At 36.5% G+C, this 144,179-nt stretch overlaps 4 protein-coding genes, 1 long non-coding RNA gene and 2 other non-coding genes across 7 annotated transcripts; 2 read left to right on the top strand and 5 right to left on the bottom strand.

Moving 5' to 3' along the window:
- Positions 1-3,143: 3,143 nt before the first annotated feature.
- LOC117784953 (polycomb group protein Psc) lies at positions 3,144-19,979 on the bottom strand. The gene is made up of 5 exons (XM_034622810.1): positions 18,756-19,979; positions 14,608-15,487; positions 11,381-11,471; positions 7,633-7,836; positions 3,144-6,926 (listed from the first exon to the last, which is right to left on the bottom strand). The coding sequence occupies exons 2-5, from the start codon at positions 15,458-15,460 to the stop codon at positions 3,347-3,349; spliced, it is 4,728 nt and encodes a 1,575-aa protein (XP_034478701.1). The 5' UTR covers positions 15,461-15,487; positions 18,756-19,979; the 3' UTR covers positions 3,144-3,346.
- A 16,393-nt stretch (positions 19,980-36,372) lies between these two features.
- On the top strand, positions 36,373-47,378 carry LOC117783746 (protein suppressor 2 of zeste). Its single transcript, XM_034621290.1, has 7 exons — positions 36,373-36,590; positions 41,693-41,918; positions 41,994-42,090; positions 42,171-42,338; positions 43,310-43,550; positions 43,716-47,164; positions 47,288-47,378. Exons 2-7 carry the CDS (start codon positions 41,750-41,752, stop codon positions 47,376-47,378), a joined length of 4,215 nt encoding a protein of 1,404 aa, XP_034477181.1. The 5' UTR covers positions 36,373-36,590; positions 41,693-41,749.
- A 26,594-nt stretch (positions 47,379-73,972) lies between these two features.
- On the bottom strand, positions 73,973-74,054 carry Trnas-aga. The gene has a single exon. It is a non-coding gene; the product is annotated as a tRNA-Ser (tRNA).
- Positions 74,055-84,584: 10,530 nt separating this feature from the next.
- Trnay-gua lies at positions 84,585-84,679 on the top strand. Its single transcript has 2 exons — positions 84,585-84,621; positions 84,644-84,679. It is a non-coding gene; the product is annotated as a tRNA-Tyr (tRNA).
- A 21,429-nt stretch (positions 84,680-106,108) lies between these two features.
- On the bottom strand, positions 106,109-106,665 carry LOC117784947. Its single transcript, XM_034622804.1, has 2 exons — positions 106,465-106,665; positions 106,109-106,356 (listed from the first exon to the last, which is right to left on the bottom strand). Exons 1-2 carry the CDS (start codon positions 106,627-106,629, stop codon positions 106,183-106,185), a joined length of 339 nt encoding a protein of 112 aa, XP_034478695.1. The 5' UTR covers positions 106,630-106,665; the 3' UTR covers positions 106,109-106,182.
- Positions 106,666-117,223: 10,558 nt separating this feature from the next.
- On the bottom strand, positions 117,224-136,224 carry LOC117783745 (tyrosine-protein kinase Dnt). The gene is made up of 10 exons (XM_034621288.1): positions 136,107-136,224; positions 131,093-131,220; positions 130,764-131,001; positions 130,520-130,688; positions 130,260-130,417; positions 129,531-129,673; positions 118,729-119,144; positions 117,861-118,001; positions 117,503-117,799; positions 117,224-117,444 (listed from the first exon to the last, which is right to left on the bottom strand). Exons 1-10 carry the CDS (start codon positions 136,222-136,224, stop codon positions 117,333-117,335), a joined length of 1,920 nt encoding a protein of 639 aa, XP_034477179.1. The 3' UTR covers positions 117,224-117,332.
- A 514-nt stretch (positions 136,225-136,738) lies between these two features.
- LOC117785118 lies at positions 136,739-143,406 on the bottom strand. Its single transcript, XR_004617480.1, has 2 exons — positions 143,358-143,406; positions 136,739-137,137 (listed from the first exon to the last, which is right to left on the bottom strand). It is a non-coding gene; the product is annotated as an uncharacterized LOC117785118 (long non-coding RNA).
- Between the last annotated feature and the right edge of the window lie 773 nt (positions 143,407-144,179).

The following is a 144,179-nucleotide window of genomic DNA, read 5'->3' as shown; positions in this document are numbered from 1 at the left end:
TCGGTTCAGTTTTGATAAAGTTATACAAGTTTGAAGACTGTAAGACCTTCTTCAAGCCGAAATTGAGAAGATCTTCAACATTAAGGAGCTGTATATGAAGTAAAAGAGACTCAAGCAGACTCAAATGCATGAAACTAACGAGCAAATAAGTAAGTCGATCATAAATCGAGAAAGTACAGATATTTATATTGCGGAAGTCTTTAAGTGTCGACGCGTGGAGCATGGTGAAAGGCTAGATCATAATCCGTACAGTGGACACTCGTGCCAAGTGGACCATCTGTTAATAGTGCAAACGAAGTGAGGTTGTTGTTGTTCATAAGCCTGTTGTGACTATGAATCGCTTGTCAAGCGAAATAAGTGTGTGTGTAAGTGCAATTTTACATTTCTAATTACCTGAATGAGTATCTGCAGCTTACCTGTATCTTTTAGATACAATCACATGTGTGTGTGTGTGTGTATGTGGTTTGTGGCTGGCTGTGTGCTTACACAAATGATTTATAAATGCTAAATTAATGCGTTAAAAGCCAAGCGCATTAAACTTGTTTTCAGATGTGCCCAATACTCACACTCATACGAGTACACTCATGAATACCCATATGTGCCCGTGAATACTCACAAGAGTTTGTTGATGGAGCTGCTGGGGAGGGGGTTGAAGAAGGGAGCGCCAGTCTGCTTAATTATTGTAATTGGAGTTTTTGGCTCAAACCACACGAAATTCCATAAATTATTCAGATGAGGCACAGGGCAAAGCATTTTTGGTAAGACTTTATGAATGCATTTTAAATGATTGTTACACTTTATGCGATTCGCAGAGCAGACATATAGGGTATAGGGTAAGAAATTTATTACATTTAATAGGGAATCCTTAAGTTCCCGATATATTCTTTTAAAATTTAATATGCTAATGATTTCATGAATGCATTTCAAATGACTCTTACACTATATGCGATTCGCAGAGCAAACACATACCCTGTAAGAATTTTGTTACATTTAATAGGGAAGTTCCATAAAATATTCTTCTTAAATTTAATATGCTATTGATTTCATGAATGCATTTTAAATGATTGTTACACTTTATGCGATTCGCAGAGCAGACATATACCCTGTAAGAATTTTATTACATTCAATAGGGAATCCTTAAGTTAAGTTTAATAGGGAAGTTCCATAAAATATTCTTCTTAAATTTAATATGCTATTGATTTCATGAATGCATTTCAAATGATTTTTACACTATATGCGATTCGCAGAGCAAACACATACCCTGTAAAAATTATACTTCAATAATTACTGTCTCATATTGATTCCTGAATGAATTTCAGGCGATTTTTATAAAAGATAATACATATAATTTAAATGAGTTTTCACCTAATTAACATATTATCTCTATACAAATATTTTGAATTTCTAGCCTAATATTCTATATCTAAGATACTGTACAAATTATAATACTTAATAAAAAATTAAGTATAACATTATGTAACATTATTATAACATTATTAATTAATTATTAAAAACAATGGATTAATCCAGTATACATAAATGTTGTATCAGAATCTGCAAATAATACACTCCATAGTTAATTGCTATAGGGTATCCCGCAGTCGAGCAAGCCTTGTGCCTACACATATCAAATTCTGATAGTAATTGGCTGGCACATAAATCTTCTTTTTTTTGTATTGTGATTTTAGCGCCTTTAAACCAATTCGCACCTAATCCACCCCTCAAACACTACGCCTATCAAGATACTCTACCCTTATTTCCGCCATTGGGTAGCCTGCGGCACATTCATTAGATGTATGGCTGTACTGTGCCGTCTTTTGGGACTCATTCCTTGAAAATTGCCAATTTTCGATATCGCAAACTCGCAAAAAAAAAACAAGAAAAAGGAAAAACAAAAACAGAATAAAGAAAGGAAAAGAAGCGACAAGAAAACCAATGGATTTTCAGTGGGTTTTCATTGAATTCCGTAGCCGTAAATGTTCGACCGTCGAAACCGAAACCAAATCCAGCCAGAGACGCAGACCTGAGAGTCCGTAATCTTTTATTTGCCTTTGTCTTTTGGGCATTTCTCATTTTGAAAGCAGTTTGACATCACGAAGGGTCGACAGACCAGCGGGATTAAACGAAAAAAGGACGAGCGACCTTCGTGGAATGCATTGACCTTGTGACCCGTTAATAAGTACTATATATTTATGCCGGCCAGCTGATGTTGATTAGCATTGACTTTCCCAGCATAAAATTCAAGAAAAATAAAGCAAGACAATAATTTTAAGAGTATCAATTATTTTATTTATCGATTATCGCTGTTATCGCTTAGTTTATTTATAATATAAACATTATATTTACACATATTTTGTATAATTTTTATTTTAATTTAATTGGCTTCATTTAAAAATTGCTTACGTTCAACTTTGAGCTTTAATTCGCCGAAAACTTTTCAATGTGCTTTCAAAGCGAAGCCTTTAATTCTATGGAAAATATAAAAGTTAATTTAATGGTATTTTTATACAAATTGATTCTGAATCGTTGTCTTCATATCGACTATACTAACTATATGGTATATATATAATTATAGATAGCTGTATAATTATTATTATGTATAATATCTTACAATGTTTGTTTCTTTTATGTTTTATATATACAAAGCAAAACAAATATATTGAAAATATGTCAAACAGCTAACAAAAAAGTCGTTAAATAATATTTTGTGCTGTTTCTTACATTTTAGTATTTACAGTTAGTCAAGTAACAAATTTGACAAAATCAAAAAAATTCACATTGTTATTTAATATTAAAAATTAGTTAAGCCCAATCTTATTATTTTTGAATATTTTTTATCTTGTTCTAAGAACGAAAAGTAACTATAATAAAATAGCAAAAAATAATTAAGAACCATAAAAATATTTATTATATTTGAGCAATAAAATATGTAAATTTTTTAGTTTGTCAAAAAAAAATTACTTGAAATGTATGAATATGAATATTTAGTGCTCTTATAAATTTTTGCTTATATAGAGTGAAGAAAATAATGTTAAGAGCAGTTCAAGTGCTAAAACTTGTATAACAGCTAACAAAAAGTCTTTTAAAAATAATTAGTACTGCTTTTCACTATATATATACGAATATATAATTATAGATAAATATCTTACAATGTTTTCATTACTTTTATAAAATTCCTTTCTTATATACAAAGTGAAACAAATAAATGGGAAAATTCGAATAACAGCTATCCGAAAAGTCTTTAAATATTAATTAGTGATGCTTTTCTCCCTTCACTTTGGGGGTGGTTTATTCGCTTGGATGGATAGGTGGGTGGTTGGGTGGTTTAGTGGATGTTTTCTCCTGTTTACTTGCTTTTGGCCAGGGTCAGATTGTTGCTAGCAGCCGCCGCTTGAGGCCTTGGACTGGCATTGCTTTTGGCCAAGTTGCTAGCCGCTGCAGCAGCAGCAGCAGCTGTTGTTGCTGTTGTTGTCGTCGTCAGTTTGCCAGTGGCATGTGGCGAGCTCTTTGGACTGGGCACAGGGGGCAGCGGCACCGGACCAGGGCTGGGCAACGTGACAGTGGGCAACATGGGCATCACACTCTTATGCTCGCCATCGCCACTTGCCACACTCTTCAGTTTCTGCAGATAATCATTGAAGACCTCGTTGCCCGCACGTTGCATGCGCGACAGTTGCTCCATAAAATATGCCTGCTGATAGTTGTACATGGATGGTGCAAAGTTGTACAGCAGATTCGATTGATTGGCAGCAGCGGCAGCCGCTTGTGCCGCTTGGGCGGCCTGTGCCACCTGGGCGCGCATTAGATTCTCCTTGAGGAAGTTGCTCAAATCCAGGGAATTGGCAGCTGCAGCTTGTGCGGCACTCGAGGCAATGCTCAGTGGTGCATTCAGCTGGGGCAGCTGTGGATGCGGATGTGGATGCGGTGGTGGCATCTTTGTTGCAACTGCGGCTGCTGCAGGTGGCGGCGTTGCCACCTTGCTGAGCTTTTTCGGTGGCGAATTGTTGCTTAATTTGGCCGTCAACTGATTGCTCAACTTGTTGGCATTGGACGCAATGCCGTTCGGCGACTTTTTGCTTGTGGGCACCTTTTTGCCTTGCCCCACGTTGGGCGCCATGTTGTAGGCAGGCGGCAACACATGTGGCAGCTTGGGCGCCAACTCAGGAGCATTCGCATGCTGACGTGGCAAAATGGGACGAAACTTTTTGGCGGCCGAGGCATCGCCATTGGCATTGAGTGTGCCACCATTTGTGGCAGCTTGCGTGGCGGATTTGGGCGACTTGTTCTCGGAACTGGGCGAGTGTGCACCGTGTGTGGTGGCAGCTGCTACAGCCGCACTGCGTTTCTCCGGACTGGGCGTCTTTTTATCCGCCTGCTGTTGTGGCTGCAACACGGTTTTCTGCGCAGTTGTTGTTGTTGTCTTGGCAGCTGTTGTTGTAGTTGTTGCTGCCACACTTGTTGTTGCCGTTGTGGTTGTTGCAAGTCCAGTTTGTGGCGGTGCGAGACGCGTCATTAGATGCTGTGGTGATGGTATCGTTTTACTGGGCGGCGCTGGCAGTTTAACGGGCTGACCTTTGACCCCCGTCTCCGCTGGTTTGTGTGCATCCGTCGCCGGCTGATCCGGCAACTTGACAATCTCTATGTAGTTGTTAACGGGACTCTTGTGCTTGGCATGTGCCCCACTGTTGGGGGAGGAGGCATCGCCATTATCCCGCGAGATGGTGATGGACAGCGACGAGGGAATATTAATGTTGCACGAATTGAGCAGAGATTTAACCTTGACCTGTTGCTTTTCAGGTGCAAGGTCCTCGTGACAAGGACTCTGACTGCGTTGGCGCTGTTGTTGTTGTTGTTGTTGTTGTTGCTGTTGTTGCTGTGACTTGGCGGGATTTGTATTTTGATCGCATTTTGTGGGTGGTGTGGGAAAGAGTCCTCCCCCACCACCAGCTGCTCCATTTGTTGGACCACCTGCATTCAACATGCTTTGCAAATAATTGCTGGCATTTGTCGCTGTTGTTGTTGCTCCCGGTGTTGTTGCAGTCGGTTTGGGCGTATACTTATAAGTGGGCATGGTCGGTATATTATAGTTGGGCACATATTGCGGCGAACTGGGCGAATAAATGGGCGAATTGGGCGTGTACATGGGCGTACGGCAACCGGGTGGCGCCTCCTTGCCCTTGGATTTGCTGGCATTGAAGAGCGCCAGATTTAAATAGTTGTTGGACTTGTTGTGGTTGTTGCTGTGATTGTTGGGACTGTTGTTGTTGCTGTGGTTGGTGTTGCCACTGTGTGGACTGGTTTTATTGGCTTGCGCGGCGGGATTACGTGCTGGTGGTGGTCCCATCTTGGGCTCCGTCACCTTAGGACCATAGACATGCGACTTGGCCTGGCTGGCAATGGATTTAATCTCAGTGCCCGCATCCTTGAGCAAACGATTCACATCACTGGGTATATTGGCAAAGGGATTGTGATGCGCTTTCGGCAGTATAGGCTGATAACGCTTGGCAATGGGAGTTCTATTGCCAGGAGCCGCCAACTGCAAGCCCTGATGATGATGCAGTGGCGGAAAGAGGGGCAAGGAAGGTGAAGGCGAGGGTGACTGCGCTTTGTGGCGTGCAGCGGCAATGGGCGCCTTGGAGGCGGGTGGTGGCATCAACGGCTTGTCCACTGTGGCAGCTGGAGCGGCGGCATTCAGAGTGTTACCCGTTGCAGGTAGACGTATCTTGAAATCCTCGCGTGGCAGGGGCGGTGAGAGTTTTGGTTTCTTGTTGGACACCGCCTTGATGGGTTCCTTGCTCTTGCGCTTCGAGGATGCTATTGACTTGGGCGGCATGGCACTTGGCGGCTTCATCAGCAGTCTGTCATCCAGATGACTCTTTGACTTGACAGTGGCTTGACCGGCTGCAGTTGCTCCATTGTTGCTCTTCTCTGGCGACTCCACCTTGACTTTAATGGGAGTCAGTGCGAATGATTTGAGAAACTCCGATTTGGGATCCTCGAAGCAGGCGCCGCTCGTGATGCGCGGACTCAACACAGTGCTGACTCCATTGGGACTGAGAATGCGCTCGGTGCGTATTGTTAGTGGAGGCACTGTCAATGGACTTGGACTCTTGCGTTTCCTTTCGCTGCTAGAGGAGGATTTGGGACTGCCATCCTTGTCCTTTTTGCTCTTGGAGCGTGACTCCTTTTCAGGTTTCAGGGGTTTAACAATCTCCTTGCGATCCGGATCGGACATATTGATGATGGTAACGCTATTCTGCTTGGACAGATCAATTTTCAGCTTAATGTTGGGCTCCTCCTTGTTGCCAGGACTTGCTATTGGAGAGGGCAGATTCTTGGCAGAATTCTTCGGAGAATGATGTGATTTCTCGTGCTTGTCAACAAAGTTTCGATTGATGATCAGCTTAAGAGGTTGCTCCGTTGGAGAGTTAAGCTTGGGATCAATGCGGAACTCTTCCTGCTGCGCTGGTTTCTCCACTTTGATGCGGGCAGGCGGCGGCGGTGGCGGGGAGAGAGAGGGAGCCTTTGCCACTGGCAGAGCAGCTGGAATTGGGCAAAGTGCTGGAACTGTTGGAACTGCCTCCTGTTTCAGCTGAACTGCAGGCACCACAACTTGTGGCGTCTTCACCAGCTGCGTCTGCGGCTTCACAATCGGTTTGGGGGATTCATAAACCCGAAAATAGAAACGCATTGGTGCATCCCGTTTCCACGTATAGATATACGCAATATCCATCAATGTATAATAATCCAACAGCACAATTGTCTTCACCTTGTACATGATATCGATGCTAAACCTTTGCACATCAATCTCAAACTTATCGTAGACGAACTTCTTCAGGTGACTAACTCGACACATTGCCGGACACTGTAGATAACGTGGACGCAGCGTATCCCCAAATTCCACCTCCGATTCCGCATTCAACTCCCTGTAAAAGATACAAAACAAAAAAGTTGCAATTAGAAGGTGCCAACACACAAAAAATTATTTCTAAGTCAAGTCCTAAATTCTTCCATGTTCTTTTACAAAGCTTTTTGAATCCTTCCTTAAATTTTATTTTCTGTTTAAATTATTTTTTAAACATGTCGCAAACGGAATAAAATGTAAAATAAATTTCAAATATCCAATAAAAGAAATTTTTTGTGCTTTATGAATTCAAAAAGATTTTGAAAAATATAAGAATAGTCAAATTAAAATAATACTAGTCAAAATTACTAATAAAATTTAAATATTGAGAAAGAAATTCTTAAAATATTTGTCACTAAATTTTGATAAATGTAAAAAACAATCAAAAATAAATATTACGACCCAAAATATACTAAAAACAAATTTTAATAACGCTAAAGAATTTTTAAAATACTTTTCTTTATTTTAGTAACTTTTTATGAGCAAAATATATTTTCAATTAGCACAATTTGTTTTTTCAATGCTAGTAAAAAGAAATTAAAGATATTGATACGATTGCAACCCTTTAGAATACCTTAGATAGATATTCCGTTTTCAATCCCAAGCTTGTTATACAACAATTTAAAGCTTTAAAGTTTAAACTGCTCTTCTATTCTTCAAGAATTCCTTGTCTCTACACTTTATCAAATAGTGCGAAAATGTTATACTTTATAATCTCGAAAACTTACCCAAGTTCTGCATATTCCAGCGATAAGGACATATCATCGGAGGGACTGAATATTAAATGTTCGGTATCGTCGCCCCTTTGTTCGGGCGTGGCCAGAGCCGCCTCCTGTGGACGATCCTTGTAGAAGGCCCGTTTCCTCATCAGCTCCCGTTCATACAGACCCGGCACGAGTTTATAGACAATTGCCTGCAATGTGGTATCGGATCTGAGAAAGAGTAAGAGAGAGAGAGAGAGAGAGGAGAATTGAGGTTAGTCGAGGTGTTATATAATGCAACTGCCTGAGGGAGAGACATGTGTGTGCTCAGTGAAATGGAAAACCCAGAGAGGGAAAAGAAGAAGACGGCTGCGTCATTGTCTTGAGAACGTTATTTTTTTGTAGTTTTGAAAAGCGGGAAAATTAGTCAAAATAAGAAGTCAGCAGCTAGAAGGGACAGCTACTTCCTTGGCGCGGAAATGAATGCATGACAATCCACAAAAGATACACACACACATAGATACACACGCACAGACAGAAAAGAAATACAAATTAGACGGCAGATGCAATTGCTTTCAATGGCACGCAACAAACTCCGTTGAAGAAAAAGATGAAGAAGAAGATTGTGTGGCATGCGCTAACGTCGTCGTTGTTGTTGTTGTTGTTGTTGCTCTCTCCTTAAGTCGCATTTCACAAAAATTCAGTCGCCGTCGCAGCCGCTCGCTTCAATCATTTTGAAGAGAATTGAAAAGAATTGAACATAACAAAAGCAGCAGCAAAAAAAAAGGAAAGGCAAGAGAAAAGAAATAAAGAGAGAACAGCTGAGTGAATGGGGGTGCTAAGGAAAAACAGCGCGAGACAACAATTTCCTCTAAAAATCTTGTTAGGAGCAAAGAACTTCAATAGTAATAAAGCAAAAATTTAAAAGAATCTTAGTCACAATCGAAATCAAAATCAAGATAAATTTGATGGGTTAGTTAAATAATATTTCTAAAGCTTTTCAAGTCTTTAAAATAATAATAAATTTCAGAAAATTAACTAATTGTAGAGTTTTATAATTGAAGAACAGTTTCAATGAAACTTTTTGAGTTAAAGGTTCGACTCGAATAAAAAAGAAAAAATTTGTAACATTTGTAATATATCAAGGTGTATTGTTTTTTCTATTTTTAAAAATTTTTTTTTTTTTCCTTAAAAAAATTGTTTTGAAAATAAAAATATTTGTTTAATATTATATTTTGAGACTGCTAACTAACTGAACATTTATGGCTGTCTTTAAGATAAATAGAAAGTATTATTTGAGAAGAGTTTAGATAAAAGAAATGCCTTATTTCACAGGTTGCATTGAATGCCCCATCGTCATTCTTGAGCATAATCCAGCTTCTAGTTTTTCCCTCTAAGAACTCAGCTCAACTGTTAACTGTTAACCTAAACTTTTTGCTCTACAGGGGGAAGATTTTTGGCAGAACTCAGTTGAACAGCCGCAGAACTTTCAGTGTGGTAATTGTGGTAAGGCTGAAAACTTGGCGAAATTTGTTGGAGGGCAGCATCAATTGCTTGAAGGGGGGACAAAGGACGTACCTTGAATTGAAGTTTGTTGTTGTCGGAAACTTGACTGTGGTTAACTTTATTTGATATGCCTGCCAAATATTTGGCCACTTTTTTCCTTCTGCTCCCCCTCACTAACGATCTGCCTGCCTACTACCTCCCTTTTCTGCGTACTTTTCTGTTGTCTATTTATCTGTCTGTGTGTTTGGTACGCACGTTTCTAATGAAAAACACGTTCGTGACGAGCGAATCAATTTAAGGTACAGCTTTAATGGGACAACAAGAAAAAACCACCCGCTGCCAGGGTTGCCACCCCATGCTGACTACGAGCGTATACAAATTGTTATCTCCAACCTCTCTGCGCGTCAGGTTGTAATCTCTTTTTGGCTGCACACAAAAAGATAATGAATACCGAGTACAAATTCAAAGATAGCTCGGCAGTAATGGAGTTAGATTCTATGAATGAACATTTTCGAGACCGCGGGGGGGTGAAAAATGGTGTAAAGTCAGCAGAAGAACTACATTGAAAGATAGAGAGTTAGAGAGTCGAGAGACAAGTGCTTTTTGTACGTGGTTTCCCAGACAGAGACTCCAGTCTCGAGTCTCCAATTAAATTTATTGCAAAACTTTATTGTTTAACCCAAAAAAAAGAAAGAAAATAAAAAAGAAAGGCAGTCAAAAATTGTGAAAACCAAAAACACAAAACATAACAAAAGACGTAGCCACAATTTATTTATTTATTTTCTTTTCGTTTATTACTTATTTTCTTTGCAAAGGTAAACAAAAAACGGAAAGAGAATGAACAAATAATGCTACTCAACTGTAAACTGAAACTGAAAACTTGGCTTGTTGTCGCATGTGCCGGCCATGTTTTTATTGTTGCTGATAAACTGCAAAAATAAAAAAAAATAAAAACAAATGGCAAAAAAAAAAAGAGGAAACTTTGCAACGCATTTCCAAGAAAAACAAATCGAAAAACGCCAGAGATAATTAACGGGCGGGTCTTGTGCTCAGTTTTGCCGACGGCAACCGACAATCGAAAACTGGCAACTGGCAACTGGAAACAGGCAACAGCAACAGCAGCTGGAATACAGTGCATAAAAGCCACTCACTCACACACACACACACTCACACACACATGTAGAGACAATCAGAGACCCTTCTTCTGGGCTGAGCTGAGCTGAGTGGTTACCTTTTTCACCAGTTGAACAGCGCGAATCGCTGAAATTTAAGCGAACAACTTGGCAGTATGCATAAAAGACAACAAAACAACAACAACTACAACCAAAAATGGTAGTTGCCTGTTTGCCAATGCTCTTAACTGGGCAAAGATTCGTTGTTCGTCATTTGGCATGGGGTCGTTAACTGTTTTTTTTTTTTTTCGAAAGTGTCAATTGGTTAACTTGTCAAACAAAATTAGTATGCTTAATGCTTAAGAGCGATTTTAAAGCATTAAATGAAATGCATAAAAAGAAACATAAAGAAAATTGTTTAACTTAATTGGGTATTTTTTAATATGCAAATAAATGAGTTGGAATGAAAAGCGTGAGACTGAAACGATGAAATGAAACATGTTAAGCTAAAAAACAAAAAATATAATCTATTTACTAATTGGATATTTAAAATAGAATGATGGAATAAAATTACTCAGGAGCGGAACGTTGGAAAGAAACACTCCATTTAGTCAAAAGATACAGAGAGTTCAGTAGTGAAATGAAACACTATATTTCATTATTAAGTCATTTATTAATGGAACGTTGGAATGGAACACAGTCAAGTAATTTTTTTAGATACGCTATATTTCATTATTAAGTCATTTACTAATGAAAAGTTGGAATGGAACACAGTCTAGCTAATTTTTTAGAATTCTTTTTATAGAAATTTAGAACGCAAATATAATTCAAATATAATGGAACACAGATCTTGGGCAACTTTAAGAAATGAAGCAAAAATAATTTACTAATGGAACACAACATTTATTTACAAAAAAAATGACAGAATAAATCTCAAAACTTGACTACAAGATAATAATCAGTTTTCCATCAAGTTTTCTCAATGAACCGCAACGGAATGGAACACTATCAAATGAGGGGCGTTTACTATGGGCTCTGACAAATGATGTGGAAATGTTCAAGTGCTCCAGTGTGTCCAATATTCATATCCTAATTGTGATTGTCAGTGACAGTGTCAGAATTTGACCCAAAAATTGTATTGCGATTATGTAACTTACTTGATGTTGGGCTTGGCATTGTTGATGACCATCTCGCAACGGGGACAATATCGTTCCTTCCGCAGGTGATTGATGAGGCAACTGTGACAGACTGCAAATATAGAAAAAAAGAGAGCGGAAAGAGAGTGTGAGAAAGATACTGTTATAAATTGTGCAAACAACAAATTATTGTGGGAAATTTCACTTACTACAGATTTGTTGTGCACACCTTTACCAATTTGAAAAAAAAAATCATTCAAATTTATGTAAATCCCAGACTCGCATTTTATACAACAAGGCTTATTCCCGTTTCTTCCTCTTCCCCTCCCGAAAAATGAACGAGATAAACGAAATAAAAGTAAAGGAAACAGAGCTATTCAATTCAGAGAAGAACCACCCACGGGCCAATGCTCCAAAAAGGTACAACAAGAAGAAGAGGTGGACAGCAACAACAAAAAAAAGTTGTTTTGACTTTAATGTCAATGGCAGTGTCTGGTCCCGTCTCTGTCCTTGTCTCTGTCTCCTACTCCGTCTCCTGCAACTGTCAACCCAGCAGCGACAGGAACATGGACGGACCCTGCAACCAGACTTTAGTCAAAGAGGGGGGAGTATGTCGGACGGACGGATGGAACGGGGGGGGAGAAAACACATTCGGTTCGCCTGTTACGCTTGTCTGTCAGAAAACAGAGAGAAAAAAAAATACAGAAGAGAGATACAGAATCAACTGGAGCGTGTGTTGGGTGTGTGTGTGTGTGTGTGTGTGGTTGACTACCCGATTGGGTGGTGCACAAAATGTTGTTGGCCCAAATGGCCTCGAGTAACTACAACACCAACAATAACTAGCGACAAAATTACAGTCGAGTTGATCGAATTTTAGATGCCCAGTAACCGTTTAAATAAATTAGAAACAAGTATAAAAATAAGTACAACAAATTTCAAAAATAAACAAATAAATAATAAATACAAAAAAATTAATAAATTAGTATTTGTATTTAATTTTAAAAAATATTAAAAACAAAAAGAAATTAATGCACTAAAGTAAAGAAAAAATATTTAAAGAAATCTATTACAAAATATACTAAAAAAAATATATTCAAAATAGAAAAGACAAGTCTTCCTGCATCTGAACTCGGTTCGCATTCGACTCGAAACAAATATTTCATGATTTTTGTGTCTATTATATGTATATCTCAATTATCTTATCTGTTTATGAACAGATCGAAATTAAATTACGCTAGCAACATAGCATGTATTCTGTGTGTCAAATCTCACGAGTTTAGCTACAAGATTGTTCTTGTAATTTAAATTTATTCATGTGAGTGTGTAAAGCAAAATTCAGAAAGGACTTTGGAGTACTGGCATCAAATTTGATTGCTCTAACTATTATAGTCTCTGAGATAACCCAAAATTCTTATAAACAGTCATTGTCACAAACTCATAAGCCTTTGTAAACTTTAGATACTGGGCTAACAACACCAACAACTGTGAATGCAACAAAGTACTAACAAAAAAAATCAACGCGAGTTCAACAGCTGTTGCTGTCATCCATTTACGAGCGCTGTTCCCATTCCCAATTCCCGTCTGGTCAGGATTGAAGCCAGGGTATGTGTTGTGTCGGTCTGGCAACAGATTTAAATGAGCCTCGAACCAAATGAATGTCATCGACACATTGCTTTCCACATTTACCAACTGCAACTACTCATTGAACACGACGTTCTCGATCTCTCTCTCTCTGTCTCTTTGTCTGTCTCTCTCACTCTCTCTATGTCTGCCTGTTTGTCTGTCGCCCGAGGCTGTGATTAGACATTACAATTGGTTGGAAATGCTCTCTAATTTGTGAAATGGTCACAGAACTAAAGAAAAGCATTGACTAATTTCGAATTTACCGAGGTTTTCTGCCCTGTTTAGATTAATAGAACTAGTGTTGTGAAACGAAAATCAAAAGTAGTGATAAATAATATCAAATTTTTTGTTACTAAATTATTCAATAAAAAAATCATAATTTTAGGAAAATTTCTACATTTTAAGAACTATTTTTAAATAAACCCACAAAAAAAAATACTTTTGCAAAAGGAGCTAAAATCTTATTTTATCTTCTATCAATCGTTCTTGGGATTGCGATCTGGCAACTCCAGCTACAGTTCAGTTGGCTGCAAAAGTTGGCAAAGAGAATTTCAAGCGAGCTACACTTAAAAAATAAAAGATATAAAAAAAAGTCTAATACGAAACCAACCGGAAATTGAAAATAACGAATTTCTATGAAAACTTGAAACGCTTTTCTACATTCTTGTCTGGTTTTTCGATTTTCCCCCATTGAAGACGAGTCAGTTTCGACTTGGAAAGTTGTCTGATTTATGGTTCAGTAGTTATTAACCCGTATCCTCGAAAGCCAAAACCATTTGTAATTATTTAGTCTGACATATGTACCATATATCTCTTGGCATTCTTCTTCCACTCCGTTTCCAATCTTTTCTATGCTGCTTCTGGCTTAAACGGATTCTCTCTCTCTCTCATCTTTGGCCAAAAAGTACTTAGTAACTACATATGCAAAAGGCGAAGGCTCATTAATGTTGGCCATTAACTTATCGCCAGGCAGCATCTGCAGCAACTGCGTTGTCTGCCTCGCTGTGGCAACTTCCTTCACACACTTCAGACGGACCACGGAGAGGGAAATACACCGCAAAAAACAAATCACTCATGTTGAAAATTTTCAATTTTAGCATGCATATTTTAAGCAAAAAAATATGCGTTAAAATCAATCAAATCAATCAACCAGATTCACCAAATTTTTTTCGTGTCTAAATATTAAAAGAAATTACAATAAAATTAGTGATGTAAAAACGCTGAAACGATTTTCAACTACTTTAACTCGATTATTTTTTTTGACACTTTTTCAAAATCTTTAAACTGGCATAGCTTTGTCAATTCTTAACCGATTTTTTAGATGAATATCAATTTTATCATCATTATATTATCTAATTAAATTCTGCATCCAAACTGGAAAAGTCAAGATTTTTCCCTTGACGCTATTTCGAACACTTCAAACTGTCATAGCGTTGTCAAATCTTAACCGATTAAAAAACTTTTGATATATTTTGGTTTTAATTTTATACAGAAATACCGAAATTCTTTTTGCTGTGTACTTTTGCCAGTTTTCTAATTAGTCGCGAGACAAGTGATGAGCATAGGCAAGTAAAGGGGAGGCAGGGGAGGAAGAAGGGGAGATGGCTAGGATTGTGGGTACTTACATGAGTGCAAACATTCCACGATGGTCGTCGCATTGATCAGATACCCCTGGCACAAGTGGCAGATTATGTGCGGATTGACGGCAGTTAGAAGCACTGGGCGTGGCGTTGTTGTTGTTGTTGTTGTTGCTGTTGTCGTCATCATCATCGTGGTCGATGTTGTTGCTGTTGCTGTTGCGGTTGTTGCTGCTGTTGGCGCCTCTTCTGCCGTTGGCTCCTCATCAGCGGAGGCGCCGCCGTTGCTGCTGCATGCATCCTCGGTTGTTGTCGACCAAGCGGATGATGATGATGAACATGATGAGGATGATGATGAACTGTTTGTTTCAACTGCAGTTGTTGCAGTTGTTGCTGTTGTTGCAGTTGTCGCTGCTGGAGGTGTTGATTCTTTCTTAATGTTTTTGCGCTCAAGCATTGCTTTTGCTGTTGTTGTAGTAGCTGTTGTTGTAAATGCATTAGTTGCATTTGTTGCATTTGCTTTATTTTCACTTTTTACTTTAATGCTGTTTCCATTAAAATGCTGTTGTTGTTGTTTTTGTTGCTGTTGCTTCTGTTGTTGCTGTTTTTGCATTTGCATTTTATTATCAACAACATTCGTTCCCAGCTTTTTGCTACTGTTGTTGTTGTTATTGTTATTATTATTGTTATTACTACTATTGTTGTTGTTGTTGTTGTTATTATTCACATTGCTGACAAAGCTTTTAGCTGACTTCGTTTTAGCCGCCGCTGTCAACGCTGACAATTGCAGCGCTGACGCTGACTGCGACGCTGACGTCGCTGCTGACTTTTGTGTATTTTGCGCCATTGTATTTGGCGTTGTTGTTGTTTTTGTTGTTGTTTTCGACTCGGGCGTCATCATAATAATAATACCAGACGGCTTTTATTTCTGCAAAAAAATGAAAGTTGAAGTAAAAAATTTCAGAATAATATGCAATGACAAATACAAGAATTATATGTAAATACACGACTAGTAAATACCCAATGGGCAGTTGTAATGTACTAAAAACTAGCTGTAGATTCTAAAATAACTTTCATCTAGTTGTTCGCAAGTGAAAAATACCCTGCAGTTATATTTAGTTATGCTTTCTACATATTTGTTCAATATTTGATTCAAAGGCAAATATCACAAGTAAATGGCAGCTAGTTGTTAGTATATGACTAAAATATACCCTGTGGTTAATCATATTACTAAAAATAAGTGATCTGAATAAGATTAAACGAATCAATAATGCCCTCAAGTCAAATAAGTTTATAGATTAATTCAATTATAAATTGAATCAAGTCTATTTTAAAATCTATCTAAATTCTAGAACACTGAAAAGATGACAACTTAAAAATCGTATATGCCGTTCAACTATTTCCAATGTGTACAGGGTATATAAGCAAAGTTTATTGGAATTTATTGAGCACAAAAGAGTTGAGCTTATAGAGTGCTAGACAAATAGGAGTATATTCTGTGCTCCTATGGAATTTCTTTGTCTCTCTCACTCCCCCCTCTCTTCTCACTCTCTCGACCCCCCGCCATATAAAGCTTGATCCTTAAATCCTACAATATGTAAACACAATGGGAACAGCTCAAGTTCCAACACACACATCTTCAATTTCCACTTGAGAGACACTCGAACTTTTTTTTCGGGTCAACTTACAATGAAAGAAACTCGGCAATTCTGAGTAAAGTCTTTAACCTCGAGAATTTTGCTGATATCGAACTGAAAAATGGAAACTAACGACATAATAACACTTACAATTATATAGCACTTTCTGTCACGCTATAAACAACATTTATACGTTCAATTCACAACACATAGAAGTTTCATAATACTACACTGATAATTGGAAGTTAAACTGTTAAAATCACAGGTCAACAGCTTGAATTATTTTCCATTCGAACAGGACTCGGAAATGGTACAAAAAACAATGTAAGGGGGGACTTTTATTAAAAAATTCCGTATTTTTGATAAGATTATATATTTATTTGAATTAAAAGTTAACTTTGTTGAATTTCATTTATCGAAAAGGAATTAATATTGAAAAGCCTTACAAATTTATTATTATTTGTTATTTTTTTAATATGTATTTTAACAACATTTTCTAGTAATGTTTTTTTAAATTAATACAATATGTGGGGAAATTGTATATGTTTTGTTTTAAAAGTATGTCTTAAAATGATTTCTTAATAAAAATCAATTTCTTTAGATCAACATTTCAAGTGTACGAATAAATGTTGAACTGACTGTATTGGCAATCAGTCGATGGATAATGGATGCTTGTAACTCTCCCCCTTCCCAACTTATATGCATAGTTGCCATGGGAATTTTAGCGACTGCCAGACACCCTGTACAGTGTGTACACACATTGAAATGCACGACACTCGGGGGAGTAGCTGGAAAGGAGGAGGCAGAGGAGGAGTAAGGATAGCTCCACATAAGTTGGGTTATGTACGCTCGAACAAATGAAAATGGCTTCAAATTGAACTCAGAGTCCAAAAAAAAATGAGAATGGTGAATGGAACGTAAAATGTATTTCAAAACAATTTCAAGTTGTTTTTGCATCAACGCGCCAGTAAAAAGTTTTCGCACAAAACTTTTTAGACCAACAACAACGGGAATTCAGTCTCTCTTTCTTTCCCTTTCTCTCTCACACGTACATTGAGTGAGAAGCAGCAGAAAATGGAAATATGAATGAATATGAAATGAAATGTATTCAGGAACAAACGATGATGCTTTAAAATCCTTTTTACATAAAATTTAAGTGAGGGCACACACATACATATACATATGTATATTCCATACTCACACACAGTCACTCACAGCCGTACACGCACTGCGAACCCAAGCTTAACCCTTTCCCATACCCAAAAACGCAACTGGGCCACGGCAAAGGGTGAAGTAGAAAGCGAAGAAGAAGCAAAACGCGCGCGCAAATAAAAAAAAAATGTGAGTACGAAACATGAAAAGGATAATAAAAAAAAATAAAAAGAAAAAAACGGAAGCAGCGGAATTTCACGTGAGCTAACGAGGAGAACAAAGCGCGGCATGCGCGACTGTAGATACCCCGCTCTCTACCCCATGCTAAAGGTATGGAATGTATGCAGGCAGACAGGCAGCACAGTGGCTGCAAGAAGTGTAGGGTGACTGTGAATGCGACGCCGTTTTTATCTCCAATATCAAACTCAACACACACACACACACACACACACACATAGACAGTGAGCAGCGATAACTGTGCATTTATATAATTACAAATATTCATATATAATATACAATACAGTTGGTCAAGAAACTGTTTTGACAATATAAAAATGCACTACTCTTACATATTACAAATTATAAATTTAGGAATGAGATATGTATAAAAAGAATTTAACTGCAGATTTGTTCATTAATGTTTAAATTAAAGCACCATATTTTTTTTCGTTCTTTATTTTATATATCTGAATTAAGCCATAAAAACCAATCATATTTATTAATGTACTGCGTTAAAAAAGCTAAAAATAGTAAAATTTAATAGAAAATTATTTTTTTTTTAATTATTGATAAGGATTATAGACAAGAATAATAATATAAAAAATTAAACCTTGTGTAAATTTTTTATTATGTCAAAACACTTTCTTGTCCAAGTGTATGTATTTAAAATGTACATATATACAAACTTCACATATGTACGCAGTTAAATCTACACACAAGAGAGATGGGAAGCAAGGGGGAGCGAAAGAGAGAGCAATGCTCGCTTACCAATCGCAAACTTCACTTTAGTGGGGATAAATCTGTTGCTGCCACTGTTATTGTGCTTCTTTTTCTTATGTTTCTGGCTGCTGCTATTGTTGTTGTTATTATTGTTATTGTGGGCGATGAAAGGCAGAGGGCGTTTGCATGTGTATGTGTTTGTGAGTGTTTGTGGAGTGAGAGCAGGCAATGATGAGAGAGGGATTCTGGGGGCCGTAGGCTGAGCGCAACAGCTGTGCGCTGTCAGAGGCCGGCTGCGACAGTGTTGGAAAATCGCACAACACAGCAGCAGCAGCAGAGAGTGGCAGAGAGAGAGAGAGAGGGCGCGCGGCAACGGGAGAGACAACAAACACAAAGATTATAAGAAATGCAATTGAAATCTCGCTCAGTTTATGTTTTTCGTTGTTGGTGTTTTACTTTTGCTCTTACCTGTATGAATTCAATTTTATTGACTGCTAATCCAAATAAATGCGCGGCATTTTATGTTGTTGTTATTGTTGTTATTTTTATCCAATTGCTGCAAGTGATAAACGTAATCCAAAACGCGATGCAGTTGTTGTTGCTGTTGGTGTTGTTGTTGTAATCCAAAGTGCAGTTATTGGCATATTTTCACACACACACTTTCACAATTTCACATGCATATTTATTCTTCGCTTGATTTAATTAGATTTTCAACAATTTTTCTTTTGCCTTTTTCTTTCTTCAGCTTTAGCTTCAGCTGTTTGCTTCGTTTTATTGCTTGCTTTACACTTCACTCCTCTTCCTCTGCTTCGCTTTGCTTTTGATGTTTCCCAACACACTTACACACTCACATATACACTACACAGCATAGAAACTCGAGCGCTGCTGCTGCGGCTGTCACTTTTGGTTATTTGCTTTTGTGCGCACCTTTATTGTGTATTATGCTTTGCCTTATGTTTTCTGCAAACACACACTTACAGATACGCTGCTGACGCACGCAGCGACTGCGACGTCGGCGTGTATATAAAGCGCAGCCTGTTCGCTGCTGCTGCTATCGCCTTCTTTAGTTGTTGTTGTTGCTTCGGCATTTGTCACACGAGACACAAAGGAAATTTCCAGCACTGTAACAAATTAGTTGTTGCTTTGCCTTGCATTTACTATGCATTTATTTATGCGTATTTTTTTTTTATTTATTGTTAAATTATTACACTTAATCCATGTATTTTGTGTTTTAGTTAAAGCACTTATTTAATCTGACAGCAAAAATGCGCGCACGTCCGTTCGATTCAACGTTTCGCGTACAACTGAAGCAAGCGACGCTGCGTCGCTGTCAACGCTGTGTTATTTACTCGCACACATATGCAACGCCTATTTACATTAACGGCGGCCAACTGCCTGCCCTCTGCTGCCAGTTTTTCGTTTTCCTTTTTGTCTACTGCGCGCTCAGTGGCTGCCACAATGCTATCTCGCTCGCACACAAACTCTCACTGGGCGTGCAACTGCTGCGCACTCGCTCTCGCATACACACACACACACACGTTCGGCAAGCTACTCCGTTTTTGCGTCGTCTACTTTATTTGCGTTGGTCTCTTTTGCTGCTCTCAGATGGCGACAGCGACGGCGACGTTAACTTATATTTCTCATTCGCTGCTTACAACCGAGTAACGAACCGCTCTCGTTCGAAGTTACTTTTGCACTGAGTGTATATATCTGGCGATGTCTGGCGTTTGCCGTCGTCGTTGCCGTTGCCTTTTGGCTCTTTTGCTGTGCCTGCTGTTTCTTTGTTTCTTCGACTCGTCGCTGCTACTGCTGTCGTACCACGCCACATTTGTATTTGTCTGAAAGGAAGGGCTGTCGGCTGTCTCACTGTCGTATCCGTACATGGCTTATGTACAAAAATTTTCTATATACATATACAGTGCCGTAGAAGTGTATACAGACGTACATACATGCTTATTTACTTAATTGAGTTGGCGTGGTGTGCCCTTCAGATTCAGTGTATACATGATACATGAGTAAACACCTTTACTTTGATCTCTTTTTATAAATAGCAGTACATAGTAAGTTATGTATAAAGTAAATATAAAAAAATGAAGTGAGCTCAGTAAGTACATAAATATCCGAGGGTGGGTTCATACTAATGTACATATGTTTGTATGCAGTATTTATGAGTTACTTGTACATATGTAAGTAAAAACTCGAATTAATCCCAGGTATGTGGTAACCATTGGCTTCAAGTAACGGCTTTGCGTTGCCAGTGTTACCCCTCAACATTTGCATGATATCTTTGCTTTACGGCTTCTGACACATTTTTGTCTCAGGTAACAAAAAAACCGCCAATTAGAGGACTCAAGAAATGTTGCATATAAACACGTAATCCTATGACTACTTCTGAAATTGAACATATAACTTTAGAGGGGATTAAATTTATTGCTGATATTGCAAAGCAGGAAAAAAGGGCTTTGAAATATTATCGTTGAGAATACTGATAATTATTATCTTTTGTATTCCAAAAAATGCCGGAAATTCCATTCCAATAAATTTGCTAAGGCAAAAACTAGTTGAGAAAATAAAAACTTAGTATTTATATGTAATAAATTAATTAATATTTACAAATAACTTTACTTTAACTTAAATATAACTTTTTATTATATTTTTAATTCAATTTTCAGTATTTTAGAAAGAATTCTTAGTTAATTTATAATAGATAACAAGAAATTTTAGGAATGTACATGGTTATGCTATTTTAAAATAAGGCTTATAATCAGTTTGTCAAAAATTTATGGGTTTTTGGTTGATTTTCAGTTGGTTTGTATTTTTAGAACACTTCTGTATAAGATTAACTGATGACTTTGCAGCTTGGAGCGTAAAAAACTCGAAAAACAATCATCTTTAAACAATCAATTAAAAAAAAAAAGATATTACATTAAAACAGTCGACTTTGGCTTTAAATTAGATAATACAGCGAAAATATACAATATTTTAGCTCGTTCGTTTTCATGGGTTCCTGGTATAATACCATAAATTCGCAGACTTTCATAGGCAATAGTACAGTTTTAGTAAATTTATTGTTTTTGTGATTCTACCGAAATCTGCCCACTTCGCAATTCGTTGTTTCTGTACACAGAAATTGCATATTTGCACGTTGGCGTGTAACACACACACACACCCATGCACACTCACGTGTAGACACAGATGCAGATAAAGAGTGTGTGCTTTTTTTGCCCATGTGAATCAACAATCAGCATTTGTACTGTGTGTTTATTTTCCTTCTCTATAAAGACTGGCAAAGCTTTCCAATCAGTCGACGTTTGCACATTGCACATTCATTCATCAAACGACTTTTGCGTTTCTCCCTTTCTCTCTCTCTCTCTCTCTCTCTCCTTTTTCTTTATTATTCTTTTTTCCTGTTCTAATGAGTTTCGCAAAAGTGGCGTTCATTATGAAGAAAAGTGCGAGAGATCATAATTCAAGTTGTTTGGAAAGAAAACAAATCTTAAAATATGATTTTTGTATATTGCTTTGAATGTTTCTCTTAATTCTGGAATATTTTTGTGTTTAGCTAATGGAATTGGCTGTTTTCTTTATGGAATAAAACTCATTCTTAATGTTCATCTTAGCTTTTTTTTTAAACAGTGTTGCCTTTGTTTTTACTAGCCTTTCCGCCCACATTAATATGAAGATAGGAATTATTAAATTACATAGGACGTATTACAATCATATATTTATCGAATCTTTAAGTTACATAATGGTTTCCCTGTCAACTCCTTGTTTCTGGTTTTTGAGTTGAGGACACTATATTAGGAGAAACTCCACTTCTATAGAACTGCTATTCTTTTTTCAATATTGAATATTTTTCAATATTATAGAAGGCTCTAATATGCTGATGCTTTATATAGTTAATATTTCTCGATCACTTAACGTTGATGGAAATTATGGAATATTCTAAAAAAACGTTAATAACGAATTACGAAGATATTCCAGTATGGATGTTTTAAAATTCTCATTTGATGTTTAAGCCTCTACCAAATATGGAAATTTTAAAAATCAAGGAAAATAGAACAAAATATCGAAAAATTTAACATCAAGCTAAGCCATTAAGCTCATTTTTTATAACTATTTCTCAATGTATCTGAGTGAGTCGTCATTTGACTCACTTCAAATGCCGATCCCTTGATTCGTCATCGATTTTCATTTTATATATAATAAAAATACGTGTATGTGAACTTTATGTGGCAACCAGTGTGTACAATCATTAAATTAGTGTTATATTTTGAACCTGTTAAAAAAATTTAGATACAACATATAAAAATTTCAATCGAAAATAGGAAAACTATGCCAAATATTAAAAGTAGGTACTTAATTTATTACTGTAAAGTAATTGAAGTCTCAAATTTAAACTGTCATAACTTTGCCATATCTTAGTCGATTTACGAAATGTCAATTTTATGATTATTTTTGCATTATTTTAAGTCTATCAAAATTGGAAAATTCGATTTTTTCCATAGACGCTATTTCAAAAGCTTTAAAAGGTCATAACTTTGTCAAATCTTAACCGATTTGCTTGCGAAATGTAAAGTTTATCACTACTTTTGCTTTATTTTATCATCATAATTGGAAAGTTCAAATTTTTACCGTCACTGTCCACATTTTCCGCTTAACGCTACATCAAAAACTTCAAACTGCTATAACTTTATCAAATCTTAACCAATTTCTTTGCGGAATATCAATTTTATCATTGTTCTGCGTCTATTTTGATTCTGAATCAAAATTGGAAGTCAATTTTTTATCCACCACTCTTCATTTTTTACATGTTTTCCTCTTGACACTTCTTGAAATTACATTTATCTTGTATCCAAGTATGTTTATGTACGGATATTATTGTTCTTGACTCTATTTTTAAAGTTGCTACGCTTTTTATAATGTTTGCTAGTTACATGAAATGAAATACGCTTTAAGAAGTCTACATTAATTTTTATCGAATTTTAAAGAGTTGCTAGTGATATGAATTATACCCATACGAATTTCCAGAAGGTTCTTTTGCTTATTCTTAGCCAGTGTTGCCTCAAAAAATATATTTTCCTTTCAGATTTCAGACTTTTGGACAAAACTGCTTAAGCTTCTATTTGTAAAATCCCAAATTTAAAGAGAGAGCTAATCTAAAAGAAATGGTTTAGCTAAATGCGGAAGCATTATATTAGTCTGGCTTGAGCTGTGAAGAGGAACGGCAACAACATTTGTGTACGCCATTTTAAGTGATGTGGCAAGCATGTTGCCGCTTGCCGCTTGCCACACTTTGTTGCCAGTTGTCCGTTGATTGAGCTCATCCTGTCGGCTGTATCACATCGGTTTCAGGTTGCAAAGTGGCAGAAGACTCGTCGTAAATTATTGATTGGCTTTAATTCCGTCGATAGATTGGCCTCAACTGCTCTTAACAGCTTAATTGAGACCCCATGCAGCACTAAATGCGATAAAGCGCCACAACAACAACAACAGCATCATCATCATTATAAGAAAGAGAAACTAATAATGTGCCCAGATGGATGACGATGACGTTGCGAGCTGTAGTTGCTTCAGTTGCTGCTGCTGCTGAAGTCGTGGCCAGTGGCACGACGATTCCCAGCAGCAGCAGCAACACCAGCAGCAACAGCAACATCAGTGGCAAGCAAACGACAACAACAACTGCGGCAACTCCGGTAGCAGCCTCCAACTGAATGGGGGGCATTTAAGTTTAATTTGTGTTGTGCCGACGTCGCGTCTTTTTTTTCTCTTTCTCATTCGCTGCTGCCGTTTTCTCCTCCATCTCCTCCTGCTTCTCCGCCTCCTCGTCCTCCTCCTCGTCTGCGCATCTACAAATCCCGCAAGCAATGACCGGCCAAGCAACCAGCAAGCAGCGCAGCTCAAACTCAAACTCAGATTCAGATACATTCGTTATCGCTGTTGTATTCAGGGCGCATGCCGAGATACACAAGCAATCGCACAGATACGAGCGCATGCATAGCTACATATATGTATGTATCTGTAGCTGTATTTGTATCTGTATCTGTAGCTGCCAGTAGATTTTCCCAATACGCATTGTCGCTGTGACGTCACACAATCCAAGCAGCAACAGCAACATCATTCAGAGCATCATCATAACCATACTTATGCCACACAGCTTCATGCCTCATGCCACATTCATACACACACTTGTATACGTACACTCATACGCACATACATACACTCATTCCCAATTACCAGCGACGTCAACAGCAGCAGCAGCAGCAACGTCAGCGTCAGCAGCAGATGTTTATGTGGCCCACTGTATGTATATATATGTGTGTGTGCGTGTGAAAAGGTGCATTTGTGTGTGTGTGTGTGTTGTGTGCTTGCCTAAGCTGTTGCTGACGGTTGTGGCATGCAGCCACAGGCGCACTAGGGTTGCCAACGCATTCAATTTCTTTTATTTATTTATTGAGCTTAACATCAAGTTTAAATATATTGAAGTTTTCAAATTAAAAATAAAAAATTTTTGTTTATTTGTGCTTTTAAGCTTAATTGTTTATAATTATTTGTATTTATACTATTATTTGTATTTTTATTGCTTAAGATTACATTTAGCTAGATTTAACTTATTTTTTAATATGTGTAGGTATTGAAATTAAAATAAAATAAAACAACAAATGTTAGCTTTGTCGTTTTTTAGCAAAATTAATTTTAATTAAACTTTAAATCGTATTTTTGTTGATTTAAACACTAAATTTCGCTTATTTAACGGTAGACTTACATTATTTTTTAATATAATTTTAGTAAAAAACGATAACTCACAATTTTTAATGGTCACTATTTGGTTATTTTGTATTCTTATATATATATTTTATAATGTTTTTATAGTTTATTGCTTTTAAGCTAAGTCTTTTTATCAGCAAATTTAGTTTTGCTTCTAAAATTTATCCCTGTTTAAATTTTTATAACTTTTACTTTCTATTTATGATAAATTACATAAAGTTTAATATATTGCATGTATATAAAGTTCATCTAAAATTGAGAGCACTCGACAAGCCTGCTTGCGTTTGCTGCTTTATTATCTACGCGTGCACAGACAGCGGCAGAGCTCGAGCGTCCGCTGCCGCGCAGAGCATAATAATGAGTTTTCTCACTGTTCGCTTCCTCCTCATTTTCCATATAGTTTCGGGCTGTTTTCCCCATATATGTACGTTGCACACACATACAAACAGACAAAGTGATAGTCGTCGGGGGTAGGCAAAAAAAAGTAAAGAAGAATGAATGAAAAGAGTATAAAAAAAATAATATGCTGGCTTCAATAAGTTAGGCAACGGGGCTGCTGACTATCCAGATACAAGATATGCGAATGGGCGAAAAGGCAGAGGTAGAAGCAGAGACAGAGTCAAAGCAGAAGCAAACTGGTTGCTAGTAACAGCGACAGCAGCAGCGGCGAAGATGTGTGGAATGAAGTAGGCAAAACAACTGACAACTGTAGCAACGACGCCAGCAGCGACGCCAACAGCGAAGCCATATGCAGCAGCGGCCAAGCCAAGCCAAACGAAACGAAATGAAATGAAAAAAGGAAAACATAAAGCGAAGCGAAGCGAAAATAACAGCATAAGCAAAAGGCAAAGCAAACGAAATATGTATGCATGCAAGTGTGTGTGAGTGTGTTTGTTTGAACGTGAGGGTCGTTGAGAGCAGCAGGCAGTTGGGCAGATAGCGAAGCCGAAGCGAAAGGCAATTGACGAAACTGTGTGCGCTGCGAATGAGAGAGGCAAAGCAGAAAGACGAATATATAAAGCAGACTCGAACTCAATACATATGCGAGTTTGTACATACATACAAACGTAAATACATAAATGTGTTTGCTTATGTGTGTGTATCTTGTGACAAACGTAAGAGGAACAGCGACGCCAGCGCAGGGGGGCCAAAAGGTTGGGCAATGAAGACAACGACAACGACAACAACAACGTTGGCAGCGACGCCAGCAGCGCTCAGCATGATACCGAATACCGAATGTGCCCACAGCCTTGAGAGAGCAGCTTCGTATCGAGTGGCGCTCGTGTGCCGACAACGACGACGTCGACACGACGCCGCTGGCTTTGCGTAGTTTGTATGAAAACAAAAGGTTTTTGTGCTGCTGCTATTTCTGCCGCTGCCGCTGCCTTCAACTCTGCTGCTGTTGTTGTTGTTGTTGCTGCTGCTGCCTACCGCCTTATAATTAATCAAAAATATTTTAGTTTCAATTAAACGTATAACGTGTGCGATAATAAATTATATGATTAAAGCTGCCTCCTGACAGCGTCGGCAGCGCACACACACACACAGCCACACACACACGCGCGAACACCTTTCAAAACTCTGTATTCCACAAAATTGTACCCAAAATTATATGCACAGAGCGAAAACTTCAAGTATTTCGTACTTAATACTCCACAATTCCAATAAGATTTCATACTTAGATTGAAATTTCTGTAGTTGAGTGTATCGATCTGATTTCAAGAACGATGTCTTAAGTTTGAAATTTAAACATATTTGTAACTTCAAATTTAGAATTAACCTAAAACTTACGTGATTTAAGTTTAAATTAAACTTGAATAAATTCCTTGTTATCTGAAACAGATAACAATCAGCAAATTATATCACTATAAAATTAGTTAAGTCCGTACTTGAATTTATGCAGTTTTGGTTTTAAAATTTTAAAATTGCTGTACACTAAAATGCTTAAATTTAAATCCATTTCTAAATAAAAATTCTGACTGACCATTTCAAAATGACATAATAATCCGATTATATGCAAACTTAGAATATTTCAGACCTTCACAAATATAAATTCAGTGAGTATGGTTGAGATACCTACAGAAATAACAGACCTTTTTATTTTAAGCTAGTTTAAGATTTTAATAATACTTATAGTTGGTTTCAAGATTGAAATAAAAGATATTTGTGCATTTAACGCGAATTTGAATTAAGAAATGTATACTTATTTTTGGAAATTTCGAACTTTTAAAATAGTTTTTTATTGAATAATACATATTCAATTAAAGTAAGGAAATCTTGAATTTTTCCGAGTGTAGTTCAAACTAATATGCGAAAAGTTGTTTTGGGCTTACGTCTCAAGCAGGCCAAAGGTCACAATCAGAACTTTTAGCCAACATGACGGCAAAAGTTACCCAAAAACTTAAGCTTCAGATTGCGAGAGAGACAGCATGAAAGAGAGAGAGAGAGAGAGACAGAGAGGGAATTGGTGTAAAAGTTCGCCAAAGTCGCGTACAACTTTTTTATGTTCACGCCAATTTTATGCTCAGTTGTCCAACTGACAGACGGACAGACGGATAAACGGACGGACGGACGGAGGCAGCAACTAAAGAAGATGTGAAAGGAAATCCGGCAGCGGATCAAACTGTGACAGCCAAGGGGATAAGTATTCGTACATTCAATATTAAGGTGTTGAGTCCCCGCCCTCTTCCCAACCAAATAAAAAAAGGTCGACCTTTGATTCAACATTTCCGTTCACTGTTCACCATTCGCATTTTCAAGACAGATTCAAAGCTCTAAAATTAATTTTATTTCAGTCTGTCAGTTAAAGTGCATCATCTTGATATCTTAGGGCTTTAAGGCATTGAAAAGTCGGCTTAAGGTCACTTTTATTTTTTGTATGTTTATGAAATGGGCTCCTACAAGTCTGGATCACTTAAATCCCTTAAAGATAAACCTTGAACTGCACTTAATAAATGTTAAAAATATAATCGAACATTACTTTGGAAATCGTATATTTTTGAATTAAATATTAACTTGCTTTATAGAATGGATAAAATTGGGAATAATACCGATATTTGCATCGGTTTGATTCTATGGTGTGAACCTATAATAAAATGCATTTAAATTACCTCCAAATATTTGACCAAGATCTCAGATAACTATCAAAAAGTATTACGTAAATTTTATAGAAACTAATGTTAAATTAAAAATATCTCTTACCATATGTTCTTTCGAAAGGAATTTAAATATGCAAGCCTAAAATTTTAGAAATTGAATTTCTTTTAACATGTTCTAATATTACTTCGGTTTTTTGAATTTTTCTGATAAAATTTACTTTATGCTGATGAATTTAAGTCCAATGGAGTAAAATCATTTTTGAATACTTAGACAAAGTGAAAGGTACTAAAATACATTTTTATTGAGTGCATTCAATATAATGTGAAAACCGGATAAGGCCTGATATTGCAAATATTATAAAAAATTGGGAGATAAAAGTTTACCTGTTTTCTGCTGTATTCCGTCGGTAGAGTTTATATATAAATTTGGAATTTTATGCATTATAATGATGAATCTGTTGACGGTATTCTTAATTTTTAATATACAGATTTTATAAAAATAAATGTTACTACATCAAAAATCAATTAAATTCAAAATATCGATACTTCTTTTGTTAGTTCAATAATTCGACATTTTGTAAAACAATTAAAAGAGAACAAATCGTTAGATAGATTCCTATTTTTTCACCCCTGCAAATACTGAATAAACTCCCCCATTTTGTGTAGTATTTCACAATGAGTTGGCAATTTTCGTGTCGAGGGTTTAATTGAGATAAGCCTCTTAAGTTTGACGCCTTATGTATCTGGTCTTGACACGAAACCATTATGAGACATACATTTTGGTAGAAACTATTTGTAGCAAATTTATATGTCTTAATATTTCTTATAACGCGAATGCAATTAATTCAATCTAACACCATGAACATTTAAAAAGTTCATATGTATGAATTTAAAATAGAAATCTTATTTGATTTATATTATGAAGAATTAAAGCTACTCTAAATTATAAAGCATATCTTCGAAACCTCCTGACTAACAACTCTTGAGTGAACTTATGTAGGCGTTTTCGAATTCCGTCCGTTTTTATACCCGTTACTTAAAAAATAAGTAAAAGGGTATGTTGACTTCGTTGGAATGTATGTAACAGGGAGAAGGACGCATCTCCCACCCTATAAAGTATATATATTCTTGATCTTGATAGCCGAGTCGATATAGACATGTTTGTCTGCCCGTCTGTCCGTCCGTCCGTCTGTATAAACAAAAGTATCTCAGAGACTATTAGAGACAGAGCAACATAATTTGGCACACCGACTTTAATTGAGTTGGAGCTGGTCAAGCTTGTTTTAAATTTTTGCCACTCACCCTTTCGCCCCCACTAACCGCGAAAGACCGCCATGCCTACAACTTTTCAGATAATAAGTTTTTTGCTTTAATTATAGTTATCTGTTATTATTATCTATTATCCCACTTAATTGCAGCAAGATCGGACCATTAGAACGGCAGTAATGGCTAATTAAAGTTTTTAATATTTAAAGCAGTACAAGCTCCTAAAAGTATGTTACGGGTAAGCTTATAGACGGTGTCTCGACTTTAGCCTTTACAAGAATTTTGTTTTTTAATGATTGCTGATAAAAATGTTTTAAGAACTAGAATGTTGTCATTGTTATTATTGGACTGTGGAAAACTAGTTCGAAATTATTATAGAATACATAAAGAATTTACATATTTATTCAACAAACCAAGTTTTGATAGTTACAAATAAAAAGAAAGTACGCTTAAAATAGTAGTAAATTAAGTAGCAGCTTAGAGTTATAAAAAAATAATCTATCTTAGCCGGATAATAATATTAATGCACAATATATATTAAGAAAGAGTTCTAAGCAAATGAGAGAAACTACATAGAAATCTCTTTTTCTCGAAACGAAATTCAATACAATTTTTATTAGTTATTGTTAGTTATATGCAGTTTTTTCTTATTATAAAGCGACTATACTATTATACCAATGAGTGAAGAGTGATGAATTTATCATTTATGGTTTATCCATATCTATGTAATATTCTCTTAACTCACATAATCTAACATACATTCTTTTCTTATTTAAGCTGTGATTTACTGAATTAATTTATAAGTATTTATAGTTCCAAAATTTTTCGTGTATTTATCATCCTACTTTCCAAAAAAAAACATAGGAACCGTGAATATTTACAATAGAAAACTATCATTTTGTGCGTGGAAACTTTCAAGGTCTTAAAAGACAAGAAGTAAAGAGTGTTCCAATCCTTTAATAACTGAAACCAATTCCACAATTTACAACTGAAAGTTTTTCTGCGTATAGTAAATATGTTTTTATAAGTACAATGTATGTATTTTCAGATTTAAGCTTGAATTCGGCAAACATTCTTAATATAATTATGCAAATTTGTGTAGCGCTCGAGGCATTTGGGAAAAGGCTCTTGAAAATCATTCCAAGCTATTTAAATCCACTTTAATTGGGATTTAAAAGTTACGTAACTGCGTCAGAGATTAAACAGCAACAAAGAGGAGAAGAGAGAAGAGGAGAAGAGCAGAAGAGGAGGATCAACAATGCGGCAACAAATTAATCTCTTAAATTGCACATTTCGCAACATCCTAGGGGAAAACAGACATCAGCCAACAAACACCCGTCACACCCCTCAACCCTCACCCCATTCAACCCCCTGTGTCACCCTGTGTTTGTCAGCAAATTGGAATTTTTCAGCCCCTTCCCGGATGAGAAGGCGGCGAGTTTGTCGTCGGCGTTGACGTTGACGGCGACGTCGGCGTCGCACAACATTCATAAACTAATTAGTGCCATAATTTTAAAAGTCGCGGTTTATTGTGGCTGGGTATGGGGGTGGGGGGTGTGACTAATCCCACAGGTCACAGTTACAGTCAACCGGCATTACGTAATAATTATGAAAAATTACGTTGAAATTTCAATTATGCGACGGCGAAAAATACCTGAAAATATTTAATTTCAAAATTAAAAATAGCAAATACGCTCTTGCGGATATCTACAGTAGGTCAAGTAAATGTTTGGACAGAAATAAGAGATAAAACGCATATGTTTATTACTTTTAAAATGTATTTATTTAATTTTATTTTGCTAAAAAGACAACATCCATTTTTTATAAAGTAAGACAATTTTAAAATTATAACTATTCATAATACAATAATGAAAAAAATGACAGGAAAAATCTGTTATTTTACTTACAGAATAAATGTGTTATTTATTTTTAAAAATAGTTTCTTATGAATTTTTTTTTTAAATTTATACTAAGAACTATAAGGAACTTTAATAAACCAAATAAAAATAGAATAGTCGATAAAATATATTTGCAATTTTAGTTGTATTATTTTTAAAATGTATGTAAATATCTTTTATTTTAATAATACTAATTTAAGGAATAAATAGTTTTTAATTTGTCAAATTAGTTACCTGAGTAACTGTAAGCGTATGACAAATAGTATACCGATTGTTAAGAGATTAGAGATTTGTTGGCTTGATCAATTAATCATTTACCGTTCTCTCCGGTTTGTTGTTATTGTTGCTTGTCTCAATAATGTCGTGTGATAAATCGAAACTAATTATAATTGGACAAAAGCAAAAAGCAGCGCAACAACAAAAGCTATGTATGTATGTATGCATACGTGTATGCGTGGCTTGTGCATGAAAACGAAATGAAGCGAAAAAGGCAAAAGCAACAACAGAAAGAGCAGCCGTAAACAAGAACAACAACAACAATAGCAACGGCAGCAGAATTTTAAACTACACCCACGAATGCGGCGTCAAAATGCGCCTCAACAGTTTCCCAATCAAAATGTAAATATGCCGCAGTCGCTGCCGACGTCAGCGCAGCGGCTGCGACCGAAGTGGTGGTTGTGTGTATGAGGAGAGTGCGGGCTGTGGGTTGCACTTGGGGCTGGACGACGGCCTCTCAACAGCCTGGCCTGCCTGCCTGCCTGCAATTTAAAAGTAAATATTGTACAATGTACATACATACACACACACACATATATCTTGCTATATCTGTAGACTGGCCAAATGCGAAAAAGCAAATGCAAACGCAAAACGCAACGCCATCGCCATGTTTGCGCACGACGTGAAACTTGCCGCTGTCGCTGCTGCTGCCAACGTCAGCAGTACATTTTGTATGCTGCCCAGAGACCCAAAGCCAGAGCACGACATGAAGCAACGCAAAAACAAGCGACCCACTAGAAAATTGGATGACAAGCGAAACTAATTAAATTAATTGTTTGTTTATTATATTTTAGTAATATGTACAAATATGTACAAGCTAAATCTCTTAATTATTTGTATATATTTATTTTATTTATAATGTCGACTAAAAATAGTGAACAGAGAAAAGAAGTTAATTAAAGATTAAATACAATATAATTTAAGAATGTACCATTAATAAATGAATTGTATTATAATTAATTTTAATTTATAGCTGACAAAAAAGATATAATATAAAAAATTACAATTTTCTATTTTTCCTCTGTAAGTTTGCTTATATAAATATCATGTTGCTGACTAAATTGGGCACTGGGGCTTGTGTGCACAGCCAACGTTAAATGGGAACGATGAACGACGAGTCAAAAGCAATAGCAAGAAAGCGTAGCATTTGTGTGAGTGAGTGTGTGTGTGTTTGCTGTGGTGAGTGAGTGGCAGTGGTGAGTGAGCAGCCGACGGCTGCTGCTGCTGCTGTAGTCAGTTGTGGTTGTTGTTGTTTTGTGTAGCTGCTTTAGACGTAGTGCCGCATTTACGTGTACCGCAAGTGCTCATTACGTATTCGAATCCAGACATACACACACACACACACACATTCAGGCAAATACACTGTGTTTTTGAGGGTTAATATGGAAAGATACTTCACAGATTTGTTGTTGTGCGCTGCCTTTCGAAATACATATTTATCCAAGCAATCCGCAAATCTTTCATGTTTACTCGCTTGTTTATACCCTTAATTTTTTTCTCATTTCATTTCAGTTTTTTTTTTTATATTTTTATTGCAAGTCGTGCATATTTTCCCTCTCTCTATCTCTTTCAACCTTCGCTCTCTTTCGTTGGCATTTGAACATCTATATAAGACTATCTTTGTCTTTTTGTGTGCGCAATTTTCCTAATAAATTATGCGCCCTTTATGATAAATGTCACTTTGAGAATACATTCTGCCTAATTGTGGCAAGACCGTGAATCGGGGTGATATCGGGGGAGGCAGGAACTGGGACATTAATTGCCACAAAAGAGACGTAATAAGCGCACCTGTCAAAATTATTTTCATATTTAACGCCTTACAGTGGGTGTAAAAGATAAATGAAACTCTCCCAAATGGCATAAAATGACAATGGAGTGAAATAAAAATCTACACTAATAAAATAAAGGTTCTTAAATCAGGACGCTGATCTCAGAACTACGAGATTTAGTTAAAATACTTAAGATTAATGTTTTTGATTTTAGAATTTTTTTTGTAGTATAGCATGCGTATTCTTAATCCTTTTTAAATTAATTCTTTTGATACAGACTGCAATAAAAAATTTTAAATGAAACCCTGTAAAATACATAAAATGACTATGGAATATAATAAAAATCTACACCGATAAAGGAGATTTATTAAAGATTTTCGACTCAGAACGAAAAATGTTGAATGAATGATGAATAATGAATGTTCTTGATTTTTCTTTCCAGTGTAGCAAGCATATTCTTAAATCTCAGAACTAAGATTATTAGTCTAAAAATGCGACACAAAAAAATGAATTTAAATGTTCTTGTTTTCAGTGTGGCATGCGTACTTTAAATGCACTTGAAAATTAATAATTTTGAAACAGAGCCTGACCTTTAAGCGTATGCAAAATGTATCTGTAGACAGAAGTGTCTGTGGAATGCGAAGTATGAACTCCTAACGTTGCATAGGCAACCGCATAGACAAAACCACAACCAGTTGCTACACACACACACACACACACACATACTCATTAATTATTCATTGGGCCAGTGGGATTCGTATCCAGCTGGGTTGCAAGGACACTCACACTCACACACACATAGACACTTGTCTATGGACTGAAGTCAAATGCAGTTCAGCCGTTAGACACTTGGCTAAAGTGTCTCGGCCCACATGGGATCCCCATTGATAAAGCAGTGCATGTGACATAATTACGTTAACATGCAATAGACTGCAGTGGTTTTTGTTGGTTCACTGCATCTTCATAATGTGTAACTGTTGCCTGAGAAACCATGGATACATTTCAAGCACGCATTAATTAACTGAAATTTAATCAAAGGCTTTATTTGATGCATGTTTTCTATTGATATGCTTGAAAATGGCAGGTAGGCACTCTATTAAAGCTATTAAGTATAAATTTCATCTGTTTTATATACAGAAATTATTAGGCGCTAACAGAGAAAACAAAGAAATTAAAGAAAAAAAATAGATTCATGGATCTATCAATTATTAAGAATTTGTAGGCCCAAGAATTGCTCTAAATTAAAATGTCATAAAAATTGGATGTTGGTCGTATAAAATAAAAAATTTCTAACTTAATAAAATTTAAATACAAAACCAATTGGATTCCATTTAAAAATCGGCTGAGTTTGAACAAAGTTTAAAGTTGGTCAGACATTTGAGCTAAAGATGTTATGTTAGAAAGTCCAAATTTGTGAACAATTTGGCACGATTCAGAATCAAGTCTAAAGTGTTGTTTTATACAAATTACGATATAATTATAAGTGAAAATCTGAGATTTAAAATTTTAGATTTTCAAAATTCCAACATCAAAATCGCAATCAAAATCCAGAGAGAAAAAGTTAATTAAATTTAAAAATGACATTCCACATGGATATCGGTTGAGTTTTGGTAAAGTTATAAGAGGTCAAAGTGTTATGAAATACAACAGAGGCATAGAAAATTAATATGGAAAATTGGATGGTGGTCGAAAATAATTAAAATTCCTGAATAAACAAATTTTAAATGCAGAATCAAATTTGAAGCCAAATCATGACGAAAATGACATTGCTTTTGAAAATTTGTTGAGCTTTGATAAAGTTATAGAAGTTTGAAGTTGTTCGGACTTTGAATTTAGCAATCTACGGGGAGTTAATCGAATTATTTTTATAATTTTCACAATTTTTTAGCCAATATGCCCAAGGATAACAAAACACATGTTTATTTTCTTTACGTTAGACTGACTAATGGTTATGTGTGCACAAAGTATCTCTTAGATACATAATTTTTCAGCATCATTTATCAAACTGTATGACTCTGAAAATTCGTATCTTTTTTGTGGATCAACTGCTATGCATATTAATGCCTAAAGAGCCTTGAAATCGACGTTATAACGTGCTGAATCTTCAAGGACATTTCATATGGCACTTGTCGATGTCTCCGCAATCCTTTGAAATGCAAATTTTCGGCACTCGTTAAAGTCGTTTTCAATTCAAATTCAATAAAAAAAATGCGAGCATAAAATTTGTTTTTCCACATTTTTCGCCCTTAAGGCGGCTGTCAAAACGAATAAAGAGTGTGAAGTGAAGTAGGCTTCATGTGTCAAGTGGTGTCAGTGACAGGCAGAGATGCAGATACAGATAAAAAGATACACAGATACATGTGTGTGTGTGTGTGTGGATGGAGAGGATGTTACCTTTTTTGCATATGGCTACATGTGTGTTGACTTCATATTTTATACAAAATGCCCAACGCACAGAGAGACAAAACAACAACAACAACAAGAGAGAACGAGAATTCGCGATAATTAAAATAAACGCCAAGGCCAATACGTAGCTGGCACGACGCCGCGACGCGTCGCTGCTGCTCTGCCGCTGTCGCTGCCAGCGTCAATGCTAAAGCGTTAATCTCTCATTTGACAGTTGAATTCAATTAAAAAGCAGCGCCCACACACACATACACACGAACAGACACACAACGCACAGCCACCCCAAAAAAAAGTTAAAAGCAGCGCAGCGAACGCAACTCGCATACGAAACGCGTCGCACCAGACAGAGACCCGATGTGTTCGTGTCGTTGCCGAACGGCCGAACAGCCGAACGTATGGCACTCGCAGCCAATCAAGCCTCACAACAGCCGCAGGGTGGGCGGGTACAGCAATGGCGTGAAACGGCAACAGACCAACACTTTGTCTCGCTCTCTCGCTTGCTCTCGCTCTCGCGATGGTCTCTCAGGCGCAGACGCGAACAGCGAACAGCGACAGCGTGCTGTCGGTGCCGAAGTCGTTGGCAAGTCTAATCAGAATCAGTCTTTGAACAGTTTTCGTGCCGTGCACTTTGTGTGGACGGAGAAAAGTCAAATTTCGTTGTGCGTGTAAATGAGAGAGCGAGAGAGAGTGCGCTTCGAAAAAATCTCAGTTCGTGATAATAAAAACGTGTGTATGAGAAATCGATAAGAGCAGCAGCAGCAGCACACACACACAGTGGCTGTTTTGGTATGTGTGTGTGTAAGTGTCGGCAAGTGTTATAAAGTAAGAAGAAGAGTTCATCAATTGCTTTGAATCGATTTATGTCTTTGCGTCAAATTGATTTTAACATCTCTAAAAAAAAACCGGCAAAGCAGCAACTGTCGAAACGTGTGTTCAGTGTTAACAATTTGCGTCGTAGCACAAAACAACGTTGTTATTGTTGTTGTAGTTGCGTTGTGTACATTTCTAATAAGAAGAAAATTTCACTTTGCTTTTGATTGCGCGGCGAGCGCGGCGAAATGTAACGAAAAATCAAATTATGCTCAAGCTGAAAATTTTGTAAACACACATACACGTGACAAATGCAGTGGTGTGTGTGTGTGCGTGCGTGTGTGTGTGTATATGTATGTTGGAATTTTCGTCGCACATTGCGGCGATTTCAAGACCGAAAAACCGAAACTAATATTTTTGCGGCGAAGGCGAAAAACGCGCGCGCAAATTGTAGAAAGTTTTGTTTTGGCTTTCTGCTGTGTTGTTTTGTTTTGGTTGTTTTTCGCTCGCTCGCTCTCAGCAGTGGGCTGCTTTGGGGCGTTGAGCGGGCGCTCTCTCTCTTGATATGTGTGTGCGGCGAATAGATACAAATTTGTGTCGTCGTGTGCTCGTTTCGCCTCAATTGCGCGGCGAGTACGAGTACGAATGCGAGTACGAGCGCGCACACACACACAGAGAGAGAGAGAGACAGAAACACGAATGTAGCGTAAGCGCACGTAGCATTTGAATTTCGTGCATTGCTTTCAGTTGTATTTTCAGCGGCTGCTGTTGTGGACACACCGCAAGTTTCATAAGCAAGAGTATTTTATACATTTTTTTTCTCTTATTTATATTTTCAATGTAACATTTCGCGTCTCGTTTCGTCTCGTCTCGTGTCTTGTCTCTTGTCATCGGCAAAGCTTGTTGCGTGCGCGTCGTGTGTAAGTTTGTGTGTGTGCGTGTGTGTTTGTGTGTTTGTATGTAGCAACCACCCAACGGGTCGGTTTTGTAAACTTCGCTCGTGCCGGCGCCAGTTGCTCTCGTTGTTGTTATTGTTTTTATTATTGCTTCGTTTCGATAGCGATAACAGCGCGGCAAGCCTCCTTCCACTTTTTGTTATAAGCTGTGGCCATTTCGTCACTGTCACTTCGTCTTCGTCTCTCCCTCTCTCTCTGCCACTCTCTGTGTGTGTGTGTGAGAGCCTTTTACGAAACTCAAAACGTCAGCGACATTGAAGACGTCATCAAAACATCGTTGTATCCTCCCAAAGACCGGCACTGTGGGCCACTTTAACAAAGCACTTACTTTATATGTATATGTACATATTTGTGTGTGTGTGTGTGTGTGTGTGTGTGTGTGTGTGTGTGTAGGCGTATACGCTGTTGAATGACTACAGTGTTTACTTAGTTTCCACATTCACATTATCCTTATTCTAATTCTCATTCCCAACTGCAACATTTGCACTTTTTCTTATAATCCACAACAACAGTGTCCAGTTTTCTTACGTTCCGTACTTCCCCATCATCCCCACCCCACACAGCATCTGTTTATACAGTTGGTCAAGCAAGTGTTTTGACAAAATCAAAATCTCTTGCAATAAATATATAATTTTTATGAATATTTTATTAAATTCATTTTATATTGTTCAAATATATGGTTTAAAGAACAAATTAAAAACTTAAAAATAATTTTCATCGAATTTAATTTAAAATAATCTAATATGTGATTTTTTATCTTGTCAAAATAGTTTCTTGACTTAATGTATTTACTATTTACATTTTTCAAAATTTTTTTAAATATTTGTTTTATATTTTCAGTTTTAATTTTTAAACTTTGATTTTAGTTTTTAATTTTAAGCCTTTCTTTTTATAACATTTTAAATTTAAAATTACACAAATAAATAAAAGAATTAACATTTGATTCTAAATTTAATTAATATATAAAAAATATTTTAAAAATATATATGCACATAAAGTTAGTAATATGTAAGTGTAGTGGGTCAAATAATCTGAGAATCACTGTACGCATATCTGCCCACTTTGCCCATCCTTCTGCCCACTTTGTATGTTGGCTTAGTTTTCCCCCACTTTGCTTTTGCTTTTGTTTTTGTTTTTGCCTTCGTTTCTTGTTTTTTTTGTTTTGCTAGAAGCATCGCAGCTTCATTCGTTTCTTCTCTCATCTCGTCTCTTGTCTTGTTGTCACTTCTGCCGCCTATTTCGTCTTCCCTTTTGCCAGCTGCTTTCGTGCCAGTTTCGCGTGAGCGTGCAACGTACAAAGCGAAAATACATGTCAAAGGCAAAACGGGGCAAAAGTGGGCAGCATAAGAATAAATACGAATACGAATACAAGGCGACTTTTATTTGCCCTACAGCTTGAGTTTGAACATAGGAGAATATTATATCATTACTCCAGGTATTTAATTCGAAAAATGAAGAATCTACTTCATTCTTAACCTAAGAAAATCTAAAGTTCTTATAGATGGTGTTTTGTCTCTGTTTCGTAACAATTTTCCAAACAGTTTTTGAGTTTTCTTCAGTTTAAATGATAATCTATAGAAAAGTTTTAATATTCTTTTATTCTATTCTCAAGATTGTACATATTATAACCATTTTTCCCCTTAAGTCTGAAAATCTATGTGATCATTCTATTATAATGTATTGAATTTTCTCTTCAGATATGTTCAATATATTAAAAAAAATTATTCAGATTCTCTAATGACACGTTTGATATTATGAACTGTTAACTGTTCTCGTTCAGTTTAACATATCTAACATGTTAACTCTATATTCTCAAGTTGAATGCTTAAAATTATACAGAATATCACTATTGTTTTATTCAGTCTACAAATTTGGTCACAAAATATTTTTAAACTAAATCCTCTTTTATCGCACAGTCTTGGAATCTAGAGAAAAAATGCAATGTTCTTCAGTTGTATTTTATAATTATATTATGCCAATTTTGATTGTTTTAGCATATAGATTAACTTATCATGTCTAGTCTGAAATTCTAGAGCACATATAGTATGAACGTTCTTTTCCTCATTCTAAATACCTAAAGAATTTGTACAATGTTATAAAGATATATATTTTAAGGATAGCAGCGAATATATTTACTTTTCTAATTCACTGAGCTAAATAAAAATTATGTAACTAAAATGGAAAGTGTTGAAAAAAAAAACATACATTAAGTGAAGATAATATTATTATTCTCGTTCAATCTGAATATCTATAGAATATTTTTAGTGCTCTCTAAAACTAATTATAGAGTATTAGCCAGCTTATAACTACAGCTAAGCATTCAATTATTTAAAAATCTAATATATCCATACATCATATGAGAGTATTGATGTATCTACGTGTATTTATCTAATTGTATTTAGCATGACAAATTATAGGATATTTATCCAACGGTTACAATTAGTATTCTGTAAGCTTCTAAGCTCCACACACACAAACACACACACAAACACATCTTGTATGCTATGTACATTTATAATAGATTGACATCATGACATTTGCAGCTTTTGTTTCATACAAATCTCTTCATCATCATTATCTTTATGAAAAGCTTTGACTGTGGCATAGATTCAGACTCAGATTCCAATTCTTGTGGCAAAGCGGCGCTTCAACCTGCTAGCTTGATGATCCACACACACACACACACACACACACACAACTCGCTACCCACATAATTATTATAATCATTATTATCATCATTAGTATCCATCATTATCATCGGCAACTCTTTGTGTGTGTGTGTTGTGTGTGTGTGTGTGTGTGTGTGTGTGTGTAGGGCACAAGAGCGTAATTTTCGTACTTTATTCGTTTGCACGACGACGACGAAGTAAAAACCTAAAACTAGATTCAAGTACATACGTCGAGTGAACAATCGTTTGCTTTCTGTGTGTGTGTGTGTGTGTGTGTGTGTGTGTGTGTGTGTGTGTGTGTTTGTGTGTGTGAGTGTGTGAGGTTTGTAGGGTGCCCTCTGTGTGACACGAAGGACGTCGCTTGTGCTCCGAAAGCCCAGCAGCCCCCTCTCGTGTCTTCCCACTTCCCAATTCCCTCTCTTCCCACTTCCACTTCCCTCTCTATCCACTCTTGCCACTTCCCTCTTTGGTTGACCCGCGTATGAGTTACGTTTTTGTTCTTCTCTACACTTTTTGTTGCACTATAGTTGTATTTTCATATTCGTAGTCGTATTCGTATTCGTATTTGTTGTTTTTCGGCATTGTTCCGATTCATGGATGGCTGACTTACTAGTCTAAAGTTTTTCGTTTCTAGTGTCTTGTGTCTTGTGCCGCTGCTGACGTTGTTGCCACAATGTTGAAGATACAGCTACAGATAGAGAGATACAAAGATACAAAGATACACTCTCTTAACTCTACATAGACAATCTTTATATGTGGCTTTTGTTGTTTGACAGCGCCAACCACAATGATGTTGTTCATGGCTGATGATGATGATAATGATGATGGTTATAATGGTCATGATGGTCTAGTGATGATGGTTGATGGGATTTTGCTTTATGTTGTTTCTCACAGTTGAGTTTTTACAACTTTTTCTTAACTTCTTTGTCTTCAAACTTTGCTTACTTTGTGGCTTACAAACAGATCTGCAAATTTCCAAAATTTTAGACAAGTTAGACCAAGACGTCGTTTTGTGGATCGATTTTCGAAATTTCTGAATCTAAAATTGTGTTTCAAATCGAAGCTTAATTTTATACAAAGAAATTGTATTATATTCTAAATAGTTTTTTCTAATTTTCTTGATTTGTTCATAAAAGTTTTTAAAGAATCTCAAGTTTTTCTTGATTATTAATATTAAGATTATTTAAAAAAAAAAAACAATTCTAGTTTGTTTAAGAATCTTTATGAAGTGAATGATTGGATTTATAGAATTTGAGTAGTATTTGAGAAAAACATTTTTAATGGGAATTATTTTGGTTTTTTGTGATCCTATTTATATTTTCTCTGAATCTCAAAAACAAGTAAAGTGTGAATTATATTTTTATATACTTTTTCAGAAGCAAATTCTTTTTTTTTTTTTTTAAATACGTCAGGCCATGTTTTCGACTCTTCCTTGTCTTCCTTCTCACTCTCCATTTCTAATCTTTGACCTTTCTTATCTTACTTGCAGGACATGCAAATATCTTGAAATTAATTCAAAGAGAGGCTAACAAAAATTTCACTAGAAATGCAACTTAAAAGTGAGACAACGCACAAGAAAATCTCTAGCGAAATGGAGAATACACAAACTACGGGATTTCGACGGGATTTGGGAGAGTTCAATGACCTTTTAACCTGTCGCATTTGTCTCGGTTATATGATAGATCCCACAACAGTCGACTATTGCTATCACACATGTAAGTACTACCCACAATCCACATTCCACCACACGGAAATTCAGTTTCCAACTTGGAAAAATTCTTCAATTTCAGATTGTCGCAGTTGCATTTTGAAGCATTTGCTACGCGATGTTTATTGTCCACAGTGCAAGGGAAGCGGTGGCAAACAGATCACCGAAGATAACCTAAGGTAGGTGTCAGTTCCCTCTTTCTCTGCCTCTCTCACCCCGCTCCCTAGCAACTACTTAATCAATGGTTTGTCCCATGCAGATCCGATGACACTTTGCGTGCTCTGATTTATAAAATGGTACCGGGTCTCTATCAACGTGAATGCGATCGTCTTGTTGAGTTTGAGGAACAGCACAAGGAACTCGATGCTGAAGATGTGCTGAAAACGGACAAGGAACAGGAGTTCTTTACGCCGGCAGAGCCTATAAGGTAACTTTATTTTCATATAGTTTCGTTTTACAAGATAGAAGATCTTTTTTGCTAATTCCATCTTAATTTTACAATAGAATATGCAGCTTTTTAATTTTTCCAATACTTCTTTAACTGAGTAGTTCCCCCGTATTTCTTTTCTTTACCCTTAACATTTTTCAAAACTATGAACACTCATAACATTATCAAATCTTAACCGATTTTTAAGCGGTATGTCATTTTGTTCATGATTTAACATTCAAATGTAATCTGCATTTAAATTTTGTTCATTTAAATAATTTTTTTTCTTCGACCATCATCACTCCATCCTCCAATTTTCCATACTAAACCCTTTATATTATTTCAAAAACTTCTACCTCTCATAACTTCACTAAATTCTTACAGATTTTCAAGCGGAATGTCATTTTTATCATGGTTTTACCTCCAAATTTATTCTGCATTAAAATATTCTTATTTTAAATAGTATTTATTTATTTTAATTATTTAAATTTTATTCATTAAAAAATAATATTATTTTTTAACATCATTCAATATTTCAATTTTATCTATAGTATTGTAATTCATTACTTGGAGAACTTTGAGCATTCAGTTCCTTTACATTAAAAGAAGGGTCTGCTCTATAAAAGTATTTATACGTAATACAGTTCTATACTTTTAAAATATTCCTTATTGAATTCTTGCAAAAAGCAAGTGTTCATTTTTCCAAGTTCACAACTAATTCAGTTGTAATTCTTAAAAAAGTTCAAGATAATCACAATACCTAATTCATAACTATATGCTTGATTATTTCTTAGAGAACTTTGAGAATATCGAAGTTTCTAACTAAATTTAAGGTCGTTTATTTTCTATTAAATCTTTTCCATTGTTTATTCTAAGATCATTCTAATCTTCCTTTTGTTTTTCCTAATTTTCTTTCCTATCAGCATATTTCGAACTCTAACTGGATGGTTTTTCTTTATTTTTGCTTACAGTTTATCGCTAGAATATCATCCTGCAATGCTGAAACACTGCAGGGCGTCCGATAAGCCGCCAGTGTGTTACCTACAGTGTCCAGCTGGGTTGAGGGTTATGCATTTGAAGCAGTTTCTCTGCTCCAAGTACGACATCGATGCGCAGAATAAACAAGTTGAGGTCGAGGTCACCTATGAGGATGAGGTATTGCCGCCAACTCTGACGCTAATGGACGTTGGCTATTGCTACCACTGGCAACGGGTGAGTTTTCCACACAGGGGGAATGGAAACAAAGGGTGGGAATTGTCATTGAAAATTAGCCACTGGCAAATTGGATTGTGCCGCTAGTTTAAGTTCCACTCTACAAAACTCTACAATTGCCATATTTTCCCCTTGTTTTCTCTCCTTATGAAATTTATCCTGCAGCACGCGCCGATGTCCTTTCAATATCGAATTCTTCTCTATGAGAACGAAACAACAAAAAACGATGAAAACAATTTATCAAAGGTTAATCAGGATATTGAGTTAAGACCCGCTGTGGCAGCCACAAAGAGTGGCAAGTCTGTGACCTTTGCCGATGAGGTGGACACTCAATTCCCAGCCCGCACTCCGCCCCAGAAAACCCGCAGTAAATCCTCAACGAAGGTCAACAAAAGCAAGAGGGTGACCCAAGTGACACTACCGGGAAAACGTGAGAGCTCCGCGGAGGAAGCAGCTCAATCTCTGAGCAATTTTAAGAGTCTGCGAAGCAATGACATGAGATATAGTGACTATGGAGTCACCTCGACTCCCCTGTTGCGTGTGAAGAGCGAACCGGAAGCGGAGGAGCCGTCTAGCCTGGGCGTGTCCAATATGAACATTGTGGTGAGCATACCACAATCCCAACTCAGCAAATCTGCGGGCTATGCGGACGAGGAAGGCTTCGAGCTGAAGACGGCAAACAGAAAGAATCTGCCCAAGCTCAAGATTGAGCTGACCAGCATGAAGGCGAAGCTAACGATGCCCAAATCGGCGGATGCACGACTCGAGGATGTGCAGCAGCAATTGGATCTGGAGACTTATGCCAAGAATATTGGGCTGAAACCCATTGAACCCGCCGCCATTGCTACAACTGCAGTTACTCCCGTTACTCCAGTTACTCCAGCTACTCCACTTGCTGAGGCTTTAAAGTACAGTCCCAATGCCTCGCCCATGTCATCGTGTTCCTCTTCAACGAATGGTTCCAATGGCACTTCCAATTCAGCCTCATCCACCACCTCCTCCTCCTCGTCGCATCGCAAGCGCAAGAAGAAGCACTCGAAGGAGCCTAAAGATGCGAATGGTAAACGCAAGAAACTCCATGCGGAAATCTCCTCACAAACGGATGGCAAAATGAAAATGAAGATTACAACGACGCATAATCACAAGGCGCATAAATTGGATTTAAAGAGATCACATTCTTTAGCTGGCGGAGAAATTGCCGCTCTCAATCAATTGAAATTGGTGGAGGAGCAGGTGCAGCGTAAGGAGAGCGAATCCTTGAATGTCCTCAATAGAACATTGGGCGAGGAAGCGCGTAGTATCAACAATTTGATGACTGCGGGAAATTCCATGAATTCAACGGATAAACGTGCTGGCAATTTACCCGCCTCACCGCCCTTGCCGCCGAGCCTCTTCAAGTCCTTTGCCCCCGCCAGCAATCAGTTGCCCAAGGCAGCAACACCGCCGCTACAAGCCGCTGCAACAGCAATTGCTGCAACTGCAGCCAAATCAAAGCTAACAGCTCCACAGAAGTCTATTAAACAACCGATCATGAGTCACATTAATCGCAAGCCATCCTTAACGCCTTGTGCAAGTCCTAATGCCAACAGCAACGCCATGTTGCTGACTGCAACAGCCACAGCAACAGCAACACCACATTTTGCGGTGCCACAAGCTCCTTTAATTCGCCAGGCGCCACATCAGATGCTACGCTACCTTTCCACGCCCAGTTCCATTGCCAGTGCTGCCAATAAGCAGCCAAAGCGCACGCTGTCCTTGGACGAGCAGCAACAGCAGCAACAGTTGCTGGCGAAACAGCCGCGTCTCGATTATCAGCAACAATTGGCGGCCAAATTGAAAGCGGGACAAATGCGACTCTATGGTCCCGATTTGTCCAAGCCAACAAATATGCCCATGTTGTGCCCCACCAGCTACAGTCCACCAACAACAGCAACAGCCACCATTGGCGGCGGCTCTGTGACAATTACACCGCGACAACGCAACACAACAGCAATGCATGGTCTTAGTTATCCCTATAACGAGAGCAACAGCTTAAATTCGCTGCCCGCCTTGGAGATTGTGCGTCTGGGAGCAACAACAACAACTGCTGCAGCGACAGCAGCAGCGACAGCAACAACAACTGCGCTAGCTACAGCAACGGGACGCTTGATGGGGCCACCAAAGCAGCCGGCAGCGAAACGTGCAACAGTTGCTCAGACAGCAGCAATGCCATTGCCGTTGCCGTTGCCCATGCCAGCAATTGTCAAGTCGCCGCCGCTGTCAGTTGCATTGAGTGCACAGCGCGGCAACAGCAACAACAACAACAACAACCAACGCAACCACAGCAACAACAACAACAACAACAACAACAATGCGGCTTATCGCACATCGCCGCCTGCTTTAATAAATCTGCGCTCGTTTCCATCAAAGTCAGCAGCCAAAGTTGAGCTGAATTCAAAGAAATCCGCAACAACAGCAATCGCAGCGGGAGCGGCAGCAACAGCAACAACAACAACAACTGGCAAAACGAATGGCACAACTTTGCTGGACAAGTCGAAAACAAGTTTGCGTGATTTTCGGCCGCCGTTTGTAGCAGCAGCAGCAGCAACAACAACAGCAAAAACCAATGTTGCAGCCAGTACAACAACAGCAGCTAAGGATGCCGACAACATACTTGATTTATCAGCGGGCACAGGACGCAAAACAGCAACAACAACAGCAACAACAGCAGCGGCAACAAGCAGCAGCAACAGTTTGGAGGCAGCACTAAATAAAATCAAGCAAAACATATCCGCCAACAACAACAACAATTGCACTGTTGCTGCTGCCGCTGCTGCTGCTGCTGCTGGCGATGATCTTCAAAATCTGCATATGCTGTCCGAATCGGCAACAGCGCGCGAAAAGATCTCGATAAAGGCCGGCAACAGCAACAACAACAACAGCAACAGCAGCAACAAAAACAGCAGCAACAACAACAACAGCAGCAGCAACAACAAGAACAACAGCAGCAACATCTATGAGAATAAACCAAAGAATGCATTGGTGCGACCACAAAATGCCTCAGTGCGCAGCATACCAAATCCATCGGCATTGGCCTTTCGCAATCAGGCCACACTCTTAACCAGCAACAACAGCAGCAACAACAGCAGCACCACAACAACAGCAACAGCTACAGTTGCTGCCAACACAGCAACAGCAGCAAGCATTGCTGCCAAGCCGTTGACTGTGAAAGCCGAGGAGAAGTCCAAATTGTCTACAGCAACAATGTGTCTCAGTCCTAACAACAACAACAACAACAGCAGCAGCAACAACAACAACAACAACAGCAATGCTGCCACTTCACCGCGTGCCACAAAGAAAGCAACAACCATTGATCAAGTGGCGGCCAATTTGAATATACGTGCCGAGGCCAAAGCTGCCGCACTTGCCGAGGAGGCGCCACCAAGCAGTGTTGCAAGTGTTGCAAATGTTGTTGCTGCCAAAACGCCGGATTTAGAGAAGCTGCCCAGCAGCAATAATCTGCTTAAAACTGATGTCAAAGAGTCAACAGCAGCAACAACAACAGCAGCAACAGCAACAACAACAGCAACAACAACAGCAGCAACAACCGCAGCAACAACAACAACAGTGTCCGCAGCTGCCACAACAACTGCAACACCCAACAAACCTGCCTCACTTCCCTTGCCGCTGTCCATGCCAACACCAACAACAGCAACATCAGCAACTGCAACTGCAACAACAACAGCAACTGCTGCCAGCGTCAACGTCAACGTCAGCGACGCTTTGTCAAAGCCGCCCGTGCAAATCTCCGCTACCGACACGCCGGTACCGGTGGCAAGTTCCGCTTAGTCACAAGGTGAGTGCCACATCTGCCACATAACTATATAAGAGTTTAATATAATTAGATAATCCTAATTTTAAATATTTTCTATTCTTAAAAATTATATTTTATATTAAATTATTTTTAATTTTAGTTTATAATCAGATAATAGTTACTTATTTATTCCATATTTCCTATATGTAGAGAAAGTCTAAGAATTTATGCTGAAAAACTCTGACATGCATAGTTGTGATACGCATATGGATATACTTAAAAATCGACATCCTTTTTTTTATGATCAATCGAGTTAATTAAATCGATTTTCGTTTTCCTTGATGCTATATCGAAATGATTAAACTGCCATAACTTTGTCAAAACTTAACCGATTTCTTTGCAGAATATCAGAATGCCTTCATTGTCCATTTTTTTCTCATACTATTTCCCTTGACACTGTTTTAAAAAATGAAAATGTTTTTAAAAATCTCATTACTTATAACTCAATGATCAATTTTTTTAGAATTTCCGATTTTTCTTCCTTTTGAATTAAAACTCGATTCACATTTTGGATTTACACCAGTGAGGCATAGATATTTCTTTCCTCATGTTCTTCATGAAATACTAATTAATTTATTGAGTTATTAATCGATTTGTAATAAATTCCTTAATATTGCTCAGTTATGTTCTTATTATGAAAAATAAACTTTTTAGCAAATTCAAGCATAAAAATATCTAAATCGGCTTTCTATAATATGCATACAGCTGCTATATATATTTTCTGCAATTCAATCTGTATTCAATCTTCGGAAAGCTTAAGCAAAACTTTTTTCTCTCTGATTTTTACTTTATGTTTTATTTGATTAGTGAAATTCTGAAAGCGAACTTAGGACTTAAGTATCCACTTGGTGTCGTCTTCTAAATCCAATGTGTAGCTTTTTTATTTATTCGTTTACTTTTGTTGGTGGTTGTGATTGTTGTTGTCAGTTGTTGTTGTTGTTGCTTAACTTCTATGTTTAGTTTTGTGTTTTTGGCGCGTTTCCCACAGTCAACGCCAGAAAAAAGAGACTCAAATTATACAAATTACATTTCTTGTGTGTGCACATTGTTGTTGTTGTTGCCCATGTGTTGCTGTTGTTGCTGTGTTTTTTTCTTCTCTTTTGCTTTTCTCAAGTAGTCATTATACACAAATTTAGCGGGCAATGCTCGTCAACGTGTGTCTTCCACGTTAGCCTCTGCCTCTGCCCCTCTCTCTCTCTTCCTCCCTCTCTTTCACCCTTTCTCTCTCTCTCTCTCGCTCTCTCACTCTCTATCTTTATTGCTGTGGCCTTTCTCGGACAGTTGTTGGTTCGTTGGGTCGGTCATTCCTACGAGCACTGCTTTATTTTTGCCGTTATAGCAACAACAACAACAACAGCGACAACAACAACTCGGACTTTTTATGCAGTGTTTGTTTCGCTTGGCCTTTTTAATGAACAGCAGTCTCTCAATCGCTCAGTCTCTCATTCGCTCATTTGTCCATTTTCCCATTTTCTGATTCTCTCATTCTCTTGGCCATTACATCATTTTGTGTTTTTCATCCATGAATAACAATTTTCATTAGCGTAGCGTAGTGCATGAAAAGTATTTGCCTGTATTATTTTTTATTTTTATTTAATGTTATTTAATTAAAATTAAATTATTATAACTTATTTTATTTATTTACTTAACATAATAACAATTAAATTACAACACTGTATTGCCGTGTTTTATTTTAAATATTTTATTAGTCTAAAATAGTACTATAAGAAGAAAATATAATAAAATTAACAATTAAATAATAATATTAATAGAATTAGTCAGGAAAGTATTTTTAAAAAAAACATAAAATTTGCGTCATTTCTCTTGCAAGAAAAGAAGTTAAAAAATTAAATTTATTCGAATTAAACTACTTTTAAAATAACAAAATGTATATGTAACTTTTTATTTTCTTTAAACACTTTCCAGACTAACTGTATATATTTTAAATAAAATTTTAAAATAATATTATAGAAATTTAAAACTTAAATACAAATTTAACACAAATTAAAATTTGTTACTAGCAAAAAAATAGTAAAATTAATCTAAATGTATCCTTAATTTTTTCTTATAATTCTTCTTCTTCTTGTTGCAGCGTTTCTTTGGATGTGCGGCACACAAATGTATCTGGTGGCGCCACTGGAGAGTCTGCAAGGCAACAACAATGCAAATTGATAACGTTTCCAGCAGCACTTCCTCTTCCAGTTCCCCTTCCAATTCCATCTCCAGCTCCAGAAATTAACACAATGTTGCAGTCAATGTGTAAGCCTTAAAGTTGCAACCATAAATACCTTTGATTAGAAAGCAATATACACTGTTTCGCACCTAAAAATTCCTACTCAAGACACCAGGTACAGATACAGATACAACTACAAGACACAGCTAAAAGATACATATATTTACATGTCGAGATACAAATACAAAAAATCGCGCACAGATGCAAATAATTGTGCAAATATTTGCGCTGGAATTAGTACGCGTCTAAATAAATTATAAACGTAATGGAAATATGTCTGCTAAAAGACCAAACAGCAACAACAGCAACAACAACGTCAACAGCAACAACAAAAAAGCTGACACAAAAATGCGAAATATAAATAAAATAACCGCAGCGAGTGCTGATTATTGTTGTTGTTGCTGTTGTTGGCAAAGCAAAAATGCGAACGAAAATTAATTATAAAATATCAGCAAATAACAAAAACCAAATACAACAACAACAACTACACACTACAACAACAGATACAGATACTCGCTGTCAACATTCGAGAGTCGCCGAATCGACAAACTCATACGTGTCGATTACACTGCGCGAAATCAGCGCCTCATACTTGCTCATTGATAGCTTAACGCCTAAATGATATCCCTTAAATTTCAATACTTATGAACATTTTCGAAAATTTTCTGTTTTATAATTCTTTTAAAGTTATCTTATTTGAAAAACATTTTTTTTTAGACCAATTTTGTATATTTTATAAACCAGTTTTAGTTGTGTGAAAAAGCATTAGTTTAAGACTTTTTGTCGAAAACTAAAAATTCGTATTATCTTAGAGAATTCGTTATTGTTAATTTATTCTATTTAAATAACAATTTTTTCAGATCAATTTTTGTATTTTAAAAACCGTTCTTTTTTTAACAGTGTATAAAGCTTTTTTAACTTAAAAGAGTTAGACAATTTGGAGAATGAAAATGCTAGGGTATTGTTTAGCAAAAACTTTTGTCTTGATATATAAACGGGCAGAAATCTGTTAATACCCCATTCGAAGATAACTGCTAGGGTATTGTAAAGTATATAAACTCAATTTAATTTTTAGAAACACGCAGTTAGTGTATATTTAATACTAGTAGAACAGATATCTACAGCTAGGGTATCATAAATATCAAACTAATGAACAGACAGACCTATATATACAGATATTTGATAGATAGTCGTAATAAACCTATGCAGTTGCATAAGCTAGGGTAGAATTTCTATCAGCTTTAGAATCTATAGAGACACATAAAGAGATAGTCGCAACTGCCCCTTTGAAAAGGGCAAATGTTAGGGTATAATACGAAAAACAAAAGCTGATAACATTATGAACTCAAATCGCATAAGGAATGCATAAATTATGATGAATGCGAGTACAATGAGTACGAGTATGAGTATGAGTGTATTGTGAATCGTGAATTGTGAATCGTATGAGTTTTTTTTTTATCGGAAGTGTGTCCAAGTGTGAAATGAGCACTTGTTGACGAGTTGAAGTTCGTTTTGTTTTTCGGATTTCGGATTTTAGATTTACTCTTTTTTTTTGTTTTTGTTGGTGGTGGTGTGTGCACAGTAGCTAACACACACACACACACAGCGGTACACCCAAATATATATACACACACACAGTGGCACACGCACGTTCGTTGAGGCGATAAAATTTTAACGATTTGCGCTGAGCGTGTCAAGCATAAAGATACAAAATACAAAAACAACTAAATACATATACATATATACCTATAGATACTTATAAATATCTTGTAGATACTTTTTGGTATTAGTTATTTAAGCGCGTTACGTTTAATTGCAGCACGAACTTTGTACATAAATTTAGATCGAAGCGACAACTAAAAAACAAACACAAAAAAAACAATAACAAATGCACACACTTTTATACATATATATGTATCTTATTTTTTTTTTTTCAATTTTAAAGCTTCGACCAAAAACAAATAACAAAAAAAGAAGAAGATACAAATATTTATAGTAAAATTTCCAGGAAATATTCTATATAATCGCAGCAATTAGATACTTAAGTATATCGCAACGTATATAGCGATAAATATCGATATTATAGAAAGCTTTATATATCTATCTATCTAACTGTCTCTGTCTCTCTCGCTCTCTCTTTCTGTTTGTTGTAACGTTTCGCTTTGTGTTGTTAAATTGCATTTTTGTATAAACAAATCTTATTTGTTATTAATTATATGTAAATAATTTATCAATTATAAATTGTATTATAATAATATATTCGCGTGTTATCGGCACAGTTTCCTATACTGCCTATCGATATCAGCAAATATTAACGTAAAAAATCTGAAAGGGAAGGAAAAACAACCCTTCAATGATGAAAACTTGTGCAACCACTTTATGGCTGAAAATTTACATAAAGAAATCCCCCGTTCCCGGTTTTCCAATCCCTACCCTTGAAGGATATCGATATGGTTATGTAACCATGGAAACTGCGCTTACAGAACTTTTATTTGGGGCTCGAAATTGTTGAAGAATTTGTATATTTATCTAATTTAAACTCTGGCTATATAAAAATCGTGCAAAAACTATAATTACAAATATACATATATTATATGTACTTGTATTTCTAATTCGAATTATATTATTTATAAGCTGATATTAATGTTTGTTCCGAGAGAAATGTTTCAACAAATTAACAAAATTATACACACTATATACATATATATATTTAAATAAATAGAAATTATATATTTAGAAATCTAAATGTGTGCACATACTAATACAATGCATAAATATAATAACTATTAGATACATATTGTTAGAAACATTTATGGCAAATATAATAAATGGAAAATCACATGTAATCCACATAAGTTAAACCATAAATTAGCTGATTTTCAAATAAAAGAAATAAAGAAATAAATAAAAATACAAATACACTCACAAATAATCAAATGCGTTTTTCATTTTACGGCTTAATGCAAATTATAAATCTGGGCAAAGTCGGATACGGAGGCGACAACGACGGTGACGGTGACGGTGACAACGGCGTCGACAGAAGGTGTCGTTATGTGGCCAGGAAGATGCGAGTACGATATCCATATGAGTATGAGTACGAATACGAGTACGAGTATCAGGTTACAGTCGCAGTTACAGTTATGGTGGCCTCAACTCGGATTAGAGCTGGTGCCCTTTTGAGTCGTGTCTCTTCACGCACGACTCAACTTGATTGTTGTCTTTGCAGCCTGCACTTAAATTGACAGTTCATAGATAGAAGAAATCATCTTTAAAAACAGCCTAAAACGTATAGGAAAAAAAACTCTAAATTCTATAATTTGATAGATATTTCCTTCAAATTTAATATAGACAAAGCTAACCAAAATATTTAACTAAACTAAAAATTTTATTTCAATTAAATAATAATCACCGAAGTTATTCAAGAAAATAAAAAGAGTTGAGAACGTATAATCAACGCAAAGATGTTGATTGCCTTGATAATTTTATAAAAGAAAAGGTAATACTTAAAATTTTTAAATATAAAAACTTTAGTCAGTTTTTAGCTAAAGGCCTGACTCCAGCAGGCCGGAAATAATAATTCCTGACAAACTTTATATAAAAAAAACTCCATTCTCTTTTTTTTAAAAAGTTTGACAGGAATTTTTATGTCAGGGTTTGATGAAGTCAGGCCTTAAACTAAAAATGTTATTGACAACACATAAGAAACAGAAAGATGAAGATTTTTTTAAAAATAATACAAATAAATATGTATATAAATTTTAATTTAAATAAACTTTGCTTAATCATTAAAGCAAGCTGATAATTGTAATCAAATGTAAAAAAAAAACACAAAGATTAGGCTTGTCTTAAAAATTTTAATATTTAATAGATATACTCGGCAGGTCTTATTTACATTATCTTTGTTAATCAAGCTGAAATGGGAAATAAATGAAATGAATTTCATTAGGAACGCATAAGATAGACGAAGATTAGGCTTGCCTTAAAAACTGTATAATTTAAAAGATATTTTCTTAAAGTTTGCTATACGTAAAGTTTAACAAATTTTATATCTAAACGAAAAATTTCACTGTAATCAGCTAACAGATACTAAAGTTATCGAAGAAATTAGAGAAGGCAAATGATTACGGCGTTACTTTAAGGAGTATTTTTAGATTTAAAAGTCTCCTCCGATGCTAAAGCTAATATTTAAAAAGTCTCTAAAGTTTACAGACTATCTTACAAGTAAGTACGCTGCTCTGAAATTTAAATTAAACTCCAATGACTTTATTAATATCGTTTAAAATTCGATTTTTCAGCATTTTCCTGACACATTTTGACGCTTTCGTGACACGCGTGTATCTCTTACGTATATTGCCAAATGCTATTGTGGCAAAAGGCGTGGGGAGAGTGTGTGTGAGAGAGAGAGTGGAACTGGGCGTGGGAGTGGGAGGGAGAGGTAGAGAGTGAGGTGACAGTGGGTCGTTGTCAGTTTTTCATTTGAAATTCCAACCCCCGCATAGAAAATTGCACACCAAGTGTCAAGGCAAAGTCCTGGGCTCTAAACCTGGTACTCTGGGTATTACAAAGTGTGTGTTGTTGTTGTTGCTGTTGCTTTTACTTGTTGGCATTGTAGATTTCAACGCTTTTCATGGTTTTAAGGGGGGCTCAAAATGTGTGGGTTGTGGGTGCAAGGAAAGTGGGATGGATAAGGGGACGGGGGCAGGACACTTGCCGGAAACATATGGCGGCACGCTAAAACCAAAGTCGTCGTCGTTCCACACACACACAGATACACACACACACACACACAGAGATACAACGACAACCACAAAATACGTAACAACTGGCACGTGCCAGAACCCGTGCCATAACCTTCAAGGCAATGACAAACGCAGGGAGGCAACAAAACGAGGGCGAAAAACCGAACATGAGGACGAACTCGAAGGCAAGGCGAACTGAAGCGAGGCGAGGCGACGTGAAACGAGGCGAAATCAAGGCGTATGCAAGGCGAAGCGAGGCGAACTGAACTAAACTGAACTGAACTGAACTGAGCTGAAGGCGAGAGCAAGGCCGAAGCTTTGGCGTCGCGCTGCGGCTTTTGGGTGCCAGCGTTGTCACTTGAGCTATAATATAGCTAAACTATGCTATTTTGTAAATTGCAAAAGAAAATTGTAAAAGTTCAATATTTATAAATACAGATAAATTTAGTAGACTTAGGAAAATCACTATATTCTTTTTTTTTTTTTAATGGTGAAAGAAACAGGCATATAAATTCTGAATAAATATAAATATATTCACTGTTGAAAATATATTACTTGCAAGCAAAAACAGCATAATATAAAAGAGCTAATCAAATATTTTAAAGCCAAACATATTTACAAAATAAGATTGTGCTACGGATGCAGTAAATTTAAGCAAATGTTTTAAAATTCAGCTCTTGATAGCGTTTAATAATATAATTTATCCAACGAGTAGAAAGTTTATTTTGATATCGTTGCTGACATTAATAAAATATTTTTACTGTTATCATAGCATACAATAAAACCTTTTGCTTTTTTAAATCTGCACTTTAAACTATACCAAATTAAATTTTTCTTAAGCATGTTTGATAGTTTCCTAAGCAATTTTTAGCTATTTTATTTTTGGTTTTTTCAGTTTAGATATTCTAGCTATACATTTGTTAAAATTATTTTCAGCTACACTTTTTGAATCAAATTGGCTATCTTGCTGGCAACACTGTTAAAAAAATATAAAAAATAAACTTAAGAATAACAAATTCTTAAGCATATTTTCAAGCTATTTCTAGCTACTTTTAAGAATTAAATTAGCTATTTTGGCGTTTGCAATGCTGACAACACTGCTGACTGCCGTTAGTAGTAGCTCTATGTGTGTAGTTGTGTGGGTGTGTACATGTGTGTGTATGTGTGTGTGTGTGTGCAGCTACTTGTTGTGCTTTATTTGTTTGTCGTACTTTTATTAAAAACGAACGCTACTTAATCAGCAGCAAAATGTCGCACTTTACTGCACACACAGATATATGAGGGGGAAGAAGGCAGAGAAAGCGGCAAGCGTTTGCCCACACGCCAGCAACCACATCCCCTCTCTGCCCCCACCACACCCCACTCCCTGCCACACCCCCACTCCACGCCTATTTGCGAATTCAACGTACTTATCAGCTTTTGTTTCTCGCTGCCTTTTGCGAGAGCTTTGCTAAAGTCGCAACGTCGCGTCGCGTCGCGTCGCTTCGACTGTCGCTTCCATCCGGCCTTCGGTTTGCCGCCTGCAGCCACAACACCCTCCCCCTCCCCCCACACCCCAGTCAAACAACACCACATCCCCTTACCACACCCCTTACCCAACACACTGCGCCTTCAGACAGCTTTGTAGCTGCTGATAAATAGCATTTAACATTTCTCGATGTTGTTCTCGTTGTTGCTGTTGCTGTTGTTGTTGTTGTTGGCATTGGAACGTGCTCAGCTTTGCGATTTGCGATTGGTAAATTGGGTAATTGAAAACACTTAAACGTTATGATTTATTATCTTTATTATACGACTGATATGTATGTCATAACGCCCCTCTCTCTCCTACCCCTACACTCAGAAATCTTAACTGGCCTATAATTAGCAACTTGAATTTAGTTTATTTACTTATTTTAACTATTTTTCTTACATTGACTATAAAACCGATCTTAAATTTTAAATTCTGTCTGAATAATCCTATGACAGCTATATGATATCATAGTCTAATTTTAACCAAACTAAGTCGAAATTTATAAGACCTTGCCAATTATAAAATCTGAGAGTTTGGTTAATATATCTCCAGAAACAACAGAGTTTTTTAAACTAAATTAGTTTAGGATTTTTTTGTACCTAAAAAAGTTGATTTCAGGATTGAAATGACAATTAGTATGACACTGTTTTATACTAGAAATAAGTATATTTTGGAATTAGTTCAAGATTTCTATATCTATTATATAATATGCCGAAAAACAAACTTGAAATGAGATTTTTGTACTCAATTATGGATAGATTGTTTTCAATTTTATGACTGCTATTCTTAACTGCCCTTAGTTGACGGGAAATAAATTATACATCTATCGATGCTAGTTGTCTGTTTAAGAGAAATAAATCTTTATATTAAACCAGCAAACTCTGTAAAATCATAGAAAACATATTATATTTCCTGTTTAAGTACGAAATTCTTGATATTTTTTCTGAGTGTAACGTTTCCTTCTCCCTTCTTTACTCAACTAACACAAACGCGCCACCTGCCGCGCAATGTTTGCACTTGCAGTTAATTATGCAATCATTTGTGGCACAACAAGTTTCCATATTGTTGGTAGCTCCAGTTATCTCTATGGGGTTATTAAAATTGCATCAATCATTTCAATTCTGATTGATGGATATTTTTTTGCAACTGTTCAAAGCAGCGAAAAACAGTTATTTTTAGTGCATACGCAACGCAACGTGACTTTGAAGCTTTTAAGCTTTGAATAGGATTCAATGAATCCGACAGTTTAATGTGCTTTTCCGGTATATAACCAAAAGAAAACAGAAAGACTCAGATACTATAAAACATAAAGCTCAACACATTTCATTAAAATCACACTGATTAATAGATAGCTGTTCTTAGCAGAGATTAAAGATAGAACTTAAGAAACATTGTAATATCTTAATCGATTTTTAGGTCTTAAAAAATGGGATGCATTAAGCTAATGAAAAGCGAAGATAACTCATTTTGGGTACTTAAGTTTGAGATATTTTTTATGTTTATAACTCAACTTCTCAATGAGATTCAAAAATGTGTTCTCAGAAAATCATCAGAAAATATTCAATTATCAACTATCGAAGCCATTTTCCACTATTAAAGGTTTACGTTTGTATTCATTTTTATTAATTATAGTAAATTATATACAATTTACTTTCAGCGCTAACTTAAATTTGTAGTTGCTATTTTTAATATTAACCATTTTATACCAGCACACTCTGTAAAATAATAGAAAACATATTAGAATTTATTTCATTTTGTGTACTATAACTCATTTAAATTTACTGCTTACAAATAGTCAAAAAAAAAGTATTTAAATAATCGACTAACCGGCAGTTTCTGTGTCTAGTTAAGTTCCCTTGACCTCTGGCTGCTTTACATTCTTCTTTTATCCGGAAGTAAAACTGCTCTGCTCACACACTTTTATCCTGTCCTTTTTAACTGAAAGAAATTCCTATTTATTCAGGCATAAACAAAGCCACAATATTTGTTAGAGTCAGCTAACTCTTGTAATCCTATTTTAAAGTTTGTTAAACTATTTTTTCTGGTTTAAGTTAAGTTTTATAAACTTTCTGCTAACTTTTTAGGTCAAACTTCATATTACTCTGCAGACTTGTCTAAAAAACTGCTGATTAATGGCAGATATGTTATATTAAGTGAAGCTGAGTTGTATCTTTAAAGACTGGTCATGTCAAATATCTGTTTTAGAATCAAACAATACTTTAAGATAAAATACAACTAAATAATTGTAGTCAAGGACGTAGGCAGGGGGGAGGGGCAGAGGAGGAACTTGCCCCTCCCTACACTCTTCCAAAATCCATTCAGATTGGTATCACATCTCATAAAATAACTAAATAAAATTGAAATTTTGGATCCTTCATTGATTAAAAGTTGTCAAGTATAAATTCCAACAGTGGTACTATTCATTTAATTATATAAAAGATTCAGAAGTTTCTTTATTATTGGTATATTTGGTACCAAAATATCAATACAAAATATATTTAATCCCCTTTTGTTAAATTTGAAAAACAATTTAATTTAATTTTATAATTTTAACATTTAGAAAAAAGATAAATAAATTTACAACATTTACATTTACATATATTTATTTATTTATTTATTTGATATATATGTATATATTTCCTACTAAACATTTATATTTGTGTGTTAAAAATTTAAATTGCTATTGTAGAGTCGGCTGCTGATAGCTTGACAATAAGCAAATGAAATAAATAAACCAAATAAAATCAATGGAATAGAATAAGTCAATAATCTGCGTTGCACTTATGTTACTCAAAATATTTCTTTTTGAAATCATTTTATTTTATGCTTCCGTTCGATGAACTCATAAGAAACGTACTTCTACTTACTACTAACACAAAATATAAATTATAATGTATCCAGTACAAAATTCAATATTGTTGTCAGTATTTAACAATGGAAATATTTCAATACACCATCCGTGTAAATACCAAGGATCAACAATAGAAGAGCAAAAACCACGGAGGAACGGGCGAAACAAACCACATTTGCTTTTTGAAATGCTTGAATGGTGAAATGCTCACAGAGAACTAAACTTAGTTATCTAGAGTATATGTACAAGAGATCGTGTTTTTTTCTTTTGTTTTTTTTTGTGTACCCTACACACATTAATTAATAATTTAATATGCAAGCCTTCTTTTTGAGCTATAATAATCTTGATAAGTTCACTATAATTTAACATTATTGTCGACCAGCGAACAATTGCCAATTTAAATAGCCACAAAAAAAAAAAATCAAGGCTGCAAACCGGATCATGAACCGAACCCTTGAAATTATTTACTTTGCGAGCAAGCAAAGGATCGGATCAAAAAAAAAAATTATAACATAAATTTTATGGTTTTCTAACATTACGCAATTATTTGAGCCTTCGGTTTTGTTAATTTGCTCATGATGTTCTTGATGAAAAACATAAAAAATTTAAATACATTTATTACCAAGTAATTTTTATAATATAACTTATAATGATTACGGTCCCTGGTATATAGTGATTGAGAGTGGGACAGATTTGCTATCTTTATGCATAATAAGTATTGTGAGCCAAAGTAAAAAAGATTCAAAAATGGGATTGGACTTTCAATTTAGTCATAAATGGGTAATGTTGTATCAAAAGATGGCCCCGGAAATTAACAAGTATGATATGGTTGTGTTAATCGCACATTTCACAATAATGAAAAAACTGAAGGTTTTGGCAGTTGGAACACAACTTAACTATGACATCCAGAATAACCAACAAGGGACAGAAGCCATGCCGCCAATACAATACATACGAGACGGAAATATCCTGCTTTTTCAAGGCTGCACTGAAAAAAAAGACCAAGTTCTAAAATCAAGAACATTCATCTTAAATATTTTGTTCTTAAAATAAGATTATTTTAAGACCAGATTACTAAAACTAAGATTATTATATAAAAAAATCTTAAAATCTTAATATAAGAATAAAAATCTTTAGGAAAGTATAAAAAGGTACTATTTGTGAAGCAGTAGGCGCCGGTTCGAAGCCCACTCGTAACAAGTTCAAATAACTTTTAAAAAATTACTAATGCAAAACAAAATATAAATAAATCAAAATTTAAAAATAAAACAAATTATAAAAATATAAAATAATTTTTATTTATGTTATTTTTTAATTTTAAGAACATTTATTCTTAAAATAAAAACTTTGTCTTATGTGAAATGTTCTTAAAATTAAGATGTGTTTCTTAATCTAAGAATTTTATGTTCTCGACGCATTTTTTAGACATCCCGTATAACGAACCTGGCCTTGCCGCCAGGATCTAAATTAAGCCATACATACTACTGTATTCAGTATAAAAAAAGGATCCAAAATAATTGTTTTTCAAGCAGTGCGATCATATAATCTTTAATCTTAAATTGCTGCTATGATGACATTGCAGCCGTTACAATGACCCATCATGCACTGAGGTAATCTGAAGATATAATTCACAAGATGCTTAAAGCATCTCCCAAACCAGAGCGAATAAATCGCAGCGGCAGCGGCGCGAATATATATTTACATTGCGTCTTATGAACGTATGCACACCAAAGCGGAGCGAATTCGTTTCGACGGCGAATGTGCAACGTTTTTTTCCAGAACCGCGCATGCAGCGTTTTTTCCGCTTGCCGCCAAGAACGATAAAATTAGATTGCGCAGAAATTTGCTCATGTTCTGCGCTGATGACGTCACATGTGATGCATGTGTTGAATTTTTGCCTTGTGTACATGTTAAATTACTATATTTTGGCTTTTAATACAATATAATTATAATAATATAATACGAGAAGCAGTTTTTAACTTATAATCATTCACTTTTATTGAAAAATATTTATTAAAAATCATCACATTTGACATTTATGCGTTTAGCTGTTTATGCGCAATGTCTTTTTTCATGGCTGTCATTTGACGAAGACATTTTTGCGAATAAAGAAACCGCGAATAAATTCGCCGCGGTGTGAACACACTTGCGATTTTGGCGCGGAAAACATCACGCGGTTTATTCGCGCCGCTGCCGCTGCGATTTATTCGCTCTGGTTTGGGAGATGCTTTATGAAGAAACTAAAAGTACTGTGTGTTGGAACGCAATCCAACGTTACCATCCCGATTGATCTGCAAGTGACCGAAGAATTGCCGGAAGGCTATAAACATAACCACAAATACTGTTTACAGTATATACGAAACGGAAAAATCCTGTTGTTTCAGGCCAGAGCCGCGGACGATCATATCGTATTTAATCTTCGCGAAGGGCGCAAGAGAAGTTCAATAATGACAGTATATTTGGATGATGACATGCCAAACCTCACTTTGACATCTTGAGCACTGGTCTATTGCGAAGAATTCATTCATAAGATGTTTGAAGAGCTAATAGCACCATGGACTTCCACAAAAAGAATAAAAACAAACCAGTGGCGCGATTTTTCGTCTAGCAAACAAAATTAATTTAATTCATAATTATCAAAAAATGATTATTTCTGAGCATTCCACACAACTAGCACTAATTTTTGCTAGTCCAATTAATATTGTCAATTAATAAATATTCATCCAACATCACTTAAAAAAAATGCAAGAATTAAAACAAATTTTGGGGGGGAAAAAATAAAATGGGAGAACCTTTCGGAACGAGTTGCAGAACACAACTGAGGCTGTCTGAATTTACAGCCCATTTGAGAAAACTTCGGTGACGCTCTGGCGATGACAGAAAATTCATCCCGTATAACGAACCAGAGACGGAAGCCTTGCCGCCAGGGTCTAAATTAAGCCATACATACTACTGTATTCAGTATAAAAAAGGATCCAAAATAATTGTTTTTCAAGCAGTGCGATCATATAATCTTTAATTTTAAATGACCCATCATGCACTGAGGTAATCTGAAGATATAATTCAAAAGATGTATGAAGAACTATTAGCACCATGGACTTCCACAAAAAGAATAAAAACAAACCAGTGGCGCTATTTTTCGTCTAGCAAACAAAATAAATTTAATGCATAATTATCAAAATATGATTATCTCTCAGCATTCCACACAACTTCGCTAGCATTCCTTCATTTTTGCTAGTTCAATTAATATTGTCAAATAATAAATACTCATCCATCAATTGAAAAAAAAACTTCAAGAATTAAAACAAATTTTAGGGGAAAAGAAAGTAAAATGGGAGAACCTTTCGGAACGAGTTGCAGAACACAACTGAGGCTGTCTGAATTTACAGCTTATTCAAGAAAACTTCAATGACGTTCTGGCGATGACAGAAAATTCATAGCTTCTACTAAAACTCAATTTATACGGCACTGAATGTAGTGCTAGTGAAGGTGCCCACGCACGACAAGCATGTTCATCGAGCATGTTCGCTCGATAAAATTTGTTGTTGCCCACAAACACCGATTGGTTTATTGTATCAAAGGGCTACTTGTTACGTTTAGGGCCACCAAATTATTATTCTAACAAATTCGATTTTTGCAAGAATTCGTTATGTTCAGTGTTGGTAAACATGTTACAATACGGACAGGCCAAATTTAGGTACAAACCAAAATTACTTCATTAAAGTAGTGTTGGTGAACGGCCCATAGTGTGACAAGTTGCACAACAAGCAACAACACAAATAGGCAATTTTGTATGAAAGCTTCAAAGATTAAAAAAAAAATACTAGTTGAGTCCTCAAACTAATTTTTTTCTGCAAAATTCATGATAAATCGGTCTCTATTTGTCGTTTTTTTTTTTTTTATTTCGAGTTGGCCCAGCAAAATAGACTATTAGCATTAGAGCTAAAATCTAGTAACATGAAGTAATCGCACTTTATGATAAAATTGCGAGTAGTTAAGAAATTGAAAGTAATAAATCAATGGTAATTCGCAACGTAATAGTTTCATTGTGGCTATAAAAGCTACAAAAGTACTCGATGCTGGATGAGCTGCTGCTTTATTGAGGTCAAGTCTTATCTTAGTTTGTTAGTAACTATGTATTTTCCATTGCTTTCCTTTCGTTTCCTTTCCTTTCCTTTTGGTTGTGCACAATTACGAGTACCGGGAAACTGAATGTCGTGGCGCTATCTGCGGGCAGTTTTCAGAAAATTTAACTGCGATCTGTGCACAAGATATGGGCGAAAAGCAAACTACAAACTACAGAAGACGCGAACGGATATCCATTACCAGTAACGAGTATTCAGTTCACAGTACTCACACAGAGAGAAAAACGTCTTACTAAATATTAAATTCGAATAAATTTCAATTAGGTACATAAAATAGGAACAAAACCTCATTAATCAAGCATTAAGAGTCTTGAAAATAGAACATAGCAACTTGAATCAAGTCAAACTCTAAAATTTCTAAAATAGAATTTAAAAAAAAAAAATTCAGAAAAGATCAATATTCAAATTTAAAACCAAAATAAGTTTGAAAACGATGATTAACAACATAATTCATTCAACCAAAACTAACCGTTTTATATAAATCGGTTACCAATCGGTTCGATTTCAGCATAATAAAAAAGTTTTGCTTCGGTTAGGGTTTTAGTTACGGGTAGTATTTCAATCGGTTAATACCGGTTTATGGTTACGTTTCGATTATGGGTTTTAAACCCTGTGGTCTACTTTATTAATTGCAATCTTAGTTAGAAATCAAGTTCGAAATTTTTCCCTCTGTGCAGTTACTTGCTACTCTCTTTATCCATTTGGCAATTGGGAATCACGTTCCGCAGCATGCTTCAACTTTGAACTCGATTGGAATTCGATGGCAATATTTTGTTACGATTAAAACTAATGAAAAGGTCAGCAAGACAGCAGAGACCGAGAGCGCAACAAGGATGGAGCATCTGGCAGAGGGAGAGCGAGAGAGCGAGAGAACGCAAGCAGTTGAGACGAGTAAAAACAACAAAATGAGCGTTAACCAAGCGAATCCTCGGCACGTTTTGGAGTTGCGGGCGTTCAAGGTGTGCCCTTTCACTCTCCTCTCCCCCGCCACCATACTCCTCTTCCAAAGTCGAAAAAAAACACACGATATGCGAAAACACGCAAAGCGAATTCGATTTCGTTGTCGTCGTCGTCGTCGTTGTTGTTGTTGTTGTTGTTGTAGCTGCTGCTGCTGCTGACGTTCCTCTCTCTCGCCTCAGCTACGTTGCTCTCACCCCTCTCAGTATGCTAGCATGGCAATTTGCCATTTTGAACAACGTAGGAGCCAGCCACAATTTTGCGGCTTCATTGGATGCCGCTGCTGATGCCGATGCCAAAGGCAGGCGCAGTTGAAACACTGTAATAAATGAAGGGTAAAGCATACGTGTATGTATGGGTAGAAGGAGAGGCAGAGAGGGAGTAGAGATAGCAGTTGACTGCCTTTGGCAACAACAGTCGAGGCTTCTGATTCTGATTCTGCACGTTTCACATTCACAATTCGACTCTGCTGCCGTGGCTGCTGTTGCTGCCGCTGCCTCTGCTGCAGCTGTGCCTTGCAAATGATGCGAGAGTGAGTGACTGTCTGTGTCAGTGTATGCGTGCGTGCGTGTGTGTTTGGGAGAGTGTCTGTGCTGTGTGTGTTTCGTTTGCATGCATGCTTGCGTCTCTTTGCCTGCGTCTCTTTGCCTGCACCTGTGCTCTGTACTCTGCGCTCTTTTGCTGATGCTGCTTTTTGCTTGAACTCTGCCAACTGTTGTGCTTTTATTGTTGTTATTGTATTTATTTTGTTTTTTTTTCGTAGTTTTGTTGCTGCTGCTGCTGCTGTTGTCAGTTGCATGTCGCAGTCAGACTGTAGGCGGAACTCAAATAAAAGTTATATTGCCGCTGCAGGGCGACTCGAGTTAATCGAATAATAAGCGCGCGCACACACATGCACAGTGTGCATTGCACACATACAAATACAGACAGAGGCACACTCTCACACACTTGCATGCATGCATTCAAAGAGAACAAGCTGCAGTCTCGCCGAGGTCGAGACATGACCAATTGGCGTGTTTTTCAAAATACTTTGCTTCGTTGGAATGGAAGATGATAGCTTCGCCGTCGTCGTCTCGGCGACTTGGTCGCTTCTCGCCTTGTTATGTTTTGCGCCTCGTTTTTATTTTTTTGATTTTCAGCACACACACAGTTTTTTATAACCTCGTTCGCTTTGCTTTTGCTTGAACGTGAAGACGAACATGGAAACAGTGAATGAGAAAGGGGGAGAGGCGAGTGGAAAAGGCATGGGGAGCCCATCAAAATGATGTGCACTCATTTGTGAAGTACGCGGCGAAGACGTCGACGACGACGTCAACGTCGACAGCGCTTTATGCGTGAGAAAAAACAACTTGGAGCTTCCTTTTCTCTTTCCTCCCTTTTGTTTGTGCTTTGTGGCATTGCCCATCATCAATTTGAGAGCGGTGCTACTTGAAAGCGATTCTTTAAGTTCTTCAAATTCATTTCTAATTGAATCGGAATCCGAATCTGAATTGAAATTGCTCTCAATTGTGGCCTCCTTTTTTTTTTTCGATATCTCGTCAATTTCAAGTGAAAAGATTTGTGCATTCATATTTAACCCCATTCGACCCACAGATATGGCAGCTATTTACATAGAGATATATTTATATACATATGTATGTTACATGATTTTAACAGAAAATCAATTAAAGATTTTCAATATTTCAATATTTTTCCTCATAACTTCAATAAATTTACAATAAATAATTTCAGACATATGTAGATAAGTTTGTGCTCTCAAAGATTATAAATATGTAATTCTATACACCATAAAATGCATATTATATCATTTTAATTGAGTATAAAACCATATACGAGTAATATTTGACTTTATAGGCGCACATAAACATTACTATAAAAGCTTGAAGCAATATTTAATTTCATATTCATAGTGCGAATTTACAGATTGGTTTATAAGAGTAAAAGATACAATTTTAGGATGTGTGGTTCCCTGAAATTGCATATAATTTTAGTTTCTCATCCTGTAAATTCTAAAGGTAATTGCAATGAGCAAACCTAACCTCATAGCGCTAATTGGATTGAAAAATATATAATTAAAAATTAAAAAATTCAACTAATAAATTTTATCAGCAATCAGAATAACTGATTGGTCCTTTTTACATTCAGGAGGAAGTTTTAAAAATACAAATTGTACCAAATAGTTAAAATAGTACTATAAATAAAGTTATTTATTAAAGAGACGTAATAACAAATTAAGCTGATTTGTATAAAAATATATCAAGTCATTGATTCGGTTCCATCAAGGGAAAAGCAATGCCTGACTTAAATTATCTGCAGAATTCTCCTATCTTATCTAGTGGCGACTTTATATACCCGTTACTTAAAATATAAGTAAAATGGTATATTGTGATCGTTGATATGTATGTAACAGGGAGAAGGAGGCATCTCCGAACCTATAAAGTATATATATTCTTGATCAACATCAATAGCCGAGTCGATATGGCCATGTGTGTCTGTCCGTCTGTCTGTCTGTATGAACAAAAGGATCTTAGAGACTATAAGAGATAGAGATACCAAACTTTCACTCACAGACTTCTATATAACTCACGCAGATCAAGTTTGTTTGAAATTAAAGCCACGCCCCCTCCGCCACGCAAATCGATAAAAAAAAAACCACCACACCCATAGTTTTTAAGATAATACTTTTTTGTGATAATTAATTGTGATAATTATTAGTATTATCTATTATCCCACTCAATCGCATCAAGATCGGACAAGTAGAACGGCAGTTATGGCGAATACAAGTTTTCAGAGCAAAACAAGTATTTTCTTTAAAGCATTTTTATATATATTGAAGTAAGTAACTGGTATCCTATGGTCGGGGTCTCGACTAAAGCCTTTCCGATTAGTTTTTAACTCGATAAGCTACCATTCCAAGACTCTGTCCAATGGAAAGTTTTCTCATTCTCAAACTTAAAAAGACGTTTCTCCTCTGTTCGATATTAGTTCATTATATTGGTCGGCAGAACCTTAATTATCAGTAAAATTACTGTTAGATGTAGTTTATCAACTCAAATATTAATTAAACTTTTCTACATGTTGTAAAAAAAAATATATGGTCTGGTCATATCTAAACCAAACCTTAGACTTTGTTGATTATCTTCTTCAGACAGTAGTTTTCGCTTCTAGTTTCCGCTTCGAGATTAACTTCAAACTGTCATAACTTTGCCGATTTTCATCCTATTTTCCAAATTTACCCCTTTACATTTCTTTTAAACTTTCAAACTCCAAATTAAATCTGCATCAAAATTTTACTCACTTTAGCAAATTCATTCCTAATCACCATTGTAAACTTTAATCTTTTCTCTTTTACACTCAACTCGAATGGATAATATTATCTTAAAAAGTTTATTGTATTTCTATTGTTATCTGTCGCTGTTTTTTATGTTCGTATTTCCTGCACTTTGTGACTTTCTTATCAAATTTTGACGCTGAACTATGTTATAGAAGAGAACTTGCAATCTTTTGGCTAATTGGGGGTATTATGAAAGTAGAGTTATTAATATTTGTAGTCGCTCTATCGAGGAACCTAATAAATCTTAGAATTAATGGAAATAACCCAAAGATAGTTGAAGATTTATCGAATAAACATTGAATGTGTATAAATCCCTGATAAATACTAAACTTGTTTAGGAAAACACATAAAACTTATTTATAAAAATAAAAATAAATGTAAAGCTTTTTAGTGGGTCGCATCTGAAAGTTTGAACTTGCAATTTAGTGTCGACAAGGGCATCATAAATAAACAATAAATTTGAAAATTGTTCTCGCTTGTTGTGAGAACAGAAACACATTTCAAAAGCGCCAACAAAACATTCATTTTGTTGCTTTTTACACAAATAAAATACGTAAAAAAGAAAAAAAAATAAAAATATTGTACAAAAATTCCACAGCGTCTACATGTGTTCTCTCTCTCTCTCTCTCTGTGTCTCCGTCTCTCTCTCCTCTTTATTCTTTGGCCGTCTCGCAATGTCGACAAGCGATAAATTCGTATGAACAAATTGAATTGTTATTGTTGTGTTTGTATTTGTGTTTGTTGCTTGTAGTTGCTCTTATTGTTGTTGTTGTTGTTGTTGTATCTGTATCTTTTCGCTGGCGTATTTCATTTCATGACTGACTGCCTGACAGCAATTTTAAATTGCAGTGCGCGACGCCAAAAATGGAGCACATTTTTTTTATGCTACTCGTACATTTTTTAGACTTTTCACAGCTCAAGGTTTGCTTTTGCATACAAACACACACACACACACGAATACAAACAGTTCATAAACACATTCACTGCTCACCCTTGCAATGCAGACATTTTATTTTTGTTGCTATTTCTTTTTAAAAGTTTCGCTGCTGACGCTGCCAGCGTCGACGTCGACGTTGACTAGTGCGCCATTTGTCATGTGTCGGCTGCGGCGGCGGCAGCGGCGACGTCGCCTGTTTTTATTTGCTCTCTGCCACCCCCAACCCCGCTCGTTCGACCGCCTGTCGTTGCTGCTACCGCCCATTTATTTGCCTCATTCATCAAGCAGTTGCTTAGTTCGCCTTCGCCTTTTTCTATTCCTATTCCTTGCTGTTCAGTCCTGCTGCTTTGTTTGCCTTCTTTTGCCTTCCACTTTTGCCCCAACAGCTGCCCGCAATCTTCACTCAACACAGACACACACACGCACACGAAAGTTTTTGCTTCTCTTCAACTACATTCCCTTGGCACCAAAAAGTGCTCCCACTCTCTGCCCCACTCACTCACTGCTGCCTTCACTGCTTGCTGCTGCTGCTCTCTCTTCAATGCTCTTTGCCTTCACTTTGCTTTGCAATTCGAAATTTGTTTCTAGCTTTTTCGCCTTGTTCGCGTGCAGTTCGTTGGTTGTTTGCGTTGCTGAGCGGGTGGAGAGAGAGAGAGGGCGTCTTGAATATATATATAAATATATATACGTATGTGTGTGTGTACTTAGTATAAAGTTCGTTTCGCGTCCAACAGTTTACGGACTTTGCTTTATCCTCTCTCTCTCTCTCTCTTTGGCTTACCCTTCTCTTTTCTGCTGTAAACTTTTCTCAGCAAAAAATTTCATTTTAAATTTCGTGGAAAATCGTTTTAATTATATTCGTGAAATTTCGTACAATTTTTTTTTCACTGGCTGCGCTCAATAGAAAGTTTGAATTTGATAAAACTTTTTGCTTGCCGCATTTGCATATTGTGTTAAGTGGCATTTCATGAAGCCAAAAGGAACAGCGTTAAGTGTTAATGTAATTAGTGAGCATTCGCTTAATTATTCATCATAATAATTCATCATTATTTCAGCATTGCAATGTTAAAGTCAAACATTTTAAAGTTTCAAAAGAGATGATTGATTTTAAAATGGCGTCATAACAGTCACAACTTTTCACACACACGCACACACATCGATAGTCCTTGTCCCCAGTCGCCTGTCCTTGTCCGTCCCTGACAGTCATTTGATGACTCTGTCTCCGACAACAACAACAACGATGACGACGACGCTGACGTCGATACCGACAGCGATGCCGACGCCATGCGGCGCGAGGTGCGCCAATTTGATTGGCATTCACAGCAGCAGCAGCCACAGCATCAACCGCTGCGATTTTGCATCAACACCAGCAGCAGCAGCAGCCAGTGTTGCCAGAATACTATAATCTAAAATAAATAAGTTGACAAAAACAATTGCTAGAAAATAGCTAAACAAAAAATTAAATTGTGATAAAAATAGTTGCTTTTATTTTGAACAGATCTAGATTATGGATATAGTAACTGTTTCCAATTTAGCTTTTTTTTTTATTGTTTAAAAGTTTTTCAAGTTAGAAATGCCACTAAAATGGTACATTTTTCTTTTTTTATTTTGAATGCATTTATGCTTATCCTATTTTAAGCATTTTTTTTTTCGTAACTTGTTTCTTTATGTATTTTGTATTTTCAAATCTGGCTTTTTAACGGAAATAATTGGCAGAAGTGGATATAATACGTAAATAAAACATAAATTGTTTTTTTTTTAACTATTTTATTGCATATACAAGAATAGTTCAACAATGTCGTCAACTGAATCTTTGTAATTTTCGGAACTCAAAATATTTTTTGATTCTTTTTTTTTTTAATATTTCATTAGCTTTTACAATTACAAAAGTGCTAAACCTAGCAGTAAAATGGCCACACTGGCAGCAGCGCAGCAACAGCAACAACTTCAACTTCGACTTTGGATTCAGACACGGCAACAAGCAGGAAATTCAATTACGCCATTTGTTGTTGGCTGTCATGTGAAAAGCGAATAATACGTGAGTCGTGCGTCATTTTCATACTACTTTTTACATGCAATATATCCTACACAATAAACTCCAGCAAGCGACAAACGACTACAAGATACCCTCTACCTTTTAGTGTCCTAAATATTAAATTTATCTATTAAAATATTAAATTTTAATTTTTTTAAATTTCCCCGAAAATTTTAAAATATGTGGTTGATCTTTAAAATTATTTATAGCTATAAATATTTTAAGCAAAAAAATATAATTGTAAATTGAATTTTTTATGTATTCTTTTTATTCAGAAAGTTCAGTTGGCTTTAAAAATGAATTTTGAGTTTTTTAGAGCATTAAAAAGAAATACTTGAATTTTTTCAACTTAGAAGTATCCGTAAGTGTTGAAATAAGTATCTGCAACATTAGCTTAGAAATTGAATTTTATGGTTATCCGAAAAAAAACATAAAATACTTAAATTTTCTACTAACATTTATGAATCCTTTTTCTAACAGAACTGTTATGCCGTCTATAGTAACATAAAATGATTGTAATGGAGTTTTTCTGGTAAATACTAATCAATTTTGGCTCATATTCGCTTTTTACGTTTTTAAAAAATCCACTTAATTATTAATCTAAAACATAATTGCTTTCAGAGTCTATTAATTGTAAAAGGAACACATACGCTACACGATGAATCTCAATTATTTTGTAATTGAGTTTTTTTGGGGGTGCATATTTTAAGTGTATGGAATACGATAACTAGACCCAAAAAGGGTTAAGAGATACACATATCATACATATACAGATACCTTTGAATAAGGGTGTACATATGTAAATACTTGAATAACACCCAATTTTTTTTTATTAAAGTTATTAATAATATAGTATAATAATTCAAAATATATTACTTAATTCAGCAAACAAAGAAAAGGTTATAGTATAAAATATAGTATTTTTTCCGGTTCCCTTAGATGGGATAATTTTTGTTGTATTATTAAATGAAACTCGAAATTACATCTTCGTCAATCCAGAATAATTTTTCTTTCATCTATATAACGTTCTAAAGTTGGGAATAATTATTCATTATTAGTAAATTATAATTTACTCCTAAGTGTATCTTATAGTAAACATTCTCGTAATGTTAGCACACAAGGGGAAATGTTTTCATAGCTTGGAAAGATGTTTTTCCTACTGCTTCCCCCAATGGGGGGTGCTGTTAGATTTCGGCAAATGTTGAGTGAAAACATTCCGAGAACATGTTCAGTACGTATTTGTGGACAACATCAAAAATAAAAAAATAAAAGGCACTAAACGAAAACGAAAACCAGCTGCGGCCATTTTGAGATATTTTATTGCCCATAAGTCTTAAGTTATGACAAATATAGAAACTGAAAAGCATTAAATTTGGCGACAGCCAGAATATCCATAAAAACTGAACCGAACCGAAATTGATATTCAGCACGACAAGTTGCAGAGGCCTTCAATAAGTACATCAACTCATATATGAGATACGTAGATACAAATATGTATCTATGTATCTATATTTGTATCTATGTATCTGTGTGCCCCTATAAGCTAAGATGAGTTTATAAGGCGCGTGTGAGCTCATTACAAACTTGAACTTGAACATCAGATACAAAGATACTTTATCTGAATATGTGTGTGTGTATATATTGTAGTTAATGGTCAAGTCTGCGCCTTTTGTTGAGACGCTAATTAGTAGTCCAACCTAATACACCCAGATTTCGATGATAAAAAAACATAACACATACATTTATTTCAGCTGATAATAATCGACAGCTTCCTAAGGTTAATGAATACAGCGAACCAGCTTATCCAGATACAAATTCCGCTCCAAATTGTACAGATTGAAATGTTTTTGCCAAAATAAGCTGAACAGTTTCTACTTGAAGCAATTATTATGTTTATTCTATTTTAGTAGTTATGAAATAATTTTCTAAATACACAAATAAACAATTATAAAAAAAAACATAATGATAACAGTAATAATAAAGTAATGCAAAAATTTAAAAACCAAGAAAATTCATTTTTAAACGAAATGAGATATAATAAATTTGTTTGCTAAAACAATTAGTTGACTTTATGTATCTTAAAAGTTTGTTTTGTGCAATCCTTAAAGATTATTTCCCGATTCATCGTATGATATAAGTAGATATAAGTAGAAAGTAAAAAGCTTTTAAGCAGTATGAATAAATAACATGTTAAACGATTAAGTGGTTCACTTTTGTGTATTCATTTAGCTTTATTATATTATTCAACATTTGAATACAATGAATACAGTTTAGCATGTTTTGCAAATGCAGGCATATTTATAAATATGTATAAATATTTATTTGAATGTCTTCACACCTTCTGAGTTTTAAATGGCCCTCAAAACACGTATTGACAATTTGTCTGTTTTTATCTGTATACCTTCGAAGCAAACTGGCTAACTGAATTCCATTGAGAATGGAAATGCATGAACAATTGCCTTCATTTTCATAGTTATCTCTTTATTCGCCTGGTCTTATATCCATTTCTGTATATACACTGTGAAAAATTCTAGATTTCCGTACTTAAACAGGGAATGTTCAAGTGAAGCAGCTGACTGAGTTTGGAATTTCAATAGCTGTGAACAAAAATTTCATTTTAAGTGAGATTTTTCTGGGATACTGTAAGTACGTTTTGTGCTTAATTCAAGTCTGTAAAAAATCGAATCACACTAGTTGAAGTACATCAAAAATCTTGAATATATTCCAAAATATACTTATTTCTGGTACAAAACATTGTCATATTTAATTTTATTTCAATATTGAAACAAACTATATTAAGTACAACAAACTCTTAAACTAATTTAGCATGAACATCAGATGTTTCTGGAGATATCTCAAGCAAAACTCATAGATTTTATATTTGTCAAGGTTTCATATACTCTGAATAAGTTGGGTTAAAAAGGACTTTTAGATCCTATAACAGTCATAGGAATGGTCAGTTAAAATTTGTATTTAGATTCGTTTCATGCTTAATTTAAGAATTTTAGTACACAGCAATCTTAAAATTTGAATAGAAAAACGGTGTAAATTCAAATACGGACTTGTCTAATTTAAGAATGACTTTTTTTCTCAGTGTACATATTATATTAGGTAATGTCCCTTCTCTGTTTTCGTGTTAGGCACATAAAAAGCGGCAATCGGCACGTTTCAACTCCCACACAGAGTTGCAGCTTTTTACGGCTGACAATTTCAAATACACCTACATACATACATACGTAATTTCTTTACAAACTCAATACCGACGGCGACCTTAACCATAAAATGGCGGCGTCGCTGTTTTGACGACAGTCGTGGCTCAGATTAAGCTGGGACCAGACGGCACAGTGGCAACCCTGTTCCCTGTGCCCTGTTGTTGTTGTAAAAGATAAAAGATGCCATAAAAGCCGCAGGTAAAACAGACAGACCGACAAAGTCAACAACAACAACAACAACAATATAGCGATAACAAAATGCACACAGCATTCGTTCATTTATTCATTCATTCTTACCCACATTCGTTTATTCATATGGACAGCAGCAGGTAAAAAAAAAAAAACGGACGACAGACAAATGGACAGACACACTTGTGGGTGGGCTCTGTTTTCAGCGTGTTAAACGGCATAAAAGTAGAACAAAAACGCAAAACGAAATGAAGCATGTTAAGAGAAACACACAAAAAATAAGTAAAAGCAATGTGGAGATGCAGCAAATGAGTAAGAGAGGATTTTGCTATACTCCACCTTTTAAGTAAAAGCAAAAATAAAAAGTGAAGGGGCAGGAAGGCAGAGAGTAATTTCTTACTCTTCACCCTTTGCACTCTCTTTGACTCGCAGCCGGTAGGATTCGAACCTACGCTCCCAGAGGGAATCTGATTTCTAGTCAGACGCCTTAACCGCTCGGCCACGACTGCTCTTGGCACATGAGTGTCTAGTTAGCGGCTTTACGCTCGGCATAGCACTCAAGCAGCGACGGCGACGGCAGCGGCAGCAGCGACGTCAGCGCCAGCTAAAAATAAAACATGCGAGTGTGAGTGTAAGTTTGAGTGTGAGTAGTGTGAGTAGTGCACGCTACTTATTGTTGTTGCTGCTTTTGCTGTGGCTTTTGCGTCGTTTCTCTTGAGACGTTGCGTCGTCGCTTGCCTTGCAGATAAGACACTTTTTAAAACTTTAAGCTTCGCATGCAATAAAAATAAAGCCGTATACAAACTTATTTACGCTCGCTCTCTCGCTCTTGTTTAGTTTTGCGCTGTTTTTAGTTGTGCGTTTGCCTTAGTTTCGTTTTATTTTATTTTTTTTTGGCATTTTCATTTCCATTGTTCTCACGTCAGCATTAGCTTTGCTTTTGTGCCGTTTCGTCTTCGTCTTTTGCTTTTGCTTTGTCTACTACTTTATTTTTTAGTATTGTTGTTGGTTTTGCGCAAAAATGCGTAGCAACAATTTGTTCATCTTGTCTGTCTGTTTGACCCCTCAAAGTCGCCTTCTTCTGTCCACTGTCCGCTGTCTCTCGCCGTCGACGTCGTCGTCTCCAACCGCTTGAGGTTGCGGCGTGTCCAAAGTAGAAAATCTCTTTGTTCCGCGTGTGTTAAATGCCATGAGTTTGCAGAATTTTTGCCGCAATTTTGAAAATACATAAGTATCTACATAGCATACTCAACATTCAACCATATATACAGCTATGTGGTAAAAATACAGTCCACAATCTACAATTGCTATGCTCAAGGACCTCTATTTTTGCTACTACTACTATTTTTTTTCCTTTCTTTTTTCCCAAATATTGTAAGAATTTGCTAAAATGAAAAGGAAACAGTAGTAAAATCTACAGTTGACAGTTTCTGAAAAATTGCGAATTTTTAAGCTAGAGCTTTGCGCTTTCGCACACATGATAAATACTATAGTCTGCATTAATCCTAAAAATTTCATAACGATCGCATAATACACTCTTAAGTTATTCAACAGACAATTTTGTGCACTGCCATTGACGCTAACTTAATACACCCTTTGTACTTTTAAAGAAAAGTGTCTTAAAATAAATGCATATATTTTCAATTATTGGAATAATGGAATTAAAAACACGATAAATGTGTATGAAAAAATAAAAAAAGGTGTATAAACATTTTCTTTACGTTTTCGTACGATATTTTGAAACCCAAAGCATTTTTGTGTCATATCAGGACTTTTAGCAAGTCAGTTAGCTAATAGATTTGTAATCCTGCGGTGTAGGATTCGAACCCAGATATTCTTCATACTGATGCTCTTGTTATGTGACAGGGCAGGAACTCTAACTACAGAGTTGTCCCTGCGAAAATTGTCATGGATCCAGAGGAGACATTTTTTTAAAGAAAAAAAACTCGACTGCATAATGAATTAAGACGCAAAGCCATTATCAAAATGACATTCCGCTTGAAAATCGGTCCAGTTTTGACAAAGTTATACAAAACTTAAAAAACTGTTCCATCAAAAACTGGAGAGAGAGTTTTATTAACCTCACAATTATTTATCATTTAAATACACATACATATAATAGAAGTATTATATTTAAAGTTAAAAAGGCTTAATAACGTATTTAGTAGCGCAAAATGAAAAATTCGTAATTAAAATGTATATGTTTGTTATTCGTTGTCAATTTTAACTCGATATTAAAATCCACAACTGCTTAATATATCTTAAATTTAGATTCTAAATGTAATAATTCTATCTTTCTATCTTTACTCCAAAATGCCTTAACTTTAAAGAGTTTCAAGTGGTTTAAGTTCAGGTTCAGTTTCAGTTTTTGCCAACTTTATTTCCATTTAAATTTGAAAATTTCAAAACTTAAACGCTTGTTCGCTTTTAAATAGGCAAATATGTGCACAATTGTGTTGACTTCATCCCATCCGGTAAGTTTAGGCATTCTTAGGGCCCCCTCAGAAGGGGGAAAGGGGAAGTCGGCATGGGAAGCAGTAGCATGCCACATTTAGCCTCCGTTGTGAACTCGAAACTCATTAAGAGAACATTTTAAGCACGAAAAGCAGTTGACTTTACAAAACTGCGCAAACAATAACAAACCCATTAGATTAGCACGGGAATTTGAAGTGCTTTCAGTTCTCAATTCTCAGTAGTCGTAGTTAAGCTAATTTGCTAAAATGTTATACCTTTAAAAGCATTTAGAGCACTCTTATCATTGTTAAATGTCGGTCGAATCATTATTTAAGTTTTTATTTTTAGTCCGATTAAGGGTAATTCCTTAAGTATCTGACCTGAGAAAGATATTTACAAAATTTTTTTGGAAATATTTAAGTTTTGCAATTAAATGAAGTATTGTTGCGGAATAAAAATATAGGCTCAAAAAGACATTATTCGTCTTTATTTGGCTAAGTCTTAACAAATTTATAAGAGTTTAAAATTTAAAGTGAACGGTGCTGGAAAATAATGAAATTTTTCAACTGCGTAAAATTTGAATGCATAATCAATTTGAAGTTAAGATCACGCTCAAAATGATATTCCGCAAGAAAATCGGTTGAGTTTATATGAAGTTACAAGAGATAAGAGATTTTGAAAAAATTACAAGAAGTTGGTAAGGAAAAGATCAAAGGAAAGAATGATAAACTAAATTTAAATGCAGAATCAATTTGGCGCCCAAATCATGATGAAAATGACATTCCGCATGAAAATCGGTTAGTTCTTGATAAAGTTATGAGAGCTCAATGCTTAAAAATCCATTTTTTTTTGTTAAAATTAGCTAAGTTTTGACAAAGTTATGAAATTTTAACTCTCCAATGAGAAGGAATAGGAGCAATGAAAAAATTTTACTTTAGTTTTTCTCTCTTTTTCCGAAAAAAGTGCATTAAAAATAAATTGCAATAATTCATCGTCAATTTTAAAGTAACTATACTACAGTGATTTAGTTGAAGATACCATCTAATAAATGAATATGAAAAATGCATAGCTTTAAAGCCGTTTTTTGTTTAGGTTCTCAATGGCAATCACTTGAGATTCAGCCGGAAAGTGAAGTGTGCTTAAGTCCTTAAGCATTTTGGCCACAATGGCGGCTAATACAATGCATTGGATATTGGGTATATTCGTGATGATATCTAGCATCTTAACTTTCAAATTGGATTCCCATTGTGGTTGTTGTTGGCTAGAGCAAAAATCAGTTGCTTGGTTGGCTTTGACCGCACAAACGGGGGATGTTCCCGATAACGTCGATTGCCCATTTTGGGGTTGGTTCCTCGGAATCGGAACGCGTGTCCTCTGATGATGTTTTTTTGGGTTTGGGTTTGGTTAAACGACGTATAAACGATGTGGCAAATCCAGGCGAGCTATGACCAATGAAGCACATAAAATTCTGATTTGTTTTGGACGCTTTTATAGTGTTTATAGGATTTGTAAGCGAAAATTGGTAAAAATATAGTTTAAATAAGCTTAAATTATGTGCAAACTTTAGTTGCATCCAAAAGATACATATTTTTTGTATGCCAAAGTGCTGTCAGTATAAGCTTGGAGTGGGAAACTTGACCCTTTTTGCTGTTGTGTTGGAAAATTGTCTGGCAAGTCAGCATTTTCCTTTAGCTGTATTATTACCTTGGCTACAAATTCAATGTAGACACTTTTGCCACTCGGTAACAGATACAGATACAAGATACATTCGTACACACAGCAACAACAACAACAGCAAAGAGACATTGCCATGCATCTTTCCACTCTGCGACTGTCCGTCTGTCATTCCGTTCGTTCGCCGCATGCCGCAAGCCCAGGAAATGAAATAAATTGCAAATAAATTCAATATACTCCACATGTGTGTGTGTGTGTGTGTGTGTGTCAGTCTGTGTTCGCATTAGAGATCCAGTAGCAGAGATACATAAATCAAGGCCATAAATGGCAATTGCGCTCGCTGCCGACGCCGACGTCACTTTGATTGGAAGCAGGCAGCAAGAGCAGACGCAGCAGCAGAGCAGCAGCAGAGCAGCAGCAGAGCGTCAGCAGCATTCACAACAGCATTGTGATTGGAATTGTTCATATGTTTGTAAGTTTGTCTGTATGTGTGATGGCATTTGCTGTTTTGTACTCTCCCTCTGCCTCTCTCCCTTTTACTCTGCTGCTCTTCGCTTTCGCTTGCGCCCTATGCACTTGGACACTTGAGCGTCTCTTGCACTCTTCTCTTCGTTCTGAGACGGAGTTTAAGTCGGCTATGAAGAGATCGACACTTGAGCTTTGAGCGTCTGAGCTTTTGTGCTCTCATTGCGCCATTGTGATAATTTTGGGTTATTACTTGCAGTCCATTAAAGCTTTCAAGTGCAGTGCACGTTGAATTGAGAAGGCATATGTATGGATGTGTGTGTGTGTGCTTAAATCAATCTTTATTAAGCGCGCTCGTTGCTCGCAGTGGCGTCGCGCAATAAAAAATCAAATTGCACTGCCGGCCACTGCAAACAGTGTTGGCAAGTCAGCTATTTTCCCGCCAGATCTGCAGTTGTTTGTATGAAAGCACGAAACAAACTGTGAAATAGCGGCAGGCGGATAATATATGTATTTAGCTATTTTTAAAATTAAAAAACTACTATATATATTATAAATTATTATTACTAGATTACAATGTTTTCTTTATATTTTATAAATGGTTTTATTAATTTATTTATTAATTAATGAATTAATTTATTTATTATACAATATACCCCTATTTTAGATTTTCACTGAATGCAATCAAACTAAAATCTAAAATAATAGTTATTTATCTGGCTTTCTTCATTTTAGATTTCCTAGCTTTTTCTACCTTATTTTATACTTAAATTTAGCTTTTTAAGGCCAACACTGTTGGCTGCACTGTAGTTTGCTGCTGCAATAACCTGAACCTGTTTAAAGTGCAACTTGCGGCAGTTGCGCCTTGTCTGTGCCTCAGATTTCTCCGCCACTTTACTTTACTGTTGCTGCTGCTGCTCAGGCAGCTTGTTTTTTTCATTCTTTCTTTTTATTTTTTTTCGTTGGCTTTGTGCTACAAAAGTCGAGTGGGCTCTTGTGCTCAATTTGGCGCTGTGTTGTTGTTATTGTCAACATGCTGCCGGCGCCCGTGCTCCGCCTCTGCCGCTGCTGCTGCCTCTGCTGCCACTCAATTGCTGCGCCAATACCCGACGACGACGACGACGACGTCGCCTGGCGACTCGCGACTCGCGCGCATATCGCAAATGCAATCGCAATTAAGTTTTATTTTGTAGCGAGCGCATTTTTTAATTAGCAAACGACGGCATACGCTACGCTTCGTGTCGCCAGCGCAGCTACCGCCCCAACCAAAAAGCTTCCACAACCAGCTACCGATCCCCACTCAGTCTCTCAGTCTGTCTCTGTCGTCGTCGCTGTCGCTGTTGCTGCCTACGCGCGCGCCGCTGCTAATGATGATGATTGCTCTCTGACTGCGCCGTGGCGTCGTGACGCTGTCTGAGAGATGGACACGAGCGAGAGCACGCACGAGCAAAGCACACATGAGAATTTAAAGAGATGAAAGCTGTCGTAACATCACTCAAATGTGTGAAGTTACAAAAAGGTTAGAATTTATAAGGGATTAAATACAACAAAGAATTTTAATTAAAACAGCTACGCTCAAAATTGTGAAAATATAAAAAGATGAGAGTTTATTACAATTATAAAAAATATATATAGTATATAGCTATTAAATTACAGAAAAGAATACTCTTTTACCTACGATCAATATTGTGGAAATATTAAATGATCAATTAGGTAATAAAATATATAAAATACAATAGAAGTAATGATGCAAAACAAGTCAATAAATCGATATTTACTAAACTAGCTGGTAATATTTATATTGCAGAGAAGAAAACTCTATTAAAAACACTTTTTATGATCAAAATTTAAATACATAACATGACTACAACAAAGAAATTAAGTACCAGGGGTGTTCCAACCAAAAAACAACCAATATTGTTGGATTGTAGTTATTTCTGGAATACACCTTTACGTGTATAAGAATTTGACTTTGTCTTTTAGTATTTATTCCAATCATAATTAGCGCGATTAAGTTTGTAATAACTGTTAAATTTTACAAAAACAAGACAGCTATGGTTTTTTTTCTGATAATTATAGAAATGATTCTCTTAAATTTAAAATACTATATATGTTGTAATTTAGAAATAATATGGATTTACTCTCTTTGTCACGCGCCCATCTCTAGGCTGTATCTGTAGCGATGTATTTGTGTATCTGTATCTGTGCATTGCATACGAAAAGTGCACGAAAATTTATTCGCTTTTCGATATTTAGCACCCATGGGGGTATAAAATAAAAATCAACAACAACCACAATCGTCTCGATCGTTGGATCGTCGCTATATTTGGCACACGTCCCCCAAACACTACCCCTCCCCCACCGCTTGCCTCTCAGCCAACGCCTTACCTGCTCCTCACCTCCTCAACGCCCTATTTGGCTATTCCTTCTCTTTTGATACTGCTTGGCATACAAACAAACAGATATTTTCATATTTATTCGATAGCATTTTCAGTTTTTATCGTTCGTCACTTTTCGAGAACATGGAACGAGCTAAAACGAGCAGAAAGCGAACAAAACGAAAATTTGCATTTGACTTTTATTGACATATTTGCATTTTTATTGATCGTTTTAATTTGCATTTCGATTTCAATTTTGTCTGTACTCGGTGGCTGGCAAATAAAACCAAAGGCCGCATTTTGCATTTGTTTATATACTCTGTACGTATTTAGAACTGCTAAAATAAATGGGTATATTCATTTAGAGTTGGATTTTTGGTATTACAAATAATATTTGTATTAAAAGCGAAACATATTATAACGACTTTTCAGTGTTTCTTGAATTGTTAGGGTATCTGCTAGTCGTGCACTTTACACTCAAGCATTTCTCACTTATGTTTTGCTTATTTTTTTGTTTTTGTCAGTCAATAAACTGGTTGCTTGCCACCACACGCTGTGGTATGTGCAACAAAAACACATTTGCAATATTTATAAAATTTTATTGCATTAATTATTTAATTTATGACTTTCTTTTATTTTTTTTTACGACTCGAATTTTGCATTCAGCCTGTTGCCTCCTTGTTGTTGTATTTGTTGTTGTTGTTGGGCCATAAAACCAATAAACACATTCATATACATATTTACATATTCACGTGCTCATATGAGCATATTTAAAATGTGATTATTGCGCATTACTGATTGCCTTGTTTAGTTACTCTTACTACACATTGATTAGCTAATTCCCCCTTCCCCTCCCCTCTTCAAACTCACTTTCATAATGCTCTTAAGTGATATCGTCGAGTGTCGATTAAATAACATTGCAAATCTCAATTACAATTTTGAATATTTGCATTTCTCATTTATAATTTGCATGTTATTTTCAGCATTTTCATCATTTTCTTTTACCTATTGCCAGCTGACGAATGAAGGTCACTTCAATGATGACAACACACAGCCAATGAAGCTTCAGACACATCACAGTTTAAGTTTAAAAAGGAAGAATTTTTAAATATCTCTCAGTAATGGAAATGTTTTTCAAGTGCTATAAGATTGTCAAGGAATATAAAGAAATTTGAATGGCTATTTCTTGTTGACAATATGCCAATTAATTAAAAAGTGTGTTAATAAATGTGAAGTGTAGTTTAATAATAGATCATTCTTGTATTAAACATTAAGTTGCATAATCTTTGTTATAAAAGGGTTTTGAACGTATTTTCAGACTAATGAAAATGTTTTTATAAAGATTATAAGATTTTAAAAATTGTTTTTTTTTGCCGAAAATTCCATTTCAATAAAAAGTATGTTTGAAATAGGTGCAATATTGTAAGATTATAGATTTCTATCGTTCCTATTCTTAATGTAAAGTTCTTGAGTCCTAAAAGAAGATTGTTATAAAAAGAAAAGTTTTCAAAGTTTTAACGCTGTAATAAAAATGTTTTGGAAGTTCTGAAAGGTTATTAAGGGAAATAAAGAAATTATGATTGTTTTTAGACCTGGGGAACTGTCACGCCACAGTGCAGAGCCTTGAGCTATATCGAAACCCAAAAATATAATAATGATAGCGATAACCGAAAACAATATTATCGCAATTGTGTAGTGAAACAATCATTTCGATGGCTGTCCACTTCCTGACAATGTAGAAAAGTTAATAACTGTGCTATTAAAGTTACGCCCAGGCCTATTATTATTTCATGACTTAAAGCTAAAGGGAAAAGGCCCTACGAACTCAACTTAACTCAACTCAAACACAAACACAAACCCAAACTCGGGACTCGACTTCGACTCGGAATTGTACTCGGACTTGTTCGTTGTTCGTTCGTGCGGACAGAAGACGCTAATAGAACGGGGAGAAAGCAAGTGACAAAAGGAAACCTTTGCGGTTAATTGCACCACCGCCACCACCACAACTGACAGCACCACACAAGCTTGTAACTAAGTGGACAGCGAGGGGAAGTGGAAAGGGAAGGGTGGGAAGTGGTGGCAAGGGGAGTGGGGAACTGGCTGCATGGACAGCGGGGTCAAAGGCAGCGTTAAATGTCAATTGGGCCATTCTGGGGGTTGTCGTCGCCACAACGCCGTCCCATTGTCAATGTGAGCCTGACAACCTGCAACTTGCAACAACTATTTCGTTTACACGGCATGTTATACAGATATTATAAGTATGTTAGTAAAAGCCACAAATCATTCAAATTATAATCATGAATACTTGTTGACTTCACCTTCTTGTATGACAATGTTTGAATTTTATATTTACTATATTTACACAAATTTTGTAACGCATAAACGAAATAAAAAGACAGAAACTACTTAATCTTTTGTTTATTATTTAAATTTTAGACTTGTAATTTCAATAGCCTTTCGAATTGCTGGGTTTTGAATGCTTTTATCTTCAATTTTCAAATTATATTTAGATTTCAATACAATATATTAGTCTTCAGAATTACGGATATATTAAAAAAAATATGTATGAAAATAACTTTAGGTACTTTCAGCCTTAAGTGAATGTAGTACTGTTAAACAAAAAACTATCTTCATGTCAAGATAATATCATAATAGCCGAGTTTTTTTTATTTCTTTATAAAATTGATATTAGAAGTCTTAAGAGCTGAATAAACGCCTTTGTTAAAAGATGGATTCCTGGAAAATTTGTCAAAATCTTCATCCTATAAACGCAGTGAAGAATCCCGATAGACTCCATGACATATACAGCGCATAAACGTAAATAGTTAATAAAGGCAAAATATAGTACATAATGGGAGGAAAAGAGAGTCCAGCAAAGTCAGCTCGCTTTAATAACAGTAAGTATAACTGTCAATATGTTGGATCACTGGGAGATATGAGGACTGCGTCACTGAAGAATCCGCCCTAACCGCAGGCTAATTAGTTGGCCAAATGTTTAAGCACCAGGCGATTTTGCAACGCTTGCGAAATGGCCAAATAAAAAGCTCTTGCTCACATTTAAAGCGAGTGAAACAGGCGAGAGATTAAAAATAAATTATATCGTCATATTCCCAGGGGCGCTTTACGAATTTTACGTTGTTGTTGCTGCTGTCGAGTTGAGTGCTTTACGCCGCCCCCTTTGGAGCAGCACTCAACTGGCAGGCGCCCAACCACCCACCCACACACACACACACACACACACACACACACAGCACGCACACGTATACATATGAGAGTAGGAAGATGAGAGCTCGTCAGCGTCGACACGCCAATTCCATATGTTACACAGTTCGCTACGTTTAACCCCCCACTCCTCACTGCTTCTCTCTCCACTCTCCGCTGGGGGCTGTAAAGGGTGTGCAAAGCATAACACATCAACATCAACATCAGCGTCAAACAACGGATGAGAGAGAACGACCGCATTGCATGAATTTAACTTAATCCCACACTCTTCTGTTTTTATTCTGTTTGCCTTGCTCTCTGCATTTGTAGCGCTCTCTTCGTAGGCTTTGTATGTGTGGTTGAGTGTGCGAGTGTTTCTAACGGGGTAAAATAGAAGCAACAACAACAAGCACATTTCGACTCGGCGATAATTGAACATGTTTCCGCTGCCGCAGTCGCTGCCGCTGCTGCTGTCGCTGCCTGCGCTTGGGTTGAGGCTGAGCGCAGAGACCGCAGCTAGCGTCGTGCCCTTTTAGTATTTTTCGAAATTGCTTTTTACTGCTGCTGCTTCTTTTTTGGAATGAACTGAATGCCCTTCACACACACACAAACACACACACATACATATATACGAAACAGGCGTTAGCTACTCCATTTTGTATGCATTGTTTAGGGTGACCAGCTGACGTCAATACTAACAATAATAACAACAACAAAAACAGACTTTGCTGTTGTATTTTGTTGTTGCTCTGCTTTGCATTCCATTATCTTTATTGCTGAATATACTTATTTTTAGTGAGCGACATTTTTGTCGAAGCTTTTTGTTTAGCATCAGCGGAATGCGATTGGGAACTTGGCATTCGTTGACCTTCGATAGCTCAGTTGGTAGAGCGATGGACTGTAGAGGGTAGAAATACACGGTAGACATCCACAGGTCGCTGGTTCGACTCCGGCTCGAAGGATTTTTTGTTTATTTTTTACATTTACAATTTCATTTTTTAATTCTAATCGTTATCAGAGTAATTTGATGCGATAATTATAACCTATTTTTAAGTTACTTAAGTCAATATTATTATATTTGTTTAATATATATTTCAATATTATAATGCTAATTTATTTATGCACGACTAAAAGCAGTTGGCGAAGAAAAAATTACCAAGTATAAAAATTAAGTTAAAGATTACAAATACAAATAAAATTAAATATAAATTATGCACTGTTAAAAAAAAATTTAAGAAAAAATTAGTTAGGTAATAATTAGAAATTATATAATAGTTATTCAAAGATATTTCAAAAATATTTTTATAAGAGCAATATAAACTGTTAGTCATACATATACTTAAGATTTTTTTTTTTTATTTATTTTCTAATATTATGCATTAGTCACATCTTATTATGCGTTATTTTTTATATTTTTAGTAAAGAAAAAATTGCAGGCTATGTTCAACTTAATTAATATAAATATAATTATTTTAAGAGCAATTTTATGCAGCGTTGGCGTATTAATTGTATACATTCTTAAAAAATATTTTTCTGCTACTAATATTAGAGTACAACCTTAAATACACTATAGACTTCTTAGAGTAGAGCGTAGACGACTATGCAAAATATCTTTAAGTTACACTTTACTGAACTCTATAGTGTATTTCAGGCTGTAATTTAAGCGATATTCATATTTTTTCTTAAGGAAATTTTAATATTCAATTTTTAAGAGCAATTCTTATCGATAAACTTGCTTTTTACGTGATTTTAATAATAGTATAATAGCAATTTCATGCAATATTCATAATAAGAAAACTGTATTTAAATTTTTGTTTCTTAAAGTTGGTCACCCTAATTTGCCTGCCTAATGAATGGACTGCGACCTTTGTGTCTTATAAATAAAGGTGGAGAACTTAATACGCAGTACGCAGGACACGCACATTGTGCCGCAGCGGACAGAGCACGAAGAGGAACAGGGAAAAGGACATGGACAAGGACACGGACATGGTCATTCGCAAGGACAGAAAATAGTTAAATAGAAGCTCGAATTGAAATGTGAGGCGTGTAATGATAGGACCACTTTCGTATACATATGCATATTTTATTAACAATTACCAGTGACGCGGCAAGTTGCAACAATAATTGATGAGGGCAAATTGAGGCGCCACAAAAATACACAAGCACACACGCACACACACACACATTTAAAAGTGGCCCCTTGGGGCATTAATGCTACTGGACGGGGAACTGAAACTGGCCGCCAACTTTTGCGGCTCATCCCAATGTCAAACACACAAAGCCCGAAGCCGAAACGGAACCCAAAACCCCAATTCCAAAAAAAAAAAAACAAAAACAAAAAAGAAACCCGAACACGACCAACATTGGCAGTCATAAAATGCGAGCTTTATGTGCGCGCGTTTATCCTTTAATATTTTTAAAGCCCAGGCAAAATGTTAAAACACACACACACACACACAGAGGCAAAAACACACAGTTACAACGTGAGAGGCAGAGCGGCATGAAGGCTTTATAAAAATTAAATATTTGCCCAGGAGAGTCAGGCTGAGCGGCAGCAGCAGGAGGAGAGCGCAATGCCGAAAGGGGGCTACGCATAAAGAGCACCAAAAAAGGAAAAAAGTTGAAGCATAAAACATTTTTCTTCTATTTTGATGCGCTGTCCTCGTTGTAGCTGCTGCTTGCTCTTCCTCTGCCGCTGTCGCTGCTGCTGCCGCTGCCGCTGCCTTTGCTCTCACTTGTTGTGTAGTGGGTGGTCCACAGCGCCTCTCTCACACTCTCTCAGAACTTTCTGGCGCGTGCTTTACACTCGTTCGTGTGCTTGCCAACGCTTGAGGCGACTCAGACACACACACACATATACAGTACTTATACAAATACATGCACAGTTGCACTCACATACAGAATTGTGTGTTTGCTTTTGACTTTTTGTGCTAAGGAAATTACAGACATTGCACAGTTGTTGCTGTTACGGTTGTTGTTGCCGTTGTTGTTGTTGTTGCATTGCTTCCATTTGGGGTTGGCTGACGTTTTGGGCCTTCTGTTCTATTCCATTACATTGCCGCTGTGTCCTTATTTCCGGCCACCCTCTTGTTTTGTCATTTCCATTTTATGCGACTTTTTATTTCATTATATTTTGTGATTTCGTCCTGTGGCCTCGTCCTCTTGATTCCCCAGAGCTTCAATTATGCCATTTAATGATTGGTTCGGGTGGTTCAAGTCCAAGAAACTCAACTTGGGCAACAACAATTTAGCCGAGTGCTTTCTGTGCACTCTTCCAAGTGGAAATTGACATACGTTTACCTATCATCACACAAAAACACACACATATATCGATGAAAACGTAAAGAAGACGAAATCTTAAGTTATTCATAATTATATTATGTTAATATTATTTTTGTTTTATTCAAGTTCGAAAAAAAATCTATTGATCCAAATAATATGTAATCCTTCAAATAATTTTCATAAGGATTTTCATTAAAGTTTACTAAAAGAAGTAATAAAAGTTTTTTATTATTTTCATATATATCACAAATATTTAGTTGTATTTACTCTACAGTTTTGGTATTAACAATCGCATCTCCAATAGTAGATTTTTAAATACCAAGTATACAAATTTCATTAGAACATTACTGTTTTTATTTAAGCAAGTAATTATCGTGTTTGTGAGCACTGTTGGTGTTAATTGAGCATCTCCAATCGTAGTTTTCAACATAGTGATTAAGCAAAATTATCATTAGAGTATTCATCGCTGTTTGTTAAACCAAATATCTATTCGTATTAGAGAACAATTTCATTGTTAATAGTGCAGCTTCAATCGCTCAACATTCTATATATTAAGTATACAAAGCTTTCATTACTGTTTTTATTGGTGCAGTCTTTCGAGTTTTCATTAAAAATTACATTGGATATTCCAAAATTGGAGCTACAATTGTAATGATCTGTAGAACAACTCATTTCGTAAGTCTTACCAAGATATTTAGTTCTATAGTAACTATTTTTACTCATTACTTTTTATTTGATTATAATTAAAATGCTTCATTACAGTTGTCATTTATGTTTTTAATCAATAAGAGTTTTCATTAGTATTTTAAACAAGACAGTAAATATAATAAGAGATACTTTTCAATGGGTATTTTTTTACATTTGAAATTATTCAAGCATTTATTATTTACTAAACTTTTAAAAACCTCGAGCATTGTCATATTTTTATTGCAAATCATTAATGAAATTCATTCGGAAACAATTTGTTGCATGTGTATTACGTATATTCCCCGATGGTCGTTAGTGCCAGTTGAGCTGGAGAAATCCACTTCAAATTGATCAAGTGAACTTCAATTCTATTTAATTGACACGGACTCGCATTAGACAAGCGGAACTTCAAGTTTCCCCAGCGGAGGCATCAACAAGCAACTTGATTTATGGCCATGTCCTAAACTCTTCGCACACCTTTGGCAACAAACTACGGGACTTTTGTTTTTGCCAGCAGTTTGTTGCGTGTTTCGTGTGTGTGTTTGGTGTTTGCCGTCGGTTTGTTGTTCGGGTTCCGTTCACATTCACATTCACATTCACGTTCCTGTTACTGTTCCTCTTCCCGTTCCTGTTGCCGTTCCCGTTGTCCGTTTGGGGACTTAATATATTAATCAAAGGCATGAAATCTTTATCAAGTTGTCAAGGCGTACGACTGACAATGAGTCTGCGAGATGTAGAAGAAACCCGTTTGATCCTTAACACGCACATATTCCTTGTTGTTGTTGTTACTGTAGTTGTTCTACTTGTTGTTGTTGTTTGATGTTGTTGCTTGGTCGCATTCTCATTTGCAATTTGCAATCGAAATCAGAGAATTGCACGAATAATAAAAATAAATGAAATTCAACTACAAATACAAATTTATATTCATCTGCACGAGGGTTGCTCTTTAAGTAAGCTGTTTCATTCCATTTATGAATTTGTTTATTAGGTGTTAAGATTTAAGTTTTCAAGCGCGATTTTATTTAATTTTAACAATAGTTACATAAATAACCATGATTATACCAATATTAATAGGAAAAATATATTTCATACTTTTTTTTAAATTTTTTAAATATAAGAATATAATTTAAATTAATTTTATTCAGTTGAAAGCCACTTACATTTTTTTAGTTTTAAATTTCAGTTTTTCGCAACTTACTTAACTTACTTTTTATCAACTCATTCAACTTATTGATTTTACTTAATTATATAAATAATCTTAAGTCCTCTATCAGCTATTAATCATTTAAAACTGTTTAAGTACAAGTTTGAGTTATATTATATAAAATACTCCAGTTTCAAATTAAGTTCTTGTATACATTTTCTAGTTTTTCACTTTGTTTCTACATTTTATTCGTTCTTAAATACCCTAGCTTCCCTAATTGTAAAGCTTTAGTATCTTCAAAAGTAATAAGCATATAAATTTAACATGATAATAGTAATAGAACATATAAATATAAATTATTGAATGAATTTTGTTACATAAAAAAACTTTTCTCTCTCTAGTATTTCTAATTATTTTAAACTCTTTAAATACAATTTTATATCACTGGTCGTTGGAATACATCATATAATTTCTAAGTTTATTTAAAATATAAAATTTCCCAAATTTTATACCTAAACTTTGTTTTTATATAATAAAATTTCCTCTTTAATTCCTTGATTTCATTAAATTAGAAGCTTAAGTATTTTCTTAAGTTCTATAGTTTCCTTTTGAATATTTAAATAGTTTTTCAAATCATTTAATTCCATATTTTGAGCAAGTCCAAGTTTGTTTTGAGACACTAAACAAGCCGCGTTTCTACTCGTTCAAATGTATCTACATAGTGCGAATCATTTTACAATCAAACACTGAAATTGTCACAAGTTTGAGGTTGAGTCTCCGGGTCTGAGTCTGAGTCTGATTCAGATTCTGAGTTGGAGTCTCTGTTTGGGTTTTGCGATTCGTTTCCAATTCGTTTTGTTGTGGCGGCAAACATTAATATTCACATGTCGTTCCTCGGTATGCGCGACCTGTTAGGTCGGTAAGGGAAGTTGAAGTTGGGCTCTGATATGGAGCTTCAAGTCTCAGTCCAAGTCCAAGTCCCAGTCCCAGTTTTAGTTGCAAAGCCCATTCCCAAAGCCATTCATTGCTCTCTTTTTCACTCACTCTCTCCACTTGCTGTCTAAACAGTCGCTGTCTCTGTTTTGGCTCGCTTTGTACCCCCTTGCTACCCCTCTGTACTTCCCTCTCCCTGGCCAGTCCCATATGCCGAATGGTTCGGCCACAAAACGCGCTTTAGGCTGCATAAATTTATTCGTCGCTGTCGCTAACTAAAGTCGAAGCCGGCTTTGCCCGCGCCCCACCGTCCCCATCTACAGCTTCAGTTTATTCTCCACCTCCCTCTCCGTTCTCCGTTCACCATTCTCCTCTGTGACTGGGCCTCAAAACTGGTTCCATTTATGCAAGTTTCTTAGCGACTCTTTTGGTATTGTGCTAGTTGTTGTAGTTGCGGCTGCTTTCGCATTGAATTTTGCACCTCGACTTTGCCGCAGATACATTTTACTTATCGGCATCTAAATTCAGACGCTGTCATGCAGTTCCCTCCCCCTCTACACTCTCCACAATTCCACTCTTCCGCCTTCCAGTTCCCAGCTGCCTCTGCAATCGCCAGAGTTATACGTATATAAATCCACTACAGACTTTGTTTGTCTTTGGATTCGGATTCGGGTTCGTGTTCGGGTTCAGGACGACGAGCAAACAGCGCAATGAATACATCCGAAATATTCACGGAAAAGTATCAAATTTCAACTTAAAAAAAAGAAGAAAAACGAGCACATTTCGTAAAGCCAATAAAAAATGGTTGATAAAGATGAGAAGAGACAAAATTAAACTGCACTAATCGTTTTAAACTTAAGTCGACAGAGTCAAATTTCATCATCAATATCATTATCATTAGTATAATTAATTTTTTCATTTAAATTATCATTTGCATTTAAATTTGTTTATTTCATTATCAAATACATTATTTCAAAATTACGCAAGTTGTTTTTAACTCAAGTCTACAGAGTCAAATTTCATCATCAATATCATTTTCATTAGTATAATTAATTTTTGCATTTGAATTTGTTGATTTTATTATCAAAAATATATTCACAAAATTTCGCAAAATTAATAAAGTCTTTTTTAAGTCCATCATTATTAATGTCATTATCATAAGGTCAGTTCCACTTTTTTAATCAAATTTACATTTTCACTAAACATTTGTTTATCTTATAATAATATTTTCTGAATTTCTGAAATTAATAAACTCACACTTTTTTGGACTGATTATAATGCTTTATGGAGAAGTAAACATCCGTCGGATCCGTCGATTCAAATGATTTCATTGTTTACTTTAAGTCGCCAGCTCTTTGGGCAACTACATAGTATCCAAGAGATACTTATTATATGTACGTATCTAGCTATATTTATACAGATGCAGATCTATCCAGACTCACACTCACACTTATTGAGTTATTTGTCGTTCGTTTGTTTGTTTGTATCTTTGTAAATAACGCAAATGAAGGCCTTTGTAGTAGATACTGCTTATTTAGATACACACACACACACACTCATATGCATAATATATGTACATTTGTATCTGTAAGATTGACTTTCTATGCTGAACATCAAATTTAATGAGCTTTCGTCTCATTTAAATGTTTATCTAGTAACGAAAGTGATCCCATCTCATCGGGTAGTCGGTACCTTTAGTAGATTCAATTTGATTTATGAGTTGAGATTAAATACCATAGATAGATCAAGACATTTATGAAATCTTTTCTCTATCTCCACTGCATCTTTATGCTTCCTTCTTTCCACGTGTGAAGAATACAAGAATTAAATTGCATGTCATTCAAATAAATTCCTCCATTTCGCTATAATATGAAATACTCCATCTTCAGATAGGTTTGTTTTTAATTCGTTATAACGATTAAGGAAATATAACTTTACTTATTCTAACGTGGACATTGAACTTCCTGTCATAGTAAGACATAATTATTGAATTATTGAAATATCATAACAAATCTGGAACATTTTCACATTTTCAGGAAAAAATGTTGAATATCAAAAAAGAACTCTCTGTATATAAATTTCTTTAAAAGGCAAGTTAGACTCATTATTAATGGAGAAAATAAATGTTGTAAAATCCTTTTGCTTAGATTATCTATGAGCTTGATAATGTTTTTCCATAATCTATACCCAAAATTAATCATGTCATCCTATCAACAGCGGACAGTTGCCAACCCTTTATGTAGAAAATGAAAGATTGAAACGTAATGGTCGTAATTTAAATTAATTTATAAAGTTGTTCATGAAATGTAAACATTAATTATTTTACAGGTCTTAGAGAAGAAATAAGTGGAAACTGGAGATTGAGATCCATTCTTTGAACTCACTTTTACGATGATAAAATTTAACAATTTCCGTGGAACAACTTAAAGCGTAGAAAATGTAGCCTTCATTATAGTATCTTTTACTATTTTTATGTACCAAAGATTAGTTTATTTAACTACTCTGTTATCTTTCTTTACAAAATGGAATTTCGGAGATATTTTAGTATCGAATATTTGTTCATATAAGTAACAATTTCACAAATTTCGTGACAAAATTAATATCAGAATTTTCGCATATTAATAATACCTTTTTTCTCTATTTGGATGGCTTATAAAGGGATTTTTAAAAATAAAACATGCTATAATTACAATATTAAAATTATGTGTAGGTATATTTCAAAAGTCTTAGTATGCAATTTTGTTAAGACTATACCTTTCGATCGGTATATACTATATCTCGATCTGATTGGACAGTCGTAACAAATTTTCCATTTTAGCTGTATATATTGCTAGTCGCCTTTTGCTTTCGTCACTAGCGCGGACTGCCGTCCGCAGTGATTCGCAACCTATTTAAATTAGGTTCACAGTTTCATTTCATTCTTTTCCGCAAAGCTGTTACTTTAATGTTGACAAAAGTTTTAAACACGACCTCTCCTAAACCTATTTTTCGATATCTCTATATCTGTAACTAAACCAATTCCAATTCCGATGAGATACAAAGAGTGAATTTTGTGTAATTCGTTTTGCGACTTGTGCTTAAAAGTTTTCTGGTAAAACTTAATTGATTTATGTTTTGACATTTTCGGAAAAGCTGGCTTCAAAAAAAAAGAGAATGTGCACCATAAAACTTACAACTCCAGAGACCTTACAATTTCGTGACAAATGCCGGGAAGTCTGTGGCAACAGTTGCCGTTGTTGTTGTTGTTGTTGCCTTTGGGGTTTTTGTGTGGCGCTGAGAAACTTCAGTTGCAAAAGTTACTTAATCATGAGCTTCAATTAGTGCAGCAAGTTTGGAGCCATGGGCTATGGTACTTGGGTACCTGGGTAGTTGGGTACGGTACGGTACGGTACAGGCCATAGGTTTCGTGCCAAGAGCATATTGTGTAGACGTCGCTTCGATGAAGCGCAGGAAAATAAAAATGGAGTGTCACGGCTGCCGCACACAACTGGCTGCATTGTGTAGAACGGAGTGAGGGGTGTGTAGACTGGAGAGTGAGTGTGGAGAGAGCAGGAGTGTGAGGAGTATGGGATGCAGAGTGCTTCAACAACAACAACCAGACACAATCGCATTTATTGTGTTGTTGTTTTTGCTTTGGCAGTCGCTTCGCTTTTACGTCTACGTCTCGGTCTCAATGAGCTGCTTCCGCTGTTGGCTTCAGTACAGCGACGCCGACGCCGACAGCGGCAGCGACACCCACTTGCCAACTGGGAGCTGGAACTTGGCACTGGCATCGGGGACTGTTTGTTACTTTGTGCATTGGGCACTGGCACTGGCACACTGCTAACTGCTAACTGCTCACTCATTCGCCTGCTCTGGCTCCCTCTCTCACTCACTCACGCTCTCTCTCCCATTTGGGTGTTCTCTTTGCGTGTTCGCTTCGTGTGTGCGTGCTTGTGATTGTGACTCCACCTCTGGCCCCTTTGCTAGACCCACACTCTTTATGCTCTCTGGCATTCGGCTTGTGCCTCGGCTTCGTTCGTCTGCTCGCTGCTCGCGCTGTTCGGTGGCTCGTCTGCTCAGTCGCGCGCTCTGTTCGGCGTCTTTCATCAGCATATTTCGTGTTTATCGCTGAGTGATGAAAATTATGTTGATGACGTTTGCACACACAAGCAGCTCTGCTTCTGTCTCTGCTGCTGTCGTCGCTGTCTCTCTGTCTGTGTGCTCTTTGCACGTCGCCACCTCAGCAGTGCTCCCTACGCTCCCATCTCTTCCACCTTCACACCCCCCTCGGCGTCTTCGTGTGGCCACAACGGCGACAACTAGCGAAAGTTGTGCTAAATTGGAACATCAGCGTTTTGTGTGTTTGCTTCTGTTTATTTTCACGTTTGTTTTGCGCCACAAATTCATAAACAACACCAAATTCATTTGCATCAATTTATTTATTTCTATTTTATAAACTCTGCTCACACTTTTCCATATTTTGAACACATTTTGTTGCTAATCAAACGCTTGCCCTCTTTTCTACAAATTTTTATAGCACTTTTAATTATACAACCTGTGCTTCTATGCATTATACAAACTCAGTTACTGATACAGATATCCAGATATAGTTACAGATATCCAGATACGGATACAGATATTCAAAGACAAACTCAGATACTCGCTTAAAAAGCGCCTTTATATGTATGTATTTGTATCTATACACAATGTCAAACTACAACCTACAATTTTCTTAATATAAAATGTTTTGCGGGAGTTTTTTGGGATTGGATGGGATTGGAATTTGTCAAAATAAAAATCATCAGAACCAACTGCAATATATTCTTAAACTAATGGGACAGGAACTTTTTAAGACAGCTTGACGAAGGCCAGTTATTATGAAAATATTCCAGCATAATTAGTCCAATTTAAAACAAGATACAAGTAGCTGATAATGTAGCCAAAAGTATAGAAGAAGAATCTGCAGCATAAAAATTACAATTGCAGCATTAAAGACACTTTAAGAGTTTGCTCGAAATAAGCTGTGTCATGAAAAAGTCAATAGCTATTCGTTTTTTAACCCCATGCCCATTAAAAATGGGCAAAAAAGGGTATAATGTATTTGGCAGAATGTATGTAACAGGCAGAAGGGGCGCGGCAGACAGCCAAAAGTATATATAGTCTTGATCAGGATAAAAAGTCGAGTCTATTGAGCCATGCCCGTCTGTCCGAAACCCCCTTATTTTTTCTAAATTTAAGTGGTTTTTACAAAAACAATTAATTGACCAAGTAAATGTAAAAAGAGTGCTGAATAGAACCGCCTATAAACTATTTTGATATCTAAAATAGTGCTATTTTAAAGTTGTCCTATGCCTCTCTACAAAACAAGTTCGGTACCTTATTGAATTACTCTCATTGATGTGGAAGAAAGCCCAACAAAATCCGTCCATTTTAAGAACACACTACTTTTTAGTAGAGCCAAATTTAAGTCTATCAATTTGAAATATTGATGGAACTAAAAAATCTATAATTTGAGCTTAAAGATATTTCTTTTGCATCTGACTGTTAAGTGGATATGTAGAACAGAAAAAAATTATCACATTGCATGGTATCGCTATCAAAAATGAAAAAACTCTTTGATATTAGTTTAGATGGAGTAAATTGCGAGTTACTTTGAAAATCATGTGACTGTTAGTTTAAATATATGGAAAAAATCAAACATATTTGATAAAGGGATTTATATAAACGTAACAGTTACAAAACAATAACAAAATGGCGACCAAATAGACTGCTAAGAGTCAATTTCTTAGAAGAAAGTACATAATTTGGTCTGAATTCTAAAAACAATGTTGTTATAGAAAAAAAAATCGATAATATAAATTGAATATTGAAAAAGATTGAACAAGATTTGCTCAAGAGATTCTCAACTGAACTTCTTAAGAAGTTTCCTTAATATGAATACAAATTTCAAGAGCATTTTCACTAAATTAACGTGAAAAATCAGTTTTATTGAGTATTTTTAGTGTTTTTAAATTCGATATAGTCTAAAAGATAATATAAGTTCAAAACTAAAGCGTAATGCGATGAAAATATGAATGAAATCAGTTGATTTGAGTTGAGTCTTTACTTTTTTGTTGCCTTCTATTCTCTACTTCTCTACAGGAGACTCTGTTTTGTGTTGCGAAATTGCATTCGTCTAGCCAATTTAGGTGACTTATGGGCCAAACAAAAGAGTTGCCAACTTTTCAGACGCAAAAAGCTGAAACTGAAAACAATGGAAAAGTCAAGTGATGCGATAAATGAGCAACCCGAAGAAAAAGAAGAAGAAGAAAAAAGCACAAAGCATTTGGCTTGCCAACAAAATATAGTATGTAATTAGTAGAAACGTGATAAAAGCCAAACCGAAAAACAATAACAAATATTTTCGAGGCCTGTTTTTGCGTCTTGACTTTTGTGTGTGTGTGTGTGTGTGTGTGTGTTATTGCTTTTGGCAACGAACCGAACGTTCGTTCAATTATTATCGGCATCGTGAAACGAAGCTGAACGCGAGCCACGTTTAAGAGGCCGAAACCTCAAATGCGCTGTTGCCGCTTTTCACAGCGCGGCAAAGCCAAAATGAAGCAACAACGCAGCAACCAAAAACATAAAAAACAAAAAAAAAGTAGCGCGCTTATAAAATTTTCCGCGCTTTTCTGTTTTGAATCAAAATCCGCACACACACACACAGACTCACAAGCAAACGAGAGCGCACTTGCACACACACAGATACATGCAGTCGTATTTCGCGCTCTCGTGCTCGTGCTCACACTCTCTTGCGGCGAATTCGTTGTACGCTCACATTCGAAATTCGAATAAAATATTGAGTTCGAATAAATATCTTGTCAGTCGCTGCCTCTGCCGATTGCAACGTCACGAAAAAGGTCACAACAGCAACAGCAACAACAATTTCAACAAACAAACACACACACACACACACACACACACACACATACACATACAACGCATTTTACTATAATTTACGTTTGAGTTATGCGCTGTTGCCAAACTTCATCATTACGTAGCATGGCGAAAATTCAGTCGTCATTGTGGGTTGTTTGCCAGTTTTGTTGCTCGCTCGTTTTACAGGGAGAGAGTGTGCTGAGGCGAGGGAGAGAGCGCAGAGGGAAGAGAGCAGTGACTGGCAGAGTGGAAGGAGGGAGAATTGTTTGCCTCGTCGTCGTTGCGAATGGCGCCATTTATGGCGATTATTAAGTTAACGCTGCTGGCACATTTGATGAGCTTTTTATTATGCACTCTCTGCCACTCCCTCTGATGCCTCGTCTCCTTCACACACACACACACACACACTCACGAACATGAACTAATCGATGTGTATTCTCGTTTATAATGAAAAACTGTCGCCTATGAAAAACACAATTACAATGTTATTCTTTTCGCTATTGTCATTATCTTTTATGGGCTTTCTTTTTAATGCGTTTGTTGCGCTCTTTTGCCCATCGTTCTGCACTCTTTACTCATTGCAGCAACTAATTTATTTATAAATTATTTCAATTTCAATGAAATGTTCTTCGTTTTGGTTTCTTTGCTTTGTGCTGATCGCAAAGTGAAAAATTTAATTATAGCTTTTTTGCGTGTCGCTTTGGCATTTCGATTATTCGTGTTTTTCGTGTATTTCGTGTTTTTGCTTTTGTTATTCGCTCTGCAGGTCAACAACAAAATGCCGATTAAATTAACTTTTTGTCGATTTCAGTTGCTTGTGTGTGTGTGTGGTTGAGTGAGTAAGTGTGAGTGTGTGTGGATGTGTGGGTGCATTTGTGTGTCTATTCGACTGCGACGCAGAGCATCAACGTGACGTCAATGCCTGACGCTGACGTTGACGCTGACGCCGTTTCTGGCTGACGACGCCATTTTATGTGACCGAAGGCTGTGAGTTTTGATTGCGGTACAAAAGCAAAAGAGAAAGAGGCGAATGAATAAAAGCACAAGAACAAAGTGCCAAGTTATTAAATAATAACAATACTTTTTGGTTGAATTCTCGGTGTAAATAAAGCAGCAGTTTGAGCTGGCCATGCATGTGTATAAGTATTGTCATTTTTCAACTTTACACAAGTGTTTATATCAGAGAATCAAACTAAAAATATTATAGGTTATGTCTGTATTTGGTTTTCGGTTAACCATTACTTAAAGTTTTTGTATATCGGTTTTGTAACGGTTACCGCTTATTTTCGGGTTCGATTTCAAAAACATTCTATCTAATAACATTAACATTTAAATTAAAGATAAATATAAGGGGGATAATTAACGATTACAAAACCAAGCGTTGTACATAAATCGGTTACAAAGCGGTTATTTCAGCTTGAATAATATCAGTATAATAAAAATGTTTGTTTTGGTTAGAATTGCAGTTACGGCTACTAATTTCTATCGGTTAATACCGGTTAAAAATTCTGGTTTTAACACCTGCCTTATATCTTGGTATGAGCAAGTATTGAGAATAAGAAGTTTTCTGAATTTTACTATAACTAAAGCCTATTCTATTGCTATTTTACTTAAACTAAACTATTGATCAGAATAAGTTTTTTTGGGGTTTCACTTATCAGTGTTAAATTTAAAATCGTGTATACTATATTTTAATTGGTAATGTAAAATAATAGTTTTAAACTTTCAATAATATTTTTATTTGTTTATTTAATTGTTAATTTAAAATCAAAGTCTTTAATATTTAATAATTACTGCTTTTAGTGACGCTAATTAAATAAACAGCTGTATCTGAAATAATTGTTCCAGTGCTATGCATTTTCAGTCATAGATTAGTTTGCTCATTCAGTATTAAAGAAAACATATTGTTCCAATTGTCTAAGATAAGGAAACTAATATTTTTAAGCTATTTACCTAAGCAAACTTTGACCATCGGCTTTTTAAGCTGCGGTTATTACTAAACTGTCTAAAACTCAGCCAACTAATGAAATGCTGTAAAATATGAAAGCGTGCTAAAGTTAAAGTTAAAGTTGAAGTTACAAAATAAAGTGTTGGCTACTGAGAGACGGCAAGTAACGGCATTTTTGACAGCTCATTTCATTAAAAATGGTGATTTGTGTGGCAAGCTGAGTGCCGCCGTGCAATAAACTAAACTAGACCCAAAACAGACTGCGACTCCAACTGCGACGGGTGGCAACATCACACTCACACTCACAAATACAGTGGGAGTTGGAGTCGGTGGCAACTAAGCCAGAGGCAGTGGCAGAGACTGTGGCAGATACAGATGCAGATGCAGAGTCAGATACAGATGCTGAGGCAGCAGTGAAGCCATTTTATGACCTGCCACAGGGCGGGGAAGTGGCAACTCTGTTGTTGGCAGCAGCTGCACAAGGAAGATGACTTAATAATTGAACGATAATTAATGGATTGTTATCGAAATTGCATTTGGAGTTTGGTAACTGAATTTTAAAGTTGTAAAATTAGAAAAAGAGTGTTTTTTTTTTTTTGTCTTGACTTAATACCAAGAAACTTTAAGTAATTTCCTGGTGTTAGATAGTAATTGTTGACTGTTCTGTTTTAACAAAGCATTGTGGGAATTGAGCCCAGTTATTTTTTAAGCTGAGGGACCTTTTTTTCAATGTATAGCTAAGCGGCTTGATAACTGTAAATTAATTAATTAATTTATTATATTAAATTGTTTAGTATTATCCGGGGAAATATTTATGTATCTTCTAATCATATGAATGTATTGTCATCGAAATTAAAATGGAATATTATAAGAAGTTAGTTATAACCTAAAAACAGTTCGAAATCTTGAATTACCGCTGTTATAATTTTGTCGAACAACAGACTTTTTAATTTTTGAGGTTTCATATGTTTAATTTTTCTTGGCCATTTGATATGTCTTATCAAATTATATAAACAAAATTCGTAGGTGATTGATTAGATTGAATTCAAGCCTGTGAATAAAAATAATTCCCTAGTTTTAGACAAAAATTTAAAAGCAATCCAGCATACAGTCCAAAAATTTATTTCTTATATTTAAGAAAATTGCCATAAAATTAGAATTGCCCTATAGATAAAATTTAAAGATATAAATCAAATAACATGACAATCGATTTAGAGGAAGTTGGCTTGATTCATTCGACTATTCATGCTGAACCAAAATCTTAAATAAGATATACTGAATCGCATATAGAATTAGAATACGCAGAATTCGCAGTCGGCTTTCAAGTAAAAGATACAGATTGTGTAAGGTACAGATACATTGTCCTCATTCTGAAAAGTCTATTGTTTGTCGAATTTAAGATACAATCTCGTTGCCGCCCATAAGAAATCTCGATTCTTCCATCCATTAAAAATTAAATTGAAATCCGTTGCTTTGCCTGTTTTGCTGTTGCTTTTGCTTGAGCTGCTCTCTCTTGCTACGAACCGAAAAGAGAGTGAGTTGCAAAGAGCAGAGAGAGAGCACGAGTCCATTTTCGAACTACAGAAAGAAGAGAGCGCTAAACCGGTTGCCGAACTGTAACAGCGACAACCGAACGTATAAACTCTCTGCGATTCGTCGGTTATTTAACGAAAATGTCGACCAATCGGCAGGCAGCCGAAACTGATAGCCGAAGTGTGTGAACGACTCGGGATTGGACAGCGTACGAAACGGTTTACGATTCGACCGACTTGTCGGGTTGATCGGGCGTGGTTAAAACGAAAAGGGGCGACTTTTTCACGCGAAGCAGGAGCAAAAGGAGGAGGCAAAATGTATATACACAGATATTGATTGATGGACTCGGTCGGTGGGTGTAAAACTTTGGAAAAACAGCAGCTGTAAAATGTTACCTGATTTGATATTGATGGTAGTGAAAGTTGTAGAAAAATTATAATGCTAAAAAAGAGTTTTTCTTTAATTTAGAAGCGTTTATGCAAATGGTAGTTAAATAGGTACAGTTGCTACCGGAATATCTAAAGACTAAAGTCGCATATTAAAGCCAAGCATGCTGGCAAAATTCCCATTGTGAAATTGTTGTTGTTGGCTTTTACGGTAAACAACAACACTTCTTCCCTCATTACTCATTATGAAAATGACAGAGAAAATGTATCTAACCATTCAAAATCAGCCATATGGAAAGATATCTTTTCCATGCGCCGCACAAACAAATGCGACGAATTTGACGACGAGCGGAAAGAAGCGAAAGGGAAAACACAAAACAAAGGAAAATGCCTAAATGGATAGGAGTACATCTGTATGTGTGTATCTATGTGTGTGTGTGTTTCTGTTAGTGGTTGCGTGTATTTGTTGGACAAGGAAACTCGAGAGTTTTCAGTTTTTCGGGGTTGCTGTGTAAACTCTGCATAGAAGAAGAGGAAGCAGATGAAGAAGAAGCAGCAGCAACGTACTGTGGGCGTCAGGGAGTTTTGTGCTCTATGTACTTGAACAAATTATGGGCTTGTTTTATATGTAAATGAAGTGAGTTTTGTTTAACTTGGGGATTTACAAGAGGCTGTGATGTATGAAAAGGTATTTATTTACAATTCGTTTGACTGAATCAGCAAAAATTGGTGGAATTTAAAATTCAGTATGCATTGTAACAAATGGAAAGAAAACTGTACCGAAATATCTTAATATCATATTTTCCATAACCAGAGTTTGCTTAATTATCGTAAATAGCTGGAGTAGCTTTCACAAGCAGACCAAAGCTGGCGCGTTAAGCTGTAACGTTGTCGCTGAAACAATAGGTGGCGCGTTTATGTTACGCAAAACGAACAGAAACAGACGCTACAGTTTTCAAATGTGTGGCAGCATTGGTTCGCAGCAATAAATTTTTATGTGGCGCCATCTACAGCAAACTGCGCGAGTTGTGTGTTTAAAACTTTGCTAAAGTTTCTGTGCTAGTTTCTCGGCTAGTAAAAGTGTGTGTGTCTCTGCTAAGCTGCAAGTTTCTAGCACGTGAAGTTGGCTGTGCTTAAAAATTAAACTCACTTGAAGTTGGCTGCAGCAGCACAACGAAAAGGCGCCATTTAATTAAATTTTAAACAACAAGGCTGTACAAAAAATTGCATTCAGTAATAAAAGTAAAAAATAAATAAATGAATAAAACTGACCATTACTAGTAAATAGAGGTATATTGTCAATAATTTGAAAATTTGTATATGGCTAAATTTGAAATTAAATTTTAATATATCCAAGAGGTGTTTGTGTGTTTATTCAAGTGTCAAAAATATTGTAATTGAATTCACACGAAGCCAATGAAGCGAACAAGTGCTTAAGTTAAATGCCTTTCCATTTATTGACTAAAGGGAATTGAATATTGTGCCATAACTCAGTATTTACACATTTATGGCAATTGTATTTCAATTTCTAGGTATTAATGTAATCTGTGTAGTTTATGTCGAGGATTACCTGCAAGTAATTGTTTTTCGATTTATATCGAAATTTATTGGAATGGGTCGACGATGTGCCATGCATCATAGAGAAATTGATATAAGGCTCATTTAATGCATATTTTATCGTTGTTTGTGTTGCTGTGAAGATAAGTTGACTTAATCACTTTTGCCATGCAAATAAGCTGCATCATGCCAAATGTGGCAATAAATAATGTGTTGCCAGTTTGCCAGCGAAATCTCTGGTTAGAGTGCATCATAGTTCACTATTCAACATTTATCCAGATCCTGTGGGCCGCCACTAAAGGTCGATTTACAGTTGCCGGAATGCCAAAAGTTGTTGCCACTGCCACTCATCAATATTGATTGGTGTGGCACGCTGTTGTTGCTGTTGCCTCAGTGTTGCAGGTGCCATGTTATTTTACAATTTTCGGCACGAATTTGTTATGCCACAAATCCCCAGGAGCGCTTGTCAAAACTGTTGCTGTTCCTGCTACTGTTACCATATTGCAGAAGTGGCATAACGAATTGGCCAACACCCGTTGCATTCTGCCAATCAACCTATCATAAATACTTCATTACGTTTGCAATGCCAAAGAGGCTAGCCCACTGTGCACAGTGCAACGAACTCCACCAAAAAGGAGGGAAATTTTCTAGCGCATTAGTGAGCAACATTTGACATTAATTTATCCAATTTCTGATTTCCAAACTGCCAAAATGTTTGGCTTGTTGCATATTTCAAGGGACATTTGATGTCCTGCCTTTTGCTTTGCTCCCTATGACAGCTGTGTGAGGGTGAGGGTGTTGAGGGAGAGGGAGGGGAATGTAGGATCTCTGTTGGTGTCAACTGTTGTTACCTGCACGTAAACACCTGAAAGCTGTTGCAGAAACGTGCTGTTGAAATAATAACAATTCCGTTTGGTTTGCCAAATTGCTATTTATTAAAAATCAATGTTGCTGGCAACAAAATCAGCAATTTAACCAGCCTCAAAGCTGCAGCTGTAGCAAGTGGCATGTGGCATGTGGTGTGTGGCAACTGTGTGTGTGTGTGGGTGTGTGTGTGTGTGGGTGTGTGTGTGTCTGTGTCTGTACAACCAACTGACGTTTACAGTCTCCATGGCTCAGGTTCCAGATCCGCACTGCGGTCGATGTTGTTGCCATGCTCCAATAACTGTTGCAGCAACACCCACATCCACACACACAGAGAGAGACGTCACATATGTGTGCCTGGGGGCATGTTTGGGGCACGGCAGCTGGTCGGTCAGCCAGGCGACATTTCCGGGTAGTTTGAAGTAATTGCTTTGCAAGCTGTTGCCAACGTTGCTCGGACATTGGCACAAGGATGCCGCAGTCTGTTGCACAGTCACTTGCTGTTGCTGCCCGAGGAGGGGACAAGGGTCAGGGTAAGGGCGGGGGCAGCTGTGTAATGGTCAGCTTAGCCAGCAAGCGGCTTAAGTTAGGCATTTTACCAAAAACGACAGCAACAGCGGTTCACGCGGCGTATGAGAAATTTGTCAAGTCAATGCGAACGGAAACAAATTTTGAAACAGCTTGCAACTCTGGCGAGGGCTGTACGTTAAGTATATTTTTTCAATATGTAATAGCATAAATTTCAAACTATCAGTTTATTCACTTATTTATTTAACTTTAATCAAACCCAGTGGTTATAATAATAAATTTTCATTTCAAATTAAATTTAATAAAATGTAGCTTAAAATATATTAATTTAAATTTAAATAAATTGAAACTAACAATAATTGAACTATGTGAATTCTAGAGTTTTTTAGCTATAGTACCTTTTTTTTTACAAATTTAAATTAATTTATCTATTGTATTTGCCTTAAATTGAAATCAAGTTGATATAAATTTTTTTTTAAGGAATAATTAATAAAATTTATTAATAAAATTTACAATTAATAAAATTTATTGTACATAAATTAAGATTTAAGTTGATTGATCTATATGGATTCTAGAATTTATCAGGTATACTAACTATTTTTTTACTAATTTAAATAAATTGATTGTTTTAACAATCAAAAAATACTTATTGTATATATTTTTTCATTTTTTTTTTAATTTTAATTTATATTAAATTAATTAATTAATTGATTACTAACATACAGTATCCACATTCGATCAACTCTGGCAATTTTTTTTTTGCAAACTTTACTTTTTTTTTTTCGAGATTTTAGTTTTATAACATTTCACTATCGAATTAAATTGCAATTTAAAGATAAAATCTAGGCACATTTGTTATCAATAAAGCTACTTTCTTTCTATTGATTTTTTTGACTGATTTGATTAGATATATTTTCGAAAATACAAACTAATTTTCTTATTTAAATTGTAAAAATATATTGCAAAGAACTCCCTCTATACACCTGCATAGCCGTATATATGTATATAGACGTATGTAGTTGGCTCTACGTGACTTTCAACGTAAAAGCAATCGACAGTTATCGTTTATCGTTGCCTGCAGTTGTCATGTGGCGACTCTGCAAGCTGGCAATTTTCTTTACAGATTTTTCACTTTTCTTCGCCTTTTTTCTTTCTATATTTTGATGGCAGTCAGTTAGTCAGGATTTTGGCCAACATATGCCGTGTGTATCCGTAGCGGCATCCGTAAACATATCCGGCGTAGGATTTTGTATTGCGAGCCGCGCGTTTTGCATATTAACTAAGTGAAACATTTCGTTGACAAGTTTTCAAACATTTGTGCGTCCTCTACAAATATTTACCTACATGTAAGACAAACATGCACACACACACAGATACCCTATAAATCTCTCTCTCACTCCCACACTCTTTCTCACTCTTTTTCTCTTAGTTTCTTGCTGTTATTTTGGGGCTTTTGTCGCCTGAAGACGTTTTGAATTGAAATTTAAATTCGATACAAGGCAAAAAATTCGTAGGTCGAAAAGGTCTAAGGATCTCAGGCTGCATCCTTTTGACCGTATCGCTTAACATTTTCATTTTCTATCACTTCAATTTTTTTCTACTTTTTCTTTTTTTTATCGCGCTGCGAGGGTGACTTCAACATTTCCAATACAAATGAGCCAAGGCCAATAAGTCCTTTTCCCCTGTTCCTGTCCTTTTGCACACAGTCTGGCTTGGCAGGATTTGTGCAAAATAGCTAACAGAAAAAATATGTGTTCTCAGCATACATATTTATTAAATATTGAATGTTTTCCTTTTGCCAGAGTTGCCTGCAGGCGAAAAGTTCTCTTTTTTTATTCGCATTTGTGTTTCCCTTTGGTCCTTAATGCCTCAAGCTAGTAAGAAATAGAGTGAGTGGATGAGCGAGAGAGAGAGAGGAAAGCTTTAGCTGAGGGTTAATATTAGAGTATCCTTATATGCAAATGTTGATGATGATGATGATCAATTTGTTATCCCAATGGCGCATTCAAAGTCGTTTAACTCAAAGTTATCGGGCGTTAAATGATTTCAGGAACCTATTTAAGTAACTTTAGTTTTAGTAGGTTCTGAGCAGGACGCAAAGCTCTTATAAAATTTAATATATAAAAAATACAATTTATTTGTGAATTTTTGCTAAAAATAATTTTAGTTTTATTTTATATGTCAATTTAAATATGAGTAAAAGGAAAAACATTTACATTATTAATAAAGATATAACTAACTTTCAATTTTAAAATAAAAATCATTTAAATACTCTTAGTTTTCATATTTTTTTTATAAAAATTATAAAAATCTCATATTTACAATAAAAATAATAAACAATTATGTAGTAATTAAATTTTAAATTGTATTTAAATTACATAAAAAAACTCAGATACTGAAAGAACGACTGAAAAAGATAATTAGTCATAAAAATTAAATTATATCAAATTCGGTTTATAAAAATTGATTTACTAACAATTCTGGTTCCTGCTAAAAATAGTCCGAGTCGAGTTTTCCCAATTAAAACAATTACTTGTTTTATGTGTGTGATTTTTAACTCACAAATCTTATTAGTGATTTCTGTTTCCCATTATTAAATAGACTAGACTAGATAACGACAAGTGTTTCTGTTTAAGTGATAAGTCATTTGAATTTATTTTTTTTTTGTAGGAGTACTCGAGTTTTAGAAAAGTTGAATTGGTCTTAGCGACGAGCCCAGATCTCAACGGTGGAGTTGAGACCACGGCTAACCTGGCTCTTGAGGGTAACCACGGTGTTACGGTATCCTACACCACCGGAATAGATGCTGGGTGCGGCACCAGAGCTGTTGCGGAAGTTATCGATAACATTGATGAACGTAATGAAGTATTGGCCATTCTGTAGAAAGTTAAATCACAAGAGTTAATAATATATATAGAGAAGTGTTGTCCAAAGTAGGTTATAAAATAATTTTAAAGTCTACTTTAAACTAGAGAGTACACTTACATAGTTCACATTGACGTTCCAGTAATTGTTCTTCAAGGGTTGACGGACTTCAGTCTGGCGGAGCACCAAGAAGTCAGTTCCGTTCCTCTTTCCCCAGCTGGCGCTGAAGGCCTGGCTGGCAGCGAATAAGGCCAAAAGGAAGACACAAGTGTATTGGAATTTCATTGTTACTATTTGAAGACACTTTTGTTTCTGTTTGAACTCAGTCAACAAATGTGGCTTTTATACTTTCCCTGATATGAGTAATTCTTTTTATTGTTCTTTTTTGTTTTTTTGTTTTTTTAATTAACTTTTTGCAATGTAGAAGTGTTCTTCTTTTCGCCAGCTTATCGCATTTTTGGTGTTTACCCTTCTTCTTCCACTCTTCCCTCCCATCTTCAAGTTCCGTCTGTAATCAGAGTTGATAACACGCTTGAATTCTTATACTATTCTATTATTGCAGCTCTGTTGACTCACGAGCTGCCACAAGTGTCCGTCTAAACATGTGTCTATTATGGAAACGAAGCAATCGAAATAGAATTCACAGCAATCTAAATCACGGTATCAAAATTAAATAGAAAATCGCACCTTATCAAATTCGTAGAAGTTGTTTGGCCACTTTAATTGATGATAAGCTGCCAATTTGCTTATCAACTTTATATTTCTGGTACTTTTCTTTTTAATATGTAGGTATTCTTAAATGATTCTACAGAAATGTATGTATGTCTGTAAAGACAGGTTACATACCTATAGTTAAGTATGATGGATGGTGAACTATTGTCAAAAATAAACTATTTTCTTTGTACAAGTGATTATAATTGAATTAATAAATATTTGTATCCCTAAATAAATAACCAGATAAAAAATAATGAAATTATCTCAACATGAAGAAAAAATAGTTGTTGGAAATGTTTTCTTTGACAGAACAAATTGATAGATTGGAGAAACATTTTTTATTTTCTAGGAATACTAGCCACTAATAAGACCTTAAGCTGTAGAAAGTAAGAAATAGATATAAATATTCTTTAAAACTGACAAAAAAAAATTTAAGAACGACGCATGTTTTTACTAAAAATATAATACACAAAATAAAAACATTTTTATTAAAACTCTAAAAAACTGTAATTAAGTATGATATATAAATAAATATATAAATAAATTATTTAAAAAATAATCTCTACATGAATAGTTAATTTCAAATGGTTCGAAATAATTTTGGTAGTGATGAGTTTTTCGACAAATAAAAGAGAATAAATATTTTTTAATGCATTAAAATACATATTTATCATTAAAGAAATTGTGTGCTTTTTTCACTTTACTATATATAAATATACAAATATGCCAAACTTAAATTAATATTACGCACACAAAAACACGGGCAATGCCGGCGGACACTAGTAATTTGTAAATGAGCAATTTAAAGCCAGTTTAATTGCAAATCTTTGCACAAAGTTTGTGATTTTCATTAGAAATATTGTATTTTATATTGCAAGTAGACTTAAACAATTGCAAATCGATTGCAATTTTAGAATTTCAACGATTGTTGCAAAGCATTTAGACCACAAACTAACAACAACTAATGATGTCCTGAGGTCAAAATGGGAATGTATCTTTGGTATCTCAGGAATTTGTTTAAGTGTGCATTTTGTGGGTTCATTAAATTGCTGGACGACCAGACTAATACATAAGCTGAAGTAAGTGGGCTTATATTCATATCTGAGATGTGGCAGTTGCATTTACCACCGCCCTGTGGTGTTATGTCTGCCACATGAACTTCTTCATCTTCTTCTTCTTCTCCCTCTGTTTATCTGCTTCTTCTTCTCTCTTGGCTCTTGTGCTTATCTTTGAGCTGCTGACGAAGTGACTCTTGGGTTGCCTGCATATTTATTGCAAATTACAAAATCCAAGTAACTTGCTTCTGAAAATAAAATCTCATTACTTGCAACAGCTCGACGCACGCTCCTGATAAGGGTGCTGAGCAGGGCAGGGGTAAAGTAAGGGGCAGCAGACATATTTGTCACTTATGAAAGGGATAATTTGCCACGCTTGCCAGACAAGAACAACAACTATAAAAACAGTCACAATAAATAGGGGTAGGGAAGGGAAACTCCTTTTGGGATTTGAACAAAAGAAAAAATGCCTGCGGCTGGGTTGGAAAAGTGGAAAAGCAATGGCAATGCATTGTCGACTGTCGGCATTTTTATGCAAAAACTTGTTAATCACATTTTATTGACACATGCGTGTAGAGAGGGGTGGAGTGGGCAGTGTTTTAAGGGGATTCGGGGGGTTGTCAACTGCGTCACGTTACTCGAGGGAATCGATTTCCATTTTTAAATTGGCCAAATTAAGGGCGGCGATTGCCCGTCATTGACTGTGTGTTGCAAGCAGCGTCTGATAAGCAATTTGCAGCAGAAAAATACCCTCATTGTGGCACACACACACTCGCCCCCACAAACCCACACACCCACACACACTCCTGTGTTAAACGAGTCTCGACAATTGCCAAATTTAAAAGCAATAAACGTACGAGCAAATTTCTCTGGGTTGGTTTTTTTTCTCTTCTACAACTTTTTCTTCTTCTGCTTCTACACTTTTTAAAGGTTTGACAGGGGAGCAGCGACGCGTGCCACCGTGCCACCGTGCCACAGTTGCACCCTCGAGGAAGTCTGTCTATGTCTGGATCGGGATCTGGATCTAGATGTGGATTGACTGGCATTCCATTGCTTCCATTTGCCATTCGCAGTCACATGCAAACGCTTCCCTTTCATTTGCGCTTTCAATGCCAATTGGTGTGCACCCACCACCCCTTCCTTCCACCCCTAGAGAGGAAATCAACCCCCTTCCTTTGCAATTCGTCCTTTTGCGGGGCAGAGTTCAAACTGCGCTTTGGAAAAATGTCAAGTGCGGAATGTGCACTTTTGACAGTTTCAGTTCATTCGCCAGTCATTCATACTCACACTCATACTCATACTCAGACTCATACTCATACTCATACTGGCGAAGCCTGTCAAGCCAGTCTTTAACCCTAAAACATCCCTCACACACTTATTGCCATCCAGACACGTACCCATAATAAAACTTACAGCTTCTACAAGCTGACCGACTAGCAGATACCCTGTAAAATTAAGTTTGCGCCCAAGAATAATAAAAATTGTTCAAAGCTACAGACTTTATCATAATTTCTATTAATAAGCATACTTTTATCAAAATCAATAGTCGCATTTAGAATACCCTGTTTTGTGTATTGTGTTTATTTGATGCTTCTAACCCTAAAACAATCCCTACACACTCATTGCCATTCAGACATAATGAAACGCACAGCTTGCTCAAGTTGATCGACTAGCAGATACCCTGTAAACTTAATTTAATGCATGAAAAGAATTAAAGTATATACTTCCTACAGACTTTATAATGATTTATTGAATACATTGACTTACTAATATCAAAAGTCATATCTAGTATACCCTGTAAGCTTTAATGTACACACTTCGTGCACATACCCTAGTTATCAGTTTTTGAGCAGTAGGAGAGCTGCCTATGTAGCTATTTCTCCAAAAAATATACCCATCTCTGAAATTTTGTACAGGGTATAATAAACAAAATCAAATATTAGAAAACCGAAGGGGCTGCAACTACAACAATTCTCATTCTCAGCGTGTGCTTTTTATGTTTTTAATGTGTTTTTTGTTGCCGCATTTTGTTGGCGCCGCTGGCGCAGTTGTTGCTGCCACCGGCAGCAAGTGGGGAAGGGAAGAAGTCAGCACCAATTGGTATTAGTTGCTGCTTCTAACAAAAAAGCAGTAAAAAAACGTATTGCGACAACAAACGACAACAAAGCAAAGGCAAAAAAGAACAGGAAGTCCGAGCTGTGAGTGTGCGAGGGAGAGAGGGATAGAAAGGAAGAGAGAGGGCAAGACTAAAAAGGAAAAGGCATACAAAGCTCTAAGTTGCTTTTTACTGTAGCACAAAGCAGCTGAAAGCGGCAGCCGGCTAGAGTTGCCACCAACAGTTGCCATTGTTGCTGTTGCTTTGTTGCATTGTTTGTTTGTTGTTGCTACTGTTGTTGTACTTGTTAATTGCTGACTTAATGGCGCTTTAATTAAATCGCAACACTGCAGGCGGTCGACAACATAATGCCCCAAAGGTTAGCGAACATATATATATATATATATACGTATATATAGCTATATATACAATTTGCAAGCTGCCAGCTGGAAGCTCTTTCCTCTCCCTTTCCTTTGCACCCCTTCCGAACCACCTTCTTCCCCCTATTACGATTTTATAACAATGCTGAAAGTTATAAACTGTTTTCACCAAATGTTGCAATTCTTATCAATAAAAAGTAAACAAATTTTCAGCTGACCGCAGACAAAGCACTTTTTCCGCTTACTTGTTCGATAAGTTCGTGTTATTGTTATTGTTGCAAGTGATTCATTTTGTGGCAACCCCAAAACTATGCAACACTTTTATTCATTGCCGTCTGCAGCCAAAGTCTATTGTTATTTCTACCCTATTGTCTATTGTGGCTTAATTGCTGCCTTCGACATCGATGCGACTTGAATTATCGTTATCCTGACGTTATCCTTGCGCGAAATAAATGCCGAAATTTGGCGGAAAATTGCAATTAACCCAAAGCAACACAACAACCGCAAACAGTTGCCATTTCAATTGCCAGACAGCAATTTCTCGCCACAGTGATCGGAGCTACAGTCTGAGTTATCTTGGGAAAAGAAGGAAAAACAATAAGTCTATTGGGTCCCACTTTAGACCAGCTAAAGTACTTTCAACTCAGGGAAGGTTTTTTTATAATCTAACTTTATATACAGGAAGATAATTAGAGCTTATTTATATTAACTTTTAACTGAAATAAACAGTCTTACTGCGTTGTCAAACATCTTCTTATTACTTTCTATCAAATAAAAACACCGCCATGCCAGGTAAGAGTCTAACGATGAAAGCATATTCAAGTCCCAACATTTTTGATATTAAATTTTGTGACAAAGAATATTCAATTTAATGAATATATTGATTTCTTGTTCTTTGTGATAGATTTTGGTTATTTTGGGATACTAAATTTATATCTGGCCTAAGAGGTACTAAAATACTAAGGCGATAGTCTCAATGGCTCATCGGTCATAATTTATCGACAGAAGAGAATTAAAACTTCCTTTGGGGCACACTATAGAGATGATGAATTTATTCTAACTAGAGTTCCAACGCATCACAGGACTCAATCCCTCAAATGAGATGTAATTTCCTTTATTTTATTCCTGAAATTTTCAGCAGCTTGGAAAACTATATATAAATATTTGTATTAAATACTCGTATAAATACCGTGCGAAAATGTTGCATTATGTTTTTTGATGTAATATTTACGTTTAATCAAATGGAAAATCCGTTGAAATAACTGAAACTGTAATAATAATATCACAGTTGCAACGAGTTGCACCCTTGAGAGTGGCTTACATATATTTGTGCAATTCTGTGCCTGTTTGTACCTGTCTGTGCATGTTCACAGCCCTCTTAAATTGCAGTAAACATAATCTCTATTGGGTTTTTTTCTTATTGCAGCGCATGAAAATGTATTTATTTTCAATTTTACAAACACATCGTTTTAATTAAAGGTGAATAAAAATAACAATTCCATTTGTTGCCACAAAAATTCATTATAAAACGCTGCCTTTTCACAATTTGTTTAACTTTTCAAAACACTGCATAAATTGATTGCGCATAAAGTGGCAATAAAATGTATTTAAAAAAAAGGTATTTAAAAAGTGAAAAGTGTAAAAAACATTTGATTCAAATTTATTGCGCTGTCAGACATAGAAATCGATTTTAAAAATACACGCACAGATCATCAAAAATACATTAACTATAATGGCTTTTAAATAATGCAAATCAATTTTTCTATATATCATGAAGATTTTTTTTTATGTTTGGTGTTTTGTCAATTAAATGACTAGATTTGCGATAAGATTTTAATTGGATTTGATTATGAATTGACATATGTTAATTTCCCCTTTTAATATAATTGCACTACGGTGCGTATGCTTAATGTAATTTTTAATGTAAACTGAAAACTCTTGCGATTTGCAATTTGCTGTTAGACAAACATATAAATGGCGTGGCATTATCTATCCATTAAACAGTCGTTGTCCTCTCGCCTTGTTCAGTGTTGTAAAAGGTCGAACACACACGTCATTAGTGTCGACAATTATGAGTGAGCATAAAAACGCGCTAAGCACTCAGCTTATAGTAGGGTGGTCCACTGCAGGAGGGTGTCGGATGCTGCCACTTGATTTTGGGCACGCACAGCAAACAATTCTGATGGGCCAGGCCAATAGTACAACATCCGATGGCCAACAGCAAAGCCCTTTGGTCAACTGTTGTCCGTTGTTACAGTTTTTGCCAGCTCAGCGAGCAAACACACAACGTGGCACTTTTTACTTTTGCCACTTGCCGCTTGCCACTTGCAACATGCCACTCAGCAAAGCGCTGAACGCTCTGAAATGTTCTTCAACAAGAGTCAGCGGAAAAAAATAAAAGCACAACTGACTGTGATTTTGTAATTAGAACGCAGTCAGTTGGTGTTTTTGAGTATGTGTTGATATATGTGAGTGTGTGTGTGTAAATATCCAGTGGGAACCAATAAAGAATAAATAATTCATAAGTGATTTCATGAGTTATTCTCAGACTGCAGCGCATCTAAAGGCAGGCAAGATTTCAGGAGTACAGCAAAAAGAAGGCAACTTTATAACTTTGTTAAAACTAAACCGATTTGCTTGCTAAATGTCAATTTGATCCTTATTTTTCGTCTTTTTTGATTCTGCATTAAGATTGAAAAATTAAACACTTTTACGAAAATTTCAAACTGTCATAACTTTGTCGAATCTTAACCGATTTCCATGCCGTGTGTCAATTTCATTATTCTTTGAACTCTTTTTTGATTCTGCATCAAAATTAAAAATTGAATTTTTTTTCGAAAATTTCATACTGTGATAACTTTGTAAAATCTTAACTGATTTTCATGCGGTTTGTCAATTTTATCATTATTTTAACTCTATTTTCATTCTACATAAAAATTTAATAATGCAATTTTTTCCATTTCTGCCCATATTTTCCATATTTTTCCCTTGATACTTTTTCTTAAAAGAAGTGTTTTGGGAAAACTCGATATTTGCAACTCGAAAAAGTAAATTCAATTAACTATATTTAAGATTATGTGCTGAAATTTTAATTTGATAAGGAACTGCTGATAGAAGTGAAGATTTCATGTGTTCTGCATGCCAGAATACAGCTGAAAGAAAGAAAAATTTCATGATAGTACTCAGTTAAAGACAATACTTTTGTGTCCCACTGGGTAGCTAGATGGAACGTGCCGCGGCATCGACATCACGCATACGACGCATAAGCCAAGGCAAGCCAAGACAAACCAATCAATGCAGCAAATGGCCAACTGGCTGCAGGCGAGGTGGCATGTTGCACAGTGCATGTTGCGTGCTGTCAGCTGGAAAAGCAACAGTGCAATACTTACCTATAAGTCTAGGAATTTCAATGGACTGAAAATCCATTGATATACTATATGAACAAAGAGATAATAATAAAGCGTTATGTTTTGTTGATGATTCAAAAGGAACATTTATTTAATTTGTTTTTGTTTTTGTTTTAGTTCATTTTAGTTGAGTTGTTTTCTGGTTGTTTCTGTTCTATTTTTGCACAACAAAAATTGAATTTCTGCTTTGCTATCTTACGTCTGCCACCACCCACAGAGTCAGTCTGTCAGTCCCAAAAAAAAGTAAAGAAAAAGGGAAAATAACAAAAAGAAGGAAAATGCTTTAGTTAGTGAGTGAGTGTGAATGTGTGTGTGTGCTTTGTTTTTTTTTGTGTGGTGGGTTGGGTGTGTGGGGGGTATTTTAGCAAATATTTTCCAATACACATATACATATACTAGGGTACATACATACATATCTTAAGTTAGACAGAGACGGAGAATACATCTAGATAAAAATTGGTTAAGTGTTAAAGAGTGAGAGACATTGAGAATCTGAATGATAATTTTTTTAGGTTTTTGTTTTTCTCGTTCACTGTGATGGTGTGTGAGTGTGTGTGTTGAAGTGTGTGTGAGTTTGTGTTATTGTGTTGCCTTAAAATTACACAGAGAAAACCTAGTTGATGCATGCTGTATTAGTATTAGTATTAGTCGTGTTTCTTTGCTTCCGTTTCCGGTTTCGTATTTGCAATTTGAAATTTGAAATAGCAATATCCCTTGGGGAATTGCTATTTGTTTATGTATCTTCGTTTCGCTTTTAAGAGTTTACTCTTTAGTTCTCAATTTGATGACAAATATACATAGACAGTACATACATACATACATACATACATATATTCAGGATACATACAAGTACAAGTTAAGATTTATGTATATAAATTTGAAACACATTCAGTTAGTTATAGTTGTCTGTGTGTGTATGCTGAGTGTGTATGACAGTGTGTGTGTGTGTATTATTAACTATTTAAAACTGTTTTACACTTAGGTATTCAAGTTAAGGGATTCGAATTCGAGTTTGTTTAAACTGAGACACATTTTCAGCAGAGATTTCCAATTATTTTTCGTTTTCTACTTAGTTTTTAGCTTTAGTGAGTACTCGTTATTCATATTCGTATTTGTTTGTATTCGTTTTTAGTAACATTCATATTCATATTGATCAGTGTTTCCATTACCTTTGAGTGCAAAGTAGAACTTGAGCTGGAGCTTATTAAATAAAACATAGATACATTCATACATATTTAAGTACTTTTCAGGATATATATATCCTGTGCATATAGCCTAAAGTCTAGAGAATAAGCAGGCGATATTCGTATTAGTTTAGAGGAATGACTATTTTAATATGTGTATTTCATTTTGGTATTTAAATACGCATTCGTTTTATTGCACTTTCAACTATAGCAACAACATTTTATGTTCACATTGTTGTTTCTAGTTTTATTTGTAGATTATTTCAATGTTTTTATATTCGAGCAACTTTTAGTTGCATTTTGCCAACAGAATTGCAAATAATATCAATTACTATAGAAACATAAATATGTATAAAGAGAAAACAGAGAATGAAAACAGAAAACAATTCATACTAAACTAAAGCCTGGAACAATAACAATAATATCTTAATCTAAGCTGGAAACATGGACGAGCAGTGGGAAATCATTGGAGTACAACTGAAAATGCAAAACTAACAAAATGTGTCCTTTGAAAAACACGAAAACACTGAGCTAAATCATTTGTCAAGCTTTGCTTAAATCTCTCCGGGATAGCGAATTAAATTATGAAGCTTTTACTGAGTTGAGCAGCTTTAAAAGCACTTGAAAACTTTAAAATAATATTTAGCTTTTAATCAACTTTGATTCAGCTTACACATTAAATCAAGTTTAAAGCTCAAAGCTCAGCAATTCTGATTAAAAATAGCTTTCTCTGATTTAGTTTAGCTACAGTTCTTTTCAGACGATCGTTTTTCCACCGAATACCCTGAATTAAAAAAGCGTCGGTGCTCACCGATGAAAATAGAACGCGTTCTTTGAAATGTTTTAGAGTTTGACCAGATTCTGTGAGAACAAAAGAAGCTGGGACTTTTGTTGGACAATCGCTGCGAATGATGCGCATGACAATTTCACCGACGGTGAAAAAGTGTCGGTGATTAAACGCTCGTCTGTCGGAAATTTTGAAAAGTTAAAGTCAAAGCGGAAGTTGTGTTAACTAAATAAGTGCGACGTTTTTGATTGTTTTGAGTGTGTAAGTGTGTGTGTGAGTCTCCTAAGTAATTAGATTTGAACTTTTTAACTTTTTGCTCGTGACATTGACAATTGAGTGGAAATTGCAAGCTAAGTGTTTAACATTTGCTGTGTGTTCGATTTGGGATTGGGAATTGTGATTTGTGATTGTGAATTGTGATTTGTGATTGGGAATTGTGTTACTAATTCTGATTTGAACTTCACATCTGCCGCTGTGCCTCACGTTGACTCCTTGGACTTAGATTCAGTCGAGAGTTGTCTTATAAATACTTAAGTACTGTTGTGATAATAATAATACTTGTAATATCATATGTAATCAAAAATGCTCGTTTCATAAATAAATAAATACATTTATCATTATTTTTTGAATAACAATTGAGGACAACATTTGAGAACAAAAGATTCTGTATTTTGTTGTCGCACATTCAAATCTATTTTAATTGAATCTCCCTCTCTCTCTCTCTATCTCTTTCTCTTTCTTTTTATCTTGGACACATTCAATAAAATATGCATTCTCAATATTTCACAATCATATATATATATATATATATTATTTATCTGTTTGCAATCTTATGTGTATTCAATTTCTAACTACTTAAATGCTCAATCTGTACTTATTCGTAGGGCGTTCCCAAAAACGCATTCGCATTGTTTTCAACATCGAAAATTGTTGAGAATTCTTAAGACAATGTGTGCTATCAATATTTAATTTGTGTATTGTTTGCATTGGGGGCGAAAACGTTTTTGGGAACAAGGGAAACTGCAACTGAGTTTTATTGTTGTTTACGTATGAATTATTGGTTAAGTGCAATTGTATGCAACTTGTGGTTGTTGATATTATAATTGGTTTTGTTTTGTGCCATTTGAACGCCTTAATTTCTACTTACACAATATTCGACCTTTGACCTTTCTCTCTCTCTCTCTCTCTCTCTCTAGCTCTCTGTCTCTCGGTCTTTCTGTACAGACATCAAACATCTACTCGTAACAGGTAAATCTCACATTTAAAATGCAAATGTTTTCAATTAATTTAGTTTAGTTATGCATTCAGTTATTCAAGTTCAAGTTAATCCGCACTTAAGTCCTTTGCCTGGAGTGCTATCAGTTCCTTAGATATACATGCCCAGATCGACGTGAAAGTCCTGCAGATAGGACAACAGCTGGGAGGGAGTGGGACGTTGCTTTGGCTCCGAGTGCCAACAACAATTCATGACCGTAAAGCTGCGGAAATTATTTGTTTTTGGTTTGGAATTGAAGAAGGGTTTCTAATGCTACTTACAATTCATCCGGACAATTGACGGGCTGCTCCAGACGATAGCCGGCAGCCAGGTAATTGGTAAGCTCGAATATATCCACCTCCTCGTGTGGCATTTGGGCCAGTGTGACCAGCTCCCAGTAGAGCACGCCCAGTGACCATACATCACCCTGTGTCGCATAGACTTTCTTCTGCAACGACTCCAGCGATAACCACTTCAAAGGACGATTCTCATTGTCACCCAGACAGTCGTAATCATCCGGAAAGAGATCTCGCGAGAGTGCACTATCGCAGATCTTCACATAGGCCTCCTCATCCAGACTGTATTCAAAACCAAGTTAGATTTTCTGCCTCTTCCCTTGTGATTCCCCCTTATACTTACTAGCAATTGCGTGTGGCAATATCCTTGTGCACAATTCCCAGGGAATGCAGATAGGCCAGAGCCTTCGTAATATGCAGTCCAAACTCCACCAGTTGTCGAGTGCTTAAAGCCGTGCTGGACTCCCGAGACTTCTGTAAGTAACTATACAACGAAGGCAAAAGAAATTATCACTAAACAATAATATGAAAATATTTATGATAGTGATGTTAAAATACAGCGAAATATAAAAAAGAATTTTTCGGGAGGCAATTTTTAACTAACTAAGCTCAAACATATCTTTGACCATCAATCGAGTTAAATAAATCGATTTTCATGAAAAATCGACAACTCAACTCTAATTTAAATTAGCATCAAAATTGGAAAATTCCATTTTTTCTTTTACTTTTTTCTTTACTTTCCCCTTTATGCTATTTAGAAAACTTTAAGCTCTCATAACTTTTTATCATTATTTGAAAATCAATTTTTTCCATCACTGTTTATTTTTAGAAGTTGGTCCTTTTTTAGACCCCGTACTTAAAAAAAACTACAGGGGTCTATAATTTTCAATTGAGCACTCAGAAAAAAATATTACCCTCGTTTTAAAAATTTGCCTTTGTTTTAAAATCGCCATATAGTTATAAAAATATCCATTTGTCGAAAATATTTTTCTTAATTATAGAAAATTTTAAATTATGTCTTTTTTTGAGATTTCAAAATACTTAAATTATTATATGTAAGTTATTAATTAAAAAAAAAATGTGTAAAAACGAAGTGAATAGCACATAGTTTTGTAGTCATATAAAATAATATGAAAATCACTAGTAAATTAAAGAATTAAATAGATGAATAAATAAAAAGCTGAAATTAAAAAATAGTTGATGGAACTCACATTTTGAGATTGCCCTTGGACGGATAGGGATATGCAATCTCTGGCGGACCGGGCAGCTCGGTATTGGCCAGCAATGGCGCCAGTACGTGTTGATGGCTAACACCGATGAGGAGCGAGGCATCCTGCAGCAGACAGGCCACCTGAGTCAACGAGGCGCCATCGATGACCGTCTTGACCAGCGCATCACAAGTTTCGCCCAATTTGCCAGCATAGATGCGACCAAAGGTGCCCTCCTTAATTAGCTGCTCATAGTTCAATGCCCCGGGCTGTACGCTGGGTATGCGACGCAATCGCTCCTTGGTCTTCTCACTGTGACCGTGGCTGGCCACCGTGATGGTGCTGCCTGTTGCAATGCCACCAAAGAGGCTGCCACTGACGTTGCCACGACTGCTCTTCGGGGTGGACATGCTGCAGGCCTAAAAGAAGTTAGAAAACAGTTAAATATTACAATAATATCATTAATTTTTTATTTAAAAAATTTATATTAACATATATTGTACACAGAGTCTACAACCGAAACTAATTATATTTGAATGCAGAATGAATTTGGAGGCTTAAAAATCGGTTGAGTTTTAACAAAGTTTTATAAAAGTTGAAGTTGGTTACACTTTGAAACTAGCAACTTTACAAGTAAAATTAAATTAAATAAAGTTAAATTAAATTAAATTAATTCCTCAAAAATTAAAGACTTTTGAGACTATTACTTTATTTAACAAAAAAGAATTGAAAGACTTACAAACGACTAATAAAATAAAAATCAAAAATATTAATTATTTTCAATTTTTATTTTTTTTTTAATAAAAGTCACCTACAATTTGTATTTATAAAAAAAAGTCTTTAAATGACCATTAAAAGTGACATTTTTGGATATTTCTTAAAATAGTTTTGGTCCCTGGTTTAAAGTGTCGATTTATACTAATTACGATAAAAGGAGTTGAGTAAAAGGAAAAACTTGGAAAACGTGAAAACTTAAAAAATATTAAAGTTTCAAATATAAAATTCGAAAACAAGATACATTGAGGAAATTTTTTTTTTATATTAATAAAATTTGAGTTCAAAATGAATTTAGTTTAAAAAGCTATTTAGTTTTGATAAAGTTAAGAAAGTTTAAAGTTAGTCAGACTTATCTACATAAAGTTTTTGGATATCTGAGATGTTGAAGCACACATTACATTAAATGTTGTGTTTTGCTGCCTAGTGTAATTGTCTTTTCATTAAAGTAACATCTAAAGTAAACCATAATTAAGGGTACCGTAAGCTGTAACCCCTTGGGAAGATCTTCATCTTAATATAAAATTAAATGAACTTGGCTTTGGTATTAGACAAGTTGATGCGTTGTTTGGCAGAAAAAGGTGGAATGGGGGCAAAAAGGGCAATGAAAACGCAATTTGGAGTTGCCGGATTTGCATCTTTCAGTTTGCATCCGTTTACCGTTAGTCATGCACTTGGCTGCGCTTCGTTCATTCATTTTAATGAATTGAGTTCCGTTTCCGCTTGAAGAAACTGCTGATGTTGCCAACTGCCAAGCTGATTGTAGTTCGAGTTCGGGTTTGGCGTTGCCAACGTCGTCAAAGACTCGCCATAATTTGACTATATCAAGTAGGGGGTGTGTGTGGAGAGGAGCTGGAACAGGAGCAGAGTATAGAGAGAGAGAGAGAGAGAGGCAAGGACTAGGGCTGTGCCATTTCCGCCGGGACAGCCAGGACAGCCGTAGTTGTCTTACGACATGAATAATTTATTGGTTGGCAAAAAGCTTTAATTCGTCGAGCATTATGTTTGCATAGCCTTGTGCCAGGGCCGGGAGCAACCAGGGGTGGAAAGGGGGGATGCGGATGAGTAGGGGTAGTCAAGCCTCAGGCCCTAGAGGAGCACTGACAACAACAGCAACAACAATGGGGAAAAACGTGGAACGCAGCTGTGGAAAATAGCGAGCGGAGTTGTATAAACAAGGTTTTTGGAGGCACAGGCAAACAAGCGGGATAAAGATAGCGAGAGAGAGAGAGAGAGAGAGGGGAAGAGCGTGAGAGCGAGGAACAGCTCATTTATTTTCATAAAACACACAGCGAAAATCATTTACCCAAAGATTTTCTAGGAAAGCAACGATTTTGGCTCTATGGGAAAGCTGAGCTAATAAACTCAAGAAAAATCTCTTCATTTCTTTGTTAATTTGGTGTGGAAATTTACATAAATGTAGCCACATTTGTTGCCAATGCGTAAATCTTCATAAAAAGCCAAGGAAAAGCAGGAAAAACAGGAAAAACCGCTCGAATCGAATGCCACCTGAGACTGGCCAACAATTTAGCTTATTAAAAATAACAGCTCCATTTCAGGCGACAATAAAATTGTGGAATACATCGCGGTCTGGACAATGTAAAAGGACAAAGCAGAAAATGCAGAAGGACAACAAAAGGAACAGCAACAACAACAACAGGCAACAACATTGACAGCGACAGCAATAAAAACAATAGTTGTTTGGCTTTTGTTAGTGAATTTCATTCATTATTGCCGTTATTGCCACTTTTCTCGGCCAGTTGCCGTATTTGGCCCTTGCAGCTTTGTGATTTCAACTTTGTCCTGTTGTGTTGCTTTGTTGTTGTCCTGGTTGTCGCTGTCGGTTAGCTGTCACACAAAGAAAATTCAATTAAAACGCAACAATATCGCACTCCATCATCCAAGCTACCAGCTCCAACTCCAGCTTTAACTCCAACTGAGCTCCTGACTGGTTTTAGACCAGCTCATCAACACGCTCCCCTCGCTGGCGATAAATCCTTGTCGTGCAACAACCAACAAACAACAACCAACAACCAACAACCAACAACATGCAAAAGCGAACGCTTTGTCCACAATTCCTGGACTGCAGTTGGAGTTGGAGTTGGAGACGGGAACAACGAGCAAGGACAACAAAAGTGTCTGCGTCTCTTTTAATGGCTTCCAACCAGGGCAGGAGTAACCAGGGAGTAGCCTGGAATACGTATTGAAAGCAGCACATTTTAACCTATAATTTTGTATGTTTATTGCTCGCTATCTATTATCTTTTATCTCTGTTATCTCTTATGAGCGCAGGTCAAGTGTAATTAGATTTTATGTAATCGGCTTAGCATTAATCGCAGCAGGGAGAAACTGTAGTTTAAGGATATGTCACTTATATATCTCGCCTGAATTAAATCTATTGAATCTATGCCAAACAGTAATCCTATGACATATACCATCTATTTTTATTTTATCAGCCCAACAAGCTTATTCAAGACTTAAACTTTCTGTCAATCCGAAATTTATTATTCAAATTTAAATTGTAATGTTCTTAGCACATTTCTTGCTTGAACAATTTCACTATTGCTTTTAAAAGCTGTTAAATAAATTAGTAAGTATATATATATTTATATGACTTTGTATTATGGTTATGTTTCCACTTTTTGCTGCCAATCAAATTTTATTTTGAATTTTCTTCACAATTTTCTTGGTCGAATAATTTATTGCGTCAGTTGCTTTTAGTAGCTGTCAGATAAGTAAGTATAACTTTTTTCTTTCTATTTAAAATGTAAAATTTGTTTTCAAACATCATTTTTCGGCTTTTTATACATAAATTGCTGTTCTTTTTTTTTCTGATGCTGTTAAATACGTAAAATAAATGCATATAGAAAATATTAATAGGAATAAAAAAATCAATAAATAAATGTATGTAGAAAGTGTATAAATAAATGTAAAATATAATATTAAATTTCCAGACTACATTTCCCAACTATATTAAGTAGTTTTTTATACAGATTTTATTACAGCGGTTTGTTTGTTATAATTAAACATGAAAAATGCTTATTAAAAGTCACAGTTACAGTTGCAATTTGTTTTTAACTGGTCATTGAAATTAAAAATCGGGGTCAGATTATATTTGAGCTCATTTACATTTTTATTTTCATTCCATTCCCCTTGAAGTTGAGCTCATATTTCTCGTTGCAATTGCAAACGCATCAAATAACCAACTTCTCTGCTTGATGACCAATTTCAACTGGAAATGCAACTCTTTTTGTGCCTGAAGCGAAAAGGCAACCCTCATTGACCCCACCTCCCTACCCCTTATCCACTCTTTCACTCCTCCTCTCATCATCATTTCGACTTCGAGTCCAAAAGCAAGGTTATTTTTGTGGAGCATATTAAAAGTGCATGTCAAATAGACAATATTGCCATGGCTTGTCATGTTGTTTTTGTTTATGTTGTTGTTGCTGTTGTTGCTGTTGTTGGTGTTGTTTCTTATTGCTTAAACTGAAAACTGAAAAGCATTCGCTGATGTCAACTGTCGGACTATTTCGCAGTTCTCATCTAGCTTTGCATTGACACTACAAATACGAGAAGTTAGATGAGAATTGCAATGAGGATACACCGAAAAAAATAGCAGTCTAATAGGCTATTTCCACGACCACTCACATTTGCCACATTTGCTCACATTTGAATGTGGCTCATATTTGGCTTTCCACGACCAAATGTGAAACTGTTAAGACACCCAAAGCAAATCAGCTGTTTGGCTTCTGTGCACAAATTATAAAAAGCAGACAATAACAACATTTTAATATTTATTATGATATTCTAATTGGCGCAAATTTAATGCCTACCGTTTATATTGATGAAAACAGCTGGTTAAGGTGATAATTGCTTTTTTTTCACGAGCTTATCGATAAACATCGCGTGTTCGATAAAAAAATACTGAAAATCGACGTGGCGAATGATAAAATATCGGCTCATTCATTATGAATGAGCCAAAATGATCATTCGGATTTTTTACTGAAATGAAGTCCACATTTGGGCCAAATGATGAAAATGGCGTCGAATGAGCCAAATGTGCTGTCGTGGAAATAAGCTATAAAATGCATATTCAAATTCTTAATTTTGGCATTTATTCTTTCAGTATTTATTTAGGATACTATTGTGAAATTAAGAAAATAAGCGTATAAAATAGCAAGGACTCAACATATAAATAAAAAAGTCAAAGAAGCCTAAAATATATGATCTAGTTAAATAAAAAAACTTGCAGAGCTTTGCTAATCTTAATATGACTGAGAAATATCGTGCTTGAATCAAGTAATTTGTACTTGACTTAAGATAATCTAAGACTAGCGTACTTTTGACACTGCAATGAATTGATTGTATTCTGGAATCCCGAATTTTTTTGTTGTGTAGAGATGTGGATGGGAATGAGAAGCAGCCACAAAATAGCTGGCAAACTGGCAACTGTGAGGCTGTGGTTGCAGAGGGAAAGAGGAGGGGGAGTGGAAAGAGTATGAGGAGGAGGGGAAGGGGGAGCGGTGCGCTGCTTGTTAGTATAAATTTGCACAAATTTAAACTCTATGCGGCATTGGATGGCATACAAAGCAAGGGACAGGGGACAAGCTGTTAGGGGAGGGGGCATGTTGCTTGCTTGCCAACGAGGCGACACTTGGCAACACATAACCAAAAAGCAACAACAACAAACGACAAGCGGCAACAACGTCGCTCAAAGCGTTGGCAATGTTGACGTTGGCTTTGCAGCTGTTTGGCTTTGTTGTGACATTTCTAATGACAACACAACACAACACAGCACAGGGTGGCTGCAACTCAAGGGGGGGAGGGGGTTGGTGACACTGGCTGCTGGCCTGCAAATGACACTTGCACACACACACACCCTTACACACCCGCACTCACACACACACGCTTTGGCATAGACACAAATTTCGGCTCATACACTTGACAGGCGTCTGATTTGTTTATGTCATTTGCAGCTCTACGACTGCCCACATACACACACACACACACTCCTAGAGAACCGCAGCGTTAACTTCTCCCGCAGCTGGCTCGTAATTAAAAAAGCTTGATGACAATTTTGCCAGCGTTTGCCAGCAACCAAAATGCAGCACAAGCTGACATGCAACAAAGCAACAGAAGCAGCAACGACAGCAGCAGCAACAACAGCAACTACAATCGCAGCAACAGCACCAGCTAAATGTTAACCTTGCAACGTGGTTAGAAATTGATTAAAAACTAGGTAAATTTTTTGTTATTTTGAATATAGTTAAATAAAGTATTGCATAAAAGTTAAGTATTAATTAATTCATAAAAAATACATTTTAAATTATAATTGTTTTTCATAAGTTAGAAATATAATAGTAAATAAACTTATTCATTGCAAACAATTTAGTCTCTTTATTATAAAAAAATTCAATATTCCAACTCATTCATTCAATTATTTATTGCAATTAATTATTTTCATTACTTTTAATTTTTAATATTTTTTAGAATTGAATTTTTAAATATTGTTATAAATTAAGAAATTTCTAGACTGAGTATTTAGTATTTTTTTGTCACTTTAATTGTGTGCTTGCCCCACTGTGCATAGTTTGAATTGTTATTTGCTTGACACAACTTGCAAATATGCAAATGCTGCTGATACTGTTGCTGATTCTGTTGCTGTTGCTGTTGCAGTTGTAAAGGGTGCCACGGAATGCCAGCAACAAAGAGTGCTACAAAATATTACGTATACGCCTTGTCACCTTGGCATTACAAGGCAAAAACGGCTGCCAAATGAACTTAAATTAGTCAACTGTCAACCTGAGCTCGTTTGCTTTCTGGGGCTCAATTAGATTTCAATTTAACTGACAGGCAAGTTTGTCAGTCGACTCTTTAATCAGGTTTGAAATGTGGTACGTGGAATTTCAAGTTTCCTTTTTTTTTGTGCAGCTCACAAACTGTGAAAAGTCTCATTAATTTCGCATTTGGCTGCTGCCAGGACAAACTGCTGAGCCTTCTAATTGGCTGGCAAACTAATTTGAATTTTCGTTTGATTTATGCCTGATCGATTTGTGTGCCTGTCTAACCGACAGACTCCCAATTCTCTTGCTCCCTCTCTCGCTCGTTAGGCCTTTAGTATTCGGCATTTAATAACAGTTTGGGAACTTTTGGCTGGGCGCCGCTTTTTGTTGGGACACCACAAAAAGTTGCCAGCTCAAAAGCGTCTAATGCATAATTAAAAAGGCCCAAAAGCCAATGCCAAAGGCTCCAATAAAACGTGACGCCCCCTTATACGCACATTTAATTACAGGTAATTGTCTTTCAATTAAGCATCGCGTGCTGCAGGCCACGCCCACTACTGCGCCTACTTCGTGGAAAATTTACAGTGAATAATTTGTATTAAATAACGAATTTCCATTGATTGAAAGTTGATTTAAATGTGTTTGACTGATTGTTTAGGCATTGTTTAAATATTTGATTAATTGAAGCATATTAAGAGCTGAGTTTACTTTTTGTTGTAACAGAAAAGAGCAAGAAAAAGAGGGAGAAAATGAGTTACCTTCTTATTAATATTTTATTTATTTATTTACTAAACGTCGACTTAAAACCGTCGACAGAGAGAAACATTTTTAACGGGAGTAATGATGTAAAATTTAATTATATTATATTTACTGAATAGATAAAAAACATTAAGTTTAAATTTATTAACAACTTTGCAAGTTTATAAAAGCTTTAAGAAATAAAAACCACTGGAATTTCCAGGAAAATGGGTTTTCCATTTAAATACATTTACTATTACAAACTTTAAGGTAGATCATGAATTTTTTATTGCATCTGTGTGCTACTTTTTCAGCTTTTCCCACACTCTAATCCTTGCTATATGTAGGACACATTAATGTAACTGACCGCAATGAAATCTGAGTGGAGAAACAGACACATTTGGTCAAGTGGCTGGTGTGAAAACCACAGAGGCAACTGCAACTGTCCAAATCTCACACAAAACCAAATCCACTCTCTCTCTTCTATTCTCTTTCTCCTCTCTAACTGGGGGACTGGCTAAAAGCGTAACTGCCAACAGCCAGCAGTTACTTGAGTTTGTCTAACTGCGGCTGCAAGGAAGCAATCAATAGTATAATGGCAGACAAAGGCATTCGCCGTAGTTTGCCTTTATCCGGACAGGAAAATTCAACGAAATTGTAGAGCTAAGAAAATGCAAAAGTTGAACCAAAATCAAGTTAACTCTTTGCTATTTGTCAAGCTATGGCAAACGACAATTTCCACTTGCCCCTTAACCCCGTTTGACCTTACTTTAAACCGGCACACATTAAATTTGCTGCCTCGCCATGAAATATACAAAGCTGTGTGGCACATGTAAATAATGCGTTTTAATCAAAAGCACAACAGTGGGAAATCCATTAACAGCGTACGTGCTGCCCCCAAAAGAAGGGGACACTTCTGTACTCCCCTTCTCCCTTACCTTTTCATGCCCCTTTTAGGCATAGGCTTAACTTTTGTCATGCTGCGCGCGTCATTTGCAGGTTGATTTACAAATTTCTTTAATGAGGCAACGACAACATTTTTAATTAGCACCTGTTCATGTTGGGGGAATCTTTCTGGTAATCTCCATAAAATACTCCATCCCTGGCATGCTCCATGGAATTAATTTCTATCATTTTTGCTTTACTCTCTCTCTCTCTCTCTAACTTAGTTTGTTGTTCTCCATACGCAGTTTTCCAGCTTTCTACCTAATGTTGAGTTGCTTTGCAAAACATCCCCTCATCCCTTTTGCCCCAGTCTTTGCTCAACCGCAGCAGTTAGTCCACATTCTTCTGCCCAACCTCTTTGCTATCCCTTTTCTTATGCTCAGCCTGAGCTTAGTCCTGATCCAATATCCTAATGCCTTTCAATGTTTGCATCGTTTTTCTTTTGTTTGCTGCCTCTGCACATGGTGTGTAGTTTTCCTAGCTTCGGGTCCGGCTAACCGCGGTTAGTTTCCCTTCCCCTTCCTACCCTCTCTATAGGGGGGAGGCACTTATTGTTGTTGCTACTGCAATAATATTTTGCAAGTGTTTCTAAACAAGCACAAAGTCATGTTTCAACAGCTGTAGTCTGGCTTCTGTTCGCTGTTGTTTTTATTGTTATTTACCCCCCGCTACTTCCCCCATCTCCACACATTTTCATACTCTTTTCCTCCTCTTCCATCTGGTGTTATTGTTGTAGTCCCCGCTGTCGTTAGTTAAACTTTCACTGCACATTAAAGCAATTTGGCCAACATTTATAGACTGATTTAATAGAAGCCACAGAAAAGGCAGCAAGGGCGGCAAGGAGAAAGGCAGCAGCTCCACACAGCCACATAAAATGAGATATTTCCACACAAGTGAGCAGATCAGTGTGTGTGTGTGTGTGTGCACTTGGATATAATTGTTTGTCTAAATGAGTGTCTCTCCCTCTCCCTCTCAATCTCTCTCTTCCTCCCTGTAACTCTGCTTTTTCCTGTACGACGAAATTTGCTGGAATGTGTGTTCTATCAAGAGAACAACAATAATTATGGCAAGCAGCCCCTAAAATCCATAGACAACACACATATGCAACACTCGACTCCAATTTGGGGCTTCAATTTTGGCTGCAAATTCATTTTATTGTCTGTCTCTCGACTCTTGGTAGATATTCAGATATCCATGAAGTTGGCTAAGTGAATCTATGTGTCTGACTCCATTCAGGCGATTGCTTCGAAACCGTTACCATAATGAGTATAAAATTGAAGTCCAAACAAACAAATGCTTAGGGGAGGAAAATATAACGCTGAAGAGGACAAAGGAGGAGCAAAAATGTTAAGAAACAAGCATCAAATAAAAATCCAAAGGAGTCTCTATGGAAATTGAATATTTAATTATGCGACGATGGAAATTGCGTTAGAAGATGGTGACGAAAATGAGCCTAACAATCATGAGATAGAGAAGGAAGAGTGAAAGACGGAGAGGAAAATTAAACGATGGCGTCGCTTGGGTCTATGAACTGTTTACCAGGAAAAACAGAAGAAAAGAAGCTGCTAAATAATTTATTCTAATTTGCAAGAGATTTGCCAACGCCAAAAAGTTAAATTTGTGTAAAAAAGAAGCAGAGGGAAAGCTAAAAAAACAAAAGAAAGGGGGAGAGTGGAAGATAGTAAAGAGGATACAATGTGTAAGAAGTTCAGTTTATGTGCTACAGATTATTCTTGTGGTTTGATATCTGCTTTTTGCTGGTTTCTATTGTGTTTCTATTTAAATTTAGTTTCCTAATTTCCACCCATTGAGTATTTGGAAAAGCAATCGCCAGTGGCAAGGAAGAAGATAGAGGAACAGACATGGGTGCTTGTGTTAGGTACTCTGAAGCACATTCTGCTTATCTAAACAGACTCACACGGTCCTCCATTCATTTACTCCACACTCACAGTCATACTGAGACACTCACTCCACTCAGACACTCACACACTCACGCACTCAGACACTCACTCGTATCTACATAATTCACCTCTGTTGCTCCGGCAGTGTGTCTGTGGGTCGCTTTTCCTCGTGGCATGAAGTACGTGAGTGCCACGCAAAACTTGCCCCAACTCCAGAGATACCCCCAAAGCAACCCCTAGTACTATAACCCGCCGGCAGGTGGCAATCTGATGGAAGGCAGAGAGGAGAGATGGAGTACTATATTTATGAATGGCTCTTGTTGCGAGTTTAACGCTCGGCAGGAGCTTTATCAGCTCGTAAATATAAATTAGAATTTAATTTTTATCGTCGTAGAAAGGTGGCCTCGTGTTTTGGGATTGGGTTATGGAGATATAGCCTTGGGAGCAATCATCGGCTGGGTCTGGTGAGTGCCACAAATTGGAAATGAAGCCAGTTGAAGTCTTGTGGCCATGGAAACGGATGGAACTTCAACGGGATTCATTTCCATTTGTAGCTGCCACGTGTCGCAACATATCAAAGGCTGTGATTTACCTGGGGGGTGTAAATCAACCCCTAGGGTGCCATCGTGTGACCACGAGCATCAGATACAAGCATCAGACTCACCTGGGTCAGCTGTGAGGAGGCGTAGTAGGATATTCTCGAGGGACAAACTGATTCTGGCTTGGAGTAAATAGTCTCGGCCGTCTGGTCACCCATGGGCAATAGGGCGGTAGCATATGGTGTGGGCGTTGGAGGGCCTCTGAATCCTGTAAAGAAGTGAAGCGTTGAGAAATTAGGGGGTTGGAAGTACACTGATAAAAAAAAAATTTTTAAATCAAGATTTTGGTCTCAAAATTAAGAATTTTGGTCTAATAAATGCATCGATAACATAAAATTCTTAGATTAAGAAAACACATCTTGGTTTTAAGAACATTTAAAATAAGACCAAGTTCTTATTTTAAGTATAAATGTTCCTAAAACTAAAATCAATAGATAAAAAAATTAAAAATTTAAACATCTTATTATTTTGTCTTGGTAAATTTATAAATGTTACTTTAGTTTGGTATGGAGTGGGATACGAACCGGCGCCTACTACGTCACAACTTAAGCGGTTTCTCTAACCAGAGCGCCACGGTACATATTTATACTTTCCTAACAATTTAAGATTTATTTTTGTACTAAAAATTTTGATTTTTTAGATTAATATTCTTAGTATTCGTAATATGGTCTCAACTTTGATTTTTTAGATTAATATTTTTAAATAAATTTTCTTATTTTAGGAACAAAATATTTAAGATGAATGTTATTGATTTTAGAAGTTGGTCATTTTTTTCAGTGTAGAGGTGGACTTACGATCGAAAAGGCTGCAGGATTTTTTCGACTCCGATGTATATTTGTTGAGGCTGGCAATGGTCGCATAGGAGCCTGTGGCACTCGGCGGTCGTCCGAGAGGATCAAGGCGAATGAACACATTTTGATGGCTGCCATAGCCGGCGGTGGTGAAGCTGGTGCTGAGCGAGAAAGGGGAGAGAGTAGAGAGAGAGAGAGAGAGAGCAGAGGTGAAGAGCTCGTGTGATAATTGAATTGATGGACTTGGATTGAACTGGACTTACTGCAACGAGTCCTGACGCAGCTGTTTGCGTGCTCGCACATACATCATGCTGGCCACAAGGCCCACGGCCAGTACCAGGCCCAAAGCACAGGCGGCCGCGCTCATCAAGGCTGGTCCCTGCGAGGGGGCGTGTGCGGGGGCTGGCGACTGGTTGGGCTCCGGTGAAATGCCTATATAATGGCAAATGACAGTTACAACGATGATGACCAGTCAGAAACTGACTATTGACAGAGGTCCAGACTTACCCTTGGTGCAGATCTTGGTGCGTTTGAAGTGGAGTCGGGTGTCATTGAAGCGAGGCGGTCCCTGCACGACCATGTTAACATTAACGGGCAGCTGGAGGGTGGCATTGCCCGTACAGGGCAGATAGACCAGAAATGACTCAATCTCCTGCGGCACAAGACCTTTGTGTGGAATACTCAGTGTGGGCGTACCTAGTGCATCCTGGTCGTTGGCGTACTCGATGCTGATTGTGTAGCGCAACTATTCGTTGTTTAAGCCAAGTTAATGGAGTGCAAAGCAAATTTCAAGTGATTACAAAGGATTTGAGATACTGAATATGACGTTGTCTTACCGGATAGGCGATGAGACTCTGCCAGGAGAACTCCAGCTCATGAACATCGGCAGGAACGGGAACCGTAAAGTGCATCGCGTATGTGTTAATGGCTCCCTCGTGCACGTAAAACAAGTCCGCCTCCAGTCCTGCAAATGGAAAATGGAAAATTTAGAAGCACAATGAGATTGAGAGACGTACAGCAAAAGTTTATGCCACAATTTACTTTGTAACACCCTTACCCCCCTTACTAAATAGTTTTATCCTGTGCTGTGTGGAAATTTTGTAATTTTGTGCATTTTCTGTTTACTCTGCCCGCAAATTTCCCCCTTTCCACTTTGCACCTTGAACGGAAATTGATTTTCTCGACATGAGGGGAATGTACGGTAAACAAAACCCAAGTCACAATAATAATGAAATTGGAATCCGTCTGCCATTTAAGGGTCGTCAATTGGCTTTCGCTCTCAGGTTACCCCCAGAGGAAGGAGAAGGGAACCAAATATTAAAAGGTGTCAAGTGTAGTCTAACTCGATTAAAGGCGAGACTACAACATTATCATCATCATCATCATCGTCATTATTTTGGTCATAATAACACTAACTAGCTATGGGAGCATTATTATCCCCCAACCCTGCACCCTGGTAAAAGTAACTTCCCTTCAAGCTGGAGATGTTCGAGTTAAAAAGACGTGAAATTAAATTTCTTCATCCGCTTTCATTGTTGTCACACAGCTGCCCCATTTTCCCGTCTCCCTTAGTTCATTCCTAGTCTGGTGCTTTATGTTGCATCATTTACTCCCCGGGATCAGGCTAAGCCGCGTCAGCGTTTGTCTTGGCCCCGCTTTGCATTGAGAGTCGCAAATGCTGTTTACTCTCTTCAACTTTACTGCCAGGCCCAGACCCTTTAGACTGTTCTTCTTCTTCTCTCTCTGTGTGTGTGTGTGTGTGTGTCTATTGTCTGTGCCGGATGTTGAATGTTGTATTTCCGGCTTGAAGCGAGTGTGCGTGCATTCTCGATTCTTAAAACAATTTGAAATCCAATTACAGAACAAGAAAAAGCATTTTTCCTTGGCTTTTATCCGTGGCTCTACTAGGGCCTTCCATCACCCCATTCCCCTCAGTTTGTTATCCCTATTCCTATGCCGTTTTCCTTAACAGTTTCATTTTGTTTTTGAATCCCAAATTGTTATGCACCCCGCTGAGCTGCCAGCTTTTCAAAGTGCTCTCAAAGTGTGCTACTCTCGCTTCCATTTCCACTGACAAACTGCACGGAACAGACTAGAGGGAAAGCAACTGCAACTGTCCTTATTCATACATTAAGGAGAAGCACCGTCGTCTAAACATAAACAAGTGGGAATGGCTATAGTCCAGATCCCGACCATAGGTTATCCATTACTTATTTCAATATATATAAAAGTACTTTAAAGAAATTAGTACCTAATAAAAACTACTGCTTTTAGGTGATTGTATTGAAAAAAATACTCTATTAATAACTTTGGTTAGCTATTACTTCCGTTCTACTTGTCCGATCTTGATGCGGTTATGTGATACTATAGATAATATTAATAGATAACGTTATTTACCATAAAGTTTTTTTTTGCGATTTGCGGGGGCGGAAGATGGCGTGTCAAAGATTTAAAACAAACTTGACGTGCGTGTCGTCTATAGAAATCTGTGTGCCAAATTTGATATCTCTATCTCTTATAGTCTCTGAGATCTAGGCGCTCACACGGACGGACAGACGGACATGGCTATATCGAGTCGGCTGTTGATGCTGATCAAGAATATATATATTTTATGGGGTTAGAGATGCCTCCTTCTCCCTGTTACATACATTCCAACGAACACAATATATCCTTTTACTTATTTTTTAAGTAACGGGTATAAAAACACAAACATAACCTCAAAGTGACTCGCATTAAATATGCACAAACATACGAAAAGGACAATGTTACTCAGCCCCAAACTCCTGTTGTCGCTGTTTGTCTGTCCTAGGACAACAACGATATGGATATGGAAAGAGATAGTGAAATGGGAAAATTAAAAGCACTTGTGACAAGTTTAATTAATTCAGTTTTGATTTGAAACGGATGTGATTCACTGTCAAAAAGAAGTTTGAACTTTTCGATTGGCCTCTTTAGCGAATGGAACACAAAGTCCTGGCAAGTCTTTAAAATGTTCTCCTTCTATATTTTAGTTCTCTCACGCATAACGACCACACTCAACCTGGTTACGATTTCAAGTCCTTTTCCTTTGTCGAACTTTGGCTGTCTATCATATCTTTAATATCGCTGCAAAGTGCCAACTTTGCCGTCGCCTTGCAAAAAGTTTTACCTCTTTTATGAGTCTGTCTTGGCGCAGAGAGTTTGTTTAACACCCTGTTGCCTGCATCGCACCATAATTACCACTACCTGCAATTGTCGGAATGTCTGAATGGCTAACATACGTGACGCTGCAGCCACAGAGATAGAATGAATTCTGTGTCTGGGAGAATAGGTTTCCCGGATAAAACTGTGTCTGGTTCACTGTGTTTTTTTCGCTTTGACAAAGCTGGCACATAATTTGCATAAAAGATTAAGAGGATAATTAGTGTCATTAGAAGGATTGCAACGCGCATTACCTGAAATTATCCTGCTATCTCTTAAACTCTCTCTTCCTTTCTACTTATATTTATGTCACACTTCGCTTGGATTTATCCCTTTGCTTGCACTGCACTTTTTACTTGAAATCAGAGTCAAGTTTGGAATTTAATTGGCACAGTTAAAAGTTCCTTAACAAATACTCCAGAATGAAAGGAGAAGAAGAAAGGAAAGCAAGGAAAAGGAAACATTTTCGATCCCTAGTTATGGCGCTTTTATTTCGGACTGTTTTCTATTCATTAAAAATAATTTTCGTTTGCATTTACTTTTAATTTAAAGGCAAATTTGACGGTGTTTACGAACACTACGATAGGAAAAATATGGAGGTAGTTTTTTTTTTTTCTAGGAGGGTTGAGTTTGGGTCCCAAGAAATGTGCACATCAAAGTGAAACTTGTTGAAATTGCATTTTTACGCGCTTCTGCACAGCGATTTCCTGATGGGGCAGTCGGCTGGGTGAAATGCTGAGGAAAATGGGGGAAAATCCTCCCTGACTGATGGTGTCGCTGGCAACACGAAGATGAAGATGAAAATTGCTTGTTGCTAGGACAACGTAACGAAATGGAAAGCAGAGCGTAACATTTTGCACAAAAGCGTAAAAATTGTTTAATTTTAATGTTGTCGTCACTTTATCAAAGCAAAAGTAGAGCGACATATGAGCATAGTTAAAAGGAGGAACGGAGAGGGAATGAAATGAAATCGTTCAAGTCATATTTACAGTTTACAATATACGTTTAATGGAAGAAGGGAAATAGTTATAAGGAATGCATTCCGTCAATCATGACAAGCATTTGAAAAGTTGAGTGAAGTTATTTGTGGAAAGGCAGAAACTGGTCAGTTTTATAGGAGGGGGCTGGGGTTGGCATAGGCATGACGTAAGGGTGTGGAACCCCCAAAACAAATCATGTAACGGCATGATTGGAATTGAAAGGAATGAGAAAAGTGGTTCATGAGCACATCGAATGGGTCAGTTTTGTTAAATTTCACGCTGCTTGTTCATTTACAACTGGAAGAACCCCCTAAGGGTGCTTAATTCAAGGGGGCGGAACTTTTAACTGGTTGTTAAAAACATAACGAGCTCTGTGGGTGGGCTAAAGATGAGGCAGAGAAATGGGAAACAGTAATCAAGCAAAGGACAGGAATTTATAAAGAGGAATAGTCTATGAGTTTCAAGCTAATGAAATCCGATCTGGATGAGCATGAAAGAGAAGTAAGAGAAAAGAAGAGACAGCTGTGCGCTTTGTGAAGTGTTAATGGCTCAAATGCTATCGATTGCAAAAGTGCAAAAAGAAAACAGGACAGTAAAAAACTACAGAAAAAGAGATGTAGATCCCTATGAGGAAGGAGACGGATTTACTAACCCAATAACTGGTTTGTAGCTCTAATTTCACAGTCATTCATCAATCTCGGATTTGTACAGCACTTGTGTGCATTAATTTAAGGCTGTTAACTAATTGGAGTGCCCTGATTCAGCGACTACTCATAGGAACCTAACATAGCTGCATAATGAGATGGAAGCATTTTGCTCCAATTACATTTAAGTGCCGGAAAATGCTGTGCACGGTTAACGGACGAATGATGGAGTGGTCACAGAGAGTGGGAAGAAGAAGGAGACGGAATTGAAGGAACAGTTTCGATTCACGTTTCGAAGTCGAGCACCATTAATCAATGTGAGGAGAAACACGACATCATTCCAGCTTGGCACGTCGAATGAATGCCTATTACAGTAACTATTTTGTAGGACTCGAATTGGGATTGGAAGCAGGAGCAGGGCAGGCACTAGGCACAAGGTCGACCTGGAGGCACTTGAATGCTTGGCACCATCAATAATGAGAACTCGCGTGAAGCAACAAACGGAAAAACAGCAAAACAAACAACAAACTGTACAGCGAGGGAGGAAGAGAAAGTGGATTGGGAGGGAGCAGGAGGAGAGGAAGAAGCAGCTACTTGCAGCTGTCAACAGGGTGGCGAAGGTGACAAGGGAAGAGAGGGGATGAGAGGGTGACTCAAGCCGGAAATCGATTTGTGCTTGGATTTGTTTTGTCGTGTTTCGCGCAACTTTTGTGGTCGTTGTTGTTGTCGTCGTCATGGTCAACAACAATTATTTTGGAACTATTAATGACTAGGACGTGGCCTACGTCTTGGCCTAAGCCCCACTCCCCCCCTCTCTACCAGACATGCTCTGTTTGTTTTTCCTTTCGAGAAGCAATGAATTTGTCCTGTCGCACTTTGCCCCTCAACTATTAATCATATCTCTGGGGCGGGGACTCGGTTGGAGGCGTGTCTCCGGTGAAAGTTCCCGCAACTGTCTTAACGATTATTTTGAAATCGAAATATGTTTTCCCCTGCCTTCAATGAGTCTAGTTGGGGACATTTTCCATGTTGTATTAGGTACTTACCCATCAGTTTCATCACCTCGTGGTGGCTGATGAAAATGTTGAGATATCCGCTGACCAGAGGCGTTTTCCAAGCCAAAAGTGAGACAAGGAGGAGAAGCAGACTCCCGAAGAATGCCATAATGGGTGAAGTGAGGGAGAGAGTCCTCTTGGAATCTAGTCTGGGCACTTAATAACTTGTCATCTCAACAGATTCCCCTATAAGTGGGAATGGGTTATCCCTTTTCTTCCCTTTTGCTCGATGACAGCCAATTTCAATGTGTGAGCATTGAAGCGTTTTCTTTTTTGCAGAATGTTGACTGGATAGTGGGAAATGAGTTTGAGAAGACGCTTCCGTTTGGAGGCAGAACTTTGATTTGGTTGCCAATTGGAAGTTGCCAAATAGGAGTCGCGGGTGACTCCCAAAGAAGCGTTAAAACAAATTCGACAACTGCTACTAACAGTTCCAGTTTCGGCTCCAGTTGCAGCTCCAGTTTCGGTTGCGCATCCGGATGTGGTCACAAGGCGACGAGGATTCTGTCTGCCAAATTTGGAACTTTTTAGCCTCAACTGCAGACTCTTTGCCTTCCTTTTTCTGTGCTCCTGCCTCTTTTGCTGTCGCTGTCGCTCCTCCTCTCTCTGCTTTTGCCTCTTTCTCGTTCTCTGGCTTCTGGCTATGGAGACGAACTGAGTTCAACTTTGCCAGTTTTGTTTTTGTTGCGGTTGCGTCCGTTGTTGTTGTTGTTGCTGTTGCTGTTGCCGTTGCTGATGGTGGTGCTGGTATCGCCTGTCGACTGCCAGAGCCATCAGCATTTTCGTTAGCTTTTTTATTGGCCTTCCCTCCTCCTCCTCTTCCTCCACTTCCTGCACTTCCTCCTGGTCCTGATTTGACCAACTGGTTGCTGTTCCTGCTGCTGATTGTGTGGATCGTCACGTTGGCAACGTATCGCCCGCTGGTCAGTGGTTGCATCCAGTTGTTGTTGGTGTTGAGCACGTGTCCTGGTTGTCCTCGTTGTCCTGTTGTCCTTTTTGTGTCGTCTGCTCGTTAAAGAGTCCTGTTGAATAGAAAGTGATTTAGTAGAGTCTCGGGCAGATGTTGAAGTTGATTCTAGAGAGTGTGTGGTTCTATAGAGAGAGTGGTTCAGTGGCTTTATTTCCTCTTATTTTGTAAACAATTTCCAAATGTGCTCTTCAAATTCTCAAAACTTTTCTGACTGCAAAAGTAATTACAAAGTGGAAAAAAGATTAACAGCTTAGAAAGTCGCACCTCCATCTATTTACCGGAAGAATCCTCCTTCTTTCCTTCAAATTCCAAACTCACATGAGTTGTTTCGTCTGATGTTTTAATAAATTCGAGCTAATATTTGGTTGTTGCTCTGGCATAAATAATGCAGTACAGTGGGCATTGGCAATGGGAGAACGAAACAGAAAACAGAGAGCAGACAAACAAGGAACAACTTTTGGCTTGCAAAAATGTTTTGTGTGGATTTTGTGGTTCAAGTGGTTGCACCCTTCTTATGGTTGCACCCCTCTCCTGGTTGCGTGCAGCAACTTGAATAGAATTCCAAGTAGAAAGAGAAACAGAACCAGGTGAAAAAGTCAAGAGTTGGTATGGAAATGGGAATGGGATTGGAAATGGATGAACGACAGTCAAGTGCCTTTAATATGAAATTGTTGCCAAGAAACCAACCTCCAATTTCACCTGCTTGCACTTTTTCCCCTCTCCAATTTCCATGGCAATCGCATTGCAAGTTTTTCCTTTTGCTGAATTTTTGGCCGCAATAAAAATCGAAATCCGAAAACTTTGTTGCCTTTTCCGTTGTGGCTTTTCATGAACAGTTTTCCGCAGCCAGAGGAAAACTATTTAAAGTTTTCGAAAGCGCGGTCATCGCAGTGGTCCAGCCAAGGAATGTGACTGGGATTTTAATTAAACTTATCTGAGATGAGAGCGTCTGCTCACTTGATTAAGAGCCAGATCATCAGGACGTCAATTGCAGTCAGAGCTTTTCCGAGGAGCCCACGACATTCAACGAATTCATTAATAATTCAAAAGACAAGTAAGAAAATGTAAAAGCACATGTGTGTTGTGTTTACTTGGCGAAGAATGTAACTGATTTAAATGGAGCAGCAGACAAACACACAAACAGGCTGCAGAAAGCAGTAAACATTTCTTCGTTTTCACCCCTGTCCTGTTCACCCCATAGACCTGTCTTCGAGTTACGTGGCAATCACTCAGAGGGGGGTTCGAGGAGTTCTTGTGGGAGCTCCTCATCGATAACACATTAAAGACATCAACTCAATCATAATCAGGTGAAGGGGAGTTGGAATTGTTTGAATTGGCAACACATTGCTGGAAATTTTCTGCTTAGTCACTCGCATCATCTGTCAGACAGTCAGCCCAGCTGCCACGCCCCCTTCCCGGTTGACAGAGTGACAAATTGAGCGACGGGTTTTTTGTTTTTGCCAAGAAAATGATGAAAAGTTGATGGGAAAAAAGAAGAAACAACTTTTCAATTACACGATTCGCAGTCTAATGAATAATCATCTTTCTCCCTGTCCACAATGCATTATTGCTATCATCATATTTTCCAGCTCCTCTTCCCCTTTATTGGCAATATTTATTGATGTTCATTATTGTTGTGGATGCTGTCTATTTATATCCGTTTCGCGATTTTCCTTCACTCCCCCCGTTGTGGGAGTGGGAGTGGGCGTTGATGCCTGGGGGCGTGACGGGGCTCGTTTCAATTATAAAATGGCTTTCGTTTCTAATTGAATCGTGAGTTTGAGTTGAGCAAAGTTAATATTTTATTTCCGCCTCGTTGTTGTTTCAATTGCCTGTCCTCCAACTCATTTCTTTGCACCCTCTGGGGCACACTCCACCCCCCCTCTCTCACCCTCTCTCTCTCTCTCTCTCTATCTCAATCTACCCCAAAAAAGGCGGCTTTAAATGCCAGTCTGAGTTTGCTCCCATTTCCCATTTTCTAGATTTCCTCCAATTGCTCTGCCATGTTGCTAAGAGCCGCGGGGCATTGCTTTTGCTTCAATTGCAGACAAGTTCAAGAAGGAATGGTGGCTAAGAGGGTAGGAGGGAGGAGGGAGAAGGGAGGTTTGTGTTACCCCACTTATTGTTATTGCTGTTGTTGATGATAAACTGGCAACAGATTCTGTTGTTGGCATAAATAGAGCGGGACATTGCCGTGGTTATTAAACTGCCCCCGAAATCTATTTGGGTAATTCGAGATTTTCATATTGCAGAGTAAACTCAATGCTATTGCATTGCCCCGTGGCACTTTGCTCATTTGCCAAATAGTTGCCCCACTGCCCCTTTCCCCCCTTTTCCCTATCATGTTGCAGTTGCCACAGTTCTATAGGTTGTGCCCCCGGTGAAAATGCTGACGCAGTTGCCTCATTAACTTTAATGTCTATCCACAACAACAACATTTCAACTATTCGCCAGTTTCAATAAACACAAACGACCAAAAGTCAGACAACAAACAACAAAACTCTACCAGGGACTTCATTAAATGCCCGTAAATATTTTACAAAATACAAAAAAAAAACCTGCTCGAAATGCGTACAAAATTAAAATTCGTGTAAGCGGAAAATATTTGGCACACCCACAGTGGCCTAGATAAATTTGCAGCCATACATTTTGATAGCTGATTAAAAATAATAAGCGACATTTGCATCTGTTTACCTGGCCAGGTTAAAATGTTGGCTATATACCCGAACCCAATGTGGGCACTTAAAAAGGTATACGCCCTATTTGTTCCGTAAATTTATGATATTATTTAACACTCATATATTACTATGAAAAAGTACGGCTTTGAAAGCACGTGAAAACTTTTAAGCTCACCAATTCTAGACAACTGAATACTTAATAAGTAATAATTTGTTTTCACTGAAATCATGTCAAGCAACAACTTTGAAAGCACTTGAAAGCTTTTAGCTTAACAGATTATTTTTTGTTTTTAAAAGCATTATATACATGTGAATAAAAGTAAAGCACAGAGAGATTATTAGAGCAAAACTCAAAACTTTTTAATTTTCGAAAATTGTTTTACTATTTAATATTTCGCAATAGTTTTCTCGTACTTTTAAAGCACATGAAAGCTCACTTATAGTCGCAAAAGTTATTTTTTTTATTTTTTTTTATTTTGCTGACTATGTGTAAAATAGTTCCGTAATTAACCCATTATTTTGTTAAGCACTCAAAAGCTTAAAGCTCATTTAAACTTAACCAGCTTATGAGTTCTCGTTTTTCTTAGAATTTTTTACAAATTTCCAATAGTAGAACTGTAAAATACAAAAAAAATTTCTTCTTTTTCATTCAGATAAAGCTTGCATTGGATTCAGGATTCAGATAGTATTTTCTACATTTGGTATGCATATATTGTTAGTTGGGAAAACGATTATAACCAACTGGGTGCAATTATTTAGGGCATGAAAATTAGGGAGAGATATGTACTTTTATAGAGTCCATTTCTATGAACAATTTGAGCTGGGCCTAATGTACGAAATGTTCGTCGAGTTGGCTAATTTGTACAGGCAATTAATTTACATTTGGGACCAGGGCAATGGACTTTAGGGGGGAAGTAGAGGCCATTATTGCGATTTCGTTTCATTTTAGCAGTGTGTTCTATGGAGCTCGAGGGGATGAAAAAGGGGGGAGAAGAGGATGGAGGGCATATGTAATGTTGATAAAGCAAAGGAAGGGAGCGACGATTTGTCGTTTGTGCGTCGCACATGTGTAGTAAATATCGCAATTCTATGGACAATCAGAAAGGGATGAGGATGGGGATGGGAATGGAAATTGAGATGGGAATGTGAATGGGAATGGGGCTCGAAATGGGAACAGAACAGAGGCAGGTTCCGTTGTGGTTGCTGCTACGCGGTGCATTTATGCCACTTAATTTGTTGCTATCTAATTGACAATTTGTGAAGTTTTCAATGAACATGCAGCATTTATTTAAGGTTTAAAATTCGAATTGCCCTTAAATTTTTGAATCTTTAATATTTGAAATGATTGCTATAAAAACTATTTATTACACTTTTATTGAGAAGTACTTAAAAATGAATTTAAATTTTTTGCTGAGTTATATTTCAGATCAAATGTCATCATTTCACATGAACAAACAGTCTCAATTATGGTTTATGAGTACTTTTCGATAACTTAAAAATTCTGCACACTCATCTGTCTGTTGTCTGTTGTCTGTCTGTCTACAGTTTGTCTGTGTGTGTAAAATTTATGATTATGGCCAAGACAATGTGACAGTATTCGCAGCTCAGCGAGGAGACCTCCCACAAGCCCACCCTATCGAATGGTCGGTGCTTTTATCTGGCAAATGCCATAAAAATGTCGAGTAACTCGACTCAACGACCCATTTTAAAGCTGTGAAATGTGAGCTCGGTAATCTCAAGTACAATGGGGCAATAATCATTGATTTATTATGGCTGTCATTTTGGTTATTAAAATGATATTTTCTCAGCAGCAAGAAAATCTCAGCTATTATAACAGAGCCACACAATGGCATATTCATATCATGGTATCATTTGAAAAGGCACTCCTGCCCATAATCAACAACTTTGGCCACTTTAAGTTTTTTATTGGGGGTAGCTAATTGAAACATTGAGTCGAAAGTCGTGTCGGAAAATAAGCGCTAAAAGCGTGCCTAATCTATGCATATTTTTTTTTTTTTTTTGCTTCTCAACTTGAGGTCATAATCAGGGGGCGTTCACTTAGGAGAAGAAAATGTGAGGGAAAAAGAATAATGTGTAGCATACATTTTGGGGCAACATTTAGTTTCACTTTTGCCGGCCATTGTTGTCCTTTATGCTTGCCCATTTATGTCCTGGCCAAGCACTTAGACATTCCATCAACGTTCGCCATGGCGTGTCTAAAGCGTTAGCGTGTGGAAATGTGCCCAGAGAAGAAGGAGAGGAGAGAGGGAGGTAAGAAACTGTCCAACTCAAGATTTGCATAACTTTTACGGTTACTCAAGTGGTTCCAGTTGTTTTTGTTGTTGTTGCTTTTGATTTGAACGGATTTTGTGGTCATTTACTTTCGCTTATGCCAAATAGGATTCTCAACTTATATGCTTTGCACTCAAAAATGGGTCAAGGCGGGTCTACATGTTACTAAACACTTGATTTTTTAAATAGTTTGTCAAATTAGAAATCTGTGTTAAAAAACACATTTCTATTGACAGTTTTAAATTTATTTTTATTGCCTTCTTTTTGGTGTTGAAAAAAAGCTTTTGATCTGACGCAATTAGTGTCAGACACTTCTTAAATAACATACACAGCAAAAAATAGCTAGGGTTGCCTAATAAATTAACTTGTCAACATTTTTGATTTATTGTTGACTGAATAATAACCCATTTCAACGACATAATATGTAGTTATTTTTTACTTTTTCTACTTTCCGAAAAAATGTATGTTAGCTGTGGGCAGAAATTCCCTTAAGGCCAAATATTGAGGTTTCCATTTCATTAGTTCTATATAATATAAATTGGCATGACTTTTTCAGATTTATTTCATAATATAAACGATAAATTGAAAGAATTGTTACTGTTAACTGCTGAGTAAGCAAAAAATAAAAAACTGAACGCGAATTTATGAATTTGGAAAATTATCTGAGCTTTCGGGAAATTCGCAACTTGAAAAATGTTCATATTATTGCTAAAATTTTGAATTTCGATTTAATAGGGTTTGGTATAGTCTTATTTGTACAGTACGACCAAAATAATGCTTTTTAACTGGCCGAGTGGGTGTTATGGAAAAATTCCATTAAGAGCTTTAAACTTGTGCATGGATAGCCAAAAATAAAAATATTTATGTATTTAATAATCTTAAAAAAATTATGCCCCATGAATTTATTAACTAATTTGTTACTATTAAAAATCAAATTTCAGTTAAAAAATTAGAAAATGCTTTTGGGATTCAAACCCGCACACTCAAAAAAATATATCATTTAGATTTGTAAGTGTCAATTTGTTAGAATTTTCTTGCAGTGTAGGTCAGCACAGAGGTCCAGTAGAGAGTTGTAAAATGGAAAATCTGAAAATATTTATTTAGTTTCACTTTGAAGTGGGTCGTGGGTTGAATGTCGTCTGTTCTGTGTAATTTTTACTCTATTCACTGTCGTCTATCGTTAGTCACGGGTGCGAGAGACGGGTCGATTTACTGGTGTGTGTGTGTGTGTGTGTGTGTGTGTGTGTGTGACGAGTGTTGAGTGTTGAAAAAAGTGTTTAGCAAAACACATTAAATGCTTACTTATCAAAACGCAATCAGCTTAAGAGCTGTCAGTCGGCCTGTATCCTTCGTCCCTTGCTCCTCGTCCTGTGTACTGCGTACTGTCAACTGATATGAAATGTTATGCTTTTAATCCTTTCATTGGCAATTCGACCCAGCTCTTGGCCACAGCCTTATGGCCAGTTAACACGCACACGCACACGCACACTTACACACACTCGCCCACAGACGGAGAAAGTGAGAGAAAATGGGAGCACTTTATAGGGGGGGCGAGGTTAATCCTTTTGGTTGCCTGTCAGCTGAGAATGAATTCGCACTTTTCGTAGACACGACACATTTATTTCTGCTTCTCGGGTGTCATATATCATTTCACAATGCAAAAACAAGAGATGGGGGAGTAATGAGAAAAGCGCCTTGAAATTTTAAGCGCTCAAAGCCCCGTTTAAGCCTGTCAACATGGCTCTTTGGGGCCTGGCTTTAAGGGTCTTCTGATGGTGTGTTCTTGCCACAGCACGCGCGAGAAGCCACAAACACCGCGACCAGCACGAAACGTGGATAATGCTGATGTTGTTGTTAATAATGATAATGATAATGATAATGATGCTGATAGTAATTTTGAGCACGTACCGACAAAACTCGACGCTAACTTTTATTAATGATTTTGAAACAGGAACTACATTTGTGGCATTTGGACGGACGTTTCAAAATTCGTCACTTTACGAGTTTTTGTTGCAAGTTCCGAGTTTGAGTTTGAGTTCGAGTTTAAGTTTGAGTTTTTTTTACCAAACTGCCGCCAATTATATTCGCGCGTTCCGCGACTCCGATTCCGATTCCGACTGTCTT

Source organism: Drosophila innubila (assembly GCF_004354385.1).
Source record: "Drosophila innubila isolate TH190305 chromosome 2R unlocalized genomic scaffold, UK_Dinn_1.0 1_C_2R, whole genome shotgun sequence".
NCBI lineage: Eukaryota > Metazoa > Arthropoda > Insecta > Diptera > Drosophilidae > Drosophila > Drosophila innubila.
Note: the sequence above shows the minus strand (reverse complement) of the source record. Positions and strands in the feature narration are given on the sequence as shown.

Excerpts from the sequence above, each read along its gene's own strand:
- LOC117783746 (XM_034621290.1), top strand. The coding sequence starts at position 41,750 with ATGCAACTTAAAAGTGAGACAACGCACAAGAAAATCTCTAGCGAAATG. Across the intron at positions 42,091-42,170 it reads ATCACCGAAGATAACCTAAG|ATCCGATGACACTTTGCGTG; the intron begins GTAGGTGTCAGT and ends TGTCCCATGCAG. Across the intron at positions 43,551-43,715 it reads ATTGCTACCACTGGCAACGG|CACGCGCCGATGTCCTTTCA; the intron begins GTGAGTTTTCCA and ends TTTATCCTGCAG.
- LOC117784947 (XM_034622804.1), bottom strand. The coding sequence starts at position 106,629 with ATGAAATTCCAATACACTTGTGTCTTCCTTTTGGCCTTATTCGCTGCC. Across the intron at positions 106,357-106,464 it reads GGAACGTCAATGTGAACTAT|AATGGCCAATACTTCATTAC; the intron begins GTAAGTGTACTC and ends AACTTTCTACAG.
- LOC117784953 (XM_034622810.1), bottom strand. The coding sequence starts at position 15,460 with ATGATGACGCCCGAGTCGAAAACAACAACAAAAACAACAACAACGCCA. Across the intron at positions 11,472-14,607 it reads CGTGGAATGTTTGCACTCAT|TCTGTCACAGTTGCCTCATC; the intron begins GTAAGTACCCAC and ends CTATATTTGCAG. Across the intron at positions 6,927-7,632 it reads CTGGAATATGCAGAACTTGG|GGAGTTGAATGCGGAATCGG; the intron begins GTAAGTTTTCGA and ends TATCTTTTACAG.
- LOC117783745 (XM_034621288.1), bottom strand. The coding sequence starts at position 136,224 with ATGGCATTCTTCGGGAGTCTGCTTCTCCTCCTTGTCTCACTTTTGGCT. Across the intron at positions 130,418-130,519 it reads CTGCGTCAGGACTCGTTGCA|CACCAGCTTCACCACCGCCG; the intron begins GTAAGTCCAGTT and ends TTTCTCGCTCAG. Across the intron at positions 129,674-130,259 it reads ATCCTGCAGCCTTTTCGATC|GATTCAGAGGCCCTCCAACG; the intron begins GTAAGTCCACCT and ends ACTTCTTTACAG.